At 43.5% G+C, this 144,179-nt stretch overlaps 6 protein-coding genes and 2 long non-coding RNA genes across 13 annotated transcripts; 4 read left to right on the top strand and 4 right to left on the bottom strand.

Annotated features, from left to right (window-relative positions):
• Positions 1–9,643: 9,643 nt before the first annotated feature.
• Positions 9,644–13,818, bottom strand: LOC133886235 (probable methyltransferase PMT26). The gene is made up of 5 exons (XM_062325975.1): positions 12,777–13,818; positions 10,776–12,611; positions 10,507–10,681; positions 9,943–10,410; positions 9,644–9,857 (listed from the first exon to the last, which is right to left on the bottom strand). The coding sequence occupies exons 2-5, from the start codon at positions 12,562–12,564 to the stop codon at positions 9,644–9,646; spliced, it is 2,646 nt and encodes an 881-aa protein (XP_062181959.1). The 5' UTR covers positions 12,565–12,611; positions 12,777–13,818.
• Positions 13,819–13,951: 133 nt separating this feature from the next.
• On the bottom strand, positions 13,952–18,437 carry LOC133886236 (aldehyde dehydrogenase family 3 member H1-like). Its single transcript, XM_062325976.1, has 10 exons — positions 17,866–18,437; positions 17,202–17,270; positions 17,004–17,100; positions 16,202–16,408; positions 15,915–16,030; positions 15,723–15,827; positions 15,464–15,636; positions 15,258–15,348; positions 14,510–14,659; positions 13,952–14,427 (listed from the first exon to the last, which is right to left on the bottom strand). The coding sequence occupies exons 1-10, from the start codon at positions 18,046–18,048 to the stop codon at positions 14,182–14,184; spliced, it is 1,437 nt and encodes a 478-aa protein (XP_062181960.1). The 5' UTR covers positions 18,049–18,437; the 3' UTR covers positions 13,952–14,181.
• Positions 18,438–78,097: 59,660 nt separating this feature from the next.
• LOC133886668 (NAC domain-containing protein 71-like) lies at positions 78,098–80,750 on the top strand. Of its 2 annotated transcripts, none has more exons than XM_062326441.1 (3): positions 78,098–78,387; positions 78,508–78,794; positions 79,502–80,750. In XM_062326441.1, the coding sequence occupies exons 1-3, from the start codon at positions 78,222–78,224 to the stop codon at positions 80,024–80,026; spliced, it is 978 nt and encodes a 325-aa protein (XP_062182425.1). In that variant the 5' UTR covers positions 78,098–78,221; the 3' UTR covers positions 80,027–80,750. The 2 variants fall into 2 exon arrangements, with proteins under 2 accessions (XP_062182425.1, XP_062182426.1); XM_062326442.1 differs by having other exon boundaries at positions 78,242–78,387; positions 78,480–78,794.
• A 10,129-nt stretch (positions 80,751–90,879) lies between these two features.
• On the bottom strand, positions 90,880–95,036 carry LOC133886694 (aspartic proteinase Asp1-like). Its single transcript, XM_062326477.1, has 8 exons — positions 94,756–95,036; positions 94,063–94,180; positions 93,350–93,582; positions 93,037–93,273; positions 92,161–92,299; positions 91,898–92,086; positions 91,747–91,816; positions 90,880–91,656 (listed from the first exon to the last, which is right to left on the bottom strand). Exons 1-8 carry the CDS (start codon positions 94,908–94,910, stop codon positions 91,481–91,483), a joined length of 1,317 nt encoding a protein of 438 aa, XP_062182461.1. The 5' UTR covers positions 94,911–95,036; the 3' UTR covers positions 90,880–91,480.
• An 11,323-nt stretch (positions 95,037–106,359) lies between these two features.
• LOC133886253 (protein CELLULOSE SYNTHASE INTERACTIVE 3-like) lies at positions 106,360–117,621 on the bottom strand. The gene is made up of 8 exons (XM_062325999.1): positions 117,449–117,621; positions 115,763–115,890; positions 112,395–115,446; positions 108,705–111,249; positions 107,959–108,413; positions 107,563–107,679; positions 107,302–107,452; positions 106,360–107,207 (listed from the first exon to the last, which is right to left on the bottom strand). Exons 2-8 carry the CDS (start codon positions 115,840–115,842, stop codon positions 107,200–107,202), a joined length of 6,408 nt encoding a protein of 2,135 aa, XP_062181983.1. The 5' UTR covers positions 115,843–115,890; positions 117,449–117,621; the 3' UTR covers positions 106,360–107,199.
• A 426-nt stretch (positions 117,622–118,047) lies between these two features.
• Positions 118,048–130,915, top strand: LOC133886197 (uncharacterized). 4 transcript variants are annotated; one of them, XM_062325929.1, is made up of 13 exons: positions 118,048–118,136; positions 119,008–119,061; positions 119,177–119,230; positions 119,342–119,416; positions 127,904–128,056; positions 128,208–128,481; positions 128,568–128,670; positions 128,759–128,889; positions 128,967–129,048; positions 129,165–129,606; positions 129,685–130,150; positions 130,251–130,306; positions 130,841–130,914. In XM_062325929.1, exons 5-10 carry the CDS (start codon positions 127,913–127,915, stop codon positions 129,334–129,336), a joined length of 906 nt encoding a protein of 301 aa, XP_062181913.1. In that variant the 5' UTR covers positions 118,048–118,136; positions 119,008–119,061; positions 119,177–119,230; positions 119,342–119,416; positions 127,904–127,912; the 3' UTR covers positions 129,337–129,606; positions 129,685–130,150; positions 130,251–130,306; positions 130,841–130,914. The 4 variants fall into 4 exon arrangements, with proteins under 4 accessions (XP_062181913.1, XP_062181912.1, XP_062181915.1 ...); XM_062325928.1 differs by having other exon boundaries at positions 118,070–119,061; positions 130,841–130,915; XM_062325931.1 differs by having other exon boundaries at positions 118,070–119,061; positions 129,455–129,606.
• Positions 130,916–131,123: 208 nt separating this feature from the next.
• On the top strand, positions 131,124–131,519 carry LOC133886198 (uncharacterized). The gene is made up of 2 exons (XR_009903367.1): positions 131,124–131,206; positions 131,294–131,519. It is a non-coding gene; the product is annotated as an uncharacterized LOC133886198 (long non-coding RNA).
• Positions 131,520–135,997: 4,478 nt separating this feature from the next.
• On the top strand, positions 135,998–143,561 carry LOC133887060 (uncharacterized). Of its 2 annotated transcripts, XR_009903513.1 has the most exons (4): positions 135,998–136,219; positions 142,599–142,670; positions 142,749–143,003; positions 143,079–143,561. It is a non-coding gene; the product is annotated as an uncharacterized LOC133887060 (long non-coding RNA). The 2 variants fall into 2 exon arrangements; XR_009903512.1 differs by having other exon boundaries at positions 142,749–143,561.
• The last annotated feature ends 618 nt before the right edge of the window (positions 143,562–144,179 follow it).

Below are 144,179 nucleotides of genomic sequence, written 5' to 3'. Positions count from 1 at the left end.
CCGAGTGCTCGGGGGCGGCCGTGTGGCGGCCCCGAGCACTCTCTCTCGAGCACTCATCTCTTCTGGTCGTCGGGGTACTAGGGTGCTCGGGGGTGACCGTACACCTCCCCGAGCACTTTCTTCCCGGGATTTAACCTTTTCTCACCCTGCAGGAGAGATCCCGCGGGCGCCACCACGTGGCGGATGGCTGGCTCGGCCTCGAGTTCCGGGGACCCCCGGTTCCTGATACGCCGACAGCCGGTGTGTTAGAACCCTGTTCACATCGCCAGGCATCATACCATGATGTCTAGAAGCCGTAGGACCTTCCTTCGAAGCGGATTGGCACCTCCCAGTGAGGGGAAGTGCTGCCCGACTCTTCCCGCGCCACTGCCCTTACTTCGGTCGTGATCTGGCACTGCCTCCGCCATTGGCCACCGTCTGGGAGCTTTTCTTCGTGTTCTCTATAGCGTGTAGAAGCCCAACATCAGCAAGCTATCGTGAAGCTATGGCGGAAATCCGATGCCGGCGACCTTTCCGGCGACGCCCCGCCAAAATTTCTCGCCACCGACCGAACCCCCCCCCCCCACCTTACTCTGTCGCGTGCTCTCGCACACGCAAAATCGAGCCATCGCTCGCGTAGGGGAAAACGGCCACGGGCTGTGGCTCCGTCTGGCTCGACCCAGCTGCCGGCCCAAAATCTAGGCCCAGGCCCATCCAGGCCCTAATCCAGCCCATTTGGCCTAAAATCATACTGTTCATGTAGGCCCGAGTTATTGTGCATGTGGGCCCATCTATGAACAGTACTATTTATTAATTTCTCGATTTGAATTTTGATTAAATCTTCTGAGAGCGGTAAGTTATCCGTTCTGACTCCGATTTCGGCGATTCTTTCACCAAAATTCATCTAAAATTGAGATCTACTCATCTGTCATGTTGTAGTGTACAGTAGGACTCATTTGGATTTCCATTTGGTGTTTAATTTATTCTTCTTTAATGTCGCCATTATTGATCGTCCGGAGAGGATGCTCTTGGGGCTTGAGTTACATGATGGTATTCATTGCCCATGAAGATGCCTGGCTCGGTCGCTTAAGGACCGAGTCATTTCGCCGCCATGCCTTAGTGACCCCGTGCAACCATGCGTCCTGTATGGGCAGGACTTGACTTTTCCTTCACCAGACTGAGTTGGGCATCATACCAGGAGGCTGAGAGCAACGAGCAGCCAAGGGTCTATCTGTCCCACTGTTTGAAGGTTTTAGGGACCGACTTAGGCTTAAAAAGGGATGCTAGCCTTCGGAACATGTAGCTCTGGGACTTGGCGTGTCTCGTGGAAAAGCCCGGTAGGAAAGGTGCTTGAAGAGTCTCGGTATGATTCGCTCCTCCGCTTGCAACGGTTGGAGGCTGAGCATATCCTATGGGTAAAGCTGTACAACCTCTGCAGAGTGTAAATCTATTCGAATATCCATGTCCACGGTTATGGACATGCGAAGGTAGAACCTTTTTTACTAGACTCCGGGTGCATGTGTCTTGATGAGTGAGTGTGTGGACTAGATGTCCGTGTGATGTGGTTCCTAGCTCGATCCGCCAGAAGCTGTGTGGTACTAGAGATACACCAGAAATGATAAAAAGGGACTGCGGAGCAAGGTGTAGCCCCTCCCAGGACCGAGAAACCCCAGACATAGCCCGTCACTGGTTTTTGGATTATTTAAAATATCTAGAAGTCAATCATAGTCGATACAATTGATAATCTGCATAAACTGCTTTACACTTAAATCTAAACCGTAGAGCCTATCCTTGGATAAACCCCTTTTTACATCTATCAAAACTATAAAGTAGTATAGGACTTGTTGAGTACCTTCCATACTCACTTTTGCTATCATCCAGATGAAGAACCCAATGCTGACTCCAAGCCAAGGATGAAGAATAGTCTCTAAGGTCGCGTTCGCTCCCTCACTGCTTGTGGCTTGGGTTTTTGCTTCCGTTGTGTGTTCTGCTGGCCGCTAGGCCAAGTGTGTAATATTCAGCATGGTTTGTAAGCCTTTTTGTACCCAGAATCTTGTTGTTTACATACAAAGTTTGACTTTGATATTACAACTGTTGTACTGTGCGTATCAGTTACTTAATCCAAGGACTGATATAGGAGGCATAGGAGACCCCGGTAATGAGGGGTCCTACAGTTAGTCTCCCCCCGCGGGACACGCGCAACCGATCTAGAGGGGATCTTTCCCTCCTCGACTAGCCGATCAAGCTTGGCCTCAGTGATGGTCGACGCACCCAGCGCGCTGGTCTGAAGAGGGTATTTCCTGTTGGTGCGATGGAGCTCTACACCTGGTGGTGGGCTAGGTAGCGGCAGATGGTTTTTTGCCATCCGGGATTCTGCTAACTCGCGGGCATCGGTGGTTCCACCTGTGCCATTGCCATCGGTGGCCGACGTGGTGGCCCGATCTGCCGACAACGCGTGGCCCCTCCGTGGTGAGCCCGCTCCACTACGGGTGCTGAAGCAAGCCATGGCTCCCTGAAAATTAGCGGGGAGAGCTTGTCTACCCAGTTGTCGGCAGAGGATGGAGCTGGTGGGTGTGTGCACAAGAACTCGAGAAGCGAGAACAAAGGTGTCGGATGAGAATGATGCTCGTCTAAAAACCCCCACCTTATAGGTTGGGGAATGGGCCGTTACCTCCTCACGGTGCGTGCGCATGTCCTGTCTCCTCCCCCGCAATCATGGGGAGGTGGAACCACTCTCCACGACGCTTCAATACCAAGGCGTCATGCATCCCAATATCGACCAAACAAACGTGACTACATCACCCACCATAGACTACATTTAATATTCTCCCCTGTAGGCAACATTTGGTATTTAGCCTACACCCCTGACCGGCACTTCCAAGTTCAGCATCATCGAAATGGACGACCTATCGCTAGAACTATCACCTTACTAGTTGTAGGGATAATTGCTGGGCTAGCCTGCTCTCTGGTTTTATAGTACAAGATATATACCAATGCCTGCCTCCTATGGGAAAATTTCTATATTTAGACTCTAAGTATTAGTATAAATACAGACCCTTGGCCATCAAGCCAAAGTTAGAAAAAATATTGCTCAAACAACCATGGTGTTCCCTCCTGCTCTGCCTCTCCTTCAAGCTTGAGCCATTCTTGTGACTTGGCTCTTGCCACACTTTGTTCATGGAAGACAGTTTCTTTCACCAACACTATCCATTTTGTTTATCTCAGTCTCGGTAGCATATTGCTAGTTTTCATTCCATAAATGTGCTTGCTCTGATTCGGTACAGCAGCATAGTCCAGGATGATGTCATTTGATTTTTGAGAATTTTGTCTCGGTTCTAATAACGAGTTGAGAACTTAGTAAATTGTCCAGTCAATGATGTTTTCAATAGAACAAATAGGGAGCAGGACTTTGTTTGTCCTAGGGCCAATTGTCATGCATTCCCTGAGAGCACTCTTTTACATGAAAAGAACATGTTGTCCAGTTCTTATTGTTCACATGATGTCAGAAATTGTTACTTTTGAACTACAGTTATCTCTTTCAAAGATCATGTGCAATTGCTTCTTACTGTTTCACATTTGTGTTTTTATATGTGGGATGATGTTCGTGCTCATATTATCAATGTATTATATACAACAATCCAGAAATCCAATTGCTACTGAGATGGCTAGCTTTAGCTCCTCTACCCTACCACCGTCGTCCTCAGACGCGATTAAGCCTGAGAGCTTTGATGGGACCAGATTTAAATACTAGCAGGCCCAGGCGAGGCTATGATTGATGGAGCTCGGATTGTACTGGGTCCTCACTGAAGAGCCACCCACCCCTCCGGGGGAAGCTGTGCAAGACGAGGTCAAAAGAACACGTCTTGACGCGTTAAGGGCCCGTTGGGAGAAGGCTAATGCCTCAGCCCTAACATGCCTATTGGCTGTCATATCAAATAGGCTCTTCAACGTCAACGTGGGGTTCGGGAAAGCATGGAATGTTTTGTTGGAGCTGAATGACAAGTATGATGAAAGCGACAACGACAATGAGTCTTTCATGGTGGCTAGTTACTTGAACTTTCGTATGGGAGATGGCAGATCAGTCATGGAACAGATCCATAAGTTGCAGCTGATCGTGTGAGACTTAGGCTAGTATGGTTGTGTCCTCCCTGAGAATTTTTAGGTTAATGTCATCCTAGCCAAGCTGTCTACTTCCTGGCGTGACTTTGTCACTACGCGTCGGCACTTAAAGCAGTAGTTGACTCTTAATGAGCACATCACTTCCATAAATGTGAAGGAGAAGTCCAAGGCAGGCTATGGTGGGTTGAAGGCGCCTGCTCAAGCTAACCTTGTTGAGCACAAGAACCATCCTAGGAGGAATATGAAGAAAGAGAAAACCAAGCCTGGATCTTCATGACCAAAGGCTAATGCTATGAAGAAGAAGAAGCCCGAGATTGTCTGCTACGTCTGCAGTGGGTTGGACCACAAGACCAACAGATGTCACGATCGTAAGGGCAAGGGGCCGACGCCTGAGCAGCAGAAGGCAGTCAAAGCCCAAGTGCATGTGGTGGTTGCAACGGCTGATGATACTGGCAAAGACGACTCCACTAGTGGGTATATATCTGAGGCCTTTATGGCAAATTCACCAGTTAGTTGGTGGGTTGATACAAGTGCTAAAAGGAATATTTGTGCTAATTAGATGTGTTTTACTTCCCTACAGTGCACAGATGGTGGATCTGTACTAATGGGGAATGGGGTCTTTGTGGCAATACGTGGAGTAGGATGAGTGAACATGAAATTGACTTCTGGCAAGACTCTTGTCCTAAAGGACGTGCTGTTTGTACCTATCATGACCCGTAATCTACTCAGCAGATTAATGTTGTGCCAGCAAGGAATAAAGTTAGTTTTCAAGACAAATAAAGTAGTGATGACCAGGTGTGGGTTGTTTGTAGGAAAAGGCTACGAATGCGGAGGCATGTTCCGCATTTCTATTCTTGATAGTTCTGCAAACATTTTCTATTCTTCATATTCTAATTAGAACATTGATATTTGGCATTCTCATCTTTATCATGTTAATAATGAAGTAGTAGTGCGCTTGAGCAGGATGGATCTTATTCCCTCATATAATTATGACAAGAGCCATAAGTGCGAGGTATGTGTGCAAGCTAAGCAGCCCCTCAAACCGTTTCACTCGGTTGAGGGGTGAAGCACCACGCCACTTGATCTAATCCATTTTGACCTGTGTGAGATGAATGGAATATTAACAAAGGGTGGTAAAAGATACTTCTTTACTCTTATAGATGATGCTACTAAGTTCTGCTATATCTATTTGCTTAGAATAAAAGACAAAGCATTAGATTACTTTAAGATCTATAAGGTCGAGGTGGAAAACCAACTGGGGAAGACAATAAAGAGATAGAGGTCTAACAGAGGTGGAGAATGTATTCTCAGGGATTTCTCTGTGAAGAAAGTGGCATAATCCATGAGTTTATGCCACCATACTCGCCTCAGGCCAATGGAGTAGCTAAGAGAAAGAACCGAACGATTTGTGACTTGGTTAATGCCTTGTTACAAAGTTCTAGTATGGCTAACTCATGGTGGGGTGAGGTTGTTCTCACAGTTAACTTTGTCCTGAATAGGATCGCTCCTCAGAACCGCGAGGCAACCCCTTATGAAGGATGGAAGGGGATAAAACCAAATCTTTCATTTCTTCGCATCTGGGGCTATTTAGCCAAAGTACATTTTCCCCAGCTCAAGTAAAGGAAATTAGGACCAAAGACTGTCGATTGTGTCTTTCTAGGGTATGCCCACCAGAGTGCCGCCTTTAGATTACTAGTGGTCCATTCTGAGGTCTCAGACATTACCGTCAACTTGATAATGGAGTCTCGGGATGCGACATTCTTTGAGCACATTTTTCCTATGCGAGCAAAGGAGGCTGACATCCATGAATTTTTAGTTGATGATCCTGTTCCTCAGAGTGTTAGTGACACGGTTCTTGAATTGGAACTTAGGAGGAGTAAGAGGCAAAGAAATGAAAAATCACTGGGAGATGACTTTGTCACCTATGTCGTGGATGATGAACCACGAAACCTTTCAGAGGCATACGCTTTTCCAGAAGCGGAGTACTGGAAGGAACAGTCCGTAGTGAGATGGATTCAATCATCACTAACGGAACCTAGGAGTTAGCAGACCTCCTAGTTGACTGCAAGCTGGTCAACTACAAATGGATCTTTAAGAGGAAGCACAGACCCGATGGTACTATAGAAAAGTACAAGGCCCAATTGGTAGCTAAGGGTTTTACATAAAAGGAAGGTGAGGACTACTTCGATATGTATTCTCCTACAGCCAAGTTGCCCACTATCTGCATGCTCTTAGCACTGGCAGCTTTGCATAATCTCCTTGAGCGTCAAATGGATGTCAAGATCGCTTTCCTTAATAGAGAGTTGGATGCGGACATTTATATGCAACAGCCAGATGGATTCGTGGTAACAGGATAGGAGAGTAAAGTATGTAGGTTAATTAAATCCCTGTATGGTCTCAAACAGGCTCCTAAGCAGTGTCATGAAAAGTTTGATACTACACTGACCTTAGTCGGCTTCTGTGTAACTGAAGCTGATAAGTGCGTGTATTATCGATATGGTGGGGGTGAGGTTCATTCTAATTTTATATGTGGATGGCATACTGCTATTTGGGACTAACTTGGAAATGATAAACCAGACTAAGTCTTTTCCATCTCAGAACTTCAATATGAAAGGTATGGGAGATGCTGATGTAATTTTAAACATCAAGTTACTCAAGGGCGAGAATGTGATAACTTTAAGTCAATCCCATTATGTGGACAAGGTACTTATACATTTTGGAATGATAGACTGTAAGCCTGTAGCCACGCCCTATGATCCAAATGCTAAGCTGAAGAAAAATGTAGGCTATGGGAAAGACCAGTTAAAATATTCATAAGTGTTAGGTTCCATCATGTACCTGGCTAGTGCAACTAGGCCGGACATCTTGTATGTAGTATGTAGGTTGAGTCATTATACGTCTAACCCATGATCATTGGATAGCACTAGAAAGGATACTTAAGTATCTGAAAGGGACAAAGAATCTAGGGATTCATTATTCTGGCCATCCTGCGGTCATAGAAGGATTCAGTGATTCCAACTAGATCAGTGACTCAGATAATATGAAGGCTACGAGTGGATACGTTTTCACTCTAGCAGGTGGAGTTGTGTCTTGGAGGTCAACTATGAGGATATAGCGATAGGTTCGCAAGGGGCAGCAGCTGTTCTATTCAAAACCCCGGGAAGCGGCCGGTGTTGCTAGTTAGATAGTAGTACCCATAGTCATACCTCAGAGATGTAGGTTTTAGCTTAACCTCGTTAACAAACATCATGCCTCTAGTATCATCTGTGATCATGTGTATCATCTTGGTAGATCGATCTATTACTTTTGCTAATGGCTAATTTCCTAATAAGTGATATCAGAGTCATGGTTGGATTGGATTTAGAGGCGGTGGTGAAAAATCATGTGGAGATGTGAGGATTATTCTTCTACAAAGCATCAAGCAATGTACGGATGATACAAGGCGGATATGGCACAAGGTGAAGCATGGCGGTGACCGGTTCATGCAGGCAAGGCACATGCAGTCATGGTGGGTCGACATAGGTGTACAGGTTGTGCCACACAGATGGCAGCGCAAACGGGTGTCGCGGACACGTGATGTGCACATACGTGTACGGGAGTGTTGGTAATGATGAAAGTCACGATGGACTACAGAGGTTGATGGTGACATTCGAGAGTTCCGAAGGGACGGTAGCGCATGGGTACAAGTTGCTCATTTGTGCATTTTTGGTTCTGTTCCAGGCGAGTTCGATCAGTATGGGCATATTGGAGTTGGTGTCAGTCTGGCTCAGTCACAGGAGGCGCGTGTGGTCGGTACGGGTGCTAAGCCAATTTTTGGATAGAGCGGCCAAGATATGCGATGTGCAGCTGCAATAGTTCATGTGCGCAGGGGCGACTCGCGTGTAAGGATGTCAATTTCCCTCATCGGTTCGGGTCTCCGTGGGTTTTAGACCTGATAGGGACAGGTTTGGATGACAAATCGACCCTGCAAGGCTGTCGGGTTGGGGCTGGGGTGGCTTTGCACCCGCGGGTGCCTCACGGGCCCTAAAATCCCCCAGCCCACCTAAACCCCCGCGGCCCAGCCCATCCCCATCTCCTCTACTCTCTTCAACCGGTCACCCCACGCGGCCATGCCTCCACACCAAACATGTTGTCGCGGTGAGAGAGAGCAGAGAGTGAGAGAAAGGGCACCAGGATGAAGGGGTCTGTAGGGGGAGGTCTAGTGGGGCTGGCCGGCGGTAGCCTAGGATCAAGCGCGTCGAGTCAGGTGGCGCAGGTGGAGAGAGAAGACGACGGAAGCTAGATCGGAGCGATCGGGGAGAAGAAGCTACCCCCTTCTCCTCCTAATCTCTGGGCTCCTCCTCCCCCTTGTCCTTTACCTCCTTGGCTCCTTGCCGCCGGCACTATGAAACGGCAGATCTTGCCACGGCATGACCTCGACTCCTCCACCTCTATGGCTCAACCACTTCCTCAGCTCCTCCATCTCCATGGCGTGACCACAGCGTGGCCACGGCAGTGGATCTAGAGGCGACGTGGCCACAACAGTGGATCTGGAGGCGCCACCATCCTCCTCGGCTCCTCCATCTCCTCCCCTCCCCTCGAGGTATGTTGCCCACCCCCCCCCCCCCCATTGATATGTGATTGTGTGCTCCACCGTGTGTGCTGGCCATCGAGCTATTGTGTAGGCGCTGAGATATCTCCGGTCTGGCCATAGCGTCGTCGAATTGCCTTCGTGATGTGGCCGTTGAAGTGGATGTGCTCCGATCTGCCTTCCTGTCATGACTGTCAAAGTGGGAGGTGCAGAGAGAGAGCAGCACGGGAGGGCGACGGTGCGGCGAGGGAGGGCGACAACACTGCGAGGGAGGGTGACGGTGTGGGAGGGCAATAGGCCAACGACGAGGCAGTTGTGCCATCATGCGACCGCGCGGAGAAGACGAGCCGGTCAAGTTTTGAGTTTCCCCACCCGGTCTCGGGTCCAAACTCATATATACTAATCCAAACTGATTGTCAAAAGTTATAAAGTTTGAATTTTGAAATATACATGTGCGCCTTACATTCGTGGACGTTCGTGGACGGAGGGAGTACATTGCAATTAAGCAGTTAATATATATTGTTACTACATTGGCTCAATTCTAAACTCTTTACCTTCAATATTGATTGGCTCCCGATCCTGTCACGTCTTCATAACATCTTTGGTACGGATGAATGATGCTTTCCCAATAGATAGGCCATTACAACATATACGCCACACACTGGACAGGTCACCGGGAGGTACATGACCCCCAAAAAGACAGCCGTAAAAATAACAATTCCTTGTACAGGGGTGAAACTCGTAGTATGTTGCACTGTGCGCGTTTGTGTGTGATGTAGTGTCTCTTCCCTCCGATTCTGGCCGGGTTTGTAATCAGTTTAACTTTGCTTCCCATCTAAATTAATTGAGGCAAAACTCCTGCCATTTACCGCAAAAAAACAATAACAAAACCTACAATCTCCATCATCTAGCTCACTCAGTTGTCGCAATGCTGCAGCACTACGTGCTCTGAAACGTCGGCTACGGCTGGGTTAATCATCTGGCCTCGACTTCCGTGGGCCGCCACGTCGTCTTCCTGGCGCAGAGCAGTGCCTGGTTGCGCTTGGAGACGGTCATCCTGACCTCCCACTGCAGCGACCTCACCACGCGCTGCACCTCGTCGACCGTCTCCTTGTCGTCGCGCACGATGAGCTTGCCATTCGGCCGCAGCACCCGGTCCACCTCCACGATCACCGGCAACACCTTGCACCTGCCAGATCAAACAGAAGAGTCGTGCCCATGTCCGCTTAGACGATTAAGTAGTAAATCGTATCGGAGGTGGTACTGGTTTGTACCTGGGTTTGAGCTTGGAGAAGAGCTGGTCGGCATGGAGGAGGTCGTAGGACCTCGGGTAGGTGCTGAAGGACTCGCACCAGTCGTGGTAGATCCCGAACAGGCCGCGCTCGTAGATCACCGGCAGCGTGTCCGGCGAGTCGATCGTCACCACGTTCATGACCCACACGTTCATCTCCCGCAGCGCCGCCGCGAACCCTCCGTAGACGGCTCTCATGTCCATGACGTTCCTGACGGTCTTCCAGTCGATGCCCATGCCGGTGAGGTACGAGCTCCCGACCACCTTCTTCCAGTGCTCGAGATCCGCCGCAAAGTCGTCGGGGGCCGGCTTGCCGTACACACCCACTTGGCTTCTGTCTAGCCAGTAAGGGGCCTTGCCCACCCTCTCCGGCCACAGCTCCGGCCACCGTGAGCCTCGCAGCGATGGATCGTCAGGCACCCGGTGCATGCACGCACGCAGTGTTATGTTCCTGCAGCACGCGCACACCAAGCTTAAGCTGATGAGGAAGTGGTGCGACATTGCCAAGCATCGAGCTGGTGAGGAAATGGTGCAATAGGGTTCTTACCATGCTGCGTTGGGATCGTCTGAGGGTTCGCACAACGACGGCTCCTTCTGCCTCCTCTTCTCGTAGCAGCCGTTGTTCTCCGGCTTCCGGAAGATGATGAGGCCGACCTGGTCGACGGTGTCCTTGGTCTTCCCCACCACCTCCCAGCACATCGCCTTCGTCAGCTTCACCATTTCTGCACGACCCACGACCAACGTTGTCAATGATCATGCCAGCATTGGCGCCCATGCCTTGCAAGAAAGAAATGACGCAAGAGCTGGAGAGCTGACCGTCCCAGATCTCGACATCTTCCGGAAGCTTCTGGTAGACCGGCGTAGCCGACCAGACAAAGAAGCCGCCAGGGCGGAGGAGGCGGTTGAGCTCGAGGAGAAGCATGCCGCCCTCGATGTGCCAGGGCACGCGGCAGCGTGCGCAGTGGACGACGTCGAAGACGTTGCCGGGGAAGGGGAGGCGGCGCGTGCCCATCACGGCGGAGATGGCCGGGATGCCGCGCTCCAGCGCGAACTGCACCTGTGCCTCGTGCTCGTCCTTGGGCGCCAGCGACATGGTGAGCGTGTCTCGGTCGAACAGGTAGCCGCCGAAGCTGGCCACGCCGCAGCCGACGTCGAGCACCACGCGGCTGCGCCGCCCCCACGCCACCTCTGGAAGCGCCTCCTGGATCAGGTCTATGTAGTGCAGCGCGCCGTGCTTGAACTGCGTGCCGCCGCCGGGGAACGTCAGGTGCTCGCCGGAGACCTTCACCCAATTCTGGTGCCCCTTGTACGCCGCCAGCTTCGTGTGCGGCACGTTGTGGTACCAGATCTTGTCGCGGCTGTGCGGCCACCGGATCGGATCCCGGTACTCCGGCGGAGCCGGGACCAGGCACGTCGGCGGCTCGGCAGGGCAGTGCCGCTCCCGGTGCTCGTAGTGCTTCGTCGTTCGGAGCTTCTTGATGGCCGCCTCGTTGTCCAGACACGGGATGTAGTCTGTGCCGGCGCTAGAGTTGCACAGTTTCCACGCGAACGACGCGGCGCCGGCATCCTCCGCAGCCTTCTTCTTGCCTTTCTTTCCCTTCTCGGCGCGCTTCTTCTTCTCCTTGGTGGACTCCGCTGCCTGCGTCGTGAACGACCCGTTCTGCGCGGCGCGCTCCGTCAGCAGCTCAGCCTGAACGTTCGGCAGCGCCTCCGCCGCCGGCAGCTGCTGCTCACCGCCGTCTTGTTTCTTCTCCTCTTCGGAAGTAGTCGTAGTTGCAGTGGCAGTGGTGTCAGTTTCAGACAACGCCGCCTCCTCTTTGTTGTCAGTGGCGGTGGTCGCCGCCACCGCTTCAGCCAATGGCTTCACCGTCAACGCGGCTGCTTCGGCCTGAGCACTCTCGTCCGAGATGAGAGTCTTGTTGCCGTCGTCCTTCACCAGGTCAACGCCATCCATCTTGCCGTTCTCGTCGTCGAACGTCTGGTTCTTGATCCCGTCGCCGACGACCACGGAGCCGCTCTCCTTCGCGCCGGTCGCCGCTGCCGTCTCCTCGGCGTTCTTGTCCTGGCTGATCGCATCCTTCAAGTCAATCGACGTCTGCTCAGCGTTCTTGTCCTGACCGCCGGTCCCCTTCTCGTCAGTCCCCGCCGAGGTTGACTCCTCGACGCTCTTCCCCTGAACCGCGGCACCGTCCGTCTCCCCGACCCCCGGCTTCACGAGGTCCCCGCCCTCCGTCGTGCCGTTCTCGTCATCGAACGACTGGTTCTTGGACGACGCCTTGCCACCGTCGCCTTCCGCACCGCCCTTGACGTCGCCGGCGGGCTTTGCGGGGTTCTCGACGACCTCGGCTCCCTCGGCGGCGGCTGTCGTCGTCTCCGCGACGACGTTGGCGCTGTCCTGCTTGACGGTGTTGGTGGCGTCGATGGAACTGTCCTCCTCCTTGACGTCGGCCTTGACCTTCTCCGACGACGCCGACATGGCCGCCGGGACGGTCTCCGGCGAGGACATCATCCACAGGCCAACGAAGCAGAGCGCCACGAATAAAACGAAGGTCGCCGTCGAGCAGAACGGCGACCGCTGCCTCTGGTTTCGATCGAACAAGGCCATTCTCTCTTTCGATCAGTTCATGCAACTCGATCTAAAAATATTTTCTTCTGCAGATTCATCAAGTAATAGGCAATTAGTGTGCATTGAGAATTTGAGGAATAAATCAACAAATCCAAGATCACACAATTTTTTTTCCTTTTCCAATATCAGCATAATTTTGTATTAAAACAAGACAAGAGATCGAAGCAAGGAATCCAAACGTCGATAATTACCTCGAAGAGTGGCGTTGATTGGTTCTTGGAGTGGACAGACAATATAAACAGCTCTCGATCTCTGCCTCGTTAACTTTGATCAATCTCCCAACAACAAGCATCCATCCACCTCCATTGATCCTCATTCTTCCATGGTTTTGGATCCTTCGGAAGGAGAGTATGCATGCGTGTTTTTAAGGGCGCCATGGATGGCAAGTTTGGACGAAGGGAAGAGAGCGTTAAGCGGGGTGAACACACAGGCCACTGCCCGGCTTTGTTGCGCCATGCAAAGACAAGGAAGAAGACCAACCCACTATATGTTTGGGGCGAAAATGCTTGGGTTTTAGGGGCTTTTTTCAGTTTCTGAATCTGTATTCTACCTCTGAAAGCCGAAGTTGAACAAGTAACCCGATTCTAGAGTCTGTTCTCATTATACAAAAATCCACCTTAGAATACACAATCTAGAGTTGCCTTCAATCATTGCTGTCAGCAGCGACACTCCAAGGCACTTATCCCACTCAATTTTGGAACAGGAGGGAGTAATCGAATATTCAGTTCCCACACTGGGTACAATGCAAAATGTACTTTTTACAGATTAGTAGGCCTATTTCGGAGCCCAACTCTCAAATGCAGTCACCCGCTTTAGATGTTTTTTCAATAAAGGAAAATGTTCCGGCCTCTGAATCGTGAGATGCAGAGAGCCTAATATAATATTACATCGTTACAGCTCAAGATCGAACCATCAAGGAAATAAAATATCAGGTCACACAATATTTGAAATATAGGCTATTACTAAACCGTCATTCATCCTTGACACTATTCTAATCGTGCAAGCTCACGCTTCACACTATTCTAATCTCTCCTTATGTGTTTGAACACCACCTTGGGTATTCTCGCCGCGGACTCCATTGCCTCCTGAATGATGAAGCTTGACGCTGATCTTAGCGCCTCTGGTTTATAGAGGGATCGAACCATCGTCACGGAATCTGATTCCAAGACAACTTGTGTTGGCGTCCACTCAGCAGAAAGTATGCATGCTTTGGTTACTGTCGGCACATTACAAGTGTGCATCGCCTCGTTTGTTTCTTTTTCTTTTTCCCACGAAAAATTCACTCTTCTCCATTCCACAAAGATACGACAGTATACACACGAGCAAAGTAGGGATATGTGCACATAAATGGAATTATCAGAGATACCACAGACGTCCTTTCCATTCTGCACACTGAATTAACTGACGGATCACTGTTATATATGTCCTTTCTTACGTCAAATTCAATAACTCACATCCGAAAATCCGGTAATATATGCATCATACACTGGTGTGACACACGCATGGCACGCACTGGAAACGTCTTGCATTTGACAGCATGAATGTATACTCTGCACCCGATGAACATGAACAAAGGCTGCACTGAACTCAAAGAGCCTAACGCTTCTCCCTTGGGAACCCAAGGAGTGCAAGGATCAGGGCGATGAAGCTGCCGTTGATCAGGCCCCTCAGGATCTTCTGCTTCTCCTGCGTGTACGGCGGGTACCTGGCGGTCGCTTCGCCGCCGAAGCCGCGGATCAGGACCGCCTTCTTGTGGCTGAAGCAGTCGAAGCTGAATTTCCCGTGGTAGGAGCCCATCCCACTGTCGCCGACCCCGCCGAACGGCAAATGCGGGTTGGTGAGCTGCGTTGAAGAAATGGAAGCAACTTAGATACCGCAAATGTAATCTTCGTATTAGTTCAGTTCAGAGCATAGCAGGACTTACATGTAGCGCGATATCGTTTACAAGCATTCCTCCTGCAGGGACGTTTGCCACAAACTCGTCTTGCAGCTTCTTGTTCTTGGTGAAAAGATAGGCTGCAAGCGGCTTAGTCTTGGAGTTGATGAAATCGATGCTTTCTTCGATCTTTTCAACCTATAAACACAATTCCGAAACAGAATGAAATGGTAAGATTGCACCAACAACGCCAGCTTAATATTAAATTTAATGCAGCCTTTTCGAATATAACATGAACAAGGTCACGCAGATATGTAGCATGAATTTTTTGCCCCTTAAGCCAACATGTCAAACACCAACTTTGTAAGTCAAGATCACTTCTGATTGCATTGTAAATAAATATTAGGGAGACCTTGTTTTACCAGTCAATTATTGCTTCATCAATTATTAGTACACTTCTATTGTGTTTATGAACATATGATCCCCCTTGTTCTGTGCACTTCATAGATAGGTTTTGAATCCTACTACTGATGCCAATGTTATCAAAGAACAACACGGGTATCCAAGCAGAAATTCTATCAACAACTGCAAGTACAGTGGATTTGGTTTATTGTTGTAAACACAAATTGCTCTTGCACTAAATCATGGTACAAGAGTGTCCCCCCCCCCCCCCTATCTGAAGAAAGTTGTTAGAGAACTCAGAAAATGTGTGACATAATTACAGGTACTATTAATAAAGCTTCCCTTTTCCAAAAATAATTACAGATACTGGATGGAGGCAGAGAAAATTACTGACCGTCACGATAGGGAGGAGGGGGCCGAATATTTCCCCAGTCATAAGGGCTGTATCAAGAGGAACATCTAACAATACCGTAGGAGCAATTTTTCTGCAATGCAAGAAACATATGTTAACAATAGATCAAACAACTTTCACTACCTCAATAGTAGCTGCAAAATCATTGGAAGTAAAAGTAGCTTCATAATGATAATAAAAATCCTCACAGTTGCTTCTCATCTGTCTCTCCACCGTAGACAATCTTGTCAGCAACTTTCTTATCTTCTATCAAATTTGTCAATCTGTGGAAATGATTAGAATTCACAATACGAGATAAGTCTGCTGATTGCAGAGGATCCTTTCCATAGAACCTTTCCAGAACTCGTTTCAAAGAGTCCACCTGTCAAAGGTTTATTTTATGGATCAGAAAATACAAGTAAAGTTGGTGCAAGAAATTCTGTCTGTAATGCTCATGGTAATATGTACCAGCTCTGGAGCGAATGACTTCGTCGTTATGATGTAATCTGGAGCAATACATGCTTGGCCATTGTTACACCCCCATTTACCAACAGCAATCCTCTTAACAGCAACCTACAAAGAAAAGATCGGTTAGGAAAAACTAAAAAGCAACTGCTACTTTCTATAAGAACCTGACAATCTACAAAGAGATGGGTTTACATGAAGATCAATGTCAGAATCAACAATAACAGGGCATTTTCCACCGAGCTCCAAAGCCACCGGGGTTAGATGCTTTGCAGCTGCCGCCATTACTATGCGTCCTACAGTTCCACTGCCTGTAAATTTGTTGGAACATATACATGTCAGAATATTAACCTATATGCATAACATATAGTCATACATGACAGGAAAGCAATGAAAAATTCAGTACAAGAACTTTCCGACAAGCTAGGCAAAATAACTATGCATTAACATATTAGAAGAATCAAAAGTACAAAGAACTTCACCTGTGTAAAATATCTTGTCCCATTTTTGTTCCAAGAGTACAGTTGTTTCCAGAACGCCTCCTTCCACAACTTTTATACAGGAGTTATCAACATACTCAGGTAGAAGTTTTGCGAACAATGATGAAGTGGTTGGAGCAATTTCTGAAGGCTTCAGAACAACAGCATTTCCAGCTGCGATTGCTCCAATGACTGGGTCGATAGAGAGCACTATAATGAAGGTGAAGTAATTAGTTACTGTCTTTTAAACAGTCAATAATCAGGCTAACATGCCAAATATATTTTCTTCAGAACACACAGAAAAGAATGGCACTATCAGATTTTGCTACAATTGGTCCAGCTGTAGAGGTCAGAAGCATCCAAGCAAAATAGATCAGGTTCCAGGATGCTACATATCCTTGGAAGTCGCTGTGTGTTGGCTTGTTGCACAAAAGTCTAATATCATGAATAAAGGTCAAAGTATCCGTTCTTCTAGAGGAATTGTGTTGAAACATGAACTCCAAAAGATCAGATGTTTGACTAAAAGCAAGTTAAGAATTGTGACATGCGCGTGCAAGAAAGTAGTACGCAAAGCTTGCTTCGTTGAGAAGGAAAAATAACCAATCCTCGATCAGGGGGAGCAGGAAAATCCATGGCATAAGCTTCCATATCCATCACGCAACAAACCGACTAATAACTACCGTACCCTGAAAAACCTATCGTATACGGTCCCGTTGAGGTGCTATTTAACTGCATTGCAGATATCTGTCAAGGCGCGCATGTGTAATCATGTGTAAGCATCTACAGAAGTACATCATCAACTTACAGAAAGGGTAGTTCCACGCCGAGATGATGAGCACGACGCCAAGGGGCTCCGATACGATTTGCGCAGTGGATGGGAATGTAGTTATGGCAGAAGGTACCTGGACATGGGTTCTCAAGGCTTAGTACTGGATCAGCAAAACAGTGGCCTTTACGAAGGGGAATAAGCATCTCTGGAAGCTGGACTTGCTGACGGAAATACCTTCTCAGGCTTCGCCCAGTTCTTCAGCCCCTTGAGCGCAAATTTGCAGGCGGACTTCGCAAGTGATATCTGCGTCATGAACAGACAGGTGGAGTACCATGTGGTTATCAGCTACTAGCTCAGGGTGAAATTAATCTTGAAGTCACGAGTGAAAGCAATATCTCAGCTTTCACTTGTGTTGCTAATAGCGCTAGGACCAATTCACACGCAAGAACATAGGAAACGGACCAAAAACACCCAATTTTCCCAAAACACTGCCGAGAGAACCACAAAAAAGGGATCGAATCGAAACAGCGGCCCTGTCACTAACATCATAACCCAATCCAACTCCAATGAGGGAAATCGCATCACAAACCAAGGGTTTACTGATCCATCAAACATGAGCAACAAAGGTCAAACTAAGAATTCCAATCCAATCCATGCGGAAGAGCATAAACCCCGCATGTACGAAGCGCCGAATCGACGTCAAGAAATCCAAAAGGGAGAAGCATAGTAGGAAAAATCCAATCTTTGCAAGACCCCGTGGTGCATAAAAACCCAATCTTCTCCCCGCGAACAGAAATCAGTAGAAATCACTGGCGAAAGAAGCACAGAGCAATCCTCCCCGCACAGCAACGAGCAGACGAGATGGGATGCGCGCGCGCGTGCACGCAGAGCAGGGTACCTCGTGGAGGTATGACTCCATGTGTGTCTTGGCGAGGTCGGCGTGGAGCGCGTCGCTGATGTCGGCCTCCTTCTCCTCGATCATCCTGACGAGCGCCCGCAGCTGCGCCGCCCGCCACTCCGCCGGCCGCGTCCGCCCCGCCGCGAAGCTCGCCCGCAGCTCCCGCGCCACCCCCTCCGCCATCCCTCCCTCTTCTTCTCGCGCCCGGCAATGGAGACAGCAGCAGAGCAAGCAAGAAACAGAGGGACGCACGCAGGGAGGAAGGAGCCGGTGGGGGTAGGGGAGAAGGATGAGGCTGCGTATATATGCACCGGATTGCCCGATTGATTGGACTGTTTGGTTTGAAAAAAATTCTTGCACCAGAGAGAACCAAATCTCTTGTTGATTCAGAGATAGGAATTCAGAGGGAGAAACAAGATTAAAAAAATTAATTTTTTCCCTCTAGCGATGGGCGATGAGATCTGTTTGGACTCTAGGATATTTGTCGCGATTTTAGTAGTGAGGGAGACGGACTCCCGGAAGATGGAGTGAACGCAGGACAACCTCTCTCTCTCCCGGTTTGGATGGACTTGTACGTTATCTTCAATGATTTTGAGGGGGAAAAAAGAAGATAATGGATGGACTTTTACGGAATGGAAAAGGACTTCGTTTCTCTGGGATGTGGATAGGATGGCAACGGGCGACATATGCACGGGGAATTGCTCTCTTTTACCCATCCTTGTTTAGCTATTCTCGAGAAGTTTTCTCTCGTTCTTATCAGATGGATGATTTTGTAGGGACTGAGACTCTAACGAGATGTAGAATTGAATTATAGTTAGTTATTTTTATATATTTATCATGTCTTTTTAGCATAAATAAATAATTTAGTGTTATGTAAGAAGATAAATTAATACTAGATGGGTTAGTATTACAGATTAGACAAAAATATAAGAATTGTTTACACAATGATAATATATTATACATGTATATATTAAAAATATATATATACATATCATTCTAGTATGAGTTTACGGGACTAAAATTTTCATATACCCATCCCTAATAGAGAAATGAGCTGTTGCTTGTGATCCTTTGGGCGGACTCAACTCGATCAACATACGTTATATGCTAAGAATATCTGATGCACGCGCTGCACAAGTACAGCCATGTCAGAACCAAAAATAAAAAATAACACAGAATTAGTATAGTATATTTAGGAGCAGAGTTCATCTAAACTCGATTTGTTTCGTCAGTCGCAGTCTGCAGCGATGATGATCGCTTGGATAGTTTCAACCGTGCCGCTAGATTTGAATTAGTAATGCCAGTCGTGTTTCGTCGTTGATCGAGAGGAATCTACGTGACTCATTAGGGGCATATTATCGCTGCAGATAATACAAGTATTTTTCAAGGCAATCATGTTTATAATTTTCCTATTCTGGAACTAAATATTTTTAAAAAAATTGATGGTAGAATTCTAGAGAGGGATGGCACCGGAATTAAATGCGTTGTAGTAAATGAAGCCCCTGGAACTGCAACGAGTATAGACAGGCCGTTTGTCTGCTGCGGATATTACAGCTTGCTTCGACGGCAGATTCGTTTGCATCAATGAACTCACCCCCCCCCCCCCCGCCTGACACGTGTCTCTCTGTCCACATCGTCACGTCCGCAGCGCAGCAGGAGCAGTTGGACAGGAACCAATCCGCTTCTCGGATTTGAACGCTGGATCCCCTCTCGTGGTGGTGACGTGGCCAGAGTGGGCCCCGCTCCCAAAGGCTTCCTTCCCACGTGTGCGTCATGTGTCGACGGAATCTCTTGTTTTTTTTTTCCCGAGCCCGAGCCGGAGCCGGCCCCACATGTAAGGGAATCTCTGGCAGCTTGGCCCGATGCTGTCACGGGCGGGCCCCAACGGCTTCCTCACTATTTTTTCCGTTTTGACCATTTTTACAAATTATTTTGTAAAATGAACCGACGGTAAAACTATTTTCAGTTTTGACCCTCTGACTCCGTACTTAGAGGCTCTGACACGGATGTTAGCTATGTTTGTGTCAATAGTAATGGCGCGGATGATGCTGACGAGATCTAACGTGACCCATGCTCCACGCCAAAAACTCTAGCACGATCCTTTAATATCTCGCGCCACAAGCTCTGGCGCGGACCCCATACACATAAAGCCCCGCACGGATCCGTCCCCCTTCTATTCTCCACGGTCTTCTCCTTCGAACCGCACATAGGCGATGCCCAAGCTGTAAACCCTTCTCCACCTCCTCTTAAAATCCAAGATTTTTAGGCGATTTGACCGTGAATTTGCTTGAAGATTAGGTCTTCAAGATAATCTCATTCGTTACCCCCTGTTGTTTGTCTCGATTTGTGGTGATTTAGGGTGATTTTGGTGTGAACTTTAGAGGTAGGAATCCATGAAAAAACGCTTTTTTTTAGCTTCATTTGTAGTTTGAATTCATGTGTGGGGTAATGTAGGTAGCATATGGGTTGTATATGTAATTTGGTTCAATTTCCTTTAAATTTTTTGGTTTTTGGTAATTTAGGTTGTATATCATTGCAATTTTATTTAATTTGGGATGAAATTTATATGTATGTGCATGATAAATGTAGATTTGTTTTGTGATTGTGTTAGTTCATTTGGAAAGTAAGGGTTTATTTTTATGCATTGATAATTTGTGATATTGTGTCTTCATATGATTCTATATAGTGTGTTCACGTAATACCTCGGGGACCAAAATAAGCCCGGAAGGTCACTTAGACCAACCTACAGATCTGCCGAAAGTTAAAGAAAAATTTCGGCAGCACCTCCCCTGAAAGTGGAGGTATAACAGGCAACAACACATCCAGACAGAACAGATATAGAATATCATACTAGCAATATAAAGATCCTAGCAAATAAGGTACAAGCCTCGACCATACAACTTAATCACCACAGACTCACTATATACATTACAAGGCAAAAGACATTATCTAATAAGACATCAAGTTTAGCTCAAGAGAGAAGGTGAACGCGCAGGCGACGTGTAGCTACCCATCCCGCAAGCGATTGACACCTAAAAAAAACCTGTAAAGAAAGCACGGGTGAGATTCAAAAATCTCAGTAAGTGAATTGTACTTTAAAAAACTATTTAGCCACGGTTGAATATGGAAACATTTCTAAATAGAAACTAATAATGAAACAGACTGCCAACATCAAGAGAAACAACTATGACTAAGCAAGTCCAATGGTAACATTAACCATTTTAACATTCGGTTGGCATAAACCTTCATAGCCGCATATATATACAAGCCAACTAAAGGAAATAAGATCTTGATGCAAATAACTCATTGAATTTCATAAGAATACATAACTATGCACATGACATGCTCTCCTCACCCTTACCCCTCCTCGGGTAACGTAAGGGTGTGCACCGTACCCCTCCTCGGGTAACATACGGTGCTGTACCGGTACGATCGCGGACAGAAGACGGCGACAAACTTCCAATGCATGAGATGTATATGTATGACGTGCTTCAAGCATAACCAACAACATAACTCCCGGAATATGCTTAAGACTTCAAAAAAAACATTGCATAATACAATAATGAACAACTGCAGAATGGCATATCATACTTACTGCACTTCGTAAATCAATAATCGAGTAAACTTCTGGAAAAGTAAATAACATAGTAACCAGCTCATAATCAATTATTCAGGTTAGATAAATGCATTGTAATTAAAAGAATGTAGACAACCAAATAATAGGTTAAAGCGTAGTCATTCGCTACATTCACTTGCCTTCACCGACGATGAAGCCGGGCACTAGTCGTGATGTGAGGTGGCACCACCTGAACAAACACACAATTAGCACAACAACGCCGCAACGACGAAGTAAAAGAAGACACACACTAATACGCCAAAACCCAGCGTTCGACAACCAAAGGCTTCAAAAAGACTGCTACCAACTAGATTGCTAGACGCCGAGTAAGACCCCCCCCCCTCTAGCTCAGACAAAGAGCGAAGAATAAGCCACAACGTACGGCTAAACCTCACCGGACATCGACCCCAAATAGCCAAAAGCACCTAAACCGCTTACCCAAAAAGAACAACTCCCACGCCATCGGTACACCTATAACGCAAACTACAACTTCCATTATAGACATACACTCGCGACCAACACCGGTTAGGCCTCAAATTTAAATGACGCGCTACTCACTAACTAGACCAACAATACACTTAACCGACAATAGGGACGACTAAACTCAATCACCTATAAGCATCTAAGGACTACGGAGGAGTCACCTTTGGAGCGGAATCGCAAACCGGCAAGGAAAACCAGCAAACCCGCGGACGGCCTCCTCCTCCCTTCTTCTTCTTCTTCTTCTTCTTCTTCTTCTTCTTCTTCTTCTTCTTCTTCTTTTCTTCTTTTCCTCTCCTTTCCTTCCTTCTTTTCTTCTCTGGCTGACCGACCAGCCGGCCCCCCTCCCTGCTTCTTCCTCCCCACCACGCCCCCTACTCCCCTCCCTCCCAACCACCGACCGACCGCGCTCTGGCCAGCAGCCGAGGGCTGGGTGCGGTGGCGGTGGGAGGTTGGGCTAGCGGTGGAGGTGCGCGGTGACGGGGGGCCCAGGACGGCTGCAATGGTAGCGCCCGGGGACAGCGGCAATCGGAGGCAGCCGCGGCTAGAGGCGGCGGCGGTTGGAGGTGGGCGAGCGGCGATGTCAGCCTAGGAAGCGTGGGCGTGGCAAGTGCGGGTGGGATCGGGTGGGAGTCGATCCCACCGAGCCTTATCCCCTTTTTTTTAACCAATGGTCTAAATTTATTGGGCTCATCACGAATTCACTAAGTGCCCAAACGCAACAGTAGATAGCAAAACGGGTTCGTCTTGACGAGATCTACGCATCCACGGTTTCCAATCGTCCAACCGAGCAACGGTTTAGAAGGTCACATTATTATTATTATCAGGTATTACAGTTCATGTTGTTCGACACATCATAAATGTTGTGTTTACCTTCTTCAAAAGTGGATGTGGATTCGGCTTTTAGTAGGTAGGCCTGCTTGGGTGGAGAAGAAGCATTGGAGATTCACTGTTGCCGACAGGAAACCCACAACAGCTTATCTATATGATAGAGTTTCCGTATCAGTTGGTCGAAAGAAGATGTTGTACAAGTCTTACACAAATGAGTTAGACTACCTACAACTTGAACATGTAAGTGTTGGTTTAAAAGGGAATCGTAAGTTATGGTAATTTGATGTTTATTTGGCACTAATGGTTGGATCGCACTTGTAGGTGGAATGGACGCCATATCAATCTCAGGCGGTGCTGGCAATGGACTTGAACATCTTATGTATGTGAGATTCGCACTTGTGGTTGATGAGATGTCCCTTGATTTGCTTCTATGCGGTCGAGTACCACCTCCTGTATAGGATCATGAGGCAATTCGGGAGGTAGCAACCTTGTCCACCGGAGTCATTCTCTACTTGCATCGACCTCCACAAGTACATTTAATGTTTTTGTGTCTCCCCCTTTTTTCCATGTTACTTCATCGTATTGACGACTCCCTATATGTATGACAGAGTGGATAGGCAAAAGTGTAAAAAGATTACAGACTAGCTTCATGAGCACCAGTGCTACATCAATGAGTTCCATCACTTTGAAGCCAACAATATCATTCAGCCCCTTGAGCACGATGTTGGACAATTCAACTGGTACCTTCAGTGGTATCATGCAAACTACCGTATTCACTTGAGGCCAAGATGGACACAGGCGGATATGTTGAAGGACGAGTCCAACGACGAGGTGAACAATGAATTTGATAGGGGAGTTTGTGAAGGAACCGAAGTAGAGAGTGCCCCAATTGCAGACCGGGTGGTAAGGCTTACTAATCGTCTCATTTGTACTTACATACTTTTTGTGTTACTGAAAGTCCTCGATATCGACTAGAGGGGGGTGAATAGTTATTTCTGAAATTTAAAACTTAGCGGCGGATCAGACAATGTCCGGAGACTCCAGCTCAATCCGGATTCTCCGGGTTCCAAAGTATCCGAGTTCACCCGGATTATCCATACTATACAGAAACTACTGAAGTTTAAGTAAATCTACTGAAGTCTACGAGTTACCACTGTCTCTATAAGATGGATAAGTTCCTTTCAACAATAATCCTGCACTCAAATACTTGCAAGCAACAATATTGAGGCAATCCTCAAGAAACAATTTGAACGAGTAAATTGCAAGGAAATTAAATGGAGATAAGATTTAGTCCCAAAGTTCGGCCACCTCACAAAGAAGTGCCTACGTCTCCGTTGAGGAGCTCATAAAGAGCCGGGTCATTTTCAACCCTATCCTTACATAAGCGACCACAAAGATCGAGCTAGGGTTCTTACTCAATTCGTGGGTGATACAAACTTCCCGTGGCACTTCACAACGATTGGATGCTCTACGAGTGACCTCTTACCATCTAGAAGTACAAAGCTTTAAGAGATAAGAACGCAAATCGCAGCTTGGCAAGAACTCAAAGTGCTCAAAGATTTTCTTGTTGCTCTCTTCTTCCAAATCTCACTCTCCAAACCAAACTCACAAATCTTAGCAAAGATTAAGCACTATAGGGGTTTGGGAGGGCAATTGAATGTTCTAGAGAGTGTTTATTCACTGGTGGTTCAGCAGCAATAAATGAAAGACGGTGAAGAGGTATTTATACCTATCCTCCAAAAACTAGCTATTACTGTGCAATTCAGACAGACTCGGAGTAGCCAAGTTCACCCGGAGTCTCCAGGTAGCACAGAAACTCACGCACCTAACCTGCCAGAACTAGCCGTTACATTGACTGGGAGTATTCGGGTTCACCCGGAGACTCCGGGTAACACTTTGAGAAAAACCGGCTAGAACACTAGTTCGGAGGATGCCCGGAAGGTCCGGAAGCATCAGGACCCGGAGACTCCGAACCAACTCGGAGACTCTGGCTAAAACACCCTTGGCTAACCGAGAGTCTTTATCGGAGTCTCACTCGGAGACTTCGGGACACTAACAGCATCCGGAGTATCCGGGCTAACCCGGAGACTCCGGGCTCAGGCTTTAAAGTGAAACCGAGACTCTCTCTCAGAGTCTCACTTGGAGATTTTGGAGCACTTGCACAGTTCAGAGTATCCGGGCTAACTCGGAGACTCCAGGCTTAGAATTAAAGCCAAACCGAGAGCTCTTCTTGGACTCTCACTCGGAGACTCCGGGACACCTAACAGAATCCGGAGTTTCCGGACCAACCTGGAGACTCCGGGCTCAGACAACTCTGCCCCATTTTCCCGATATTCGTGAGTGATGGTGTCTCTCAAAATTCATTTTCACAAAATACTTTGAGCACTAAGACACTACCAAGACTACAAAAGCATCCCTCTTTATAGTACGACATTTCTAAACTCAAATTCAAAAATAAAGGAATTGAACTCTATGAGTTTCTTCATGCCGCTTCTCCTTTCTTTCTGAGGGACATTGACTTCTTTTAAACCTCTTTAAATGGGACTAAAACATGTTCATAAACTTGATAAATCCATTAGTCACTTAATAATTTGTCATCAATTAGCCAAAACCCACAAGAGACCTAGATGTACTTTCAATCTCCCCCTTGTTGGGACCGAAATCCCAAACAATGTGGACCTTCATTCACGGAAATATAGAAGGGTCCTCGGGGTGACACGTATTTGAGTGGAACAGTTTTTTGATCGATCTTCCGGGTATAGTATTAGTGTTGGGGTCGAAGAAGCACTTGACGTTCGAGCCTGTGCCGACGCAGTCGACCGCGTCGGCGAGAGCGGTGGGCGCCGAGGGCGGTGGCAGAGTGTCGCGGCGCGGGGGCTAGGCGGTGGGTGAGGGAGGGGGTGATCGGGTGTGTGGGGGCAAACAGTGGGTGGTCAGAAGGGGAAGGGAGAGGGAGGAAGCGGTGGGCGGACGCGGGGCACGCGACGGAGGGCATCGTGGCTAGAGGCAGAGGCCTCACGCGATGGAGGGAGAAGTTAGGTGTGGTGAGGAGTGGCGGAGCGCGGGATCTTTTCCGGTTCGTTCACCTGTGACATCGCAACTCTGCTTGTACGTGCCGTCATGTCGTGCAGGGCCGTCGCCACCGGTGGGGAAGCCGACGTCCCACCTGTGGCCTGACGAGGCAACCGCGAATCCGCCGTTGGCAGGGTAGTACCGTACATTGCAGAGGAGAACGGCGTGGGGAAGCCAGGCCCCGCCCCAGCGCTAGCGCTGGCGACAGGGGAGGCGAGGGAGGGTGGGACGAACTCCTCGGCCATGGGGTTGAGCTTGGATAGGAGCTCCTCTAGATCCCACATCTCGCGCTCCCCGGTGTTAGAGCCCTCGTCCGTGTGGGGTGCGGTGTGGTCGGTGGAGGGCTCGAACTGATGACTTTCCACCATGTCAAGGTGACACTCTACCGCTGAGTTATATCCCTTCTCCATCCCATATAGAAAGAGAATTAACGAATCCTAAGGCAAAGGGGCGAGAAACTATGACCATCGGAATTGGTCGTAGGGAGGCAGAGGAGGAGGGAGGCGCTCGTTGGTCGGGTGGCACGGGAGGAAGAGGAGGAGGGTTCTGGAAGGTTCAGCAGCGGAGGAGCCGAGGTGGGTATATATAGAGCAGAGAGAGAGAGGCGATGGAGGCGGATCGGAAGAGGAGGGAACGAGGTCGCATGATCGGGCCGGGAGCGGATCGGGTGGATCCGATCGTGGGCGAGAGAGGAGCAAACAACAGATCACACAGAAGGGATATGAGCGGAACACGAACGGGAGGGCAGACGAAAGAAGTGGGCGGGCGAGCGGACGCGGGGGAGCGGAGAATCCGGGAGTGAAACGCGAGGAGCGGAACTTGGATGCAGCAGGCGAGCTGGCGTGCAGCATAGGCGTCGATTGGGCAAATGCACAGCATCGACGGACGTGAAGCGGGCGGGCAGAGGAATCGAGAGACGGACGGAACACCTTACTCTTTTTTAAGTAGGGGAGATAAAACACCCATTTCCTTTACAAATCCTCAATTTTTCATAGCACTGAAGTTGAACGAGGACAAGAGTATCTATTGACTAAGACCTTGGTTTTCTAGACGCACCAACATTTTGAAACGACACTTCCAAGAGAATGATTGAAACAGAATTTTTTTTCCCAGCTGTATTGTTTGACAAGCTACATTTCCCTTATCTTTTCTTTTTTCCAAACCATGTGTGCTGACAAAAATGCAGGTCCCTTTGGAAGAACAGTGGATTCTTGTCCAATTTGGCTACATAGTTTAATGAACCAAAGGCTCAACAACACTCAACTGTGCATTAATTAACTAAATAACCGAAGCTTGCTACTCGGAGAGAATACTAGTCAAGTGCTACAGTTAGATTTATTTGAGCCTTTTCTAGCACCGTGAATGACAAATAAGCTACGTAATTGCTAGAGGCTTGGGTGGTCTCCTTATTTTGTTTTGACCGTTGCTTTTACAGTAGCTTTTTTGCTATTTTTCAAGCTCCTTGAGTTTTCGTCGTGGCCTCCCGGTCGACTTGTTAGCCATGGGATCATTTTGTACCTACTGCAAGTGCACGAGATTAGTGGGCCCACAGCACAACAAAGCTATTTGCCCTCGGATGAAAGCTCAAATCAGACAGAAAAAAATGATTGAAGCTTACTCTATCCTTTTTAAACCAACTGATTATTTGCTACTCCTTTTGTTCAACATTAGAATTTAGTATTGCGTACTAAACTTGAAAAACTTTGACCATTGATGTGCATAGAAAATATTAAGATTTCTCATTTAACAAAGATACTAGTAGTTTTATAATAGAAAATACTTTCAAATGATTATGTCTTCAATAAATTTGGATGATAAATACTTAGAAAAAATAACTGTCAAAAACAAACGTCAGAGACCGAACTGATACGCTAAACGATAAGTAAAAAACAATAAAGTAATACGTAATACATGTCCGGTGAAAAGAAATTTTATAAGATCTGACCTTTCGAAAGATATGCTCTCCTCATGCAACACTGTCCTTGCTTTCTTGTGTCAACTGTTAGATAAAAGAAAAAGCGTTATAGATCAAAATCTTATAAGAATCTCTCTCGAGAGTTATATAAAAATTTCTTCCGTGACTGGTTACGGATAAAAATTTCTTCCGTGACTGGTTAAGGAGAGGTATTGTGAACGGAGGAAACAGTGGCATTGATTGTATCTAGACCCTTTTGCTCTTAATTGGTTTGGTGAGCATGCATATCGTCTGCTGATATTCCTGGTCCTGGATAATGGCGGTCCTGGCGCGCCATTATCAACGCCCTCGTCGTGTCACCCGTGTGTCGACGTGATCGGCCGGGGGTGGATGGGATCTGTTTGGACTTTGGGGCCTGGATGCATGTGAAGGACGGGAAGCTTAGATCATGCGCTATAGTAACACGTGAACAGTAAATTATGTCACTACAGTAGATATGATTGTTATAGTAATAGCGATTAATTAATATAGGCTACTGTAACTGTTGATTCATTATATTGTTTACACAGTGATTCAATGTATTAATCACAATTAAAACAGAGAATCCAGTCCGTGAAGGAGATGGACGGCTGGAATCGGAAAACGAAGTGGGCGAGACTACGAGACCAGGGATGACTTGGAATTTCGTCTTGTCCTATTTCTTTTTCTTCTTTCGTTTTCTTTTTTCTATTAGACGGGTGAGATGTTTATCTTATTGTTTTTTTTTCTGTATTGTAGATTTCAAAACTATAGAGATTATCCGGTAGCTGTAATTAATTTTTTATTTTTTTATTAATTTAGACAGAACTACTGTTATGAAAAAAAATCTTCATCACACCAGCGCCACTCGCCATATTTGACTGCAGATTTCACGAGCACCAATGGGAATCGTATCCTATGGATGAATAGTGCCGTGACACTTAGGCTTTTTGAACTGCTAGATCTAAAATTAAAGTGCCAGATTATTTGCTACAGCAACTCCATAAACAGTAAAATTATTACATTATTTTTATTACGATAAGTAATAGTAAAATACTGTTTATACAGTCTTGTATCCTCTGACTTATACGCATCCCACCAATCTGCTTCTCGTATCCAGATCCCTTGGCCGGGACGCACCTGCCAGTGGTGACGTGACACGGCACGGACCCCGCGCCCGCCCGTGATGACGTGACCAAAGTGGGGCCCGCTCCCTGAGCACTCGGCCGGACGCGCATGCTGGCGCCATCTCCGCCACAAGCTTTCCGCGTGCTCCGGGCGGGCATGGGTGCGGACGTGCGGTGCCAGTTGGCCTGGAGATCGGACGGACGGGATGAACGGCGTGACATGCGCGCCACGCTCGTCTCGCACTCACACGTCCCAGCCCAGCCGACGACATTTATGCAAGTCCGTCCGCTGAGCACGCAAGAGTAATGAATAAGATCGGAAGCATCGCGCTGACTAAAGGTGTGTTTGGGTGTTACATGTGTTTTGCAGAGTTGTATAGTATATTGTGGACGAGAGTAGGTAGATTGAGAGAAATTGTATTTTAAAAAAGAAGAGTGTTTGATTAGTTAGATCGACGGATACAGGTTGAATTTAAATATGTGTTTGATAGGTTGAATCTAAGATTACATTAGAGAGCTCGCTATTGCTGACGTGTGAGTTTAGCTTCGCAGCGCTGCATCCGACGAGTCTGCACGCAACATACCACCGATTCTCATGTACATTGGATACAACACGAACGGATGCAAGCTACACGAACAGATACATACGCACAACTCCCATCAGGCAACCAAACACTCGACTCATCACACGTATACGGACACGTCCTAAGGAGTACTAGTATTCAAGCTTGGCGGATGGCGACGCAAACAATTTAATGAACCCCAAGGATTCCGACACGCAAGAAGTAAAGCTACCACTAACAGTGGTGGTACGAACCCATCGTTATTCATTCATGAATCACCTTGAGTTAAGTCATTGCCTATACAGTTATATATTATCTTTATTCTCTATTACTTATAGTTTAAAATATTGATACGATCTTTAACAAACACGTTTGGTTTTTATTTTTTATAACTATCATTTTATAAAACTTAATAAAAACTAGATGATGTTAAAGTATTTTTCATAACAAATTCATTATTATCATTTTTATGTGCTAAATCATAATAATTTTACATATATGTATTAGTGACCAAAGTTTTTAAATTTAACTATATATATTCTAAAATAATATCTATTTTAAAACAAAAATAGTGCTACTCTATATCCCTATCCCAATAAATTTATGAATCTAAATCTAAACTATAAAAGAGCGAATGTATTTCGTGTCGATCACTCCATCCCACCTATCCAAATAGAATTCAACGATTCCCTCACTCTCCACCCTAATACGTCATATTTTTCTCTTTCTGCCCTCAAGCCGGTCCTACAGCCGAACCATCACGCCCCCTCCCACCCACCCCCACACACGAAAACAGCCATCGCCGGCCCTAATCTCCATCTCTGCCGCCCGCTTGCCTCCGCGTGCGCCCTACCCCTGGCATCCACCGCCTTCGTCCCGGCGTCCTCGGTCCGCGGCGCGCCCGCCTCCGCTCCCGGAGCACACGGCCTACGACATCAGCGAGCCTAGCCTCCGCTCCCGGCGTGACCGGCCCCCGCGCGACCGAGGACATGAAGGCCCCGCAGATAGGGGATCGATCTATTTTGCTCTGGCCGAAGACCTTCTTGAGCTAGTTGTCGGGAGTCTTGCATCTGCGCCCGTCACCGCCGTTTCCATTGCCGTCTCCGCCACTGCCGCCATAATTCGTCGCCGCCACCCGTCTGTGACGATGATGAAGCTCAACTCCGCCGCTTGCACCACTAATGGTGAGTATTGATGGAGTTTGTGGTTCGTCTTTTCTTCTCCCCTATCTATGATTTGTCGCCCAGTTTAGCTTCGGCCGGCCTTGTCGCAGTCATGTCTCAAATTCTTAATCACGCAATTAAGCATAATCATGCTTTTTAAGTATTATGTTTAATTTGCGTAAGTATAATTCAGAATATTAATGCAATTCGTTTGAAATCATTTGGATGAGAGAAAGAAATACGGGAGAGAAAAGAATTGAATTCGCAGCAAAAATGGACACCTTTCACTTACATGTGAACCCCACATGTGGCCCCACCCTCCAACTACTCAAATGGGCATCCCACCTACTCTCTCTCTCTCTCTCTCTCCCACCTGCTCCCTCACTCCCACACGTGCAGCAGCAGCTGCAGCTCCCCCTCCCACTCAAGCTCTCACTCCCTCTCTCCATTTCTTCTCAAATCCGAGCTCTAGAGAAGGATTGAAGGTATGCATGTGGTACCATTATATTCTAGAGCTCATAAGCTACTCGTCCATCAAATTCATTTTCGTTTTATTGAAAGATTCGAGCTGGATTTAATGTCTTTTGTTGTTCATAGTTGAAGCACAAGAAACACCGGAGTTCTTCGATTTTCCTCCATTTCCTCCACTTCTCGGCGGTCACCCAACTCCACAAGAATCTTGAGTAAGTTTCTTAGGCTCCCCATGGCAAGAATTAGTGGTTTGGCTGGTCGATTTCGAGTTTTAGCAAAGTTCATGAGCTTTTGATGTTTTAGACCAAAATGAGGATTTAGATGAGATTTGATTTAGGAATTGAGTTGCTAGGTGGTTAGTTGAGTTCTAGACTCTCTAAAATCTCTCAAACATAACCCCTTTTGGAGTGAAAAAGATCGTAAATCGATTTGGCAAAGTTTTCGTTTAAATAGGAGCAGTTCTGGAAAAGTCTGAAACCTCTGAAAAATTGTCCGGAGGTTCCACAGTCCGGAACCTCCGAAAAAAAGTGCAGATAGTCCGCAAAAGTGCGGAGGTTCCGCATAAAACTGCGGAGGGTCCGCAGTTACTATTTATCAGACGCGTTTAAGCTTGTAAAATTCATAATTAATTCATCCAAACTCCAAACGACGTGAGACCAATTGTGTTAGCTTCGTATGAGTGTAAACTACGTGTTAAAAATGTTGAAACTCCATAAAATATTTTTGAGAATTAGTGAGTTAATTAAATGTGTTTCAGCTTGTTTAGGTCACGGTTAGTTGTTGCCATGTCCTAAAATTATGAAACCACTTTTGTTAGCCTTGTATTAACATGCTCTACACATTAAAAATACTATGAGCCATGAGATGAGTGTTTGAAATCCATTGGTTAATGAAATACGCGCTGAGGTTTAATGAGTCATTGAAATGGTTTCAATCTTTAACATTGTGTAATTAATTGAATCTAAACCCTTATATAGTGTATGACCATGTTTAGATAAAGTATGTCTAGTGTTCAAGTTGAATCGATCAACGAATTGGCGAAAACACATTTTCTATCAATGTCTGGAGTGTCCGGACAAAGTCCGGAGAGTCCGCACATGTCCGGTGTATCCGGAGAATTCTCCGGATAGTCCAGAGTTTGCCTGAGTTGCGCTAATGTCCGGAGGTTCCGGATATTTCTTCGGAGGTTCCACACTTCTAGCAACTTTTAAAATTGGTTTGAGTCCCAATTTTGTTCCAGCTTGTATGTTTGCACTTTTAACATGTTTTGTGCATCTTATGGTATGCATTGTTGTATTTTATCCATACTCATGGCATTGCACGTGTTATTCTTTTTAGAGAACGCCGATCCGCCGATCCCGGCGAGCGAGGGTGATCCGGAGGCACCCCACCTTTGTGAGCCAGTGTATCAAGGCAAGCAACTAAGCATATTGATCCCTCTTGTGTAATTGGATAAGTCTAAAATTGATGAAATGTGCTTATGTATGTATGCATGTTTAGTGAGTCAGTGTCGGGTACCAATGGGTAGAACCTATGCCGATTGCATTCTTCTACTTTGAATACTTATGTATTTACATTCCTTGTAGCCTTGAGGTGTTGTCAATGTCTAGGTATGAGTTCGACTTATATGCTTAGCTATGCTTAGGTCATTCGATAGAAGTCGAACGACGGCGCATTCCGTTGTTCACGAGCATAGGACCTCCTTATGGTTATATACAGTTGTTGAGGTTGAGATGGTTGTATGAGTGGTGAGAATGAGATGAGGTGTGGGCGGTGCTAGGATGGTGTTTTGTCCTGCCCGGATGTGGAGTTCCCCTGGGTAGGTCAGTAGAGGAAAATCGAACACCGTAGGCCGCTTGCATCGTTTAAGGCCGATCGTCGGGGTAGTTAGCTTTAGCACTTACCTTACTCACCACATGCTGGTCTAATGGTAAAGTGAGCCGAATACCTTCGCAGCTGTGGCCATGTGGGGCCTGAACATCGACGGTGTGAGCGGGCGGGCTTGTAAGTGGTACTAGTTTGTTCTGGGAGTAGTTCTAGTACCGCCGCGCCGAGCGATGCATGCCGCACATGGTTGGGGCTGCTTGGGAAAAGTTGACACGGGTACCCCCTTGTGTGCACTTTAGCGGGTGGCACAAGCCGTATGGTCCTCGAATCATGTGGGTCTAGGAGTATCCCCCTGCAGGGTGTATAAACAGTTTGAACTGCCATGCTCTCGGTCATGAACATGTTATTGTTTCATTTGCACCCGGTCGTAGAGTTTCGAGTATGGTTTATGGTTCGGTATGTGGGAGATGGTGAGGTGGGCATTTGTTACTTGTTGATATACATGTTGTTTATAGTTACACTTGTTCAGTTGTTAGTTGCAGGGTAGTTTTTATATGTTTTAGTTAAGTTTTAGTCGCTCACACATATGTCTAGAATGCTTAGTGCTTATGTTTTACTTAACCTGTGGTTCATCATTGCTAATGATCAATGCATAATCCTTGGAGTCGAGCTACGTATATGTGCTCTATATGGTTTAAGTCTTGCGAGTACCTTCGTACTCATGCCTGCGCTTTTAGATACTCATGTTGCTGAGGGAGAGGTGGTGTTTGGCTACTTCGTGCCCGCCGATGCAGGTGGTGGACAAGAGTAGTGCATCCTACTCTGGGTGGTTGTGCTTTTGTGATGGAGCCTAAGGGCATATGGCTCCATCCCCCTTTTGTTGTATAACTTTTAGTCTTCCCCTGCTTAGTTCTTTTGCTGGTTAGGAGTTGTGCAAGTTTTAGTCTCCTCCTAGCTCTCTTTTGCTGTAAATTGTGATAACTTGTTGCATGCTTAAGAACTTGTAATATAATGTTAATTACTCGATATTTCTTAAGCTTTGTTGTGATGTACATGTTCGAAAGGCATGTGTTCCGATCTTGGGCACAAAGCACGTGCCGGGACTACCGAGATGATATTCTGGTTAATCATCGAGGTTGTGATTATGAATAATGATCCTCCTGGTGATTAATTAGAATATTATCTGGATAATTCCTCACAGCGTGGTATCAGAGCTTGGTTTAATTAAGTAGTCTAAACACCATTAAAACGTTGTTTAGTAAGTGTATCAAACCCACTAAGCAACCAACTAAAGTTTACTTATGTATTTTTCTGTCAATATGTATGAATCTGCTATATTATACCCCTAAGAATAACGTTTGTGGTTATGATGCTCATTGGGGTGAGATGCATTCAAGAAAGATACGTATAGTTCAGAAACGAGCTTTGTTAGCCAAGTTTGCATGTTGCTGTTGATCTATATTGTGTCTCCGTGGTGGTGCATGGCCTCAGTTGCCACGCCAGCAATGAGCTCGTCTGTACAAGTTTGTGAGCTCTGGCCATCGTGCCGTCATAGCGTCGTGCTCCAGCCACCATGCCATCGTAGTGTCGTGCTCCAGCCACCGTGTCGTCATAGTGTTGTGCTGTTAAGCTGTGTCGCCATGGGTCTTTGCTTTGATCCGGCTAGCGTGGTTTCGATCTTGCTTTCTGGCGTGTGCGTACTAGGGCCAGTGCATTCGTATTCTCGCCGTTGAGTTGTGACCACTTGTATTTCCCTCCGGTGTGTGCGTGTTCCTGTTTGGCTGGTCACTGTCGAGCTATCGAGCCACCGTTTTCTCTGGGCCAACTGCTTGCATGTGCCGCTGTTGCAACCTTGTTGGGTTGCTCCTCATTCCTCTTGGCTGTTTCAAGTATTGTTGCAGTAACATTTTTGCTCAACTTGTCACTTCTCTTGGCTGCATCAATGGAAAACCAACAGATAAGTCACTGTAACAGGGCGTATCTATAAGTGTCTGATGTTGTTGTTGTTTGCTGCCGCTTACATGTGAGGAAGGAGTCACTGCAGTAGGGCATGGCGCTTAATGAGGCGAGGAAGGACCGAAGGAGTCACATGCATGGATTATCTTGTCAGATTTTTTTTAATCCCATCGTAGTCTCATCGTTCCGTAAATTCGAACTATGGAGTCTATTCATGGGCTGTGTAAAGTAGTTTTCAATTTATACGTTCTTTTTTCGAGTACAAGCTCGTGATGTGAGCCTTGGATCATGCACAACAGATAAGTCTTGCATGGATCATCCTACCACTTCAACCCATCACAGTAAAGTGTTGCACTGATCATCCTACCACTTCAGCCCATCTGCAGGTGATTTTTGTTTCTCCATTTCCTTGTTGCTTTTCTCTTGTTTGCTGAATCAGTATAATGTTTAGCTTTATAGGTTTCCTTGATCTTCTGGAGATTAAAGGCCATCCTGCAGACTTGTTTATTTTTGTGTTTCAGTGTTAGAATGTCATTCTTGTTCGATCAAATTTTGCTGGTCAAACATGAAATTCTTGACACTGTACACAAGTATGCAGTTATGCTATAATCAATTATCTTTTCAACCTACATTCTTGGCTAATTTTGAGGCCTCAGTTTCATATAGATCTACAAACTTGGCTGCAATTTACTCCTAGCTATGGTTCTTTGTTTAATTTCAAGTTGATCTAGCAATGTGTGATGAATAATGTGGATATAAAGATATAAAGATAGATATTAGTGATTATCAGGTTTTATTGGATAAAATCAGAACGATATGGGTATAAAGATCAATAGTTTGTATTCTTGATTGTTGGTAGCTGATGAATATATTTGTTAGGTCTAATTCTATCCGTTCTGAACTAGATTTTCTCTTACACTCTGAATATTGTTTGGACTTTGGACTTCTCCCTTTGTTAATCTGCAAGCCTGACTTCTCCAAATAATATGTTTACATGCAGATTTTAGGGAAGAAGAAGAAGCAACTTAGCAAGGATAGTGGGGTAGCACAACAAGCATCAACCTCAAGGGGTGAGCTAAACTCTCTTGCTTTTTTAGCATCCTGAATACCTTGGGTATTTTGTTCAAATTACTACTAAACTAGGATGGCTTGTACCGTAACAACTTAACAAGTAACCAGTTTTGCAACTGATTGTTATTGTTGGTGTGGCGGCATTGGTGATGGGTAGTGGTGGTGTTACATATTAGAATGAACAATTCTACATAAGTTCATTTAGAGCTGCCTCCTAAGTTGCATTTAATGTGTTGATGTTGGGGTAAATGTGAGCCGTTTGAGCAACATCTTCATATTTCCTTTCCATGATTTTTTCATACTTAGAGATTCTCTTTTGAACACTATCTATTTCCTTTATATTGTCCAGTATTCTCTGGTAATTTCAATTTCAGGTGTTTATATTTTGTTTCATTTATTTTCACAAACACCATTTGTTTTGGTGTTCTTCAGGATGTATTACTTTTTTTGCATTTCCAAACATGATTAATTTTCATCCCCTTATAATAAACAAACGCCTTTGAGCAATCAGGGCTGCTGTGGGTATCATATTGGAACCCTCACTCTGTTTTGGAGCCTTTCCAGTCATGCTCTGATTTATTGCAATAATTTCTTGCTTTTGTTGATACTTTCAGTTAACTGTATTTGTCTCAAGATTTATTGCAATAATTTCTTGAATAGGTATGTTTATGTCATGTGCTCCTGTTGGAGCTTGGTGGGTCTGGAGGTATTTGGAATGTGTTTTTGGCAATTGCACCCTTCAGACCATCACAACTATTATACCCGTGCAGTGTTGATCCATTTTGTAAACTCCTATGCATTCCTTTGGTTTTTCAGATATTTATCGTCGCTTCATGTGTTGATGCTTCTTTTTTATTCTGTACCATTCTTCTGTGGCTTTGATGATTAAATTAAACTAGCATTCATTCTGCTTGTAGTGTTTTGTTAAATATCTGTGGACTATGGCTTAAGTATTTTCATATTCGGTTACTTGATTTACGTTAACTAAGAATATAATAGGTGTTCGCATAATTTTGAACATATAGTTGTACAATTACTCGTGCGTGTCGCACGTGCAGGATTACTATCGAAAGCAATGTCACAACATAACAAACCAAAGAAGGAGTACACAACTCTAGTTGTACCAGAAGGTGCATATTTACATTGCGTTTGTTTTCCTTTTTTTATTTTGCTACATTTGTCCATTATATGTATCTGTTTTGTTGTAGATTATGTTTGCACCGAGGAAGGTATTGCCATCGTTCAATCAATTGAATCTTCATTGATTCCTTTTGGTTGGTGCATGCCATTGAAAAGTTCAAAGAAGATGACACTTAACCCTAAAATTCATGACGGAAAAGGCTGCTCACACTAATCAAAACGCAAAACAATCTTGACCATTACTTAATTACACATCTCCTAGCTAGCTAACGGTGCCACATATATAGTATGCGATGAAAGTACTATATAGTGGTATCTTCCTAACGGATCTCTTAATTTCCCTGCTAGCTACCATGTGTGCATGCATACAAAATGTTCCTAGCAAATGTTTTGATAAGAGATGCAACTAACATGCATGGGCAGATGACACAGCCGAAGCCTCATATTTTAACACAAATTGAAACCAGCTGCATACCCATCTTTCCAAGTCAACTCTCAGATCAATCGAGACTCGATTTCACCTGCATCTGTAGATGGAGTTTCAGGGTTGGCATTAGGCACTGCTGACTCGATACATAAGTACCTTTAGGGAAGTTCCAACATCCAAACTCTGGTCTAGCTCAAGCATGCTAATTCAGTGTACGTACAAATGCACGAATGCAGATAGCGCATTTTTCTTTCTTTGTTAAGCTAGCTAAATCCGTTAATTACGTGGCTTCCATGCTAATTCACGTAATTCACATTCGTGCATTTGTACACATTCACGCGTTTGTACACATTGTACATATTGAACGTGATTTAGCTAAATCCTTCAATTTTGTTAAGATAGCATCTTAACAAAGAAAGAATTACATGAATTAGCATTTATTTAGCTAAACCCTTTAATTACTTGAACGGACGTAAAAAAATTGCTAAATAAAAGTGACGTGATATACGTACATCTATGTAAGAATTATTATTCAAATTCCTTATTCAACGAATGTTGTTTCAGATTCTTTCTAAGAAAATCATGAAAATTATGGAACCATGGTTAAAGTCAGTGCAACGGTGTTTTCTCATTTTAGATATGATTATGATGCTATGTAAAGTGTGGCGCTCGCTGCTGTTGGAGACCTTCATGATGAGTATGGAATTTATATGCTTGACTATAATAGTTTCCTTGTTGCGGACTCTACAATTGATTTTGCTGGTTTAGCAGATAGGTTGAGAGATAGTAAAAGCACATACCAGAAAATTGCGCTTCCGTAACGAAGAAAGAATTACGTGAATACAATATGCTATCTTAATGAAGAAAGAATTATGTGGCTTAGCATTTATTTAGCTAAACTCTTTAATTACTTGAACGAGCGTCAAAAATTTGTTAAATAAATGTGTGTTATGAAGCTAAAAAAATTTAGCGCATTGTATTACGTGATTAAAGGATTATTCACGTAATTCTTTCTTATTGAATACAATACGCGTGTTATGAAGCTAAATAAATTTTTGTACACTTTGTTTTATTTTTAGATACTGACTTTCATGCAATGTAATTGATGTAGAGTATATCTACATGCGTGTAAAAAATTGCGCGTACGTGTCATATGAGCATGGTTACTGGTTGAATAAATTAATGAAGCCAATCATTCCATTTCACAGACAATTTGATTGATTCCCGGAACAGGAGGGATGGGAATTGAGGTCACAATGAGCGAACAGGAGTACATATCCTGGCAATGCATGCATGCATGCTCTGAACAAAGCATGCGCAGGGCAGGCCTGCAGCGGCTCCGGGAATCATCGGCCGCCGAGCAGCGCACGCAACACAATCGCGTACCGGCCGCTGGACGCCTGCAGCAGCAACAGTGGTCACGACTCACGAGAGGCTGCTCCCTTGTCAAGCCGCCGGCGTGGGCACGGCAGTGGCAGGCTGGCAGCTGCGGACGGTGCGAGGAGAGGAGGTGGTTGCTTCCTGTTAGAGGTGTCAGCCTTCGTCCACCCCTTTTCTGTGTCTGGTCGCTGCTCTGGTTCCCACTCTGCACCAGGGCTGCTCGAATCTCGATGCGAATATCTGCCCATTCAAGCACTGCACGACCTACGAATAGCAGCAGCCGGCTGCGTGGTCCCAGCAAATATCTGGACCGACGTGCTGATTTTTCCTCCCTCCATTTCGAGAATAATCGATTGATTTGGACGCCATACTCCGATCCAAATAATCCATGAAACCGAAACGCCACCAAATGAGATAACAAGGCTCAGGAGTGCTACATTTTGACAATAATTATACATCATGAGGCACCAGCTAGCACTAAGTAGTGCACCTAGTCCAATTAATAGTGTGTTTTAAATTAGACAAATATAAAAGCATATACGAGACTAGCGAAAGGTTGATTTTGAAATTATATATATATATATATATATATATATATATATATATATATATATATATATATGAAAACTAGTCTGTACTCTCAGAGTACATACATCCTACTATAATATACCACATAAATAAACTGAATATACACTTTTGTCACTATAAGTATACTTATATATTCATTTTGAGATACTCCAATGTGAATTATATGAAAAAATAGAAAAGAAGTCCATCAATTTTATTAGATTTTGATAAATACCTTTGTATTTGTACATAAAATGTAATACACTCAAAAAAATATGTGCAAACCACAAAAAAAACTATACATACCACTTGGATGATCTTACATACTCACATGCTCCGTGTACAAACCATTTAACCATTTATCACACGAGATACTCTTTATATAGTAAGATACTTATGTGGGAGTACATACTCTGAGAGTACCAAATACACTTCATATATGTATGTATGTGTGTGTGTATATATATATATATATATATATATATATATATATATATATATATATATATATATATATATACACACACACACACTAAAGCGCGTGCCTTATGCCTCAGCCGTTGAGCCACGTCGGCAAGAATTTGACGCCCGTTAGATTGCTCTCTAGATTAACTACCACTATCCAATTTGAGGGGGGATAAATCACCAATGATGTACCCTCCTAGTTTCTCTCGACTCTTCTCCTCTCTCCCCCCTTCTGGATCCCCATTCGCCACGCTCCTTCCCCACGTGCAACAGCCGTCTCCGCCTCTTCCTTGCTCCCTCTCACCTGTCGCCCCACCTCTCGCCTCTGTTGTTGTCTCCGTTCCTTGCGACGCCTCCCTGCTGTTCCCGAAGCAACAATGGAGCGACAGCTGATGGTGGGTCAACGTATTTGCATTCTATTTCCTCATGATGATTTCATTTTGAGTTGGTGCTGTCAATCTACCAGTTCTTGAGGAGGACGCTAAACTAGATTATGAATCCGTTTGGTGTAGCTGAGTTGACACTATTAGCTTCTGGGCATTCGTCCTAGCAGTAAATTCTATTCTCGTGTTAGCATAGTCATGGTGTAGGAAACATGTGTTTGTTTTTTTTTATTTAGTTAGGTTGCTTTATGTGGAAATCTATTGTAGTTTTTAGTGCTTGTAAAGATAGATGTTGTTTTTTTAACAAATCCCAACTCAAGATCTAACTTGTAAAATTTATTTCCAACTTGGTGTGGAGGTATTTAAATGGGAAAGCTGTATTATGATGAGTTATTGTGAGTCTAAACAGACTGCTTATTTCCTTGTGATGTAATGTTTGTGGGATTAAGCTTAGTTTATTTTTGTTAGATGCTGCTGAAATGCTTCATTGGCTGGTGCTGTGTCATTACGATCAATAGGTAGAGTGTCAGTTTAGCTCTATAGTTTCTTTTGGGTTTTGTTTTATTGGATAGGATAGCAAGCATTCTATTTATCACTGGAATTTATGAAATGCTGTATAATTCCAATTGTCTACTATGTTTTGATGTAAATTCACTGTCAATATGACAGCATCTGCGGTTTTATAAGTTCTGTAAGTATTACTGTGGTAGGTGCACCTGTTATTCTTAGTACCATCAACTGTACTGCAAATGAGAACTGGTATTTGAATCTTACCTTTAGATCTTACCTAGGGGAAAATAAACAAAGCAGCCCCATCTATTATTTTTTCTTGAAGCCTTGGGTTTAAAATTATATATAACTTGCAGTTTAATTGGTTTTTTTTTAAAAATGCACTGACAACAGCATAGTTGCTATACGAATTGTACTTCCTTTGCAGTTGCAGATCAAGATCACAATAGTCTTTGGTGCATGACTTTTCATAACACGAGTGACTACCATGACTTTAAGTAACCAATGACAACTTGTTTTCCTCATGAGGAAAATAGTTAACTTTCTTACTGTGGTGCCTGTATGAATACTCTTTGTTCATCTTCATTCCCAGCATCGGTAAGTTCCTTACCAAAAGTGCATATAATTTTAGGTGTTACAACTCTATTAGTATATTATTGGTGCTGCTATGGCCTATAATTAGTATTAGTTTCTATTTGAAATGTGGTACAATTGCACTAGAGTTTAACAGTTGTAAAGTGAGCAGCAAGCTTGCATCATTTTAGAAGTTGCTCTGTCTTAGCCCTTAAATGAAACAAATTAATTTTCAAGGGCTATACCATCTTTGATTACTAATATAAGTTGTTTTCAACGTTAAATTTGACTAGAAGAATTTAATCATCTATAGTTGTATGTTGAAGTCACAAAAGTTATATAATACGGAAGTACTTTTTCGTGATGAATTCAGCCATTTCATATGGTCAAATACTTTTGTATATCAATGGTAAAAAATAAAGATGTTTTACTCAGATGGACTCTAGGGCAACTTGTATTTGCATTCACAGTGTTGTTTACTTCCAGAAGCTATACCTATCATCTACAAATTCTCTGTCAATTAATTGGACCGTTCGAATGATCTTGATTAATCTCTACAATATGCTCTTGCATTAGAATTTAACCAAAAGAAGTCTTTTGGCCCCCAGCATAACCTCTCTCCTTCTGCATGACAGCTTCTAGGCATACATCCTGTTAGGCGTCATGCTGTTGTACTCATGTATTGTTGATTATGTTATATGTCATTGATCGAGTTATGTACTGTTTTCTTTAGTCACTTGTGAACTGGTATGCATTGTTGTTCTTGCCATTGAAATGTAGTAGTTTATAAGATGGCATCCCATATAAGATTGCCTGGCACATATGAACTTTCTTCATTTGTTATAAAGATCTTAAAATAGTTTACGCTATGAAAGATTATACATTAGTCATGGTACATTGCGTCAACTAGCTGTGCTTTAAATGTTTATTTCAATTATACCTGACATTCACTATTGCCTTTCTTCATGTAACTCTTGAAAATTAGTAGTCCAATTTCATTTTTCTGATTACTCCTACTGGTATGTGCTTCCAAGCTTTTGCTTGGGCATATTCCTCTTTTGTTATATTGATACTCAGTTAACTAACATTACATTTCTTCTCTTGCAATATCATCATGCTTAAGGTGATTGTCAGTTCCAACTCCTTGCTACACTGACTTTGATGAATAAAATGTTGTTCTGTTGTACATTGCTTGGTAGATGGATGGATGGATCTGAAATGTGTTAGACATAACTTGCAGTCCTTGGTAGATGGATGGATGGATCTGAAATGTGTTAGACATAACTTGCAGTCCTTGGTAGATGGATGGATGGATCTGAAATGTGTTAGACATAACTTGCAGCCGGTAGTTTGCTATCTGTCAGAGACATGGCCGATTTCTTAGAAGTGAACTTCAAACAAATTCTATTTGGTGTTTAAACAGTCTGTTTGGATCTGAATTTTATCTAACTCCTCACCCCTTGTTTTTGCCTACAGAGGAAAAGAGGCACATATAAGAAGATGATTCACCAGCATATGGACTTCCGAATCCTTCACTCTGATCAAGAGTGGTGCAATCTCTTCTACCAAGGAGCTCCTAAGAGATTTCTTAGAATAAATGTTATATTTACTATAAGATGCAAAGTAAAAGATATGTAATGTTGCGCCACTACGTATCAATGAAAGCTCCTCCTACTCCTTATCCTTCTCACTCATCGTTTCTTTAGTCTTTTATTGGTCATTGATTGTTTAGCCTCTTTGACAAAGTTAGTAAGAAGAAAAAGTTCAATTATCTGTTCTTTCTTTAGTTGGTGATGGTAACACAATCACTCGAGCTTTTGCCAGCCAAGGCCAGACTTGATTTTCTGGTTTTGCTTTAATGAGGGTCAGCAGGCGTGATAAACATGCGCCACTTTTCTAATATAGAACTAAACCGTAGCCACGTAAGGTAAAAAGAAAATAAAAGAAAAGAAAACTCTGTCTTTGTTTGGATGGCCCAATCCACATGCAAATACCAAAAAATGGAACTAAATTTCCAGCTCATCCGCGTTGTGTCCGTTGAAATTCAGCTCATCCAAATAGACCGAAAGTGTACATAACCCTTGAGACCCATGTCAGACTAGGGTAGGGGAAATTGTGTTGTTTTCTGGTGTCAACTATACCATCGTCCCTAAAAACAAAAACAAACTACACCAACATCATTCAACTTGTTGATATATGTTGTTTATTTTTTGTTTTCTCTGAGTTATATCGGCATGCAAATGTAGGTTTTTTCCTTATCTTTGAGGGTTTTGGGCTGTTTTGGAGGAATTAGTTATAATTGAGAACTTGTATTGTATTTTGGTGCCCTAGGTTTATTATAAAGCAATAGCCTAGCCATTCATATTTTTGGATCACTAAATTTGAGCTTTCTATAAAGCATGGCAATAGCTTGTTATCTAAAGTAAACTAGCATGAGCAGTAGTCTAGAGAAGCTGCCCAGGCTAGATATTATGGTTAGCTAATAGGTTGAGGACGACGGCTATGGTTTCTTGACTAGCCATGAGTTGTAGAAATTAACCTTGTCAGTGGATGAGGAGACGGAAAGTAATCGAGATAGACAATGGACCGAGGTGAGGCACCAGGGAGGAGTCAGCGATAAGAGAAAAAAATCTAGGGTTTAGGATTAGTTGTTGCATCCTAGAGAAAAAAAACCTAGATTTAATAACATGTTAGAAATAGCAACTTGTATTCCTGGAGGCCATATGCCAGTACATATATATGTATGGGTGAGCAATATGCAAAGAATCTCTTGTAACATGAGAATATTACACAGATGCAATATATATCTCTAATAGATGTCACCATGGGTTAGTACTGCTCTAACGGATGTGGTGCATCAACTGCATCTTTGTGGTCATGGATCGCAATTTAGTAATCGATTGGGGGAGAATGGCAAGAACAATCCAACAAAACATAGCTAGTGTACATCTGCACTGTTTGAATCAACCAAACCACTAATCAACGATACTTGTCAAGTGCTATAGTTAGCTTGATTTGGACTAGTATTTAACCCCTCTCCATTTCACGATATGCAAATTAACTTGTCCCATGTTTCGAAGTTCCCGTTTTAAACAACTTAACCACTGATGAGTGAAACATGAGTGCAGTTATTTCCGTATTTTCAATATATATCTACCTTTGCAGTAGTACTAATGTTAAAAGATTAATGAGTTCAGGTACAGCATGCATATCATATATTCATATTTGCTGCATGTCAGCTTCAAGGTGATCTTGCCTTTCGATCGCGACACACACCTTCAAAATCTCGCCTTGCAACTTCAAGTAGATATTCAAGAAGATTCATCTGGTGCTGGAGATACATAGAAGAAGAATATAGGATAATAGGAGTAATGGGACCTGACAAGTTGGATATATAGTGAATTATCTATACTTCTTGGGAGGTAGAACTGATGGATTCATGGATGTCATAGGTAGCAGCACAAACGGTCAGAGAAGACAAAGCCGCAGCATGTCGTCAATCAGCAACTCCGATGGATCAAGGCACACCGGGCAGTGCTATCTTCAGCCAATTGAACTTCATTGATTCAGTCAGCTAGGTGCATCAAAGGGTTCAATTCCCGTCGTTCGCCCATCGCATTATTGCAAATTCCAAGGAGATTCATGCCCCGCTGAGGTGCACGGGGTGAACAACAGCTCTCCTCTAGGATACAATGATCTCCTATCTTCTACTATGCACTCAATAGAAGATGTACCAGCAGTACGAAAATAGCACTCTTAAGCCAATACTTCAGATGTATTTTGCAAAGGACTCGAAAGCTAGATGTGTTTTATTGTATGCAGCCATACATGTCCTTTTATAGTCTCCTGACCTCATAATTTTATCTGGTATTGCCACAAATTTAAATAGCTAAAAGCTTTTCTTGTTGGCGAAGATATCAGGAGATATAATACACCACGTATGGCCTTGACTCTTGAAAGAGCAACAGAAAGATCAAAGAAAGACATATCTGTTTAGAGGCGTCCCAGCTGAACGTATGCTATAGATAAAGATGGATCAAACTCAAGTAAGCATTTAAGCAACTAAAAGAGACAAGACAAGAAAGAAAATTTCTAAACAACTTCGTTTGAAACTTTTCATCAGAAACCGAGATACAAACGGGAACTCCAACAATCCCCCACAAAGTTGCAAATGATGTACTAGCAATTGAGATTTGATATATTGTGTTTTCGACAAAAGGTGTCTTACGGACTTGAACCCTTTATCTATCTGGTACTGACATCAATCTGCACAGGAGTGCAGTGGAGGTGACCTTGAACTTTACTCCTTGTTGTGCAAACTTCAATCAGTAAGTGCACAATACATGGCTATAGTCATTTGAACCCTTCGGTTTGGTGCATTTCGGTCATGCCCCTGTATCTTGGGTCTAATGAGTGCTCTAGGAAGCGACTAGCAAAACTTCCATGGATTGCAACTACACAATCACACTCATGTAGGTGGATTCTATCACGTAGACTCGAATCCATTAAGAGCCATGCTGAACCACCTCCTTGCATTTAAAGTACTATATATGTCATAGAACAGGGCTAACAAACACTTTTCATTAGTACTCTTCTGTTACTTATCAATTTGTTTTCCCATTGAACCTGCATCATGGGATATCTAATCAAACAGGATGGGTTACCATTGTCAGTAACTAAATAGCAGGCCTTAGCCCCATTCCTTTCGACAATTCGTGTATAGCTTTTCAAGCTAATCCTTTTGTAAAAGGGTCGGCCAAGTTTTTATGCATCTTGATGTAGTCAAATGTGACTACACCAGCATTTCTCAAGTCTTTGACTGATTTTAGTCTCCTCTTCACATGTCTTGATGACTTCATGTTTTCTTTGTTGCTCGTGGATTTAGCTATTACAGCCTGATTATCACAATACAAGAGCACTGTAGGAATTGGTATCTCTACTATTGGTAAATCCATCAATAGTTCTCTTAGCCATTTAGCTTCACAGCAAGCAGTCTCCAAAGCTACTAGCTTTGCAGACTTCCAAGAGATAGCACCTCCACCAAGGGTAAACACAAAACCACTAGTGATTTCATCTCATCTAAATCAGTGATCCAGTTTGCATCACTATATCCCTCCAGCACTATTGGAAAACCAGTATAGAACATGCCTTGATCAATGGTCCTATTCAAATATTTCAGTACATGATCCAAGGTGAGCCAATGATCTGTGTCTGGTTGACTCAAGTACCTGCTGAGTCTACTAACTCCATATGAAATGTCAGGATGTGTAGTATTTGCAAGATATATCAAAGGGCCTATTATTTGAGAGAACTTGACATGATCATAGCCTTGACCTTGACTTTTTTGCAATTTAAGACAGGGATAAAAAGGAATAGCTACAGGTTTACTATTGAAATAAACAAATGATACAACAACTTCTCTACATTGTGTGACTCATTAAGCTCTATCCCATTGTCCTTTTTCAAGAGCTTAATGTTTAGAATTACATTGGCTGGACCTAAATCTTTCATATCAAATTTGGTTGATAAAACCCTTTTTATTTCAAATATGACATAAACAATTAGATCCCAGAATTAAAATATCATCAACATATGAACAAAGAATTACTCCAACATTACCTTTGAATCTGGAATAAACACATTGGTCGGCATCACTGATAGAAAAACCAGTAGACACTAAAGTTTTGTCAAATTTTCCGTCCCTTGTTTTAGTCCATACAAGGATTTAACAAGTTTACACACTTTATCTTCTTGTCTGAGAATGACAAATCCATCCGGTTGCTGCATGTAAATTTCTTCTTCTAACTCTCCATTGAGGAATGAAGTTTTAACATCCATTTGATGAACTCTATAACCACATGCAGCAGCTAGTGCTACCAGAGCATGAATTGTTGCCATGTGAGCTATAGGAGAGTATGCATCAAAATAATCTTCTCCTTGTTTCTATGTACCCCTTTGCAACTAATATGGCTTTGAATTTGTCTATATTTCCATCAGGTTTGAGTTTCTTTTCAATCCACTTGCACCCTAGCTATAGCTTTGCAACCATGGGGCAAGCCTGTGATTTCCCATGTACCATTAGAGAGGATAGAGTCATTCTCACTTTGTACAGCTTACTTCCAGTATGGAACATCATGTGATGCATAAGCTTTGAAAGAGAACCCGGCACATCTTCCACTAAGTAAATGATAAAGTTATCTTTGAACGATTTTTTAGTTCAAGCTCTCCTGCTCCTCCTTAACTCAAGGGAATCATCTACCAAATTACAAATTCTAGGTTCAACAGAGGCAGGTGCTGAACTTGAAACATGTACCTTCATTAGAAAAATGTCTTCAAAGAAAGTTGCATCCTGGGATTCCATCACCGAATTCACATGAATTTTTGTAGTATCAGATTTGACAACTAGGAACCGATAAGTAGCACTATTTTGTGCATATCCTAAAAACACACGGTCCACCATTTTTGGCCCAAGCTTCCTCTTCTTGACTAATGGTATGTTTACCTTAGCAAGGCACCCCCACACTTTGAAAAAAATTCAAGTTTGGTTTTCTGCCTTTCCATAATTCGTATGGAGCAACCTCTGCTCTTTTAGCAAGTACACAATTTAGCACAAAACATGCTATGTACAGAGCCTTCCCCACATGTTATTCAGAAGACCAGAGTTACTAAGCATTACATTTACTAAATCAGTGAGGGTTCGATTCTTTCGTTCAGCTACCCCATTAGATTGAGGTGAATAAGGGGTTGTGGTCTCATGGATGATTCTATGTTCTTCGCAGAATTTAGTGGATTCATCTGCTAAATACTCTCCTCCTATATCACATCTCAGAATTTTAATTTTTAGATCAAGTTGATTCTCAACTTCAGCTTTAAAATTTTTAAAGTGGTCAAAAGCCTCATCTTTTGTTCTCAGAAGATAGACATAGCAGTATTTATAACAATCATCAATGAAGGTAATAAAGTAACATCTACCTCCTCTAGCCAAAACTCCATTTAGCTCACAAATGTTAGAATTCACAATCTCAAGAACAGAAGAATCTATATCGATAGATTTAAATGGTATACGTGTTTGTTTACCTTGCACAAAGATTTCACATTTTACACCTCTAGTATCATGCTTAGGAATTAAACCAAGAGACATCATGCGAGATATAGACTTGAAATTGACATGATAGAAACAATAATGCCTAAAAAAATTATCACTAGAAATAGATGAAACAGACAAAGCTTTATTACTAGTACTTGAACAAGGAAACATTAATGATAACCTAAACAAGCCACGATGAACATAGCATTTGCCAACAAAAGAACCTCTTAATGTTATTACAACTTTATTACTTTCGAAGACAAGCTTATAGCCTAACTTCAACAAAAGACTTCCACTAATCAGATTTGCTTCGCCTGTTTGAACATAGAGCACATTGTGTAGGGTCAAAATACTTCTCGAAGACAACGTCAGATCCACTCGACCACTACCTAGTACTCTGGACTTGCTTTCGAGGCCTTTCACAACACCTCGTCTTTCCTGAAAAGTGGAGAACAAAAATTGATCAGAACACACATGAACAATGGCACTAGTGTCAACCCACCAATATGTGGATTGACACTCCCCTACTCTTTGAGAGATATTCAAAACACACCTAGCAACTTCAGATTTGTCAATCACCAAATTGACCTTGGTTTCAGTCTGCTCATCTATTTTGTCCTTTTGGACCTTTTCATTTCTTTTCTTGTAAAGGCAGTTCCTAGCAAAGTGGAAAGACTTACCGCACTTGAAGCAACCATTCAAACTCTTGCCAATTTTCTTGTCGTTGTCCTTGTCGATCTTTCCTCTTGGTTTGTATATAAATTCTTTTGGGCTCTTCTTGTTCCTTCTCTAACGAGTATCTATGAGGTTTACTCTGGAGTTATCTTCTTTAGTGACCAAAGGAGCATCTTTTGCTCGGGCTTTCTCTTCAACATCGAGGGAAGCAATCAAATCATCCAAAGTCATTTCCTCTCTACGATGTTTCAGAGTCGTCGCAAAGTTTCTCCACATTTGTGGGAGTTTGGCAATCACCATTCCCACCTAAAACTTGGCACAGCTCCAGCTCCAAGATCCATGCTGAATTTAGAGTTTGTATGATAAAATAAGCGGTTTAAACTTTTATTTTTAATCCAAAATAAAAACCAGATGGCTCAACTAAATATCCTCAATCCACCCACAGCTCTAGATCCAAGGTTTCTTGGAGCTAGGTTTGACCAGTTCCAAAAAATCTTGGATCTGAAGCTGTGCCAAATGTAGCCTTATCAGGGAGAGGAATCTTTTTGTGGTTGAGCTCCCCCACTATAAGCTAGAGTTCATGGGTTTACTCTACCACGGATCTTCCATTGATCATCTTAAAATCATGGTATTTTCAACTAAGTACAGGTCTTTTCCAGCATCTGGAATGTTGTACTTCTTCTCCAGAGTTTCCCACAATTCATGTGCAAAGGTATAATGCATATAGATATCATAAAATTTATCCAAAAGCATGCTCAAAATTCTACCAACACAATTAAAGTTCTTGGTTTTATAGTTCTCAACAATTGGAGCATACAAGGGAGATTCTCTTCTGGATGTGGTTCTGGTTTAGAGATGACCCAGAATAGATCCAGAGTAATTAACCAATACATCATCCCAGTCTACCAATGCTTAAAGTGATGGTCGTTGAACTTTTCAAGCTTCATGGCATAATTGAAGGAATTGGGAGGTGCCATGGGAACTGTTACCTACGATTCGAAGATGATGATGAATCTCCTTGAAATTGTTTGGATTTGTGGATGTCGTAGGTAGCAGCACAAATAGTCGGAGAAGACAAAGCCATAACGTGTCGTCAATCAGTAGCTCTGATGGATAAAGCATGCCAGGCGACGCTATCTTCAAGGAGATTCACGCCCCACCAAGGTGCACTGGGTGAACAACGACTCTCCTCCAAGATACAATGATATCCTATCTTCTGTTGTGCACTCAATAGAAGATGTACCAACAGGCTCCTATGAAAATAGCTCTCTCAAGCCAATACTTCAGATGTATTTTGCAAAGGACTTGAAAGCTAGATGTGTTTTCTTGTATGCAGCCATATGTATACTTTTATAGTCTTCTGACCTTATAATCTTTTCTGGTATAGCCACGGATTTAAGCAGCTAAAAGCTTTTATTGTTGGCCAAGATACCAGATGATATAATACATCACGTATAACCTTGACTCTTGAAAGAGCAACACAAAGATTAAAGAAAGACATGTATGTTCAGAGGCGTTCTAACTGAACGTATGCTATATATAAAGATCGATCAAACTCAAGTAAGCATTTAAGCAACCAAAAGAGTTAAGACAGGAAAGAAGATTTCTGATCGAACTACTTCGTTTGAAACTTTTTATCAGAAACCTAGATACAAACTGAAACTCCAACAAGAACTGCCTCAGCTCATTGTTCTTGACGATCTATCTTCCATCGAAGAATGTGATTCCATCACACATATCTTTGCAAAATCTAGACGTACGGATCATAGCCACCACAAGGTAAGAATTTGTGGCCAAACATTGTTCCGAGGATGACCGAGATATGTACAGCATTATAGGCCTGGAAGATGCTGCTGCACTTGACCTCTTATAGAAAAGAAGGTACTTCTAAATCAACTATTATTTTCTTTCTTCATTAAATAATTTTAATTATATTCTTTGCAAACTAATTGTTTTAAGGAAGAAGAATATCAAGTGCAATCACCCTTTAGGGGTGTTCATTGTCCAAAAAAAAGGGGCGTAATATTGCAGTCACTTTTGTTTAGGCACCAAATCAACTGAAAATTCGGAAGAAGAAGAAAAAACATCAGCTTACAGCCTTACACTAGCTTCATATTGCCCTACCCCCACGTGAAGTGGCCCAGGTGGCACCACACTACCTGAAGACATCACCATCAGCTTCATGTTGAACTCCTTGTAACAGCCTATGCTGTCACTTAGTGGCGAAGCTTAGATTCAAATTCAGAGACCGGTAAAGTTAAATGGGCTCCAACTGAATCACAGAGGAGATCGAATCAATGAAATATGAGAGATTAGACTCAAAATACACTATGAATACATAAAATTTGTTGAATTAAGAAAAAATACACTAAAAAATACATAGAATTTGTTAAGTCAAGGAAACCACAGCCTCCTTGACCACAACTATCCTCCGCCCCTGCTTCACCTCCTTGAAAACATTCTCCCACCACTGTTTGTGGACTCGGGCCTCCAGTGGACGCCTCCTTGCATGAGTGTGCCATCAACACATTTCTTGCTACCATCCTCGACCTCGCTATGTCCTCGATGTAGCACCGGATGCCTTCGTGTTCACATGCCATGCCCATTCTTCTCTGTTATAGATGATGGAGTTAACTTGCTCATTTTCTCTCAGTCAGTGCTCTCCCATAGAAATACAAGCACTTGGAAATCATCTCCGGGCGCATACACACACATACACAAACTAATAAATTGTTAGAATTCAGTCGCAACTCCTACCATGGGACATGGGTTTATAGGTGTATACCCAATTTTTCATTTTGAAATTATGTACTATAATAGGTAGACTACATGTATATACTGATTATTGGGTCATATTCAGGGAATTTTTTTTTACTGCAGTATATCCAGTTTACTGAGTCTACCGTGGATCCCGTTAAAAAAAATTATCATGTTTACTAGTATTATGCTTGTAGTTTTTTAAATTTATTTGAATTTTGACTGGTATATTTCATATATCTAATAAATTATGTATATCGATGATCTCAGATAAATTTTATTTACAGGTAAAAAATCACGAAGTATCCCATGTGTGTCCCAATCCTCATCGCGCTTCCCATGTTGAGCCAGCCAATGCTCGTCCTTGTCCTTGCTCTCGGTTGACCCAGTGGACCCAAGTGTCGTCGTGTCCTCGACTCCTCTTGTTCTCTCTCTTTCGTCTCTCCTTCCTTGCTCCAGCCTCCAGCTTGGATTTGCCACCGCCCGCTTCGTCGGCTGCTGCTGCTCGCCAAAGACCACAAATCGGAGCTCATCGCCCACACGGGGAAGGGATGTGTTCGTGTGCAGCAGTTAGACCGGCACTTTCCAACAGGGAAGGTGGCTTTTGGAATATCTGAAAGTTGAGGAGTAAGGAAAAATCTGGAAAAATGTCCATAAACTTTTTTTAGGCTATACAGCAGGAGAGATCCCTACTGGGTATATATATATATATATATATATATATATATATATATATATATATATATATATATTAAAAAAGGGAATAGAAAACAAACTGTAGAAAGGACAAGGTCCAAAGAGGGGGAAAAGGGGAAATTTACAAAAAGGGTGAAGGGAGCGAAGCAAAGCCTAGGAGAGATAATCAATCCAAGCTAGGATCAGGGCCCTAGAAGTTTCTTTGAATCTATGAGCTTGAAGTGGCATATCATCAGTAAATCCTTTCTTCAAAGATTGAAGACTTGGCTGTTTGTTTTCAAAGATGAAATTCCAATGTACTCCAATGTATTGCCAACAATTTTCTGAAATAACACCAAAGAAAAGATGTAGATCTGTTTCTTCAGTATGTGCTGTGCATAAGGCACACTCATAATTATTGCCATTGATGTTGAAGTTCTTTCTTCTTAGTAGGTTCCTAGTGTTCATTCTGTCCATAAAAAGCAGCCATGTGAACACTTTCAGCTTTGTCACTACATTTTGACTTCCAAATCTTTAAGATTGGAGAAGGTGGTCTTATGTTCTGGAAAGCAAAGTTGTAGAACCTTTTTTACGAAAAATTCTGAGAACTCCAGATATAATGCCATAAATCCTTGTCCCCGTCTTGGATGTACAAGTCTTGGAGCAGGTTTTGCAGGCTCTAGTACTCTTGGAAGGCCTGCTCAATGAGAGGTATGCGAAATTGTTCCTCTATTGTGCTGTTCTGTATGAATCCAGCTCCTGAAACAGTTTTTTCTTTTCTTTTTTGCTAAGAGTATAGTCTTGGATAAAGTTCATGGATGAGGTGGTAATTCCAAACATCAGACCAAAAAATCATTGTAGATCCATCTCCAAAAGAGAGTATAGTCTTGGATAAAGTTCATGGATGAGGTGGTAATTCCAAACATCAGACCAAAGAATCATTGTAGATCCATCTCCAACTTTGCAAGCTGCTATTCCTCTGAACATGTCACAACTAAACACATGCGTGTGTGCTCCTAAAATCGGTGGGCACCAATTCCAAGTTTGGGACTGAACTTTGGTGAGCTATGTGCATACCCACACTCCTAAAACAACCATGTGGCCACGGGCCTACTTCCACTCTTAAATCTGCTGCCCACGACTAGGCCGTTTGGGCCGAATGCACAGCCCAGGCCACTCGGAAAACTCTCCTAATCAGAGCCCAAAATATCACCAGGGTAAGTTTGAAGTCCCGTGATATAATGATATTACATAGCACAACTGGTTACTTTCCTTCTTCTATACTTGCACATGGTGGCTAGCAGAAAATAATTATAGAGACCTGGTCTTATGTATTTAAAGGGTAGACTCAATTTATGGTGTGTTACATGGTATTTTATTTTCTTCTTTGTTTCTCCACAAATGATTTTCTTTGATTCATCTATACGTTTTATGTCAACTTATACCACATGTCACATTATGAATTTGATTCAACCCTTAAATGCACGGGATCAGATCTCATAGGATTATTTTCCATAGCTAGCCCTCCCTTGCCTTGCCTCAATCACACCAAAAACAAACTGAACAAAATAAAAGTCAAAAATAAAATTGAAACAAATAAAATCAATCTGAAAAATATTTGAAGTAAAAAAGTTTCAAAAAGTCGAGATATTTGGGCTATGCAATGGGATCTACATTTTATTCCTAGCTTGACACGTTGCATAAATGAAATTCATAGATGATTTAATGAGATTCATGAGGTGGGAAGAAAACGAAAGTTAGTAAAATGTCATGTGCCCATACTGTGAATATGGTCGAAACATCATATGTATAAGACCAGATTCCATTCGAATCCTGTTGTGGGCCTGTTGCTATACATGTTGCAACAAAGAGGTAATGGTGACATCAGTAGAAAAGGAAAATTTTCCAATATTTGAATAAATATATCTTTTAAATCAAACATCTAATTTAGAAACTCTTTGAATTATCGTGTTTCTCATGATAAATAAAAAATATGATAGTATTATTGCATCTATTTTAGTTTATTTATTTTTTCAAAAAACAACAAGTTAAATATATTATCTAAATATATAAGTAAATACAACCTGAAGAAATCAAACAAACAACATGAACAAAAGGGAACTACCATATATTACAATAACTTTTTGTTGAGGAACAATTATTTTTGTTGCAATACCTTCGTTAATTTGTTGAACACATGTGTCATTCTACTCACCTTGCATGTGGATTATTAATGTTGCAGGAGGTCTATACAATTGTTACAACTGGTCTTTGAAACTCTTGTATTATGTTCCATAAAATCGTTCCACCGGTTGGTGAAGCCAGGCTCTGAAGATCGGTCCAGAAATTCCTCCTTGCGGAGTGAAGTGCAGCTTCTGCTAAATGGGACGAGGGAGATTCTTTGCATTGAAAAATGCACTTGTTTTCAGAATAGGATGGCTCTTGAGTTAGGTGTGTTTCGTTGTCTGAATTACTCCTGTCTAGCTTGGTGGATGCGTATGATATTATAAATAAGCATGTTTAGTTGTCTGTATCTACCGTTCTCACGTACATAAGTAGATATAAATATACTACATCATGGCTGAGTAGTGAAGCTCAAATTTCTCGTTGTTTGACTCGGTAGATGCGTATAATCTTAGAAAAAAACGTATTTGGTTGTCTGCATCCATCTTTTTCGCTTGTATGAGTGGATGCAAATATACGGCTTCATCCTACCTAAGGAGTGAAGTTCGACTTGAGCTTCACTCCTCATCCTGGCTGAGCAGAAGCATGCTCTGCTTCTACTCATGCAGGAGGGCTCACTTGTCAGTATCATAAAATTATCTTTATACGAGTAATTAATTACAATCTCAACTCTTTCATCCACTCATATGGCCTCAAATTCAATCAACTAAATAGAAAATCAGCTCAGCTTGTCCAGAAAGATACAATCAACCAAACACTCTTCTTTTCAACACTTATGACTTCACTCGGCCTATTTCCCCTCAGCTTACTTATACTTTGCAGATCTACAAAACCACGTTTGAGCAACCAAACACACTGTTAGCCCATTAGGCTCGTTGAACTATTGACACGATTGTGTCATTGGGACATTATCTGAACTTTAACTCACGGCTGATCTGTGAGGATGGTGATATTTTATGTTCTAAGTAATATCCCCCAATTCCCTCACAAAAAATCTAAAAGAAATATTGCATCGGGCTCCGGATGCCTTGCCTCAGTAGCCTCGCCACGACTAAGGGCTGAGGGGATCATGGACTGTCTCTCTCGGCCTACCTATTGGCTTCACCTCTGACAACCACCGCTGAGCTCTCGATGGCCTTGCCTCCGAAGCCTCACCACGGCTAAAGGACGAGGGGATCACGGATTGCCTCTCTTGGCCTAGCTATCAGTTTCACCTTCGGCAACCGCTGCTGGGTTCTAGATGACCCTGCCTCTGGAGCCTCGCCACAGCTAAAGGCCGAGAGGGTCACAGACTGTCTCCCTTGGCCTAGCCATTGGTTTCACCTTCAACAACCCCCGATGGGCTCTAGATGGCCCTGCCTCAAAAGCATCACCACAGCTAAGGGTCGAGGGGGTCGTGTACTGGCTCCATTGGCCTAGCCATCGGCTTCACCTCTAGCAACTATTGTTGGGCTCTGGATAGCACTCTTCGGCTGCTAACAACCGCTGCGTGCGAGGGGGCCTAGGAAGGTGAGGCACTGGAGCTTAAGTGCACAAAAAAAAAACATGTATGGCTGTATGCCTAGAGGATCGCCATACACTTTGATCATAGAAAAAAACACTAAGCGAATCCAAAGACTTAGTTATATTAATAAATTTCACATCTAAAAAATGCTTACATGCCTTCCCAAGTTCCTAGTATCTGGACTACTCGAGACCAAAAGCACTGACAAAGGATGGGGAAGAAAACTACAAGCCCTAATAACGGCACATGAAGTGGTGTATGTGCTTCATTTGCAGCTTACCACTGCGGAAGTTGATGCAGTAGCTAACCCCCGTGCTGTCAGAGGATGGGGACAAGGACAAAGAGGACTCCTCCATGGCCTTCTCTCCCTCCTCCTTGGCCTTCTTCTTCTCCGCTTGGGTTGTCTCCTTCTTCACTTCCTCCTTCTCTTCCTCATCGATCTTCTTCTCCAAAAGATCCCAGTCAACCTCATCTCCATCGTCAGAGATATTGATAATCTCGACTGGAGCGACCAATCGGAATGCATATTGAGACGGCATGGTGGGCGGCGGCTCTCTCTGCAAGGATGAAAGAATGATGGTTGCTGACTCCAACCTTGCAAGCATGCCCTCAGGATTGCTCGCCCTCAGAGGCACCACGATAAGCGAAACTAGTGCTGGCACCAGAGGTGACCCCGCCCTAGTGAATCCAGTCAAAATCATTGACATCTCCGACAATGAGGAGGAGGAGGACGCCATGATCAAGCCAAAGAAGAATTGCTCCCTTACACAGCAATGAAGGATTAATTAGGTAGACCCCAACTTTTATAGCCAGGTCAATCATTTGTGTACACCTACGGAAAGAAATTGAACCACCATGAGTGTCGTCACATGGCCTTCCCAATTATTATTCTGAGGGGCTGTGGCCACATCCCAATCAAATCCACGCACACACGGCAACTCCCTGTGGCAGCGTCCTAGTTTTTTGCATACACATCCCATCATATTTATTATTTGAATTGCTTTTGGCGCATGCAAGGGCAACCAACACAAGACTCCAAGAAAATCGGCACATTACCCCATCAGACACACTGATGTTACCATGCCTCTACGCCTTCGGCCTTAACAGGGGTTCTGGAGCGTATTGCCCCCATTTGAACCTCGACGGCCTTCAGCTCTGACGCATCTACGCCTTCGGCCTCAGCACGGGCTACGGAGTGCATTACCTCCCTTCGAGCCTCGACAGCCTTTGGCTCTGATGCTTCTATGTCTCTGACCTCAGCATGGGCCCCAAAGTGTGTTGCCTCTGTTCAAACCCCGACTGTCTTGGACTCCAACGCCTCTACGCCTCCGATCTCAGCATGGGCTCTGGAGCGCATTGCCTTCATTCGAACCCCGATGACCTTCAACTCCAATGCCTCTATGCCTCCGGCCTCAGCATGGCAAAGCGTATTGTCTCCGTTCGAACCCCGACAACCTTTGGCTCCAATGTCTACTACGCCTTCGACCTCAGCATAGGCTTCGGTGCATGTAGATCTCAGCAAACCCCCACGACCCTTGGCTCCAACATCAGCTCAACCTCAGGCCACCCCTGTCAGGCTTCGAACTGCATCATCCCCGCTGAGCTTCAAATAAACCAAGTCGATATCTCTCACTCTCGTCATTGGGCTCTGGACCAAGCAGTTTCCTCCAGGTTACGCCATCTTCATCTGGCTTCGTCACCATCACTTACGGGCATCACCAAGAGGTTCTTCAATGGCTAGAAGTTATATTAGGATATCCTAACTATGAGGCTAGGCTAAAGCTAGTTCTTTCTACATTTGCTCGCCCCTCCACATCTTGGGGCCAACAGATGAGGGGGTGCTATTGGGGGAAATATCCCAGCCCACATATAATATTAAGGGGACACCGTCAAGAGCTTCTTCGGAGGTCTCGAGCTTTGGACTCTCTGCATAAGCTAAGGCTTCTGGAGGCCGTGATCCCCTCACGTCACCACCTCTCGAGACAGGGGAATAAGCTAATCTCCGGAGAGAATATCAGCAAAAGGAGAACACAAAAGGCAATTGGCTTGACACAAAGTGACTGACAGTTAATGCCGGTTCAAGTTGTGGCCACCATAACCTCCCGATGCAAGTGGATACCACTCTGACACCTAGGACAGTGTGGCATCGCAATTAACGACCCGCTGGGTACCATGTCCCTATGACAGAGTAAAAGTAATCTACTTAGGCCTGGGCTGTGTAATTCGGCCATCCTTAGGTCCCTGCGGTGTAGTGATAGCTTGTATCACTATCTCTGTCGGGTAAACTTATATATTTACATCCTAAATAGTATTATAAATACAGACCCTTTGCCACCAAACCGGAAGGACCAATCTTGTTTACTATTAACATATTTTTGATTCTCCCTTCTCTCCATTTCATCTCCAAGCTTGAGTCTCCTCTCTCTAAGAGACTCTCATCACACTTTATTCATGAAAGATATTTTCTCTTTCGCCAACAATTATAATTTATGGCAAATAGCTGGGCCACGGCACGACTCCTCTTCCATTCTACCTCTTGTGCGCCCCTCCTCTAGATGCGGATTTGAGGATTTTGGCAACGCAATCTAGTGAGGATCCACGTTTTAGCTCTTGTTTTGCTACGGCTATCCTTGGTAGGCCGTCTAATTAAAGCTGTGAATCATTTTAATTTTAATTAGAACGAAATTAAGGAGAGAGTCATCGGTTCATGCATGGACGTTCTGATCCAGACATTACGTACGTGGATTCTTCTTCTTTTTCGCCTCCTCAATCCGTCCAATTCTTTGCTCGAGCAGCTCACCGATGAATGTGCCACAGCCGCAGGCCATCACATGCAGACATGCACACCGAGAAACCTCCCCGCACTCGCCGCACGATCCAGCAGGCGCGACCGATCCACTCGATGCATGCACCTGGCCGTGATCCCGTCCGTCCGGAGATGCAGCGGCGGGCCCCTACCGTCTGGCATCGGTTCGTATCCGCCGGCGCACATGCAGCCCCGCCACCGTGTTTGGTCGTCGTCGTCGTCGTCGTGTACTCCAACTCCACCCACCACGCCCGCCGCCGCCGCTTTTCTTGCAATGAAGTGCCGGTCTCGCGATCGCGTCGCCGCGTAAGTAACTAACGGCCTTTTGATACGCGCCACGTGTATCTGCACTACACCAACTAGCTAGTGCACTCCGATTCAGGATCGACTCTCGAGCCACAGGAGACAGAATGCTTGTTTATCTATAGTGGGTTTGGTTCATTTTATGTGTTGGCTTTTAGCATCTTTATGCCAACTTGGTAAAAGACTGGGGCCCTATCGCCTATCGGCGTCGAGCGCGCACACAAGGTATATAATAATGGAAAAGTTGACAACTCGAGCAGTTCCCCACATATCATTTTAAAGTAGGGGAAATTGTTAGCCTGTGTAGTGCAACAAGCCTCTTATTATTGGTTTCCGCAGCGAGAAAGTAGACGGTTTTGGTTTTCTGGTTTCTAATCGAGTGGTCCTTATCTCAAGGTGTGTATAAAATATATACCAACTATATTATAAGTTTATAATATATATATATATTATAACAAGGGTGGCACTCAACTTATTGTCTCTTCGTGGGGTTTAAAAGTCTAGAATACAACAATTTGTCACTTGTCAGATTTGAGTTATGGCTATATATATATATATTTCTGGGTTTGATTTATGCGCCCCATCGCCATCTCCTGGCATATAAGTTTATGCCCAAATATAATCAAAATGCTGACTATTCGGAAATTGACACGGTGATTGACTGGTAAATTAAATTGTGAAAACCACGACGCGGTTCTGAATTGTACGTGTACATATGCCTTGGCAGTGAATCAAGCAGACAGGAGGGAGACCATTTTTGCAAATTGCATTGCACACCATATCGTTAATTGGTAACCGATCCAAGAAGAGGGCCGGTGACAACGGATTCTACCAGCATCCTAAAGTGGATTATGGTTCATGATCAGATGAAGTACGTCCACCAGCTGTTATATCATTTTATGTCCACTTGTCCTGCCGGTACCATCATCAGCAAGCATGCTGACAGAACCGATCGATTAATCAAACTTGAGATTCTAAGAAAAGCCTCTAGATCAAGTTAGGTTCTCCTGCTCCCAGTATCTTAATATATAATAATCTCAATATCAGGCTGGTGACCTCTATCATTATTGGTGCTATATTTAGGAAACAATAAAGGGTAGTGTCATCTGGCAAAGTAAACGTACGGATGATTAACAAGTTCGTAGAGCGCTCTGACGCATGGCCGCGTATTTGAGTGTGATCGATTAGGTTTAGTAGCTAGGAAAATGAACATTAGTTTTCACATTTGACCCCTGAGCGCACTCACGTATGTATGTATTATTCATCTTGATATTTAATTAAAAAATACGAGCACCCGTATCCAGTTTAGAATTCAAACTCAGTGAATAAGTTCCACCGTAATGATCCTAATACTCTTAGTTTAGAGCAAGGCTAGCTACAACTTAGTGGCGAAGCTTCGAGGAGAATACAGATCGGGCCCGATCTGACATCACATGCTTAGACAACTTAGCAACGGAGCGTTCGATTAATATTTATGTGTCATTTAAGTTACAAAATTAAGCACTTCTTCGTTAATGATTTTTCAATAGAGAGGGACCTTGGCCCACTTTGGCCTCATAAAGAAGCTCTGCCACTGCTAGAATTAGATTTTGACAAAATGCAAGAGGCACGACACAAAATGACAATGTGTAGTATAACACTAGCATAAGTTAGAATCCTATACGTATTTAGATCCTCAAGGTTTTCCTGTATTCTTAGAGAATACATCCGTACCTGAGAAATTAGTCCTTAGACATATGGAAACTAACCGCATGTACTAGGGTATCTCACATATATGTAAGTTTATCTTTAAGGATATCAGAATCCTACTCGGGAAGCAGTACAAGAGCCACACAACAGTCCTCATATATATACGGAGCCAGAGGACCCTACGGAGGACAAGTCCATTGAAGCCCAACAAACAAGCCCCAAGCCTACAGGAGCCTCAAGCTTTCTGTAATTGCGATCTACATCGACTTCTCACAGAGACTACAAGCAAGGAGCCTTCCACTAGGTTTATATCTATCTAAGCTAGTTAAAACCCTCCTTCTAATACTCTCTCAAAGATCAATACAAGACCACAGAACGTAGAGTTATTACCCTTTAGAAGGTCTGAACTTGTATAAATCTGTGTGTTTGGCGTGTGATTCAGCTACATAGAGTATCCCCTACATCCTTTACATATTTGTAAAATCAATGGTTCACAAATCACCGATAATATTCCATTGCTAGAATTAGATTTTGACAAAATGCACGAGGCCTGATTTTTTTTTTCATTACCTTAATTTTTCCGGCACACAAAGCATATGGACCAAACTAAAAGAGGAATTAAATTCACTATAACAGAACTGGTCATCTGCACCAGGTCATCAGTGCTGGCTAGGCTAGAACCGGCACTGGTGAAGTATCAGTGCTAGTTCGTAACATCTCGCGCTTGATCAATGATTGAGCCAGTTTGAACCGGCACTGATACTGAGTATCAATACCGGCTCTTGGCACAAACCGACACTGATACTTCATTGTCGGCTGGTAACCATGAGCCGACACTGATATTCAGTATCAGTGTTGGTTCGTTTTACAGGTCGGTACTAATAAATATACAGTATATCAGAGATATTTTCTTCTTCCCCTAGCTTGAACAGAATAGAGAGGAGCTTTGTTCTGCTCGGCTCCCGCCATTTGTGCCCAATCTTGCACTTGGTGACTTCAAAATTTGGAGGAATCTACATGACCAAGGTGCTCTAAGGTTAGTAAGATGATCTACATTTCATTTTTACTTAGGTTTACTTGCTAGATTTCTCTAAGTTTGAAAGTATGTGATTGCTCCATGATGATGAATTTTAGGAGGAGCTAGAGCTCCAATTGAGCTCTAATTAAGTTAAAATTACAATTTTCTCATTGTAGGGTACATAGAGATGATCTACTTTTCATTTTTTTTTAGAATTATATGCTCGACTGCTCTAGATTTAAAAGTATGTGAATATGCCATGGTGAAAGATCTCCAATTTTCTAGTAGCAATTTAAGAAAAATAAGGTTTAAATCACCTCTAAATAGATTAAAACATGCTCCAATTTTCTAGTAGTGAATTAGGAAAAAATATTAAAATCACCTCTAAATAGATCAACATATTGAATACGAATATTATGTTGTAGGGATGGCACATCCACCCACTAGTCGCAAGCGGATGTGGCAGTATTTAGAAGGTGGGTCCTCCGACTCGGGCCAAGTGCCGGAAGGTGATAGGCCATCAAACAAGGAGCAGTCAAGATGTGAGGTAATTCAATAAATTAGATGTGGAGATATTGCATGGTTATCGGTTCAATGGTTTTTAATGATTGCTAAAATATAATGATAATTATAAATTTATAGATGGACCAGATATAGATGTACAAGGCATGGAGGCTTTTTTGAGGGCCGCCGCAGCATACAGTAAGCCAAAAATAAGCGTGATGATCACTATATATGTTATCCGTGCATTGGTTGCAAGAATGAGAAGCAGTTCTCAGGCATAGAGCAGATCTATGCACACTTGTTTCACAGGGGTTTCAAGCTTGGCTATATCTGTTGGACCGAGCATGGTGAACATGAGGAGGTTGTGCATGAATAGTAGCCCATTGTCGAAGAAGACGGAGGTAACGATATGACGGCTGACGAAGACATTGATATGTCGGCGTTCGAAGCAAGATACTTTTGTCAGCAACAATGATGACAACATAGACGAAATGTTGCACAATATGGAGGAATACTTCACTAGTGATAGGCAACATGAATATTTCTAATGCATGATAGAGTACTATAAAACACCGGTGTTCCTTAGCTATAAGAAAGAGCACAACAAGCTGCATGTTGTGCTGACATCGCTGCAAATAAAGCCTAGCAATGGTTGGTCTAATAAGGGCTTCAATAAGTTGTTACGATTCTTGATGGACTTGCTTCCAGAGGGCAACAAGTTGTCTAAAAACACGTACCATGCCAAGCAAATTGTTTGCCCGTTGGGGTTGGAAGTAGAGAAAATACATGCATGTAGAAATGACTGCATGTTGTATCGCAACGGGGATGTAAAGCGTGTCGTGTTTGCGGTGCATCACGGTATAAGTGCAACATTGACGATATCGATAGCATGACGTAGGGGAGGAGTAAGGATGAAAGTCCCCCCTGCCCAGCTAAGATGGTTTGGTATTTTCCTATAATCTCCCGTTTGAAGTGATTGTTTGCCAACAAAGTAAATACCGAGTTGATGCAATGGCACGCCGAATGGCGCAAGAAAAACGGAATGCTTAGACACCCTGCTGATGGAATGAAATGGAGGAACTTCGATACAAAATATAAGAAATTCAAAGCTAAAGTGGGGAATATAAGGTTTGGGTTGAGGACGGATAGGATGAATCCTTTCGGTAACATGAGCAATAGTTATAGCACTTGGCCCATGACTTTCTGTATCTACAACCTTCCATCTTGGCTATGTATAGAGCAGAAGTTCCGTATGATGCTTTTGTTGATCAGTGGGCCGAATCAACCTAGCAACGATATCGATGTGTATCTCCAACCATTGCTCGAAGATCTCCTTGTACTATGGAAAGATGGCATACAGGTGTGGAATGAATATAAACATGAGTGTTTCACCCTACGTGCAATGTTGTTCATAATGATTTAAGATTGGCCTGTTCTTGCTAACCTATCAGGACATACTTTAAAAGGCTACAGTGTATGTGTATGGTGCTTGAATGAAACAGGAGGGGTTGTGGCTGAAAAACTGTAAGAAATTGATCTACATGGGTCACCGTAGGTTTCTACACCCGGATCACGCATACCGCAAGAATAAAAGAGCTTTTGACGGGACAGTGGAGACTCGTTGAGCTCCGAAGGTTCACACTAAAGAACATGTATATAACATGGTAAAGAAGCTTAGAGTTATCATTGGAAAGGGGAAAGATAATACAAAATTCCCAGCTAGAAAACTCGCTCATATGTTTAAAAAGAGATCAATTTTTTGGAACCTACCTTATTGAAAACACTTGATGGTCCGACACGCAATCGACATCATACTTGTGGAGAAGAACATGTTTGATAGCTTGATTGGTATCTTACTAGACATACCTGACAAAACAAAAGATACACTCCACTACGTGAAAAGAGCTCAAAAGTGACAGTTCATAATCGTAATAGGTGACGGGTACCACACCTGTCACCCCGAACGTGTCACTGATAATTGGTCATAAGTGACGGGTAAGAACCTATCACTAGTGAGATCATTGGTGACGGGTCAAAACTTGACCATAACTATGACCCATCACTTATTACATGTCATAAGTGCCAGTGACGCATGGGCCCATGGCTCCGCAGTCGACTGCTATCGGTGCCCTAGCATCCACTGCCACGCAGCCGACCGTTGCTGCCCTGATAGCCACAAATGCCACTTGTATGCTATACATCATCCCTAGCAGTTTGTATATGTTTTGCTTGTTGGCATCTTTTGCAAATTGTAGTATCCGAATTTTGTGGCACAAGTTTACTTTCTCAGCAGCTTTGGCTGATTACATAGTTTGTATAAGAATCTGAAATGCAGTATGATTATTGACTGAACTACTAGGTAGACGTTGCAGCCATGACCATAGCAAATTCTATGTATTATATTAGTCCAGAAATATACATTCCTTTTCTCCATAAACTAACTTTTCTATACCTGGTCTTTTCAGTCAATTATGAAGAGGATTGACGTAGGACGATAGTGAGCAATATTGAGAAAATGCAAGAACTAGGCATCGCAAGTGCCAAAGCTAGCTTGGCCCAGTATGTGCATGGGTCACCCTAGAAAAAAAAGAAGACACGAGACAATCAGTATAAGATAGTGCCAACCCAGAGAACAGAACTTTACGATGAGGACTTCGACCCTGCTGGTGAAGATATCTCATTCGATGAAAGTGAAGATGAGGCATGCCAAGCGTTAGAGCCGGTGGACATTCCTATATTGTATGAGGCACAAGTTCGACAAAGGCGTGGCCGTGACTATAACAGATGCCTAGGGGCCGATATTGCACCACTGAAGTGTCACAGGCCAGGAATCCATCTAACCTTGATCTGCGGCCAACCAGCTCCGTACATCATGTGGGGTAATTGGTAGGGAGAGGATCAACATCAACATTCAATCATGGAAGGATGTTGCAAATTCTGAGAAGGAGGTGTTCTGGCAGGACCTTTCTAACAAGTTTGAGATCCTGGACAATATAAGGAGTTAGTGCGGGACAGGGCTTTGAAGTCGATTGGCAACTCCTTTAAGTTGTTCGAGGATAAACTTACCAAGTTTTATGCTCTACCTAGACTGTTACCACGTGTAGAGTACACCTTCATTCATGAACAGGACTGGGATGTCTTTGTTCAATCAAGGTTGATGGATGAATTTGCAAAGATTAGCCAAGAATACAAGAAAATACAGTCACATAACTCTAACCCCCACAGACTCGGTATCGTCAGGTACGACGATAAGGGTGAGGAATTGCAATGGGAGGATGAGGAGGCAATCCGCGAAGGACGAGAACCACCACACTCCAACATAGCGAGCGAGCATTGTCGAAACTGGGTGTGAGGGAGGATCTTCAAAACTTCAACAGGCGAGGTCATCCTCAAGAACCCTAGGGACCAGGAGGTGTCTCAAGGAATAGTAAGAGATCTGTGTTACATAGATTTCATTTTTTGACCACATGTTAGGGTCTGTTTGGTTGCCCGCATGTCCTCAGCCTGACTGTATGAGTCATACAGGCTGAGTTGAAACAGGTCGGGGAGATGTAGTAGGGTCTGTTTGGTTGGCTGCATGTGTTCAGTCTGGTTGAGAAGAGATTGTGTTTGGTTGTCTGCATGAGTATATGTTATATTACAAAGGAACTCACTTTTTTACCAAATAACCTATATTGAAAATATTTTTATAAATTAGTACATCACCGGATAAGAATATTAGTGAATTTTTTATAATTTTTAGAGAATTTTAATTAAATATTAACTTAGGTTTTTTAGATCAAACTAATTAAAATAGATTGTTAATAACCTCTAATTTACTCATGAAAATATTTAGAATTTTTGGACCTCTAAATAAAATCAAAAGTTAAATAAAAAAATCGTACGCACAGTGTCCCCAGCCAGGCCCGCAGGAAAATGGCCGATTCCGGCGTTTCCCCGAGCCTGGCTGGGCGGATGCAGCTGCATGGGCGGGTAGGCGTCGAGCGTGGATCCAGGCATCCAAACGAACCTCTTCATGACCGTACTGCGTTGGCGGATGCATGCACGAGCTGAGCCACCCATCCAAAGACGTCCTTAGTGCATTAAGTAAAGGGGTACTCTCACTAACAGGCTCTGTAGGGGACCTAACAACTAGAGCAGCATACTCCCCGAAGTCTGGTCGATCGTGCGACCACAACAACCAGTCTAATGCTCGCCCGACCAGTCTCCCTATATCATCGCTTACAAGCGCGACCAGCCCCACTGGTCGCAGGGCCAAATTTGACGCAACCTATCCAAAGCGTAGTTGCAAATATCCCCTCAAGTGTTTTCTTTCCCCAGGCACCAGCACCAGAGGATGAAGTCATGGACAACGCAGTTAGGTATTGTCCCATCCCGTAACATTAAATGCGACGGGATAGAAATTTGCAGGCCAGCACGGTGGCGCACGGTGGATGTGACATTGTCAACAGCCCGACCACGTAAGTGGACAGGGTCAGTGCAGAAGGGTACTGTCCCATTCCGTAGCATTAAATACTGCGGGATAGAACTTTGCAAGTCGGCACGACAGTGCATGGCGGATGGGACGTTGTTAGCAGCCCGACAGAAAAACAACATATGTAATCAACTGAGATCATTCATAACACACACAGGATGTAGAGTTATTATGCTCCGGGAGGCCCGAACCTGTATAACTCCTTGTGTCCCCGAGTCCACCGGATACACACACTCGTTTCCTGAAACACCGTCCACACGTCCACTGTCCAGCATACCCCGGAATCACTGTCAGGGATTTACATAATTATATGTATATGTGAAACTTGAATACATATTTATCTTGCTGTTGTGCTATTGTCGGCAATAGCTATATTCTATACAGGGGAGAGGCCATAAGTGTCGACTCATAACAAAAAGTCAGCACTGATAGTTTCTATATCAGTACCGACTTGTCCCACAAAATGACACCGATAGTCTGTGACTATCAGTGCTGATTAATCAGTATCAGTTTAAAAACTGTCACTAATAATATTTTTGAGCCAGCACTGATGACACTTTCTGTAATAGTGATTTGTAGTGGAGAGGTTTTTCCAAGAAAATTGATGCCTGCAATTCATACGTAAAATCACCTTTGTAGAATTCCAATTTTACAAGTAATTTTGGTGAATTACCACGAACACACCATCCTAACCCTGTCTGGAAGCAAGCATTATTGCATAATACCGGTTGATCGATGTTTTCCACGGTCCATTTGCACCTCGCCATGATGAATCCTTGGGCTGTAAGATGCAGTCAACGGTCTTGCGCCTGACATGTACTTGCAAATTAAATGACAGAATCCTATTGGCTGCTAGAATATGTCTAGTGCCTTTTCTTACTCCAGTGGACCCCACAAGAAATGACGTTGACATGTCAACATACAAATGCACCTTGCTGCTTTGCTGATTAAGCTACGCCACATCCATTACTTTATAACCGGTTAATCAAGTGCTTAAATAATGCCGTTTTGGTTTTGCATGTAGTCAAACTGCTAAAAATTATGCATCGACATATCTTGGATATTAAATTTGAAAAATTAAAACTGGTAATTTTGCTATAGTTTATAGATATGCCGCAATAGACATTAGCGGTCAAACTGACGCTTTGAGGTCATGTTGGTGTCCAAAAATGATATTTTTTACGACGACAGGAAGTGTTTCAAGGAAAAATACTAGCTGATGCCTGTATGTTGTGACCAATTCATTGTTAATTTCCTAGGGGCCGATGGTTAAGCTGGCCAGCATCTCCTTGGTGTACATGTTCACATGCATGTAGCTAGATGCATCTCGAACCTTATTACAATATAATAATCTCCTTACCCTAAGCTTACAAGAAAAACAAACACTGATGCTGCAGATTCGCAATCACGGCGGCACAACGCCACATAAAATTTGTTTATATAACGATTGCTTTCGTACGTCCTTTTTTTTAATTATTTGCTGTCATGTTCCACCTAATACGCTGTTAATCACACAAAATTATGGCATCATCGATATCGATCGATGCCATTTCACTGGAAAATGGGCCCTAGGTGTAGGACCTTTTACTACTAGAAAAAGGGTCATCTGTATCGGCTCATCGGTACCGGTTGATTTAAAATCGACAATGATACTGTATTAGTGTCAGTTCGTAACACAGTCACACAAAAACCCATCCATTCGGGGTAAAATCGGCACTGATAAGTAACTGACACTAATAGTATCAGTGTCAGGCTTTTTTTATGAACCGGCACTGAAAGTGGGAGCCGAACTCGAAATTTTAATTGTATTCGTTTAATGCTTGACTAGCTCGCGGTCGGCTCTATCTCCATCGCCTCTCTCTCACGGCTCTCACACACTCAAGGCTCTCTCGCTCTCTCTCAATTATCTCTCAGTCTCTCTCTCCCTCCCTGCGCATCCCGATCTCCTCACCCCCTCGAGCTCGTCGGCCTTCTACTCTCCTCCCCCCCCCCCCCCTCAATCAAGCTTGATGTCCACCCGCTCTCCACCCCCTCGGATGCGCTCCGCCCTCCTTGTCTCATCCCTCTCAGCCCCCTCTCCCCCCCCCCTCGGCCTCACTGCCAGCGGTCTCCGACCTCCCCATCTCCTCTGCCCTCACCACCCTCACCCTCCTCGCTGGCCTCCACGTGCAGGGGTGACGGGATTCGACACGGACGACCTCTCTGACGAGCTCACGAGGGTCTTCTCCCTCGGCACTAGATCTTGACGAGTGAAGGCTTAGGAACCCACTGGCGGCGTCCTCAGCGAGCTGAGGCGCCAGATCCACGATGGCGGTGTCCTTGGCGAGCGAAGGCCCAGATCCGTGGCGGCGGTGTCCTCGACGAGCGATTTTTGTTTGTTTTTGCTTAGTATCATTTGCTTACTAGGAGAAGGGTTGGAGAGAAGGACATCATGTCATCTATATGAACAAGTACCACATTTCTGTGTGTGAATTATCTTTGGATTTTGCTTGTTTGTTTAATTGTTCGTCGAATCGACCCTGAGTTTGACAGGAGCTGCAGATTGTTCGTCGGATCAATTAGCAGCAGTGGGGGCCCAGCAGCGACGATGAGCTCTCCGTCATGTGGGGTCGGCAGCGGGCTCGGCTCAATGCATCGAGCCATCTCGTTTGCCTGGCTTTTTTACTTTTTTTATTTTCTAAAAAAACCTCATCAGTGTCGTTTGTAAGCTGGCACTGATAGTCCTTCGACTATCAGTTCCGCTTATGAAGTGCGTATTTCAGAATCGGTACTGATGAGGTTTTGGAACCGACATTGATGACCTGTTTTGGTGTGGTGTTTTCGTCTGAAATTGCTGTGCAAAAATCACGTCAGAATGACAATTTGGGGTCTTAGATTAATATTGCAACTTGCTTGCATATAAATAAATAATATTCTAGTTTAATCTCAAGTGTATCAAGTACATGTCACGGATGATGTACAAATGAAAAAATATTATTGACAAGAATCTCCACTTCGACCTCCCCCATTTGAATTGAATCCAACAGTGTTCGTTTTTTTTTTAATAAAAATGACGGAATCAACCAGGTGTACTGATGATGTTATTGGATCTACAAAGAGTATATTCCTTCCCATTGAATTTCACGGTAAAAACCATAGGAATGACCGGTCAATCAATAAGCTAATTTGCATTGTTACACAAGGCATAAGCATTAGTATTTTCATGGCTAGCTAATTTTGTAATCTCAGACCAAGGCGTTGTTGGGAATCCATGTGCGTGGTGCTTCTGAAATATCGTGTAACGATTCCATGCCAACTAGCATGTATAACTAATTACTTAATGTTGATTCATCGAAGAGAAATGTACATGCATGTTGGCAATACAGATGTTGTAATCATAGATTTAACGAGCTATTACTAAATGCAAAATATTTATTATGAAACGAGCAGCGTAAGGTGGGGTACATTTCATTGCTCATAAGTCTTTTCATTTTCAACTTCATGGATAGCTTTTGTGAATTCTTCATAGATTTTAGCTCATCATATCATTCTCATCGTTATTCTAATATACTCCGACAAAAAATCTTTCGGTTGCTATCAAATGTCAACTCTCATCGCCCATCGTCAAATTGTCCACGAACCACGGGATTGACGAAACTCTCAACAATGGTTACTACATTAACCACGTACCAAAGCCGCACGCAGAATCAATTGCCAGCTGACGAAAATAAACATGAATTAATACAGCACAGCTCTATTTGAAAATGACAACAACATATGATATCACACGATGCAACATCTCGGAGACTTCGGCCATCCCCGCTTGACAAACAAAAAATAACAGAGGTGAATGTTTCAAATCAGCGGCTCTTCGAAGCCGCGCAAGAACCAATGCGCCAGCACGGCTAAACTAAGCCCTCTAAGGGTCATCTCGCGCCGACTGGTTGCATAAATTAAGACGATAATGACGTAGATGGAGACAGCCGGAGAAAAGGGAGCGAGCACGAATGCACGGTGGCTTGTAGCTTCATCCCTGCGCCGGATTGGTCGCCGTCGCCGTCGCGGGAGCTGGCGCAGCGGGCGGAAAAGCCGTCACCCGTGACCTCCCGCCTCACGCGCGCCGCCGCGTCGGACGAAAGACCCTCCCGACTCAAAAAAATCGAACTGCCTTTTGCACGCGTCACGCCGCCACGCATTGTGACATAAGACATGTGGGCTCCACTAGCATTGGTCCCACTCGTCATTGTGTAGCGTGGGTGGGTCAAGGGAATCGAGCTGAGGCAGCCGCAGGTCGCCGCGTATGATCTGTCGATACGAGCTGGGCCGTATCACCCGAACTGACATCAGCGTCACGTGCCCTCTGACGCGTGGGGCCAGACGTGGAGACCGTCTCGACTGCCGTATCGCCCCGGCCCGCCCGCTCGCCTTTCCGCCGCGCGCGGCGGACAAGTCACTGGACACGCCGCCACGTGCGATCGATCGCTTCGAGCTCGAGCCTCGAGCAGCCGACAGGTGGATCGAGCCGTCCATGGAGCCTGATATATATCGTATGTGTCTGATCTAACAGTTAAGAACGATATACGTGTGAAGAAAAGAGCATATATATCATATTAAAAGTGGGGTCTTTTAAAAAATTAAAATTTATAAAATTTATTTCTATTTGCGGGGTCTGCATCTGGACACCCTAAGTGACCACCGTGACGTCACCCAACGGTCGTGTCGTGCGACTCCACGATGCCGTGTCCCGTCAGCCATCGTGCGTGGAAGGCAGGCGCCGTTAGGTGAGTTCGTGATCGGGAGGAGGGAGCACGTGCTCCACCATGTCGGCCGCCGCAGCACGCTCCCGTCGTCTCAGCGCGCGGAGGGGGGCTGGCCCGAAACCTTGCATAGGTGCTCACGGGTATTCGTGCTGATCCCAGCTGAAATACACTCAACCAAGATAGAAACAGGTTTGAATATGCAACTGTAATTTCGACGATCTGAGAAGGAGAGGCGAGGCTGTAATAATAAATTGAGAGAATTTCTTACATCAACTAGTTAATGCATGTGCGTTGCAACAGGACAACAATGAAGCATGTAGGGGTGATCTAGTCAAATGCTCATATGTTGCAACAGGAGAAAAAAGGTTCACCTGCAGTAAGGAATGCTTGATACCAGCTGAACTTGGGTTGTGGACGAACAACGACAGGGCCAGCGGTTGCAAGGCTAGTTGCTGGCTGCAGAGCCCACTAGTGCGTACGTTTGCACACCAGTGGATTGATTCTAGTGTTTATAGGAAAGAAATTAGATGCCAATGTCTACAGCTCTAAAAAGGAATGCTCTGAGGGTCGCAATATCCACTTGCTTACAAAAAGAAATGCATGGGACCTGATTGATTTAAGTACATACAACGGCAGCAAAAACCAGTGCGCCTTCTTGTTGACCAACTGCCGCAACTAAAATTCCCACTGTTACAGAAAGAGATGACATGACTCCAGCTGAAGTAAGAAACTTTCTTGCGTCCCATCTCTTTTCTTTTAACCTGCATGTCTAGGAAGAACAAATTACGGATTAATGAAGCTGCACTGCAAACTCTCTAACTTAAAAACGCAATAATTATGAACATCTAGCTATACTCAATCAGCCTTTTATTTATGTCGGATAGTCTTCATTCATTTGTAGGTAATGTGAAACCCTAGGAGTTCAGTGTGTAATGTTGCAGGTGAAAAGAGCATAATTGAATTTTCTCTAAGGTCCACTACAATCTAAATCCATTCTTAGTGGTTAGCGTGACATAAGAAATATTACCTTTGTACAATATGTCAGTTAGTCTTACTCCAATGTCACACTTTTTACTTGGATTTACAAAGACGCATAATGATAAAGTAATTATCTAACAAACGACATCAAATTACTGACTTAAGATACATATGGCATATCAAATGATTGCCTAGCCCGATTACCCCTATAGCCTTCTCCACACCCTTCCAACCAAAGTTGGAGTTCATCTCTAGCATGGACCAAAGGTTCGTGAAAGCAAAGAGCACTCCTTGCTTCCACATCACACGAGAGGAAACCCTCTTTTACAGAAAATTTCAACTTTTTTCTAACCAATCCAAGAACCGATCGCAACAACCACCTAAGGCGCGCACCGACGCCGTGGCAATGCAACGGAACAAACTCACTGCGCGTGAGATTTAGATCTATAGTTGAATGCACGTACGTTACAACGGATCCTAAATCTAGCACCCCTACATTGCAATGGTTTCTAAATTTTGCACACAATATTTTACTTTCCACATGAAGAAAAATGAGCATTGATGCTAAAGGTAATACATTGCAATGGTTTTGTATCAGTTTGATGCTGTTGGTGAGATCACTACTACAAAAATTATTTTTAGAGGCGGGTGATAACTCGTTTTTACAGGCGTTTAGTGCATCCGCCTGTGATCGAAGGCCTGCAGAAATAAATGATTTTCACATGCGCAAAAGTGACTGCCTGTGGAAATCTATTATCACAGGCGGTTCACTTAAGCGGACCGCCTGTAAAAATGTGGTCATTTTTACAGGCGATTCACATAAGGAACCGCCTGTAAAAATGTGTGATAGTTTATTTTCAAAAATTCATATCTTTTTTATATGAGGTCGGATGAGGATAAAGTTTATATGAAAATTATATCCCTTGATGAGATCTACAACTTTGTAGTTGAAAAGTTTTTCATTTGAAGTCATTTAGATATCCAAATAATTATTTGAAACTTAAAACGATTATTTAGATATCTAAATGACTTCAAATAAAAAAACTTTCAACTACAAAGTTGTAGATATCATCGAGAGCCATAATTTTTATATAAATTGTTTCCTCATCCGACTTCATATACAAAAATTATGAATTTTTTAATGGACGGTCATTTCCAGAGGCGGTTCACATAAGGAACCGCCTGTGGAAATGATCATTTCCACAGGCGGTTCCTTATGTGAACCGCCTGTGGAAATGATCATTTCCACAGGCGGTTCCTTATGTGAACCGCCTATGATAATAGATTATTATCATAGGTGGTTCACATAAAGAACCGCCTGTGAAAATATATTTCCACAGGCGGTCCGTAACTGCAGGAGGTCCTCGCCAATTGTTCAGGCGGTTTTTTAAATAAACCGTCTGTAGAAAATTATCCTAAGTGTCTTGAAAAATAGTTTTTGTAGTAGTGGATTTCTTTGGTTAAGATCCTGCTTATGCCTCTGATTATGCTGTTGTTTTAATGGTTAAATATGCAAATTAGGCTTCGGATTAAGGTGTAAGGGGAGTAAGTTAGGCTAATTGAGAACCCTAGATGTGTTTCCCAATAATTCTCCATGATCCGTACCCTAGTCAGTGCCGTTTGGCATGTTTAAGCACTTTTGTTCCTCGGGTTGATCTTCAAGCATAGAGAAGGAAGGGAAAAATCACCAAATCCGAGGAACCCTAACCCTAAATTCCTTTCCCCCCAAATAAGCCGAACCCCTAAATCGGATTTGACCCCATCCGAACCATGAAATCCCCAAAAAAATTGGCAAAACCTAACTCCTAATTGAAACAGGGAAGTAATGGATATGTACCTGTTGCACCGAGTTGAGTTATCCATGGCTTCATCCATCCCCGGCTGGCACGTTCGTCACCGCTGTTGCTGCCTCATTAGCCCACCGAGGTCGAGCACGGCATCAAGATGGCCCTTCCTGCATCGCACGCATCATGTCTTCGCGTGTGTCACCGCTCCACCACCATTTGCGTGGCCTGCGGTCTTAGATGCGCCCTTGGTCGCTTGAGCGGCGATGATAGGGGCACGGGCATGACGTGCCAACACCGAGGCCTCGTCGCGTGTGTCGCACGTGGCATTAGCCAACCGTCGCGCGCACACCTACTGCCACCGTTTTTGCTTCCTCAGTCGTATCACCTCCGTCGCCGCTCGTTTCTCTTTTGTGTGAGTTTTTCGGGAGGCTGGGAGAGGAATGGTGTCAGGGTTATGGTCAAGCATTTCTCTTGCCTCATACCGCCACCGCCGCCCTGCTGATCCTCACGGTGGTGAAGGAGGTAGTGGTGGCGGTGGCGGCGGCGGATCTGGATCCGGTGTGGGGGTGTGGTGTGGTGTGGAGGCGCGGCGCGAGGGTGAAGAGGAGGAGGCAGATCTGAGGATTTGGGATGGGGAGATGTGGGCACGCGACGGCGTTGGGGATGGCATGGGTGCAACTATAGGAGGGGAGGCGGTGGGCAGACTGGGCCGCACGGAATTAGGTGTGGAGAGAGGAAGAGTGGGGCGAGAGGGAAGCGACATGATCGGGGGAGGGAGGCTAGTAGGGATGGCTGCGGCATCGAACAGATGGTCGTGATAGGCAGACGATCGACCGATCAGGGGGAAAGCACGGAGGAAAATCAGGACAGAGGAATCTTTTCGAGAGCAGAGGAATATTCTGGTGAAAGAACATGCCTTACTATTTTTTTTTAAGTAGGAGAGAAATAAAAGAGAGTTTCTTCTTGTCATCGAAAAAATCAGGTTTCTTATTTGTCACGGATTCAAATTTTGTTTCCTTATTTGACACTTCCATCAAGAAGATCCACCGTTACAACATTGAATCATGTCGGTATTTTTTGGTAATGACCAAATTGCTCATGCTTTGACTATTGTTCTCCTCCCCATCCTCTCTTTCCCTCACACCTGTTCCTATCTCTCTCTCCCACATCTCACCACTGCTCTCCCTAGCCGCCACCTATGCTGTCGCTAACCCGAAGCTTGCCCATACTGCAAGTGTTGACAAGAGCCCCCTACGCCATTGTTGTGCTTCCATGGTTCACCACCGACTCGCCACCATGGGTTCCGATGATTGAGGAGCCGGGCTATGTCGCCATGGCTCTCGATAAGGAGCTGGGACACCATGGGCCACTACCGCCTTCACCGTTTTTGGTCATCGTCTCTGAGCTTCCATGGTCAGAAATTATACAAACTATTGATGACAACATTTGGTATTTATAGTGGCCATTGCAACAATGACTGGTTTAATGGGCGATCATTGAACAGTACCGTGACTGGATGAACAATAACACGACCAGATAAACAGTGTCTGACCAGATGAACAGTGATCCGACTAGGCAAATAGTGCCCCAATCAGTGAGCAGTACCTTTCGATCAGTGAACAGTGATTTCAAACTAGCGAATAGTGACTTTGACCATGACCAATGACCAGGTGACCAGTGATCACGGTTTGTTCCTGCAGTCTATCTCCAAACAGATGGAAGAGTTAGTCGAATCCAAGAAGGTCGAACCACGTTAAAGCGTATTTGGGTAGATATATGGAGTTTTATGTGTTCAAATAGGAAAGATACGTTAGTTATAGAAAGTTTAGAGATCAGGTAGGCATAGTCGAATTATATTTGTAAGTCTTGTTTTGTTTGAATTAGGAGTTCTGATCTCTTATGGCTAAGACCTGCTGCCCTTTAAATATGAGAGGGTCATGACCGAAGGAGGACATCAACCAATCAATCAAACATAATTTACATTACCTTTCATCTTTTGCCTAGCTTCTGTAGTCCTGACTCTTTTTTTCCATCTATATTGCTATCTGTTCTTGATCTTAACGACCAAGGACAAGCCGTCAGTCATTCTCTCCGACAGGGTCCCTCCTGAGCTTAGGTGACAACGAAAGTCTGACGACACAGCACCATTACCAAGGCACCTTGGGTGCCGCTCGCCAGATATTGCACACGATGTGTTCGGTGTGTTAGCGTGACAACTTTTCGCGTAACACAAATAAAAAGAAGAAATTAATCTCAATAGCAAGCAACACAATTTGGGGCAGCACAGCCTAGTGAGCCTCTCATGCTCGTCATGTGTGAGTTTGGCCGCACCACCCGCTGTTCCACCTCATCGCGAGGGTGCTGGAGCATGCGGTCGCCACTCGTGAGTGTCGCTGCCTCGGCCCTTCATTCCATCCATTCTGGCCGCTCCCCAACCGCCATCCCTTCACACAGGACACTAGCCTCCAGATCCAATACGAGGGCGACTGCATCATCGCTTTGTGCTGAGGTCGAGGTGAATAGGAAGAAAGATAGGGCTACGACGCAGAGTAGGCCTTCCATTCTGGCGTTGAGCGAGTGTGGGGCAGTGCTCGATTTGACAGTGGTGGCCAAGCGGCCAACTGTCATTGGGCAGAGCAGAGGAGAAAAGAGAGAAGAGAAGTTGGAAGGGAAGGGGATAACTGGTGGGTGAGAAAATGAGAGAAGAGAGAGAGGATGGCATGTGACTATGTAAGACAAAGGGCGAAGGGCAAAATATCTTTCCAAACTCAACTTTACGTGCATGGAAATGGTACGGTACAGAAGGAACCGAAAATTATAACGGCTTAAAAAGAAGGTCAATTCTCTCGATAGGTAAGGAATTACTCTATCTTTTCATAACATATAAGGAATTTTTTTTCTAATAAATGTACAATTTCGACGCACGTAAAGCTGACCAAAATACGCTTCGTGATCATCATAGTTTAACCCATAGAATCACGACTAAATAAATAATAACCGGCCTTCGTTAAATCAGCGAGCAGGTGCTATTTTAATCACTCGCGCGGGACACAGATCGACCAAGTGGACGACGGGAATCTCCACGGCCGGTGAGCCCTGGGCCCCACCTAACATGACGACCCCCAACGCGGGCCCACACACTCCTCTCAGAAAATACGCGGACCCACACACCCGATACCCACCTTCCGGGCCCACCAGTCAGGGTAGCACGTACAGTACGGGTAAGAATATCTCACGGATGCCCACGGCCAGAACCAACCAGCTGACGCAAGCGATGACAAAATCGCCCCCCGCCCTCCCCATCCGACCGCCCACACGTCTCCCTCGTCCCTCCGATGCGCGACACGCGTCCCGTCCATCCCTCGATGCATGCTTCTGTAGGAACGTCACCGTGCCCGGTTACTGACAGGTGGATCAACTCTCAGCTTGCCAACGTGTCAGCGACGACCGTCACGGAGGGAAACCGCTTCCGTTTCTATAAGTAGCCCCCGGCACGGCGAGCTGATGTTCCATTCCAACACATTTCCGGCGGCCAAGACCAGCCACGGTTGATCAGCAAGCGACCAGCTGAGCTCCCTCTAGCTAGCAACCTGCGACCTTCCGGCCGGCTGCTGACAGGGGATGGACTGCGGTGGCGCGCTGCAGCTGCCGCCGGGGTTCCGGTTCCACCCGACCGACGACGAGCTAGTGATGTACTACCTCTGCCGCAAGTGCGGCGGCCTGCCCCTCGCCGTGCCTGTCATCGCCGAGGTCGACCTCTACAAGTTCGACCCATGGAACCTCCCGGGTAGATAACTAATCTTTCACTGACGGTTAATTAGTAGGAGTAGCTGTTAATCTGATATGGTAAATGCATAGTTTGCTGATTGATCTGATCAGCTTGTGTGGTTGATCGTCGTCGATGCAGAGAAGGCGATGGGAGGGGAGAAGGAGTGGTACTTCTTCTCGCCGCGGGACCGCAAGTACCCCAATGGGTCGCGGCCGAACCGCGCGGCGGGGGCGGGGTACTGGAAGGCCACTGGCGCCGACAAGCCCGTGGGCTCGCCGCGGCCGGTCGCCATCAAGAAGGCGCTCGTCTTCTACGCGGGGAGGCCGCCCAGAGGCATCAAGACCAACTGGATCATGCATGAGTACCGCCTCGCCGACGTCGACCGCTCCGCCGCCGCGCGCAAGAAGACCAACAACGCGCTCAGGGTAAGCGGCAGCTTGCGCTTCTCAATTCCATCTTCTTCTAGCTAGCGTCGACCTGCTTTTTTTGGTTTGTAAAATGCCATTTCTGGTTACAATTATTATTGGCATTTCTAGTTATAAAACATTGCAAGTAACAAATCTTTTTGATAGAAAAAAAAATGATTTTTTACCAATGTTACATCAACGGTGGACTAGCCTATTAATTAAGCGGGGCTATATCAATGACCAGATTTTTACAACTTTACGGAAAATAAACTTATGTCCATTGAAAACCACTAAAAACAAGAATTTAAGGGAGCATGTGTGCTCACTAGGCCTATCTGGTTACCACACTGGCTAAGGTGTAGAAACGTTTGTTAGGTTCGCAAATATTTAAATAATACTGTAAGGAACTTAAAAAAAATGTAGGCGTGCAAGTTGTCAATTTGCAGCATGCTCGAGTAGTCCCTTTCGCGACAGCGTGTGGCTCTAGAGACATGTAAAGCAGTAAAGCGCGGGCTGCATGGCGTCACGGCTCACGCACGCGCCGATGGAGACGAGCGACGACTACGGTGCCGATTTGACCTTCTCGCCGTCGCACACCACTGACCACATGCACCAAATCAAACGTCACTTGGACGCGTAGATTGTAAAAATCAATCAACTTTGATTAGCTTTTACCTGGATTCTTCGCTGAACTGAATTTTCTTGCGCGATGATTCTGTGTGCAGCTGGATGACTGGGTGCTGTGCCGGATCTACAACAAGAAGGGCGTAATCGAGCGGTACGACACGGTGGACGATGTCGACGCCGGCGACGACGTCAAGCCGGCCGCGGCCAAGAACCCGCGGGCGGCTGCTGCTGCTACTGGCCGCGGCAGGGCGGCGGCGATGAAGGTCGAGCTACCCGACTACGGGTTCTACGACGACTACGAGCCGGCGCCGCCGTCGGCGGGGATGCTGTGCTTCAACCGCCCGCTGCCGTCGGCGGACCGCGACTCGAACTCGATGCCGCGCCTGCACACGGACCACTCCAGCTGCGGCTCCGAGCACGTGCTGTCGCCGTCGCCGGACCTCCCGGACCGCGACCACGCCGAGAGCCAGCCCGGCTGGTTCGGCTGCGCCGACTGGGGCGACGACGGGTTCGCCGTCGCCAGCGGCGGCGCGCTCTTCGGGCCACCGTCGCCGGCGGGCTTGTTCGCCCGCGACGCCGCCGCGTTCGGCGACATGTTCGCGTACCTGCAGAAGCCGCTCTGAAGCGACGCCGTGCGTCGCCCTGCTCTAGCCGACTAACCACCTGACATGTTCGGTCCAAATTACGATTCGATCTAGGTAGTACAGCGAAACCAAAAACAACGTGCACATTTGCACACCCACTGCGGCAGATCAAAGAAATATAGGGCTAATTATCGCCTTATCGAAATTTCGGCGAAATTTTAATCCCTGATTATCGGCCGAGTCGGCGATCGGGTGCACGGTTTTCTGCACCATATCAGGTGTTTGTTCAACAATCGGATCGACGAACAACTGATAGTTGAACAAAGATCTTTGCACCTGGTCACTTGCCCTGCTCATGGCTGCCGCATGGTAGATGACTGGTGATCTTCGTTGGTAGATAGCCGTCGGATCGGGTCTGATGAATTTAACCTGTCAGGTTTTGTGTTGTGTTAATCAGTTGACAACTTGGCACGCCTAATGAATTCAAGATAACAAACAACAAAACCAATATGAAAAAGAAAAATACAAGTTTTGGATTCAGGGGGGCTGTTGAAGGTATTGTGTATCTAGTCCAGTGGTAGCAAGGAATTATTGGGTTCAGGTTGGCGGCAGAGTTGCAAGCTTTGTCTAGGTCTGTTGGGTGCAATGCAGTGATTGCAATGTGGTGTAGTGGAGTCGCTTTCGGTGGTTTCTCTCATGACCTGGAAAGCAAAATTTTGTAATGCAATTATCGTAATGAAGTGTCGTAAGCTGTAATTATATATGCCCACCTTTTCCTCCTTGCCAGATCGAGTGTCTTGATCCACAAAGTTATACGAAAAGTGGCTCTCTGAAGAACAAACTGAAAAGAGCAAAGTTGTGTGCCATGGCAGTGTTCTTCAGCAAAGTTTGTCCCTGCCGTGTTTTGAGTGGTGCTGCCTTTTGTACTTTGAGATGGGAATCTGTCGATGCTGAATCCTAGTCATGTGATTGGAGATGTCAGGCGAGCCACTTTTGAACCATCACCAGTCATGGGGACGAACAAAAAGGAGATCTAGCTCTGTGCAAGCGGCTTGATGCCTTGAACATCGCATCTGAGCTCCAGAAAGCACATTGGATGAAGCTGTTCGCTATCATGCCAATGTTTCTGCTGAGAGATGTTGTTAAGATGTGCCAGAGACAGTTCACTTGTTGCACCATTTTTTTTGTCTGTAAGTCTTAAACTACAGATACTTCAGTACAGCTGAAAACCCAACACAGAGGAACTCGGGTAATGGGCTTAGGTGCTGTTATGTAGTAACGGTGATATGGCGTAATGCATACAGTTTCTTTCTCTCCGGACCTGCTATTTCTTTTGAGTAAATTTCACTTTGCACCATGTATTAATATATTTGATACACTGTGAACCACCTGTAACAATAACTTCCACTTCAAACCATATATTTGACGCTAATAATTTAATTTGCATCATGTTTAAGGAATGGGCCTTGGACCATGCTCATGTAACGAGATGTTCCATCCACCTTAGCTCCATGTATTCATCTCGGATGTCATCTGACACGTACTTCAACCATCTAATTACCTATTCATTAGCATTGTGAATATAGGTGGTAGACCGGCAGCGAGGTAGACATAGCCGGGGTGGTGCGGTGGTGCAAGTAGCGACTTGAGGAGAGGCAGAGGCAAGGTAGACATGGTTGGAGAGGAGCGGTTGTGCAGGTGCGACTTGAGGTGGTGGTATTAGTGAAGAATATAAGCAGATTATGAAGTCTGCGAGTAGCACTTGCACTCTGGAGTTCCGATATGGAAATGCGGCTCTAGCAACTTGAGGTCAAAGGGGAAGCAGGCAACCAAGAACAAACTAAGAGAAAGAAAGCTTGGGTTGGAAACAGAAGTTCACCCTCCCAGTTAAATCTGTGAAGCTGGGGTGAATGGAACTGTTTGCCATGTAAGCACACTCAAAGGTTCAATCCTTAAACATGGTGCAAACTAAAAAATTATCGTAAAAATATAGTTCAAAGTGACATATATTGTTAAATATGGTTCAAAGTTCACCAAGTGCACTAATATATGGTACAAAGTGAAATTTCCTCTCTTTTTTTTTGTTCTCTTGTGTCAAGAATGTTCCCAGCCTTATCTGCATATCTGAACATTTTGCTCCAGCCTTTGATTTGTTTGGTCTTTTTTCTGGAGTTTTGATGGGACTATTTAGTGTCCCAGTACAAATTGTGGTGACCATGATTTGGTGGCCTTTTAGTAGTATATACTCTCTACTTATATATAATTGCAAGAAATTGTATGCAAGAATACAACTGGAGTGTACTAGTCACTGCTGAAGCCAACCCAGGTGAAGCGTAACATCTTTTTTATTCAATGAAAGAGGCATTATCAACATTGTCTGCACGAAGCATGTCAGGCGAGAAACCGTACATAACAATTTCATTTTATTATAAGCAGGAGAAACACACAAGTTTCGTATCTCTCATGCGCCTTTCTTACACTTCTTTATTTTTGTCAGTCGTCTTCTGCACCTTCATCAATCTTCCACCCCTTCAGGTTACTGCAAACTTCATTCAGATGCGCGAAACGATCGCAGATTTAGACTTGGGCATTTCACACGCTAGCTGCGTCCATGTGATCCGCATCTTCTCATTGTCGTAAATCACAAGTTGATCCTGCATTGTGATGTCTGGAAAACAGAAGATACAATGGAAAAAATATTTTTACAGAGATGTATGTCTGAACTTTGAACATTGTATGTCGGAATCGAGCACTGTATGTATGAACTTTTTACCTCCAATTAAGTATGTATCCAAGTGTTTCATCCCAAGCATGCATTTCCATTTTTCTGGCATAAACAGGGAAGCAAAGGCATGCCAGTCATTTTCCTTTTCTTCGGCGACTTATTGTTCACCGCTGGTATGCAATTGAGTCTCGAATGCTTACAGTGATAATGAGGTAGATTTCAGGAGGGATCTTCATGGTGGCCCCATTGTCAAATTTCAAAGATATCACTGATTTGAATTCCTTCTTGAGGTCGTCCAACAAGTTGAATGGCCTATGCCCTTTCCAGCATTGATGCAGAGTCAGCTCAGGATCGTCCACCGCTCTGAGTGATTTGCTGATAGAGGCTTCTAGCTGCAAGATCATCCAAATGTCATGAATTTTGTGAAACAATGTCTGATCACGATACCTGGGGGCATTCAGGATGCATTGCGATTTGGATCCTACTGCAGAAACGAGTCGAGAATATAGATGGTTAGGCAAGTGAGTGTAGGTTCTGCCACTGTCAAGGACCACCACCACCTTTGCGCCTATCGACTTTCTATCCAAGTGCATAGTTGCCCGGCCTGGTGAGTAGTGATCATGTATCCTGGGAATAAAATGTTATGCAATTGTGTGAAACCCAAATTAAAATAAAAGAAAGATCAATCATAGTATTCTCTAACTTATTTACAGGTTTTCATTCTGAGATTGGCAACTAGAATGGGTGCAGGAACCAACAATGTTTCCTGTAAAGTGGTGAGTATGAATCCTGGAAATACAATGATACGCAGTAGTGCAGGAATCAACCAACGAAATTGAGAACAACATGGTTGCAATTTAGTCAGATCATTGTTGCGAACAAGCAAGAACCTGATCGGCAATTGTGCTTACCTGGATGTTTTTGGAGCCATGGGGATCCAGTCTAGGGGCGAAGAGGGCACAGTCTCTTCCCCAATGGAGAGGTAGCCCCCTCCTTTCCTGCTGAGGCAATGGCCAATCACTCTCTTTGTGATGATCTTGTGGTGCTTGAGCTGCGAGACCAGATCTACCGAGCCCCTCCCAAGCCCAAGGATGCCGGCCATCGACAGGCGTCTCCTTCTTGGGGTCACCCTCCTGGTCATACCCACAGCTACGCAGACAAAAGTAACAACCGTCCTGAACAAATTCGATCAGTGGGCAGTGATCGTGTAATGAGGTGTTGCGTGCCGGATGGCCGGGTGGGTGTTGCCCGTAGGGAGAGAGAACTTGTCACGGAGCAGCACGCCGAGAGACGATGATCCGTCTAGGTAATGTATTACGTAGTCGCATTGCTGTGGTGCTTGGCAGTCCTTGGTTGTACCCAGGTCTCGGTGCACTGCGTCGCAGAGGGAGTCCGCAATGGAACGAGCTTCTTCGGTGTTGGTCGGTACAGTGGGTGTGGCACCTGTGACAATGATCACCGAGACAGCATCTAAGAGCCAGAGCTCAATAAAAAAAAAAACACGGCGACATCGTACGAGTTAGTAGCATATGATTTGTTATGATTCATTGTAATCTGCCTGATACCATTTGGTCTTGTCTCTAAAATTGACTTACGATCCAAGTCATGTATTCTGTATAAATATATCCACAAGGTTCAATACAACATCCATAATTATTGCAGTATAATCATCTTTCTACATGGTATTAGGCTGGCGCCGTTCCTGAGCCATCATCTCAACAGCTTCCACCTTGCCGCCCTTAGGAGATGATCTAATCTTCATGATCTCTTCTCAGGGCTATGCAACCCATAGTTTAGTTTTATCGCCAATCCATATATCAACCACTACGTAGAGTTTTCCCTAGTTATATTTAGACTGAATTTTCTCTATTTTTTTTTTTATCATATATCGGTTTGCATCGCCCTACCGATCCATCAATGCTCCTCCACTCTGGACTTCCCCGCCTTGACATCTATCTCTCCAATGTCTCCTCTCCTTCGATGATGGCATGGTGTGATGTGATGCTCTCGTCAACATGGCCCCTCTTCCGCAATTGTCCGAGTTACCCGTCTACACATCATCATCATGTCAGATCATTGTTATCATCCCGTCACCTGTGAGCACAAGCCTCGCACCAAAGAAAGAACTTGCATGCACAAGACTTGGAACAATCTTCCAAGGAGGAAAACTAATGGAACTAATGAAGGAGCTATATGCCGATTTGCTTGAATACAATCCCGAACTAGAGAGCCTCCAAATATGCTGATCACACATACCTTGTTGCAAAACAACTGATCCTAGTAATTCGATATTCCACCAGAGCATTGACAAAGAGAGACCCTTTTAAATCCGACACCCACTGGCGTTGTACCAAAGCCAGACTCATAGTCCTTCAATTAATCACTCGCCGGGGGACAATGGAGGAAAGATTAGGAGCCAATTCCGTAATGGACCTACCCTACAACCACTTGTCTGGCCAAAACAAAGTGTTTGTGCCATCTCCAACTATCATCACTATGGCTATATCAAATAGGGCCAATGCAATGCGAGGGATTTGAAACTTCAAACCAGCCCATGGCCGATAAAGTTCAATCTTGCGCAACCACAGCCATCTAATACGAAGAGCCCAATCGTGTTCAAATCTAGAATTCCCAATCTGCCAAACTAAATTGGATGGCAAACCCAATTCCAAGAAACTAAACAATTGCACCATTGACCTACTCATCACAGCCTTCAACAGAAAGCCTCTTCGTCTTTTGTCAATAGCTCTGAGAACCCATTTGGGAAGATCCAATGCAATCATAGTAAATAGGCGTTGCGGAGAGGACCACCTGGACCATAACCAGTCGGTCAACCCAGTTCATCAGGGATGATTTCCATCCTGGAAAATGGTCCAACACTTTGTCAATCAATGGTTGCAACTCCGCTTTAGTAGGCCTCTTAAACGAGAGTGGAAGTTCCAGATAAATGCATAGGAAACTTTTAACCTCACACTGAAGCTGATCTCTTACAATTGTCATATGAACCTCCTGACAACGAATAGGAGTGACCGAGCATTTAAGGATATTGGGCCTCATACCCAAAGCTTCACCAAAGAGATGCAGCAATTGTTTGGTCAAGGCAAGATCATTAACCGTAGGATGAGGAAATAGCACCACATCATCCGTCTAAAGAGAAGTCCTATGCTAATGTCCAGAAACTACAAGAGGTAGCAAAAGACCATCCAAACAGGCTCGACTAAACAAGGAATTCATAATGTCCATTACTAGTATAAACAACATAGGTGAGAGGGGATCACCTTGCCTAAGACCACAACGATGAAGAATAGCCTCACCAGGAACACCATTAAGCAATACTCAAGTGGATGCAGTGGGCAACAAACAGCATAAAACGTTGCACCAATGATGATTGAAACACACAAATCGAAGCACCTCTAACAAGAAAGGCCAAGAAACCGAATCAAAATCCTTAGATGTATCCAATTTAAGAAGGATATGTGGTTCATTCCGCTTATGCAAGCACCTCGTGAGCTGCTGCATAGAAAAAAAGTATTCTAGATACATCGGCCTTGGACAAAGGCACTTTGATTAGAGGAGACCATGGAAGAGAGTCTTGGAGCTAGACGATTAGCTAAGATTTTTGCAAGAAGCTTCACGAAGCTATGAATGAGACATATGGAACGATAATCATTGACCTGTATGGCATCAGGTTTCTTCGGCAAAATAGTAAGAAAGGTCGTGTTCAAGAGCTTGAACTTAGAGATATGTCCCTGCTGCACCACCAACAAAGCTCTCATCACATCACACTTGATAATATGTCAACGAGATTTGTAAAAATAGCTTGCGAAACCATCCAGACCTGGAGCCTTGTCTTGAGGGAGCTCCTTAATTGTTGCCCAGACTTCATCCTCGAAAAAGAGAGTATCCTAGGAACTTAAATCATGATACTACGAATGGAAATCTTGGAGATTTAGAGTTGCACTCCCTTTGCTTAGCAGCACCCAGAAGACTGGAATAGAAATCGAAGACAACTGAATGCTTCTCCTCTTGGTCAATGATAATATGATCATCCACCTATAGCTTGGCAATAAAGTTCTTCCTTTTTCAGAACGTAGTCCGTTGATGGAAAAAATATGTATTTGCATCGCTGTCCTTAAGGTACAGAATCCGTAAGCGCAAACGAGCAATAGTTCACTCAAGAGAGGCCAAACCAAGGCATATATGCTTCAATTTCTAATGCAATCAGTCTTCCTCAAGCGAAAGAAGATGAGAATCCCCAGCAATCTCAAGACGATGAATGATTTCTGTAGCCATGGAGAGCTGAACCTTAACATTACCAATTCGTTTTTGGCTCCAACTCTGCATAGACCTTCTGAGACCTCAACTTGATGAACATTTTCTCAACTGGGTAGATATCAGCAACAGGAGCACTCCAGCATCCCTGCACAACTTCCTAGGAGCCCTAAAATTTAGGCCAGAAGCTTTCAAAAAATAAAACGACATTTACCATGAGTATAAACCTTCAGCTCGAATCAAAGGACAATCGTCTGAGACAATCAGACAACCAACACCGAGCTTTGCAGGATAGAGTCCAAGAACATCTCTTCCCAATCCAAGGAGCAGAATACCCGATCGAGCTTGACCAAAGTAGGAGAGACCCATTAATTTGACCAAGTATACTTGCGGGCAAGAAGAGGAATCTCCTTTATTTCCGTATCATCAATCAAACAGCAAAATTGGGCCATCATGGCATGATTCAAATTCGCATTGTTCTTATACGCCACTTGATAGATAAGATTGAAATTCCCAACCACCAACCAAGGCCCATCACAAAGTGCACGAATTACGTAGCTCTTGCAGAAAGGCCAAAATTGCATCATCATCCTGTGGGATCATAGACCCTGTGAACCACCATTTGTGACCATCAATTCCAGCATAGAGAATAGAAACTGAAAAAGAATCCACCCGGGAACAAAGGACCTGACAATTGGTGCTCTTCCACGCAATCAGAACACCACCCCTCGAGCCATCCACAGGCATGGCAACAAATTGATCGAAATAAGAGGAGAGTGTATCAAGCAAAATTTGATGAGACATCGAAGCAACCTTATTCTCTTGGAGACAAACGATATCACCCTTGGAAGAGAGCACGACCTCACTAATAGAATCACACCTAGAGGCCATATTAAGACCTCGGGCATTCCAAATCAGAATGGTAGACATACTCATGGGGAACAAACCATAAACGACCAGTAAAAGCGATCAACAAGCATCTTCCCTAGCTCAAAGACAACAGATTGTCGGCCGAATGAACCTGACCATCCTCGTTAGAAGTCCAGCCAAAGATGGTAGCCAGGGCAGAAAGCTGGAAAGTGGTTAAGGGGCTATCAAACAACTTGCAATACCCATCTTGAGCCTTTTGATCGACACACACATTGTTCGGCAACAAGCCAAGACATTTCATCACACGCTTCTAAGCATCCAAGATCATAAGCCCTGGAGAGCAAGGGGCCACCCCCGCCACCTGCCTGCTGCGCCTTGGAACCAATCCCAATGAAATTCCTTTCTTCCTTCGCTTATGAATAACTGGCAACGGTAGAAGAGGGTCCAGCGGCATACACATCTTTAGATGAAAGAGTGCGAGCTCAACCCGTCAGGAGTACCTGGTGAGGATGAGGAATTGGTGGCTCCCAGGGAGGTCTGCTGAACAGCCGGGCGATGATGCCTTGAGTAAACCAACAAAGGTTTGTCGAACGTCTGAAGATCCAAGAGGCGCAGGAGGCGCAGGAGTGACAACATCAGATCCAAGCACGTCCGAGGACACCGAAACAAGGGCCTCCACAACTAGGCCGGCCACAGGAGTCACAAGGGACCTCTCATCACAACAAATCCCAACATCACGGCCAAGCCCATCAAAATTAGCCAACACCGCTGCAGAAGGCCCATCGTGAACTAAGCCAGCATCCGCCGGCAAGGGGACAGGAGTGGCAATAAGATCACCCTCGGTCCATCGTGGACGAAGGGGGCACGATCTCTGGGAAGGAATGCTGACCGAGCCAACATTGAAGAGGGAAACGTTTCCCAGACCCCCCAGCGCAGCGCCTCAGGCAGTCTCCAGCGGCGGCACGACGACATGGGGTTTCAACAAACGTATCGGCTCCCCCGCTGCCTGCATGGAAGCCATATGGCGTCCCCCAGGAGGAGGAGGAGGCCCCAGCCTGGACAGCGTGGAGATGCGGCCGCCACCGGCGACTCCAGTGATCGGAGAACCTCCGTGCGGTGAAGAACCCGACGAAGGGTCGAGGAAACGACGTCGACGCCGATCAACACCACTATCATCATCATCTGAGGGAGGGACATCCTCGAACACAGCAATGTCTTTCACGAAGATATCAATCGGGTAGATCAAGGCTCTCTTCACCAATGGGCCATCCTCAACCGTAGGAGCTGGCGGTTCATGGCGGGAAGGACTCCGGCCGGGAACACCAGGCCGAAAGACAAAATGAGGAGAGGTCCGATCGAGCCACTGTCAAAGGATGCAAGCGTTGAATCCAGGAGAACGGACTGAGAAGCTGTTTCGCCATTGACAGATTCCACGCGTGCGTCGAAACACCACGGACCTCAAGCTCAACCAAGAATCACAGAGAACCACCGGAAGAATGAGCCTGCCTAGTCCACCTTTTGAAGATCAGCCTGAAGAACGGCGTGCGAACAGGCATCCCGCCATTCAAGTATTCAACATCCTCTCAACCGACGACTCATCAGGAAGAACAAGCAAATAGTCTTTAGGCATTGAACGATGAATGGAAAAAGCATCAGCATCGAAGTTGAACTTGTTCGTGATTTCAGCCACCACCTCACGAGAAGATATAGCCAGCCCATTACTGATCACAGAAACGAACACGGCGCGATGGAGATCCTCCTCAGCACGTGCAATGCTCTCAGACCAGTCCAGGACGCAGACCCTTCTGGAGGGGAGATCCTCAGACGAAGGAGCAAGAGTCGCGGACGAGGCGAGCACTGGAGAACGATCTCTGGAATGTCGATCCTCCATAGAAGGATGTGGAGGCGGGACTGGAGCTCCAGTGCCGGAGGAGGAGCGCCTCCTACGAAGACGCGAGCTCCCGAGCGGATCCGAAGGAGGCAGAGCGACCTGAGAAGACGGTGCCGCAGCCGATAAGGCCGAAGAGACCACGGCGTCACGATAGGAAGGCAGGACAGATACATGCAGACGAGACCTACAAGACTCGGGGAGGATCGACGAACTCGAGTCTTGCCAACGGAGAGCCTTGGACCTGCCTGCCGGAAGAAAAGACCACGCCGACGGGGACAACGGGGATGAAGGAGCCGGCGCCGAGGAAGGGGAGAGGACCGGCACCACGGGCACGGACCCAGCAGTGGACGCCGGGGCAGGAGCAGCCACCGGCGAGGAGCAACGAGCAGAAGTGGAGGAGCAACGAGCGGCAGTGGCACCGGAAGGGCAAGGAAGAGGAGGGGAATTGGCAAGGACGCCCGGAGGGCAAGGGAGCGGAACGGTCCATCTCTTTCCCGTGCTCGCTGTGAATCACTCTCTAGTTTTAGATATAAGATTAGTTAGTTTAGATTGTTAGAATCGGTTTTTATATAAAAAAGTATAACATCCATTATATTTAAGTAAGAGAAATCAAAGAATCAATCTAGTTCTCGATCCTCTTCTTCTAAGTCTCTCTCGATATTTTATCTCCTCAATCTATAGTCTAATCCCTCCCTTAGCAGCTGATGCCGCTCGGCTATCCTTCTAGAAGGTGTTTATTTTAATACAGTGCATCTACCGATTTGCAATTTTGTTTATGTTCTGAATGTTGTACGTTGGCTTGAGCACTAGGGGATAAGGATCCACCTACTATCTGTTTTCAAATATCTAGCACAAATATATGGTAAATGGGTAGTGATAATGTGTATGGCTCATTAGTCTTTTTCTCCCATCTGCTCTAATTTTTCACATTTCCTACACAAGCTCTCCAATAGTCTGGAAACATATTCACGTGTAAACGAATAGTATGAATGTGCAAACACAACAAAACAACAACCAAAAAGCGACCACAAGAGCCAACAGGGAGAGAACAGCAACAGCACCACTCCGGAGTGGCTCGCAAGATCCGACGACTCAAAGCGGCTACACGTAACCTTGAAGGCCGAGGACAGAAGAGTTTGTACATAACTTTATTTTTATTATTGCAATGAAATAAGCTGCTCTCATGCCCATATTTCAAAAATGGAAATCAAGAGGAACTTCAAGTAAGTTGCATGCGGAGAACAACTCAGGCCAGTCTTATAAATTATGGAGTCCATCTCGTTATGAACAGGAGGAGCATACACCCTCAGTTCGTAACTTCCTATCTGCCTCTCTAAATTTCGCTCCTATAATCTCCCATTCCCCTGATATGTTAATACAAACATTATTTGGATGGTAATAAGCTGGCACTCTTCAGTTACTAAACTGATCATACCGGGGAGTTGAGGACAGCAGTAATTTCCCCCAGCTCCATCAACACTACAGCCAATGTTCGGATAGGTGGAAATGAATTTAAGCGTTGATGGTTCAAGTATGAGAAACGATCATGGAAGGAAAGACATACTCCCTTGATCATAAATACATATCGCTTTGGAAAAGATTCGATCAAACTTTTAAAACTTTGACTATCAATAGTTTTTAAAATATTTAGTTCGAAAACCTTAAAATTATATGTGTAGATTCTTCTTGAAAATGCTTTTATAATATCGCAAATTCAATGGATTTTATATATATTCTAATAGAAAATAGTGACCAAAGCTATGACTTGGAGACCGTGTCTTATCCAAAATGACATATATTTATGACCAGAGGAAGCAATAGACTTGGTGCTCCTAGTGCATGCTCCACGCACCCATCCAAGCTGCATTCTTTCATTATCATATATCACCATCTGATCCTGCATTGTAATGTCTACAAAAGGAAAGAACAAGGGCAGTTATTACACAAAGATACATTGTATCAAATTTCAGAAACTGGGTACTGTAAGCCTGAACTTTGTACCTCCTATTACGTTGAAACTCAGTTTAGCCGCCGATCCGTCAAGGATGCCCAAGCACACATTCCCATTTTTCTGTCAGAAACATGAAGAGACATTTTAGCCATAAAATTTTGTGGTTCACTGCTGGTAGTCATTTGAGTATCAAGCGTTTACAGTGACAATGAGGTAATTTTCAGGAGGGATCTCCATGACGGCATTCTTGCCATTAGCAAAGCTCAGAAACAGCGACTTGAATTCCTTTTTGACGTCAAACACAGATTTGAATGGCTTCTGCCCTTTCCAGCACAGAGGCAAACTGGGATCTGACACTTGTTTAAGTGATTTGCTGATACCACCTTTGAGCTGCAAGGTTAGCATATCATTAGTTCAGTGTTTCTTTCTTATGGAAATTAAAATGCATTATGGTCGAAATATACCGCAGAAACAACAGTTTGGTATGGCTGGGCAACAAAGTAGGTATAGGTGCTACCACTGTCAAATACCACCTCCATTGGCTTTACACCTAGGGAACGTCTATCGAAGTACAGTGTTGCTGAGCCAGGTGAGTAGTAGTTCCTGGAGAAACAATGTCGTTGAATGTGAAAAAAGTGAAAAGAAAAAAGCTTAGTGATGGTCTTCTGTTATTTACAATTACAGGTCACTGATATATATGAATCCTAAATACTCACATTCAATTTGAGAGGTACACCTAGTCCGAGTTTGTAGATTTTAACAATTTAGGATGTTTACCTTTGAAGCATGTTCATTGACTTCATAGATTGTTGTAAAAAATCTAAAAGTAGACTGAAAACGATAAACGAAGTAGCAATTGTTTGTAAGAACCGTTAATGGGTTGTCTTGTAAATTTGATGTGGAAACTTGTCTTTCTGTGATCACAAAGCACAAAAATGTAGTAACTTCCATCAAAATTTATTGATGTCAACATGAGTGCAATATTTAAGTTTAGCCTTTGCAATTTATCACGATACAAACCTTCAGTGGTGATCAGGAAATCAACGAAATACCAACAAGGACTAATAGTTGGACCTAGAACAAACCCAAGATAGGCAGTTGACACCAAAAAGAGAAAAATACTGATAGTGCAATTCGTAAACAAAAATAGAAAGTATCATTAATTGAAAAATTGAAGTGCATTAACCTTAAAACTGTGTCGTTACAGAGAGCTAAGAAAATTGCAAAAATCAAACACTGAAATGGACAGCTATACCTTTATCTGTTCATATTACAAGCAAGCAACATCCATGATGAATATAATGCAATACGAAACAAACTCCACAGATGATAGTGCTTACCCGGATGTGCTCTGAGTCATGGGCACCCAAGTTACACGTGAAGTAGGCACCATATCATCCCCAAAGAAGAGGAGCCCCCCTCCGTTCGTGCTGAGGCAATGGCCAAGAATGTTCTTGGTGATCCCTTGCTGCTTGAGCTGTGAAAGCAGGCTAACCGATCCCCTCCCAAGCCCAAGCAGGCCGTCTGTCGCTGCTTGTGTCGCGCCATTTTTGCCCACTTGCTGGTCATAACCACAGCTGTGCAAACAATAGCAACCATCAACAACTGAATCCAGTGGCAGTTATCAGCAAATGTTTCACTTAAGTGTTATACCCAAAGGTGAGGCTGGGACGAACGTTGGATGAATTCCTCAGAGGCAGCAAGAAGTTATCGGTAATAAGCACACCTTGAGAAGATGCACTGTCTGTGTACTTTATTTGATAGTCGCATTGTTGTGGTGAGGAGCACTTCTGATTAGAGCCCTGTCCATTGTGCAGGGAAGTGCAGAGTGAATCTTTACATGGCACAATCTTGTTCTTTGTTGGCCGATACAACGGATGTGGCACCTGCAACAGCCATCAGGAAGACAACATCAAGGACCATGCCAAGATTCTACATTTCTAACAAAACCTAGGACTAGAGATAGAGATAAAGTCGTCACCATTAAACGTTAGATTAGGATTGGTGTAACTGATGCAAACCAAGCAAGGAAAGATGAAACACAAATCTTGAATTGGAGAAGTCAGTCAATGTGGGGTATTTGAAGCAAAAGTGATACTAATTCTTGGTTCAAACCTACCGGCAAACTTTGAATACAAAGGCAAGTCAAATTTACACCAGAAACATGTTTGGTACAAAAAAAAAACAACTTGGACAGAAAAGAATAACATGGTTTTTTTTTCAACGTAGGCACAGAGTTCAGTTCTGGCATGAATGAATACCATAACCCATTGGGTTTTTGGGACAAAATAGTGCATCCAGTAACAAAAGACTGGAGCTATGATGCAATTCTTAGCGATCAATGTGTAACACTGAGTCAATTGTACCTTGTTGCAACTCTGACAAGGTGCGTCGCACTGCAGCCAGGTGAGATCGCTGCCTGTGTCCACGTCCAGGAAGTACGGCTTCGCTGGGTCCCCAATGTTCATCGTGACATAGTAGTGGCTGCAGAGGAACAGCAAAATGTCAAGCACTACTGCACAGAAGTGGATGTACAAAACTTGCACAGAATTGTGTGGTAAAATAGCAATCCACGCAGAACTTGGTCATTGTCCTGAACGAGCCGAATTGCAGGGACAAAGAGCAAGATATCAAGAAGGCAACAACCTGGGAATAGTATCTGTTGCATTGTGCATAACAAAAGGATGATTTTTAGCTATCCCAAATGCAACATAACAAGTAGGAGGAGTATCTGTTGCATTTTTGCGAGGAGAAAGCATGCGCTTGCATTAACACTTGATTAGAAATCGAAACTATTGACCAAAATCACAATAATGTGAAGGCGAACAATGCAAAAGGAGAAAAGAAAGCTCACTGGATTGTACAAACAAGAAAGGAGCGAAGAGTCAAAATAAGAATTTTGTAATTCGGCCGGCGACTTGGTCGAACCAAGAACAATTAACGCCCGCACCACAACGGAGACGGAAAATTGCATTCGCGAGAAAGAAATCAATCAGCAAACCGAAGGCGCTACCAAACTTGACCAAGGGGAGGAAGGGGGGGGGGGGGAGGTCGGGTACCCTGTGGGGTAGACGTCGCCCTGAAGCTGGAACACGGCGGTGGACGACGACGACGGCGTGGGCCTCGCCGGCGTGGCGGCGCGCGACGGAGTGGCCGCAAACGGGAGGAGCAGGAGCAAGAGGCCGGCGAGAGGGACCCACCTGGCAGCGGCCATGGCGAGGAAGGGGGAGCAGCGTGGACGCCTGGACCGGCCTGTGTTTTTCTTCCCCCCTTCCTCTGTTTCTTGATGAGGTGAGAAGAATGAGACGAAACGCGAGCGGGAGCTGGGTATTTTATAGGACCGAGCTTCACTGACTTTAACGTTATCTGGATTTGTCCCTGATATATGGCACTATAAGTTGCCGATTTCATATATCAATAAAAAAGTTATGGTGATATTAAAATTAGAGTGTGTTTGGTTCAGAAGATAGGGAGGGATAGGAGGGGGTGATCACTGGTTTTGTGGTGTTTGGTTCGAGGTTAGATCATCCCTCCTAATGAATATTTTCTCAATACGCTAGATGAAACCATCCCTTTAAAATAGTGAGACAAAACCATCCACCTTTATTTATTAGTAAAATAATTAGTGATATTAGTACTTTGTATTACTAATTAATATATATTACTATGAGGTTAGAGTTTGTAAGTGTTAATGTGCTAATTAGTGATAATTAATGAGCTAATTAGAGTATGATTAGAGTTTATTAGCATATTTTATTGTTAATTAGTAATGATTATGGAAAGAGTAATATTAATACGTGTAAATACAATTTGATTAGTATATTATTAATAATTATTATTTAAAATTAAAAGATATAATTAGTTGATGATTCTCACTCCATCGTTCTCGTCTCTTAAAAAAAAGCGACTCATTCCATCCATCCAATCAAACAAAAAAAGAATCATCTCATCTTAAAAACAAGAATGACTCTATCCCATCCATCTTTTCCTCCTAACCAAATACACCCTATTTTATATGGGACCAGCAGAGCAGATCACGTGGACTTTGGAAGCTGCTCTGCAATTTCTTTTTCTTTTCTCTCTTTTCCTTCTCTATCTCTCTCTGAGTTTTGGATTTTGTGCTTTGGTGTGTGTCTTTTCTTTCTTTGAGAATATTGGGTGTTGGAATTTCTTATAGGCTGTGAAACCTAGTACAACAATTAGAATTTCATGCGTCCCATGGGAACTACACTATTTGAGTTTTTATTGATGTGTTAGGAACCGAGTATTAGGGCCCGGAAAAGTTTGGAACTTGTTCAAAAGTTTATGGTTAAACTACTTACAAATTTTTCCGATGAAGTACTTGCCCAAACACTTAAAAAAGTAAACTGCTGTTTTTATTTCCCAATTATTGAATTGCAAATCAGGTCTTAATGCTCGTACTTTTTAATATCTTATAAGGTTTTCCACTTTGGAAAATGCCAAGTTAGAGCTACATATCTGATCCCGTCCTGTGGAACTTTAAATTTCTTTTTTTTTGGGCAACAGATAATGCTAGTGAAAAGAAGGTGGTGAGATGAAATTGCTGAAATTCTCCTGGTGACATTTCAATGTAGCATTATCTTGACTACATAGTTCAACACAGGACATAAAATGACGTACCGTCTTCTTGCATGGTTGGTGAGCTATAACTACCACTCCAGCAGCCCACAAATTTCAACAGATTATCCAGCTCGTACGAGACCGCGTTTGGACAGTTACGTTTGTTTGCTGCAGAAAAGACCGACGACTTTGAGCTGATCGAGAATTGAGTCAACATCGTGTGTTCGTGTTAATAAAACATTTAAAAAAAATGAAGAACGTGTTTGTTAGGTGTAGCTAATGGGGCAGGAGCCGCGTTAAGCAATCGAAGCTTCGAGATCAACGTTGGTCTAGTAGTCAGTCTCAATATTCTTGCGTTCTCGGACGGTGGCTAACTGGCTATCTTCCATTTGAGGCCCGTAGGTCATATCATAGTCCAGTGTTTCTTGTTTACTAACGTGGTTTTCATATGTTTGGATGAGACGGTTTAATCTGTTCTACTTCCTGGTCCATAGTTAACGTGTGGAAAAAGGCTTCTCAAAATACAAGACCTGCATTACTTAAGCGAAGTTGCTGTACATCAGTACATCGCTTGAGTAGAATATTTAGAACATCGCTCAAATTTAACGTGCTAAGGGGTTGTTCGTTTGAGTTTCTGCAAACAGTCTATTTTTGTTAATTTCTGGTTGTGGTTTCTGAAGCAAAAGTAGTATAGAAGCTAGAAGCAGTCTTTTCTACTACTGGTAGAAGCTCAAATAAATAGGATCTAAGAAGGAAGCCAGCAAAAATAGTCTGTTTATTTGAGCTTCTGGTTTTTGTGAAACAAAAACCCAAATAAACAGGACCTTAGGGTGTTTCTATTTAGAAACAGGAGAATCCCTACCAAACGAGTAGTTTGGTTTCTGATTCCTATAAGAAACCAAAATATTTTTTTTGTTTTTTTACTAGGAAAAGAATCACTCAAAATGGTGTTTCTTAATAGAATCATCTCCTCCTCTCATATACAATATTCAGGAATCCGAATCTACTTAACTAGCCAAACAATTACACAAATTGATTTCAATTCACTGTAGAAATGTTTCTAAGGAGAAACCCAATCCGAAATGTTTCTAGAAGAATCTAGAACTGTACCAAATAAAACCTAAATTTGCTAGAAGATTCGTGCCCCGGCTGATGGCGGCGGCAACTTCTATGGTGATTGTGACGACAATCCTTAAGTGGATAATGTTGATTCAGACTAATGTACAAGGTTGTTGTCATTATTTATGATGATATCCTTATTTCTACCACGGCAAAAGGGGCGACAGCCTAGGGCCCATGAAGTTTAAGGCCCTGACCCAAGTAGCCATACAGTATGAGTCAGACTTTGATTTGGTTTCTCCTATACTTTATGTATTAGTCTTTAGAATACTAGCTAATACACATAGATTTTGATAGAATAGTATCATAGTCATACTTTCATTAAGATTACAACATAAAAGTTTACTAATACAAAAGGTATTAATTCATAGGATTCATTACATTCACGACCGACCTGCCAAATCAAACAATGGCGGAAAAGATAGTGGCCCAATGCCACAGAATACATGGGTGTGAACGTAGCCTTAGACTTCTACTCATCATCCTCAAATTCAAAAAGGTCGAACCTTGGCTCCTCATCTATTCAACAAGCAAGAGTGAATATGAAAGGTACTCAGCAAACCACAATACTACTCAAGAAGTTGATAGATGCTTAAGGGATTAACAAAGATTGAGGCTATAAGGCACAGCTTTGAGCATAAAGCAAGTTTTGATGTAGATGATTAAGTGTGATATCCGGTTAAAAGCATGTCACTAACAACCTGAGCTTGAAGTCATAAATAAGGGTTTTTGACCCTGGGAGAAGCTATTCAATTCTCTGTAGTTCCCAACTTTTAGGCTAGTGGATACATAGTACTAAAGATACACTACTACAGAAAAAGTTATCATTGCCCCCTTTTCACTGCCAGTTCAAAAATAACTGGTTGTGGTTCTTACAAGAAAACTGACAATAAAAGCCTATCCGGCAAAAATCGATACTGATAATCAACTATCACAGCCGGTTCATATAACGAACCTATAGTGATTAGTATCACTACCAATTTTTTAATTGAACCGACAGTGATACTTGATTATCACTATCACTGTCGGTTCGTTATATGAACCGGTTGTGATAGTTGATTATCACTACGATTCTAGTCATGAACTAGCAGTGATAATAGAGGCATTATCACTGTCAATTTATAACTAGAACCAGCAGTGATAATTAACTATTACTGCTAGTTCAATTAAAAAATCGGCAGTGATACTAACACTGCCAGTTCATTATATGAAGTCAGATGGAGATAAAAAAAATTTATATAAAGTTCAATGGAGACAAACTTTATATGAAATTTGTAGAATTCGATGAGATCTACAATTTTGTAGTTGATAACTTTTTTATTTGAAGCCATATAGATGCCCAAATAATTGTCTAAACACTATCGAAGGAAAACCACAAACTGAACCACAAAGTAAATTATTGGATCTGGTGTAAAACTAATAGGAATGATTGAAAAAGCCACACACAGGGCCACAACATTGAAAACTGCAAATTCAAAGCTTTTTATTATGAGTTTGATAACTCGGATTGATGAAACGTCTGCGTAGCACTCACTTTCAGATGTAGCACTATGTCTCAAAAAAATTCAAGCAAATTAGAGAAGGTAAATTTTCGATCAAAAACTTCAGAGGTCTTGTCGAGAGTCTTCTGAGCCTTTTTGGGGGGGCCAAGAAAGGTACATGTGTAAACACATATATATTTTTTCATATACGCCTCCTCGTTAGCTTCGAAAGTAGATATCGAATGTCAAAATCAGACTCTGTATGCAAAAGTTATGACTGTTTTACCGAATGATGCATCGATTTGAGACAAACTGTTTCATACAGAGACGGATGGTGACAAACTTTATATGAAAATTGTAGATCTCGATGATATATACAATTTTGTATTTGACAACATTTTCACTTGAAGCAATCTATATACCCAAATAACTGTCCAAAGATTTGAGCAAGAAAGGTCAAAAGAATAAAATGTTCCATAGCCATCAGGTATGACTGTGAGGTGAAATAGTAAGGAAGCTTCGCCCGTGGGGTGAGATCATGGGTTCGACTCCCACAAACTGCACTGACACATAAATTGCTATATTTGAGTGAGAGCGACCATAGTAGTCACGGGGAGGGGGGTCGTCACAAGTCAAAAAAGCAGCAGGGGCCGCGGGGGTTTGTTCATCGAGGATCAGATGTGTGGCACCAAGAAGCCGCTTCCTTGACCAGAGTTTTTCGGATAGATGATCCTCCATAGACTTTGAGCTCCAAATAGCTAAACTTGTCGATTGATAAAGCATAAATTCACATAAAATAGCTTAACCTGTCGATTGTACCCCCACTGTGTTCTATCATATAACACAACATTCAAATGATAAAACACCTTATCAACCTCCAAAACCGTTGAAATGATAAAAACTCCTTTCTAATGCCAAAGCCTCAAGTTTGAAATGACAATTCCAAGCATAAACACCTCACGCCTCTTCAAAGTTCGACGAATAAGAACGATTTCTTCTGAGAATAAAAATGCAGTTGTTTCGCAAGCGACAAAAATGATCCTTACTGAGCTCGTGCAAGCTCTCCACTTGCGTGATGATGGCCGCGAACTTGTCTGAATCCGCTCTCGCCATCTCATCCCTCTCATCTATGCACACACATAACCAAGACACACAACCCTCTCAAATGTCAAATCACGTGCAACCCAACCAAAATCGAGAGAGTCGGGGGGCCAGGGCACAGAGAGAGAGAGAGAGAGGCCGCCTACCGCTGATGAGGTTCTTCACATCAAGGTACTGCTACCGCACGGTGGGGTCCAGAGCCTGATGCGCCACGGCGTGGGCCAGGTTGGCTACGAACACGCGCAATGACCGTGCGTACTACTCAGGGCCGGAGTACCGCTACCCGTACCGTCAAACGAACACTGTGAACTGCGCGCCTCTGGGAGCAGCCCCAACCTGGCGTGAGAGTCGTCGATCACCTGTCACGTGGATCTAGGTGGAGAGGGAGAGGAGATAGAGAGATAAGTGGTCGAGAGAGTGGATGAGAGTTGTGGGCACTGAAAATATCGGCGCACGGAGATGAGAAGGCCAGCGAATGTGAAGCCGATTGAACCAAAATTTCAGGTCCGCTCTAACATTAGTGCCGGGTCGAATTATAAACCGACACTGATAGTATTAGTGCCAGTTTGTGTTAAGAACATCACTGATACTGAGTATTAGTGTCTGTTCAACTCAGCTCAATCAATGATTGAGCGCGGGATGTTACGAACCGACACTGATACTTCATCAGTGCCAGTTCTGCCCTAACCGGCACTAATACTCAGCGCAGATGACTAGTTTTGTTGTAGTGGATGGAAATAAACTAGGGCTACCATGGGACATGGTAAGAAATTACTCAAGGCATGGCATAGTAAGATAGGTTATAACTACCACAAGTATTTGAATCAAAGCAAGTATAAAGCATGCAAGGGTATATCCTATTTTAAGTTCAGTGTTTTAGATTATGAAACATAGGTCCAACATGGTCAAGGAATTATGACTTCTCTTCCTCAAAATCCTTTTGTCCTTACTCATAGTCCGGATCTTCGGGTTCCTCGATAAACTCGTCTTCTTCTACAAAGTGCAATAAACGATGATATGTGACCTAAACTAAGGAAGAACCAAATTAACACCAAAAGGAAACCCAAATGAACCCTAATAACTACCAAACTAGCAAAGATAGATTATGAATTTAGATGAATTTAGGTAAAAGAATTGTCAAAATCCGAGTTGAAACGGTGAAGTTACTGGAATTTCGATCGAAGGATTAAATCAAGAAACTGAAAGGGGGAGGAACATTCATGGAATATCCCTCAGATTAATTTAATTTCAAAAAATGGAAAAGATATTTGATTGACAAATGGGTCCCACTGACTAGTCAAAGTCAAGGAGGAAGGTTGTAGATATATAAAGGCACGAGCTAAGTACTATGACAACTACTCATGGTGTCGAAAGGATTCATCCCATATGTACTCAACCCAAATTTTATATTCCTTATATCATAAGTGGTTCATGTATTTTTCTATTGATTTCTCTTCACGGGGAAGAATCAGCAGGGTGTCTTAGTATTTCATCTCTCTTATGCTCTTCGGTGTGCCATCACATCAATTTGACATGTCTTTTCTTTGTAAATAAATGCTTCAACCTAGGGATTAAAGGAAAATACCACACCACCTTAGCAGGCGATCTTTTCTTCTTACGCTTCACCTCGACATCATTGCTATCATTAAAGTCATTATCGTTGCACTTGTACCACGATGCTTTGCACACCGGACACACATCCAAGTCCGCATACTCTTTCCAATATAGGATACGATCATTTGAACATGCATGTATTTTTTTTTGTACTTCTAATATAATCTCAATGGGCAGACAACCTACTTGGCTTGTTACGTGGTTTCAAGCAACATATTTTTCTCTGGAAGCACGCCCCATAAGAAATGTAAAAACTCTATGAAGCTCTTATCAGTCCAACCATTGCTTGCCTTCAGTTGCAGTAGTGAAAATAGGGTATGCAACTTTGTGTGCTCCTTCTTGCAACCTAAGACAATAGTGTTTTAGAGTATTGTAGAATATGCTAAAACTTTTGAAAATGTCTTTACTAGTGTAGTCCTCCTCCCTAATATCTTATCTATATCATATTTGTCGTTGTTGATAAACTTATCTTAATTGGAAACATATCCGGCGTTAGCCGGTATATCGTTGTCTTCAACAATATTTTGCCCTTCCTATATAATCTCATATTCACTGTGCTCGGTCCAATAGGTATAGCTTGGCTTAAAACCCCTTCGAATCAAGTGAATGTATTTGTTCTGTGGTAGAAAACTATTTCTCGTTCTTGCAATGAACTCATGAACAACATATATAGTCTACATATTTATTTGACTTGTACTCCACAGCCGCTCTCAGAAAAGCAGTCACGCCGTTAATGAACTTTAGGGAGCAACGGTCCACATCATGCATCCATCTTTAGTCCATCTACAATTAATTATATCAAACTAAATTTTAGTAAATCAATAAATGATCACATAATGCTTTATTCACTCTTTAAAATCTATTAAAATAATAAACATCAAATAAGAATAGAATGCTAGATAATTAAAATTAATATACACAGGGGTAAATGCATTTAAAAGATCAATGTAACTATATAGGTTGTAAATCGTAGATTTTTCCATTTATTAATGAATTATATGAATTACTATGTATGATGCGAAGTTGGTATCGTCGGACAACTCTTGGATACAATGACCTTCCAATGATGATGCGAAGGAGGAGGAAGAAGCGGCATCTCGTAAATGTGCCCAAGAGGATGAGGATGAGAGGCTAGCTCGTGAGCTGTGCACTACAGAGGAGCAAGAAGCAGTATCCCATAAACGCGCCCAAGAGGAGGAGGACGAGAGGGTGGTCCGTTAGTGTGCTGCGAAGGAGGCCGAAGGCTCAAAACCTAGAGGCGTTCAGGCGTCAGACTTCGATGTCTTTGACATGCCGGCGAACCTAGAGCATAGGCGATGTTGCGGTCGATTAGGCGTTCCCGGGTCCTCCGCTCCACCACCATTTGCCCCCTGGCGTCCCCGGACGTACTCACGCCATCAATCGTTAGTTCAGGGATGTGGTCCTCGTCACGGGAGAGGTAGAGGGATACTAGACTGGCTCAACTCAACCGACTTTTCAGGGGGTGACTTGTAATATTGTGTGTTTGTCGATGTCTGACTTGTAATATGTGTTGATTACTATTTATTAATGAATGTGTTTTTATTATTGATTTACAGTAGATATATGTATCATTGTATACATGTATTGGGAGATAGACGGAGAGATTGAGGAGAGAGAGAGAGAGTATAGAGAGGACAGAGAGGAGGACCGTGGAGGGGGGAGAGGGAAAATATTGCCGGCTCAAACCTTCGGTCGGCAGTGATTCCAACAAATCCCTGCTAGTCGAAGGATACAGCCGGCAGTGATGCCAGAGAATCACTGTCGGCTGAATCATTTAGCCAGCAGTGATAGTCCCCTTCACTACCGGTCCACCGAACCAGCATTGGTAGAACTTGACTATCACTGCCCGTTGCCTACAACCGGCTCCAAAACTGGCAGTGAAGGGGTTTTCTGTAGTAGTATCTATCTAAAGTTCATATGAACAATCATAATTAAAAATGTAATTTTAATAATTAATCGCACAATATTTTATTAATTATCTAAACTCACTAAAGTAATTAACGAGAATTAAATATGTAATGCTACTTAATTAGAACTAAAGTATGCTCATACCTAGCTAATGTAAATTCATATAAATGATCTAGGTAACTCATCTATCTAGACAGCTATTAACCTAGCTATATTATTAATTATATGAACAATCTCAACAAAAAAAATCCCCCTTATGAGCTCATCCACCATAATCTACAATTGAACTAAGCAATCTTCATACATCTACAATAAGGTAATTGCAGTCTAGCTCCTTAAAAATTCATCACCATGGAACAACCACCTACTTTCAAAACCTAGAACAGTCTAGCAAGTAAAGCTAACTACAAATGAAAGGTAGATCAAGTTACTAACCTTGGAGCACCTAGAACGTGTGGATTCATCTAAATTTTGAAGCCTCCAAGCACCAAGTCGCCACAAATGGCCGCCGGCAGTGGAAGAATAGAACTCCTTCTATTTAGGTTGGATTGGGGAAGAGGATCACAAGCTTTTATATTATACAATTATCACTGCCGATTTGAAACAAAAGTCGGTTGTGATACTACATTATCACTGTCAGTTCACGTTACCAACCGACAATGATATATTTCTGTCGATTGGTAATATGAACCGAAAGTGATAAGTGGTATAACTGTCAGTTTATGTGACCTCAATGATTAATTGGTCGTTGAAGATTCTGAACCGATAATGATAGTCGGTCCTCTATTGAGGTTTCTGAAGTAGTATAAGTCTGAGAGGGTAATGAGAAGGCACGAATAACAAGGGGATTGTGTCAAGCCCTGTTGTGAGTTCATTGTAAGATTTTTGTTATTTATATTTGATTCTCTGAGTTATAGCCTTGCACCAATTTTCCAAAGATAATTTGGTTATCTATTTTAAGGACATCTTCCCAATATTGTATAGTACAAGTTCAACGTTCGAGGTGCTTTTGTTCCTTCTAAACCAATATTTACAATGTCACTCTTATACTCCCTTTTGGTAAGATGTGTATAAATCATTTGTGTGGAAGCCAAAAAGGAAAACAATTAAACAAGTTGATAGAATTCCAAAAGGGGGCCATTGATAAATTGTTTATGATGATCACTGAGGGCAGAAACCAACAGTTTACTTTTTTGTTTTTTATAATATATAAGTATTATTGTGTTTTAATTAAGGGAAATTTTACATTACACCTAAATAATTGTGGACCGTCAATCTAAGTTAGATCGGATGGCTAGAATTAAAGAAGGTGACCTAGGGGTAATATGTCACCTATAATTATTATATTTATTTGTATACCTATTGTTTTGGAAAGTTAACTAATCTACTAATTAGGGCTGGATTTTTCTCCCCAAGTAGCACATACTGTTTTGGAAAGTGAACTAACCCATCCGATTTTTTTCCCCAAGTCAACTAACCAAATCTCCAACTAATCGACCGAACACGTTCTCTTGGAACAAACCTCTTCACATGATCATGCATGTTCACATGACCGGACACGTTTCCCAAGTAGCATATGTGCGTTTGGCTCCTTGACTTGGGTACATGCGGTGTACTAATCCTAGAGAACGTCAAGTATACGTTGGTTGCCCAGTTATGGAAAAAAATTTGCTCCCTAGACTAAATTTTATAGCCCGGAATCTCCTTGCTGATTAACAGCCGGCATAACTAGCCTGCCGATAGTAACGGGAGCAACCGGTTAACATATTTTATTTATCTTTTTAATTGTTTTTCCCTTTTAAATCAAGGGTTCAAATTTGTTTGACATCGGAAGGTAAGTGGTGTACTGTAACAGGACCCTTTAATTAAACAATATTGTATGCATATGTTCATCAGAGGGCCTCAATTTTTGTTTCGCCCTAGGGCCTTGGAGACGTCGGAACCGGCCCTGCTCTTTGGTATGTACCGAGGATGAATTTTTTGTTCCTGTTCTTATCTAATTTCAGTGGCATCAGCTTGTATGTTAGTTCAGAAAACTTTGAGAAATTACTCAGGTGGTTTCTCGGTGTGTGTTTTTTACTCTCTAGAGAACCCTAGAAGAAGACTAGCTGATAGTTCTAACCGGCTAAGCATTACTATTGTTGAGTGGAGTGCTGATATTATTGACTGAAAAAATCTCTGGCCGCCAAAGCATTAGTCGACCAAGTGGAAGTGTGAAACACTAGAACTGATCCACGCGGGATGACGCGAGCAAATACGCGGCGTCCAGTTCAACTAACAAGTAACAACCGGTTGTCGAAACATGGAGCCTACTTCGAACACATGAGTTACTGAGCAACAGTGATTAAAAAGTAAAGCAGTTTTACTGAGTATGAAAATATCATGTTCATTTAGCCTCTTATGGGTATGTTTGGAATAGGAGGTTGCTCTGAGAATTTTCAGTATTTAATTCAAAATTGCACTAAATATTAGGGATTTGAGTTCCAAAACAGGAGGAAATGAAGTGACGCCATTCACCACTCGTATGTTAGTTCGCTAGTTTGCTCAAAGTTGGAATGGAAGGTGCTTGTGTCAAGAGGCAAGAAAAATGACCATGAGCATGAGCAGACTTGTCCAAACTCTTTGCCACCCTTTTATGTGATCCTAATCTTTTGTCATTAGCACAAGATATCACCCTGCACAAACTCGAAAGAAAAGAAGCCTCTCTCTCTCTCTCTCTCTCTCTCTGGTTGGTGACTTGTGTGATGCAACGTAATTTGTAACCTTTGTTTACTTTGGGCGGCTCTGATTCCCATCCCATCATGTGCAGACAAGCGAACGGCTGCTGCCCCCTGTGCCTCTTCAAAGCACCAAGATCTTCTCAGATATCCGTTCAAAACCTACTGGATTTGGTACATCAGGGAGCGGACTGTAGATCCCCAGTGTCCCTGCAAGGCTGCAGATTCTCCTTTTATACCCTGCAGACGACTTGCACTCTGAATTTTCAGAAAGGGACAGGATTTTTTACCCTGCAAGGCAAAGATTAGGATCACATAAGTTTTCTGAATTTATGGTTGCTCAGTGAATTTTCAGTTGGCCCTGCAGTAGAGTCAGCACCAAATCACCAAGGAAAAATCATCTGCATACTGCAGAACACTAGTACTTCATCGGATGTTGGCATGACAAAACCATAAAAGGAACAACATTCTACTGGAGATACCAGAGAGGTGTTGCCAGATGACTGAGAGGAATTATGAAGAATTTATACCAGTAAATTTTTACTCCCGTCAGGTATGACCACATGGCAGCACATAAGACAGCACGAGAGCACATCTGAGAAACGAAAATTACAACTGCAACGATGCATAAGATATTTGTCTCCAGTCCAGTATAGAAAAATGTTGCCTTGTAATAGAAGCTGTGTACTTACTGTCTTGTAAGAAAAAAAAAAGATCAATGCAATTGGGTAATCGAATTTTACCTCTGAAAATGGTATGCTCAAAATGATGCTACGAAATTACAACCAATGTTACTGTCAGTTCTGTTTCTCCATACTGACACCGATCTACTCTAAATTATAATTACAGGAAATAAATTCACCTGTACAAAAAAAATACCCGGTCCAAAATCTGTTACAGCTGCAAGGCTACAATCCAGAAAGGACCTCAATATAATTGAATGATGCGGGTCATCAAGCGCTCAGCTTTCTACATGAAAATGAATTTGGATGATTATGGGGCTGATTTACATGAAAGCCAGGATCATAAGATTGGTATCAGGCAAACTAGTCGTGCTACGTACTGTCATTGGATGGCCTGTTTGACCACACGATCTCTATCTCTAGTGTTCTCGAGCCATCCTTACCACCGTCGTGGCTGAGGCTGAAGAAGCCACTGTACACACCCTCGGTAACAACTTTGTCGATCTGGATGGTGACTCTTCCGAGGGTTGACTGCAACGCGAGTAGCAACATTTGAGAAGTAACAAAGGAATTACAGACGAGAACTAAGAAAAGAAAGCACACGAGGAAGCTATACCATCCATTGGAGTATAAGACCGTACCTTTCCAAATGTGTTTTTACTTTTGCATAAGATGTATAGCTTCTGCCCTTTTGGGGCGACGTCAAATAACCAAGTGAAGCCCTCATTCCATACTGGGCAGATGCTGTGGTTAACCACCTGACCATCAGCACAAACATCAGCCGCCGCAGACAACAAAAATGTCAACTAAGAATATCTATGATCCTCAGAAAAGTGGCACTTGCATAACAGTAATTTCTACTAATATCCACATACGGAAGTGGAACTTGCATAACAATAATTTCTACTATTATCCACGTACAGAATAATGTTCCCAGTCTTGCAAGGCTCATTGCTGGGCATTACTGAGTTTCAGGAGTGAAAGAGCCAAGTGCATCATGAATGAATTATTGAGTAGGATCATCTACAAGAAAGTACCTTAGTTTGCCTTGGAGGACCGTTTCCTATTTGTAGGCAACAAAATGCATTTGTACTCCCCATTGTCTGTTTTAAATTATTCCCACGTATAATGGTCACGGTCAAGCAACCAGGCAAGCAATGCAGCAAACTATCAGCCCTCTCATGAAAACTGGGAGGACAGGTCTTCATAAGCATTTGTAGTACAGGTATGGCTTCAGCTGAAATCAGGGACTGGGCCTTAGCGATTTCTTCATTCATTTGTGGCCAAGATTCTTTCAGCAAGCAAAGGGTGTCGAGCACACTCTCTTGGGCAGCCTCATTTCCATCCTTCAGGGCACAAACCAGATGGGGTATGCACAAGGTTGCTGCCTCAGAAAACCGAACCTTTTTGAAGTTGCTGAATATCACATATATGGTCCTCAGAATAACTTCATTGATCGTTGATGTAGAGAGCAGCTCTCTTTCTAAGGCAGCTGCAAGAAATTGCAGTTGATATTAGAGAAATAATAATATCAATTCATCATTAAGTACAGTAACATGCATCAACACTTGCAATTCACATATTTTATCACTTGATAATCTCATGTTGATTAGATATTGATCATTCATTTACATGGTGTCGAGGACAAAATGCCAAATGAAAAAAACATTTTATTCTCGCAATACAAGGGCATGAGACTTTACACATGAACATGAAAAACAGGCATCTGAAAGAAAATATTACGATACAGTAACACATTTCAGCACAGAGACAGGTGTCTTACCAGTGAGAGACCGGATGAGCTCATTCGACACGTATTCTTGAAGTGTATGATTTGAAAATAGGTACTTGATTAGCAGAGCAGCCTGTCCTGAAATATCCACATTTGGAGAAAGAAGCAATTCCTGCACAACCAAAATGCCCCCAGCCTCAGCAACAGCGCGCCTATTTGTCCTGCTGTGCATCACTAAGCTTTGCAGTGCACAAATAGCAACCATTGTCATGTCATCCGTAGGCTGGTCCTCAAGTAGGCTTACAAGAGCACGGCAGGCAGATACAGAGTCACTTGCTCTCGCGAGTGCTTCATGCTGGAAAATGTCGCCTAGTGCAAGAGTCACAAGAAACTTAGCTGACTGATTCTTAGACTGAGGGTCTAACAGGTACTGTGAGAGAGGAGCAATAGCATATTTGGCAACCTTTGTTTCGCGGACCCTTGAATTATTTATCAGTGCTTCAAGCAATCTTGCTGCAGATTCCTCGCACCGATGGCTCTTAAGGAGCTCCAAGAGTGCACGTACTGCCCCAGCCTCAGCCATGGCCACAGCACAGCGTGAACTACTTTTCTCTTGAACAAGTAGAGCGCTGAGAGCTATTGTGACAGTACTCTCCATGGTGGAGTTCAGCAATCTTACAAGTACAGCCATTGAGACTTTGACATAGTTGTCAGAGTTATAACGCAAAACATTACATAACACAAGTGCCGCAGATTCCCATAATGCTTGACTTGGCTGAGGGTCATCCTGGACAATTACCTTTGAAAGTTCGAAAATTCCACCTGCATCTGCTACAGCCTTGGGCCAACTCTGTGATATGCTTTCAAGTGCTTTAACTGCTGTTTGTTGTAAGCTCAAGATTCCAATACCAGCAAGCTGCACCAGAGGGGCAACTGCATTTTTGGTAGTGATATCCTGTTGAAAATGTTCCTGTTCTAGAAGATGTGATAGCACCTCAGTGCCAAGTTGCTGAATCGCTTGAGAGGGAGACTCAAGAAATGATATTAACGGCTCAATTATTTGACTGGAAGTCAACTTCAATGCTGCTAAACTCTGAGGCTTCTCCAAAATATTTACGAGTGCTTGCAATGCACTGTGCTGGTCCCACATGGTCACATCAGGGCGACGTAAAAGCAAGAAAAGTGGCTCCACCATTTTTGCAGCAGCAGAACTTTTAGCTATCCCACTGTTGTTTGTCAAAATGCGAAGCAACTCAGCAATGGATGAACTAACAGCAACAGGAACATCAAGAATCATATCAAGTGCATGCTCAATGATACCAGCTTTAACCATGTCAAGCTTGCAGTTTGGACGGTCCTTACCCAACTTTATGAGAGCACCGATACACGCTTCAGACAACTGGTAGTTTGTTCCAGGAACAAAACTAACAAGAAGATCGACAACTTCACTAGTTGCAGCAATCTCTGCATTGTACTCCTCATCCAGTAGTCTATTCAGAGCACAAACAGCTGGTTCAACAACCAAACTAGAGCCTGATGTCATTAATGATATCAGGGATTGAAGACATTCTGTTGCAATTGGTGATGCACGTATGGTTGAATTCTCAAATAAAATATAGCAGAGATGAGCAGCATCTTTCTTAAGCTCCAATGACGAACTGAAAGATAAAATTTTGTAGAGGCTTTCAAGTGTGTTGCCTTCTACATCAAACATAACAGAAGCCTTTGTGATATTCCCAGCAGAAAGATTGATAAGTGCACCAAGTGCTGCCTGCTGTTCTATTTCAGTTCCTGACTCAAGCATGTCAAGTAATGGTTGAATAGCTTGCCTAGCCACTTCAGTGTCCCTTATATTCTCTGAATCAAAGAGCTTCTGCAACGTCCTTACTGCACTAAGCCTAGAACTTCTTGAGCCCAAACGCAAGACAGCTACCAGTTGATTTGAAGTGCTAAGTGATGATTCATGGTAAAGAAGATCAGGATTACTGTATAAAATCCCTAGCAAATTGGTTATAGTAGTTTCAGTTGAGTCTTGAGGGCTTAAAGATAGATACTTAGTCAAAGCATCTAAAGCTCCAGCCTCCGCCATAGCAACTTTATTTGCCTCGCTATCTTCCGCTAGTTGAGTCAGAAGGTGCAAAGCGATCAGAGGTGCACCTGGTCTGTCAGGCATTGGTTTAAGTAGGTCCACTAGCAAGGGTATGGACCTTCGAGCAGTAGCACCAGTGCAAACATCTTCAAGCTCAAAAAGGCTTCTCAATATTATTTGACTTGGATTCTCTGCCAACTTGAATTCTTCCGCCATTGTAACAAGGTTTGGCATATCACATTCCACCTGTCCGATCAAGCCTATAGCACCCACAACTGCACCAGAATTTGCAATAGCAAGCTGTATACCTCTGCTTCCAGTGGAAACAAGGCTAGCCAGTGATTGCGCAGCAAAGTACTTATCGATGATATCATCAGATTTTAGCAATGAAGCTAAAGAAGGTATTGTTCGCATTATTTCTGAAGATTGAACAACCAATGAATCCTGAAATAAAGTGGCCAACAGAAGGGCACAAGTCCACATATTTTCTGAGTCTTCATACTGTTCCTGTAATATGCAGGAGCTATTAGGGCCTGGAAATAGGCATAGGAGAAGAAACAGTAAAATATGGAAAAGACAAGTAATGCAACAAAGAATAAAAACATGGACATAAGGTATCAGATCTCTGGAGTGCAGAATAATTCAGCTACAGTAAGTGGGCTATCATGATTCGTATTCTTGATCGTTCTGTTTTCAACAGCAATTGAACAGTAGGAACTAATATGTGCAATAATATTTGTACACCTCTATACCTGGTACCCAAGCAATACAGCTCTAATATCAAGAAAAAGGGTGTCAATCTGGAGTCTACCATTTCCCTTGATTTACTGGGCAAGTTGGCATAAAAAATGAAATAGATCAACCAAAAGATTTCATCTTGCAAGGTATATACACAATTTAGCTGTAGGGTGTATGAATGGACTTCTGTTTCCATAGTTAGGATAATGATTTTATATGTAAGCAGACTTTGTGTAGAATCAGAAACAGCATAACAAATCATATTAAACTCTTCCTAGAATCTTCCATTAAATGTTTGAATAACCAATAGTCCAAAAATAGAAAATAAGAATTCACCCATAGTCCAAAAATGCCCATTGGTTTTGCATACTCAATATCTTAACATGAAAGACTAATGTCACTATATGTGCTGGTATATCTGTTTTTCTAGTGTAACTAGGTCACCTAAAACTGATCAACAAGCTCATCCTTTTACAGGAACCAGTTCAGAGTTAGATGTACTTCAGACATGAGCAAAAAAAATGAACAGTGGATGAATATATAAGCAGAGCTATCTTTTTGTATCCAGCATTACACTAGTCACAACGTCAGTCCAAAAATGAAACTAAGATTTTCACAGTACCGGTACAAATAGATTACCAAGCCATGTAACATGGTCAAAGGGATCTCTTTTTTGTGTGTGTGTTTGGGGGGGGGGGGGGAGGGGGGCATAGCAGGTTGAACTGACACAGAACCAAAAGGGAAAAAATTGTTGGCACACAAAGATAACAGACTTAAATTTATATACCCTGATGTACCCCTCCACTCAACAATATAGCAGTTGCAGGCAGAAAATATCTTGAATTTAGCACCAACTTATTGCAGTTAAAAAGTGAGATATATGAAAACAGAAATTTTAAATGTGAAACATCCACCTGTCGATGAGCAGCATAGCTAGCAAGTCTATCAGAAACAGCATCAACACCACCGAGCTCCATAACAGTATATTTACTCTTTGCATGATAAGAACAAATCAGTGAGAGCAACCAAAGTGCAACAGTTTCTTCAGAAACCTTTCCTAACTCAGGCACATTCAAAACATCCTGCTCATAATGAAACAAACTTTCTTCCGTGCAAGGTTTCCAAACTTCAATGTCTAGGGACGTTGAAGAGGAATGTTGCTTCAGCATATCGATGAGTGCAGATATTAGATTCTTCAGAAGTTTTGATGCTTCAAGAACATCAATCGACTGTTCTCTGCTGTCCCTCATTGCAGATATGAGGGTGACTGCACTGCTGATTCTTATTTCCATATCTGTTGACTCCATAACTCTACTAGCAAGAGAAGCAACACATCCTTGGCTTCTGTTTAAATATTCACCAAGTGGAGAAGGTCGGCCCTGACAGAGACTTGCAAGGATTTGAATGGACTTATCTTGAATCGGTGGAAGCCCAATACTAACACAACGAACTAAAGGTTCTAAGCTTTCTGAAATTTCAAGAAAGGCAGTACACAGAGGGGGACTAAAATGTGCACCCTCCTTGGTTCTGGCCATCAATGCAAGCACATTGAGGGGTTCCAAACTTGTAACGTTGTCCAAACTGATGCCAGATAGACACACCAGCAGTGCATGAATTAAAAAACAGCACTGCAAATAATCTGGAAGAACATCACTGAGGGGGAACTGATTGAGCAACTGACAAAGTGACCGTGCAGCACTAATCTTGCCTTCTAAACTCCCCTCCTTAAGCACTCTAGTCAAAGCCAAGACAATATTGTCATCTAGTGCTTCTTTAGCAATCTGTGCATCTGATAGGAGATTTGCCAATGCAGCAAATGCTGTTTCAGCAACATCAATAGATGATGTCTTTGCCATCTCTATAAGAGGTCGCACATCACCTTCATTTAAACATGACATCTTGTTCTTTGACATGGCATTAGCTGAACACGATAGCGCTCCTAAAGCTCGGGCAAAATGTGTTGCAATAACTTGATTTCCACTTGTCAAAAGCTTCATGCATGGCTGAACAATTTCATCAGTTGCCAAGATGTCACAAATATCCTGGCGCGTCGTGAAAATATCAGCCAACACAGTTGCAGCAATCTCCTGTGTTCCTTCATTTGATGATTCAAGAACAAGAACAAGTGACCTAAGGCCTTTATTGGCTGCAGCTCCATTCTGGACTAGATCTCTCTGAGGAGCCATCACAAGGACATGCCCGAGAACTGTAATGACATGGGCCTTTGAGCTCAGTGAGTCACTGAGAAGTAGTGCTAACAGTTGATTAATTGTAGCAGAATCAGCAGATCGTATCAGCTTCTTGAGTGCTTTGGCTGATGCCTCTTGTCCACGAGTACTACCACTCTTTAGAAGCCAAATCAGTGCCAAAACAGCCCCAGCACTCTCAATACATGCTCTGATATCATCACTGTCAGAGCACATGTTCCATATGATATGAGCTGCATCCTCCTTTGATTTTTGAGATCCCGTTTCTAGTAGCTGGACAAGTGGAGGGATACCTCCAGCAGCTGTTATCGCCCACTTACTGTCATCTACTTCATCACTCAAGATAGCCAACAATGAAACTGCATATTCCTGCTGCTGCTCACTGGAAAGCCCAAGTAACGATATTAGCAACTGAACTCCTTCTCTCTTTCCAAGAGCCTCCCATATTCCAAGACCATCACAACACAAGCTGGTTAAGGCACGAACAAGATGTTCCTGAACATCAGAAGAAGCCATGGTGATCAACCCAACAAGAACCTTCTTAGAATTTGAGTGATCAAGTCTGTCAGAGAGACAAGCATTTCCATATAAACTCGCTAAAGCCTCAAGAATACGATCAAGCTTACTGTCATGAGACTTTAGGAGCACAACCAAAGTATTTTCTATCTTAACTGGGTCAAAGGATTTACCATCAGTGCCATCAAAAACCATCAACGAATATGCAAGTGCTCCAAGAATGTCAGCAAGAGTAACAGGTGACCGGGGTGCTTGGCAGAGCTCACTAAGGTAAAGCAACAGAGAAGTTGTTCCACCACAAATATTTGATAAAGCATGGACAGCATGGCTTTGTAGAGAATGGCATGTATCACCCTGCATGCATTCTTTTGAGGGAGCTACAACAGCTCCAATCAGAATAGGAAGGCCGCCTGCATCCACCACAGCTTTCTTTGCAATACTAGACTTGGAAGATATGGCCTCCAAAGCATCAGCCACACTTTCACGAACGGAAATGACATTATCTCGATTTAGAAGGTGAAGAAGGGCCTTAACAGCCCCAGCATCTATAATTTTGGGAATGCAATCACCAAAAGCAGAGATAAACCGTGCCAATAGGGAGGCAGCATTTGACTGTGAAGAAGTATTTTTGGATGAAAGAAGACCAGTAATAATTTCAACGCCGCCAGCTTCAAGTGTGGCCTTCCAGTAACCATCTTTCTCCCCGCAGAGATTCCTTAAAGCCCCAGTCACAAAGCCCTCAACCACTCGATCTTGGCGTGACCTAGGATTGAGCAAGTCCCACAGAGTCGGCACAACACCTTCGGTTACAAATATTTTCCTGCCTATGTGGTCATCCGAAAGTCCACCAGAAGACACTTCATAAATTGCTTCAGCAGCAGCCTTTTTCGCTTCAGCAGATTCAGACTTCAAAAGGGAGAGTAAGGGTGGTATACAACCTCCTAAGAGGACCCTCACACGCAGGTCTTCTTCCTTACAGATTGCACCAAGTAGTGCTGCAGCATTTATTTTTGCTGCAGATGTCCCAATTCTAAGGGTAGATATAAATAGTGGCATTGCCTGAGAGTGGCTACCAATCAAAATCCTTGCCTCCTTTTTTGCTTTTGCCAGTTCAAGTAACCTTCTGATTGTCACTTCCTTCTCTAATGGACATATCATGCTAGCATGGAGCTCTTCCAACAATCGAGCAACAGTGGACATTGCACTTTCAGGATCATCGACTTCTGCAAGGTCACTTTTTCCCCTATACAACAGTGAACAAATAATAAATTAAATAGGATGAGCGTTTGCTAGCTGCTGCTTCTTATAACTTCAACAAAGAAGGATTTCAGGTGCATGAAACAAAGAAGGAAAAAGGTGAAACAAAAAGGCTTCAAACAAACACAAAAAAGGCTGTGAGATGAAATGAAACAAGAGCAGCCAGCTAAGCTAATTTTGCAAAGCAATAGCAACTCCAGAATATACCAATATATTTCCTTTTTTGTTGTGGATTAGCAGTTTAGAACTAACTCGTAAACATAATAAATGAGCAAGAGGGAAAAAATTGAGATATGTTATACCTCGATATAGAAGATGTCGATGGTGAGGGTGAAGTAGGCTCTCGAGAGTCTCGAGGTTCTGAAGAGTTGGAATTTGCCATGATTAAATAGATACCAACTTTACACCTTGAATTGTTTTATATATCCTCCTATAAGATAAAACTGAAAGTAATTAGCATAATAAAATGATTATGCCAGCCTGTGTCATTCCTTTTCCGCATTAACATACCATGATATCAAAAGGAAAAAAGAAAGAAGCAAAAGGAAAAGAGAAGTTGCCACTTAATCATGCAATTACCAAGATAATAATATACTCATGCCAGCTTAAAAACACTAAAGCAACAAACTAAAAGATGCATCATAGTACAGTCAGAAGATCCAGTTCTAACTGCAAAAGAACAAGAGAGTGTACCCATAGCTTAAACATATTGCAAGGAAACATTACAAAAATCAAGATAGAATGAACTAGCTCTCTGGTCTCTGGGGCAAAGAATTTCATTCTAAATCTTCTACAAGGTTATGAATCTCACCTAAAATGCATGAATTCTGTTCCGAGTAATACATAAATAGAAAAGTTTTTCCTTACATCATCATCAGGCTTCACAAAATATGACAATCACGATTTAGACTAAACTAGGAAAGGAATCAGTTGTTGAGATATTGCAACACATCATCTGAGAAAGACTGCATGAGGACACACACAATAACCACAATTTTGTGTAATGGACCTGAAGAGGAATTTCGCACATGGTGGACTCCATGGAAGTTGGTATCCAAGGTGATGCCATTCCAGCCATCAAGCTCATTATTTCATTGATAGAAGCAAAGCAGACAACCAAAACCTTAAGCGCAAGCCCTAACACTCTACAACTACAAGACAATCTTATGAAGTGCAATGTTAGAATCGTCATGGTAAAACAAACAAAAGGTATAGTTTTCACTTAACTATCAGAAATTACTAAACCAATTGCCACTCATCACCCAATCTGCGGATTCCACTAGCAACATATCTTCTTAGATAAGTTAACTGCAATGGCACTTGCTTTTCCTACGCAAATGCACACAAGAACGAAATCCATTTCTCTTATTGCACAAGTAAATACTGTCTTTCCCCCAATTCACCAAATTAAAGGAGCAAGATGCTACCATTGTGACAGAGCGAAATCCCCACAATTCCACAGCAACCTATAACGATTCATGTGGCTAGAAGCTAGAGTGTCCCTGACTGCAGCAGTATCCAGCATGCATAGTTTCACCATAACTGGCTGTTTCACGGATTATTGTTACCGTTATAATCGATAAAAGGAGGCAGATTTCCACACTTCCTTAGATCAGGAAACCGACACATTCACGAAGCAAAAATAACTGGTTGGCGATGGAGCCTCTGCAGAATTATGCCATCCCCTTTCGAAACTCCCAACCATCACCTCTCCACAGATCGCTCCCCCTCCCCCGCAGAGCGACACCCGCACCCACCGAATCCGTCAGGATCACTCGAACCACCCAAACCCCACCGCCCTCCTCCCCACGCCTCGCCAACGGAGCACCCCAGGCGTGAGATCTCGGCTGCCGCGCCCGCACTCCGCTAAACGCAAGCAAAACCCCTGTAGCGCCGCGCGAGCTGCAAGGATCAAGCGAGGCGCCCGGGCGCGCCGCGCGAGCTGCAAGGATCAGGCGAGATCAATGGACGGGGGAGCGGGGACTCACCCGGAGGCTGGCGGACGGCGATGCCCGGCGGCGACGGCTCGCCTCGCTCCGCTCACTTGCCCGCTGCGCTGTGCCACTGTTGTTGGAGTGGTGTGCGCGTGCGTCCGTTGGAGAGAGATGGGAGAGCTTTGGGAGGAGGGAGAATTGCTTTTTTTTTTTTTGCTGATCACTCCTGTCGGTGTCGCGTTATTTGGGAGATGGACAACCACCTGGGCGTTTATGTAGGAATTAATTACTTTCCACTTTAGCAGTGGACGATTTCAATATGGCGTACGTGTAGCTGGAAGCCGTGTGGCATTAGTATATATGAAGCAGTATATATGAAGCCGCGCGGGGTTCCTGGCCAGCCGGGCCATCCACCTCATCCAGATTTTGCTGGCCATCCGATTTGGATCTAGCGGTCGCCCTCGTCCGCGTCTGCCCGCGGCGTGGCCCACGTCGCGCACTGGCCTGGCTGGCCCCGTGTCTCCGTGTGGCCACCTGGGAAACCGGCCCCCCCCCACGCACGCCGCATGCTGGCCTGGGCGCCACCGGAGCCTCCTGGTGCTGCTACGTGTCGGAGGCTGAGCGGCTGGGAAACCGCCCCCCCCCTCCCTCCCCCTGGCTCGGGTTGCTTCCCAGTCGATGGGATCTAGGCTTCCTTGCCCTCTGTCTTCTCTTTGCTTTTCCCCTTTCTGTTGCTCGTGAGGTATGCTTCTTGCTTGCTTCGATCCCTCGCTCTCGGTTGCTTGGATCGGTGCCTGTGCCTGTACGTGCGCTTGAGGTCCGCGTTACATGTCGGTGGGCTGGGCTGTTTGGCCGGTTACTTTTTAGTCGACTGAAGCGATATTGGTCATGCTGTCTCCTCCTTGATTTGTTGTTCCTTTTTGGATAGTCGCTTTCTATGACGGTGCAATCGACAGGAGATGTTGATACCCCTTTTCCTCAAACCCTCCTCGGATTGGTTGTAGCTATTGATTTCTTTTTCCACGATTTTAGCGCTGCCATGGCCTTTTCCCAAAAATCTTTGTTTGGGTATTTCGCGCATCGCATTTGGCTGCTAGGTTTGGTCGGCAGCTGTCTTTGCGTTTCTCTATTTGCCTGTGTTTGTGCTGCCCCTTGTTTGCTTGTTCGTCCTCTCCCTCTTTTATTTCTTTTAGTGGATCTGTGCTGATGGCTCACTGTTGCGCTTGTTGAAGCGATGGATTAGCAAATAGGAGTGGATTTCAATATGCTCTTCCCTGGCTGCACTTCTTGTGCTTGCTTGTTTCTTTGTGTTTATTTCGACGCGTGCTTGTCCATTGGTCCTTGTGATTACAAAACTCGAGAACCTGATGTTACTCCCTGTTTCCTGCTTGCTGCTTGGATATATGGCTTCTTTTGTCCCTCTTTTCCCCCCTCCTTTTCCGCCCTTTTAGCTCCTTTCCGACCTCCCCTCCGTCCCCCCCTGCTCTTTTTCCCCCTTCTTTTAGTTTTTATCTGTACACAGGGAAGGAGAGAAGAAACATAACGGATGGCGCACAAACTGAGCTTTTTTCCTTTTGTTTTCTTCTTTGTCTCTGCTCGTTTGTGTGCTGCAGTGACGAAGTGGTTAGAGGGGATCCATTCCAGCCTGTTGTTGCTTGTTGCGTCAGGTATGCTCTCTCAGTCGAACATGTAAATTTTAGGTTTGTTTACATGCACAACGAATGGAATCTGATATCCCCCGCCCTCTCCCTGGTGTGAGGCGTGCTCCATTGTCTATTGCAGCGAAGGTATAGCGCAGGGAAATTCGTTCGAGTTTGCTTCTGTTTGGCAGTTCTGGTATGGCGCTGCTGGTACACTGGTCCTTCTTGGTTTGTGGGGTGTGTGGAATTAAATAAATAAGCTAAATGAAATAGTGATGCTAATGGAAAGCCTTCGTTTGCCATGCAGCTTGCTTCCTGCCGTGGTCCTTCCTGTTATTGAATCTGCAAGGAGCGTGGTGCATAGGCAATTTTACTGCTTTCGGTAAGATGTGCCCTGTTCTTTAAGTGTTCCTCAGCAATTCATTCAAAGTCATATTATTTGGAAGTCTTATTGTCTATTGTTCTATGCCTTGAATTATTTAGCCATACTTCACATATTATCTATGTTACATTGCCCTGCTGTGCATGGTGCCGTTACTGACAGAACCCTTTTTTTTTTTTGCCCCTTTTTTCCCTTTCCTTCCCCTTAACTCTCTTTACCTTTTCATCACCATCTGTTTACGGTTTGCCCTTTCATCCTTTCGCTGCTTGATTGTGGAAAATGCTAATAATAATAATAACAACAATGATAGTAACGATAATAAAGGAAATGAACCGTTGGGCGGAGTAACCTAGAACGACATATTTACCGTTGGAGCCTCTTATATCTCCCTCTTACAAGCTGTCGTGATTAGATGCCGCTTGCCATACGCTTCATTGCTACGTGAAGTTGTCGACGATGGAAGTGTCCTTTGTGGAGTAGAGATTGAATTGCCTCTCTTGAGCTTTCAGAGCAGCCCACGACAACTCTTTTTTTGGTCATGCGCTGATGCGGGGTGTGCAGCCGCTTATGAGCAAGCTGCTCTTCAGGCTGTCACTTGCCTTCAAAGCATATACGGTTTTATTGTGGTAGATTACAATTTTCAGAGGTTAGCTCTTTCAAATTATTTGCACAGGGGAAAAAAAAGAAAGAAAAACACAGTCCCCCACCGCCCCTACTGGGTTGAGCATAGCTGCTGACTCTTTGTGTTTACCAGGTACAGGTACAGGTGTTAAGGGTGATGCTTTGTAGCCTTATAATCAATATGAGGCACAACCCCACCGTTGCTTAAAGGAGCTTGTATCGTTTAGATTGTTTGTTTAGTTTCCACTTGCAATGGCGTTTTCCTGTTAATCGTCCGGTGTGTTATGTAGGATCTGCATTGCTGAGCATTACACTGTTAGTTAATGAATGCTTTTTTCCCCCTTTGGTTCTGTTCCTTGCCATTGATTTGTGCTGCAGAAAGGGAAAAAAACATGTGAGAAGAAAAAACACACGCGCACACACATTAATTCACATTTGTGGCTTATATTGTTGGCTTAAGTTGCCGTAACCTTTTTTCCCATTCTCTGTTTGTTTTTTCACCTTCTCCCCACCGTTGGACCCTATGTAAATGCATGATCTTCCCATCAGTAGCTAATGGAGCTACATACAGTTGAACCACACGTTGACATTGACGCTGCGGCATGTGCGTTCGCCATCCTTGCCCTTTGATCCTATCTCTTTTTTGGTGTATTTACCACTTCCTGCCTCTGAGCTTACCAACTCCATGCTATTGCTGTCTCTTTCTCGCTGCTCTTTGCCCCTCCCCCTCCCCCCTTCTGTCTGTTCCCAATGTCTATTATTTCCATGGCATCCAGCATCTTCGTCTTCGCACCCCACACAATCAAAGAGTGGATCTCGCAGAAAACGAAGTATGCTCTTTAATCACGAAATTCTAGATTTGCCACGGCATTTACCATATGCTTAGATATAACTAGCTCCTATTGGTCCATAGGTGAGCTCGCAGAAGACGCTGCACAGCACTGCCCCTTAATTCTAAACCCAGCTGAATGTCGTCGTAGACGCCGGAAATTACTAGACCAACAAAGATTGACTATAACAGGTGACCCTTATAAATTCCTAGTATTATCGTGTTTCCTTAGCTCTTTATAGCAGTGCCTGCCTTTGGTGTCTAAGCCATGTTTATTGCCATGTTATTCTAGGACCATTAGATAACAGTGGCCAATCATTAGGATGTGGGCGATTCAGCCAAGATTATATTGATGCTTTAAAAGGTATGTGTGTCTACCGTGATGTGCCAACAATCCCTATAACATCATTATCGCCTCCTAATACCCCATTTCCCCCTTTTTTGATTCCTTCCCTGCACTACATCATTTTTACCCAATTATTGCGCTTACATGATTAGTTGCTCACGGCTCTACCATGCTCATAACCTAACTAACCACCTCTACTCCTCCTCTGTGTCTTATCATGACGGTGGCCAACTATGCTGCACTATGTGCTGTATTGTAATTCTAATATATGCCTGTATAGCTTGTTATCCTCATCGCTCCTACTTTGGTGCCCCTGATTATAAATGCAGATATTGCCATGCTATATTTTGGCTTGGGGAAAGAGTAAAATCTGATTCATCTATAAGAAACAGTAGAATCATTTACAATTCTTGCTGCAAAGGAGGCAGGATCTGTATACCACCATTTAGAAATTGACCTGAACCATTGAATAGCTTGACTAAATTCGATGGTGATGCTTGTGCCAAAAAGTTTTTAAAAAACATACGCCAGTACAATTGTCTATTTGCCTTCACATCAATGGGAGCACACATAGACCGCTCTATGAACGATGGTCGAGGCCCACTTGTTTTCAAAATAAATGGACAAGTCCACCACCGCATTGGATCATTGCTTCCCCATGATGGACATTCTCCTCAGTTTATTCAATTATACATATATGATACTGCCAATGAAGTTAAAAATAGATTGCATGCCTTGAACACAGACGAAAGACCTGCTGATCCTTTGGACACAAGAATAGTTGAAAATCTAATAAAAATGCTAGACACACACAATCCATTTGCAAATAAATTCAGGCTTGCAAGAGATAGATTGAGAGAGCATGGCGATGAAGAATTCATTATTAGAATCATAGGTGCGAAAGAAGGCGATCCAATACAGTATAACTTACCTACAACCAATCAACTTGCTATGCTTGTTGTTGGTGACTTTACATTGGACACATTCAAACGAGATATAGTGATACAAACTCATGCTGGCCAGCTTGAGCAAATATCCGCGTTGCATCCTGCGTATATGCCCCTTCAGTATCCTCTTCTGTTTCCATATGGTGAACGTGGTTTCCAAATTGGAGTACCCTATAGTGGTGTCATCTCATCTTCTACAACAGCGCGTTCTAAAATGACAATGCAGGACTACTACCGCTACATGTTACATTATAGAAAAGACCAGCCAAATCCATATCTATGCTACGGTTTTCTATCCAGCCAAGCCAAGGTTGATGCGCGCGCTTGTATAGATGAATCTAGATTATGGTACATACTAAAGAACCAAGCTAAACTTAGAATAGAAAACTTGCAAGGTATAACTGACGCTGTTAGTCGCGGTTGTATAGATGGTAATGAAATTGGTAAAACTGTATTACCAGCTTCGCACACTGGTGGTAGACGATATATGATCCAAAACTACCATGATGGCATAGCAATATGTAGAGTGTATGGCCCACCAGATTTTTTCATAACATTTACATGCGATTCAAAGTGGCCAGAAATTTCTGAAGCGTTGAGTTTTGAACCAGGCCAAAAACCAACGGATAGAGCTGATATTATCGTTAGAGTGTACAATATGAAACTTGAAGAACTTTTAGAAGATATAAAAAAAGGAGTAGTGTTTGGACCTGTTACTGCAAGTACGCACTGTTATACAGCACATTGTGTTCCCCAAAATCCCTACCTGTTGATTCAAACTTCAATAGTGATTGTATTACTTCATACTTACTGACATATGCAATTTATCCTCGCACCTCCAGCACTGCACACCGTCGAATTCCAGAAGCGTGGCCTTCCTCATGCGCACATCATTATATGGATTTCCCATGATACTTCACAGCCAACACCTACATTTGTTGATTCATACATAACCGCAGAGATTCCAGACCCAAGGATTGATCCATTACGATACGCATTAGTTGCTGAACACATGACACATGGTCCATGTGGTCAAAATCACCAAGATAGCCCATGCATGAAAAATGGCAAATGTTTGAAAGGATACCCTAAATATTTTCAGCCTGAGACTACCATAGATGAGAATGGCTTCGCAATATATAAAAGGCCTGATAATGGCCGGTACATCCAAAAAGGGAATTCAAGGCTAGACAACCGGTGGATAGTCCCTTACAACATATATTTGCTAAAAAAATTCCAAGCACATATCAATGTTGAGTGGTGTAATAAAAGCATTTTTATCAAATACCTATTTAAGTATGTAACAAAGGGTCCAGACTGCGGCAAGGTTTACATTGAAAGAATACGAAATGGTCAGGATGCACCATATGACAGCGAAACCCAAACTATAAACGAGGTTAAAGAGTACCTAGATTGCCGCTACATTTGTGAACAAGATGCATGTTGGCGCATCTTCGCGTTCGATATCCATCGTCATTTCCCACCTGTGCAAAGGCTTCCAGTTCACTTGCCAAACGAAAATAACATAACATATAATGCTGATACTAATTTAGCAAACATCATTTCTCAGGACTTTCTGCGTAGAACCATGCTAACTGAGTGGTTTGTAGCTAACCAAACATACTCACAAGGAAGAAATCTAACATATTGCGAATTCCCTTCAATGTGGCGATGGGATGAAACATCACGACTATGGCAACCTAGGCGATTAGGATCAAGCATAGGTCGCTTATATTATGTACACCCATCTGTTGGCGAGCGATATTACCTTAGAATACTACTAATGGTTGTTAAAGGTGCACAAAGCTATAACGATGTTAAAACATACAACAGTATTACATATGCGACGTACAAAGAAGCATGCAATGCACGAGGACTCCTTGGTAATGATCAAGAATGGTATGATGCTTTCGATGAGGCAGCAACCTGGGCTACTTCCACACAACTTAGACAGCTATTTGTCACAATGCTTCTATTTTGTGAAGTCAACGATGAATACACATTCTTCGAAAAAGTTTGGAGAATGTTAGCAGATGATATCCAATATAGATTTAAACAGTCTATTGGCAACCAACATTATCAGATGACTGAACCTGAACTAAGAGATTATTTACTTGATGACCTTTCAGCTTTGATTACAAGAAATGGAGGAAGAATTAGAGACCACAACTTGCCACATAAAACAGGAAGCATTGAGTCAACGTCCATCAATCGACTCATAGATGAAGAATTACCACACAACATAGATCAGTTACTACTTGAATCTGATCATTTAATTTCAAAACTTAATGATGAGCAACATCATGCCTTCAAATCCATAACAAGTGCGGTGCTCAATGATACCCCTGCATTCTTCTTTGTTTCTGGTTATGGAGGTACTGGTAAGACTTATTTATGGAACGCCATAGTAACATACTTGCGAGCGCGTAGAAAAATTGTGCTTACAGTTGCTTCCTCTGGTGTTGCATCATTGTTATTGCCACGTGGCAGAACAGCTCACTCCCGATTCAAAATTCCTTGTGACATAGACGATGCCACTATCTGCGACATCAAGCGAGGAACCATGCTTGCTGAACTTATAGAAGCAACTTCATTAGTTATTTGGGATGAGGCTCTTATGACACATAGAACAGCATTTGAAACTCTAGATAGAACATTTCGTGATCTATTATCATTCCAATCATCACACACACAAGACATTCCCTTTGGCGGCAAATCCATTGTCCTAGGGGGTGACATAAGGCAAATTCTTCCAGTTATTGAAGGTGGTACCAGGGCACAGATTGTGAATGCAGCAATAATAAACTCACCACTATGGAAACATGTTACTGTTTTAACATTAAACAAAAATATGAGACTGCTTTCGCCAGATTTAAACCCACAAGCTCAACAAGAAATGGCTGAATTCAGCAAATGGCTGCTAGACTTAGGTGAAGGAAAACTTGAAGCAACAGCCCATGGCGATGAGTTAGAACCAACATGGATAAAGATACCACAAGATCTACTGCTAATGACCAACGATGATAGTGTTGCTTCCTTAGTAAATGCCATATATCCAGATTTAGAAACAAAATTTCTTGATGTTTCATATCTTCAGACACGAGCCATATTAACTCCAACTAATGAATTAGCCGATCAAATAAACTCGCATGTGATATCTCTCATTCCTGGTGAGGAAAAAGAATACCTAAGTTGTGACAAAATATCCAAGGCACAGAATGTGCATGACTCATATGATCTACTATATCCCATTGAATTTTTAAACTCATTGAATGGAAACAATTTTCCACATCACAAATTGAAACTTAAAAAAGGAGTACCAATAATGTTGCTCCGCAATTTAAATCAATCTGGTGGCTTATGTAATGGAACACGCTTAACAATTACAACAATGGGTGATATGATCATTGAAGCACAAATAATCACTGGCACTCACACAGGCCAGATTGTTTTTGTTCCTCGTATTTGTTTGACATTAAAAAACCCCAAACTACCATTTATACTTGAGCGCCGTCAATTCCCCATAAAAGTCTGCTATGCTATGACAATCAATAAAAGTCAAGGACAAACGCTTGAAAAGGTAGGTGTCTACTTAAAAAAACCTGTTTTCACACATGGCCAGCTATATGTTGCTGTGTCCCGTGTTACTTCAAAAGATGGGCTGAAGATATTGATACAAGATGATGATGGTATCTGTACTGATACAACCCGTAACATAGTTTACAAAGAAGTTTTACCATTTATCTTGCCTCCAAGTATTAACAGATAAAATATATTAAAATCCCCCCCACAAAAGAGCGGGGGAAAAAAGAACGCCTTGTTTTGCCACTCTGCACATAAAAGCGATTCCTGTTGCGGCATCAAAGTATGGTCACATTATTCCTGTCAATCATATATCGCAAAGCCATAGACTTGCATACCACGTCCTATTGCCTCTTTTCTCTTAAAATCCCCAAAACAATCACACAAGTGACATATGTAAATTCTGACAGAGAAGCTTAAAGCCTCTTCCTTCACAATTTTTGTATTTATCACATCAATGCGCAATACCACCAGGTCAGTCACCATAGTTTTCATTGCATCGGTTTAGATAACCAACAAGTTACCTTTTTTTTTTACACATGCTAATCCAAATTCTTTTTCATGGGCTTACTTTATCTTGACACATTGTGTTCCATACCATATCAGGTTATTCTTACTTTAGCAGCACGATTATTTTACAAAAACATAGCACATGACATTATTATTTTAGAAATATTATGGTATAAAATTAGCTAAGTATTAAACCACAAGCTCGTTTGCCGCACTCTGGTCTTTCAACCCTCCAGTGTGTGAGCATTAATTTCATTGTTGCATATAAATCATCGTTTAGCCTCCATCCAATTTTATGGTAGAAAGCAACTAGCTCCTAGATGCTAATGATGACCTAACGATTGTTTCACTTCTCCTCAACTAACCCTATCCCATAGCAAAGTGCAACTGCAGGCCACCTAAATTTTTAATCAGGCCACACAGCCCTTCTATAATCATATATTAATTATTATTTTCTTCTGTCAATTAATCCTGCAGCCGCTGAACTTCTATTTTTTCCCCTCTTCTTCTTTCCCCTAACCTGTTTGTGTATATCAAATTTACCAATCGGTTGGTCTATGATAGATGACATATAGTGCCTTTCCTGCTGCGTAATGTTTCCTTAGCAATAAGAGTCTATACTAGCAACCAACCTATTCTGTGGATTTTTAAGTTACAGAATTCTCATTGTTTGTTGTCCCAATTCTAAACACAATCTGTTATAAATTAAAATGAAATGAGATAGCCTCTAACAAAAACCTGTTTCTATATCCACACCTTTGAATCTTCAATTACAATATAAATCATGAAATTACCATGTTTATCTTTGCAACATCTAGTCCCATTGGGTTTTTTTTTGTGACAAAAAAAAAAAAGAAAACAAGAAAACCTTCCCTATAGCAAAACCAATGCTAAAGAGAAAATACCTCCTAGATGTTAATGATGACCTAACGATTCTATTTATTCTCCTTGAGTAACCCTATCCCATAGGAAAATGCAACAGCAGGTCAACTAAATCTTTGATCAGGCCCCCACAACTCTTCGATAAACATATATTAATTATTACCTTCTACTGTCAATTAATCATGCAACTGCTGAACTTCAGTCCCCCCCCCCCTTTTTCTTTTCCCTAACCTGTTTGCACATATCAAATTTACCAATCGGTTGGTCTATAATAAGTGACATATAGTGCCTTTACTCTTGTATAATGTTTCCTTAGCAATAAGAGTCTATGTTGCCAACCAACCTGTTCTGTGGATTTTCAAGTTACAAAATTCCCATTGTTCATTGTGCCGATTCTAAAGACAATCTGTTATAAATTGAAATAAAATGAGGCATCCTCTGACAAAAACCTGCCTCTATGTCCACACCTTTGAATCTTCAGTTACAATATAAATCATGAAATTACCATGTTTATCTTTCGAACATCTGATCCCATTAGTTTTTTTTAAGGGAAAAAAGAAAACAAGAAACCCTTCCTTATAGAAAAACCAATGACTGAACTATTATAAATTTCTACATTACACATGGCCTGGTAAAGTTACTATCACCAGGTGCACACTAAATTACCACACATTAAAAAAATAATTCATTTGCCTCTTTATTCCCTACTTATTGACCAGTCTAATATAACTGCTAAAAAATTATATTTTGAATCAATGTCCAAACTACAGGATCTGAAGATGACATTCGATCCACTCGCCACACTCCATCCGAAATCCAAACACTCGACAGTTTGCGTCCGTGTCTCACGGAAATGGGAGTATCGTGGTGGCACCGACGATGGACCAATAGCTCACATAGACCTTGTGCTTGCCGATGAAAAGGTTATGTCACATTCCCTCGCATATTTTCTACACCACACTGCTATATTTCTTTGTATGCTTTTCATCCACAGCTCTCACTACATTTGCACATATGTTTCTACAACAGTTACTTCAAGGTTTAAACTGCCTAACTTTTATTCTAAAACACCAGGGAGATGCCATATATGCTGAGATACCAAGCTCTGAAGTGGATGTCATAAGTCCTTTGATCGAAGAAGGTGGCATCTATATCATCAGCCGTTTTAGAGTATCAAGGGCCAAATCTCTGTACAGGCCAATTGATGCACCTTACATGATTGAGTTCACATGCTACACCAAGGTATATCCAGCAAATAACCTGCCTGAAACATTCCCAAGATATGTCTATAACCTCACACCTTTTGCCGAGCTACCAAAATACGCTGGTGAAAACAAATACTTCCTAGGTCAGTATCATCCCTGTCCAAACTTAAATGTCTTTCTGCTTTTCCTACTATACAAATCTGACAGAACACACACACACACACTGCAGATGTCCTTGGAATCATCTCCGAAGTTTCTGACACAACTTTGCTACAACTACCAAATCAATCAGCTGCCACTCTAAACAGAAACATAATCCTCAAGGATCTCAGGTAAGGAATCTGTGTCCCTAACATTATACACTGCAGAAGATATACAACAAACAAATGTCTACTGAAAATTAATCCTCTTTATGCGTAGCAATGTCGAGATTAAGTTAACCTTATGGGGACAGCGTGCTGCTGAGTTTACCATCGATGAAGTTTACAATGAAGAACAAGGTAAACCAATTGTTGTGCTCATCGTTGGCAACCTCATGAAAAGTTTCGCTGGTAACTAAAACCACTCCCAGTATATACCACATTTTCATAATCACACATCTTCACTGCTAATTCTTTATCTTAAACAGGTGAAGAATACCTAAGTGGAAATACTGCATGCCGTTGGTATTTTAACCCTGCAATTCCAGAAGCTGAAGAGTTTTATAACAGGTATATAGACCTCTACCTTCTGCTTATTAGTATATGATATTGTTATGCGATTCTACATACAATTTTCACATAAACCATTAATATATACTCACTTGCAAACATATGGGTATACACAGCACTCACAACCAGCGGCTCACAATCAAGCGTACCGCTGCTCCTCCACATCAAACAGCACGACTACAAGGATCACTACAGCTCGAAGATAAGCATCTCCTTGACTTAGAAACAATGGACCCATATGATTTTCCGATATGCATGGTGCATGTCATCGCTGCTACTGCCTATTAAAACACCTATACATACCATAACAATACCACCCCCTATACTCAAACAACACATCAGAATTAATATCCTTTCCAACGCTAATTGCACCTTCTGACAATTACTTAATATTTTCTCATCATAGGAAGGTGGATGCCGCTGCACCGTTACTATAACACGCCTAATCTTGACCACACCATGGTGGTTCCCATCATGTAACAGATGCAACAGAGCCTGCACACCAAGTGGCGATGGTTACAAATGCAACACATGTTCCTGTACTGGCTATCGCTTCAAGTAAGAACCATTCTCCATTCCTTTTCCACTAAAATAAATATACATTGACCTATACACCGTGTAATTCTATCTTTACAGGTACAAACTGTCCTTCATTGCAAACGATGGAACTGCAGAAGCTGAAATGATAGCTTTCGGAGAAGTTGCTCGCCGCATTGTTGGTAAACCAGTCCAGCAGGTGTTGAGATCAGCAAGATTCGCAAATGACACACCCCCCGATATTGCAGCCATAGTATCCTTAAAATTCGCCTTTGCAGTTGCTCTAACAGAGCAGAGCTACTATAATCCCAAGAGAACATACCAGATCACTTCCATCGTCGCTTCTTATGGGAGACAACATACAGTCCCACATATAAAACTCAACCAGCCCAAGCAACTACCAATCTGCCACACAGCTGACCCAATACTCCAGCAACACACCTATAGCACCAATCCTGATGCTACTTTACCCGATGGTAGTGTTCCATCTGGAATCAAGAGCGGTGCATCTTCATCGCAGCCAGAAACACAGAAAACACCTACAAAAGATATACCAGCAGATAATGTAGCATCGTACTCTTTTTTATCAACTGTTTAATCACCCATAGAACATGCAATGCTTCTCTGCCATAACCTATCAATAATACATTGAAGTTGTATTGCAGACCCCTCCACCTCCGCTGGAATACGACGAATCACCTCTGAAGAAACCTGTCCTTCCGTAAGTGCCATCAACAAGACATGCTGCTCTTTTTCCAATATGCGATAAATATAGAAAAAAAAATTATAAAAGGTAGCATCTACCTACTGTCTGGTGTTCAATTTTCTGCGCGTTTTCATCCCAGCAACATACTATGAAGACCTGGCAATTTTCCAATTGACTTCCTACCAATGTCACAGCAAAATATTTAATAAGCTATGTGTACCACTTTAAACAAGAACCTATTTCTATTCCATATGAGCATTTCTGTCTAGCTTTGCATGCTCCCCCGCTCTCTTATTACAACCTTATAAGAAAGCAAGAAAAGTAGCATGATAAGGCTACTAAGATTCTCAAAGAGTAATTGTTGTTTCAGTATAAGTAATTAATATATGGATTGTGGACCAGCTTCTCATTATGCAGATAGAGAGCTTATTGCAAATGAGGCCCTCTTATTATTCGTTCTTCTTTAATCTTTTTTTGAGCCAGATATAGCTATTGGTTCCTCTCTCTGAATATATTCATAGCTCACATCTTTATATATGTAACACACAGAGATCCCATTGATCTCCCTAAACACTCAAGTGCTCGAAAAAGATTGTTTAAAGATACAACAGATCCTCCAAAGGCAAGCATGCTTTCTACTCTTACATATATAATCCTGTATACATTTTCAGCATCATTACAAACCCTGCTAATCCATCTACCTCATGCATCCCCCCGTTTGCCTAGGAGGACACTGATACTCAGAAAAAGTCGAACGAAGAAAGTCTTACAGCAAAATGTGACCCAATTCTACATTCGACAGAACAAAGGTACAAAACAACACCCCCCATCCAGGGCTTCTTCCCAGCAGACCATATCCAGCTCCACAAAGATGTGTAAATCCAAAACTGCTGCACCAAAAAACAAGCAATGAAGGTCACTTTCACTTGCATACCACTTCTTTACATACAATCCTTACAATTCTACACTGAACATACTAACCGCTTCTCCTTTTATGTACAGCCAAACAAAGTAGCCAACGTGACTCAGCTATCAAGCACTGCTCGCCTTTTGCTGTCTTTTGCCACCTGAAAGGGACCTGCTCTTCACATTCCTTCTGCTCTTTTTTCCCCCTCTTTTGAACTTACTTTTGGACCTTGGTTCCTCAAACTTTTAGCCTGTCATCGCCAGCAGATGAAGTTGTCACTGTTACTCTTTTGGTACACTAATCAACCTGTATAATAACAAATCAGCAATATCATCTAAAATCGCTGATATAATTGCCTTACATAGCTACACATACCTACTCAAAATTGCATACAACAATTTAGTCTATCACATTACTACCATAGCATTAATCGGCGCATGCCTGCTCTTCACATTCCTTCTGCTCTTTTTTTCGCCTCTTTTGAACTTACTTTTGGACCTTGGTTCCTCAAACTTTTAGCCTGTCATCACCAGCAGATGAAGTTGTTCACGGTTACTCTTTTCGCACACTAATCAACCTGTATAATAACAAATCAGCAATGTCATCTAAAATCACTGATATAATTGCCTTACATGGCTACATGTACCTACCCAAAATTGCATACAACAATTTAGTCTATCACATTACAACCATAGCATTAATCGGCACATGCTCGAATATTAAACTGATCTTAGATATAATAATTTATTTTTTATGCACTCACAGAACCAAACTCAATATACATACACAATTTCATGCATATACATATGATTAACAGATTTCCTATTAACAACTGCCACATGCCTTATATTTTCTACCCTAAGCATATCATATATCACTACAGCCAATTGTTTTGCTTGTTTCAGAATGCATTAGTTCATACACCAGTTCATTTTGCTATTCTACACAACAGCACAATTCACTCTGGCCCACCCTAATAGTACATCAATATATTTTGAACAATAATCGTCATATTTTTCCCTTTCCATAACACTTACATATAACAATTTTTCCCTTCACATTGTGTCACAACACCAATTATCATATTACCTGTTGAAAATACAAATCTTACAATGCTTTTGATAACTATCATCCATTCTATTGACTTGATTGAATACATCCTATATTATTCTCGTAGAAGACAGTCTCAGTATTCTAACACGTCAACCCTTCCTACAAACTGTGAGCACATACAACAAACTCTCCGCGCGCAAGGCGCGCGCAAGCCACTAGTTAAAATTCAAAGGAGATGCTATATATCAGATGTCTGAAAGTAACTTTTGTTTTAGTGATGAAACATGGTCTTTTGATGGCCATCCGACGGTCCACAACACATGAGATATTGATTATCTTCTTCTTCTCGTCGTTTTGTCTGTTTGCTCGCTCCCTGCTGTCTTCGACCATCTCTGGTGCAGTCCTTAGTTGTTAGATTCGCGGTCGCCGTACCCATCACGCTAACTCGGCTTCATAGGGCCATATTTGCTAGCCCCCCTCCTCTGGCTCGGCACCGTCATCTAATCGTCCTTCGCCACGCCACCCGTGGCCATTAGCATCCTCGTCGTCTTACTCTCCACCACCAATGTCGGTCTGCTCTACCTTTCACAGCCTCTCTTTGTGCTGCTAGTGACAAAAATCCTTGCTGAAAATAGAACCACCGTCGCTAACCCCTTTAAAATTGTGAAAGTTTAAACATAGAGACAGTGCAAGTGATCATATGTTCGAATGCCATCAAACTTAATTGATATATTGATATTAAATGTACCTATTTTCGATGAAGATTACCATTAACACCATGTTTATCCAACAGGTTTGAATAGACCAAATAGGTAGGAAAGGATGGTAAAATTATTACCGGTGTCGATGACCATAGTCTCTAATGCTTGACTATGAAGAATCATCTAGCAAGCCTATGATTGCTCATGATGATGTTGGCATTGAGGACACTGATGTGGTGAGGGTATGGGACGGAGGGTGAGAAGAGATCGGCAAATTGTTGGTTGGTAGGCTAATTCGTGTGATTAGCACCCCTTTGTTCTACACGAGGCTCCGGGATCAAAATATCAGCATAGCCGAAGGACTAATATGCAAAACGCTGCCTGGACCAGTGAACAGCAGGCTGGTACTGTCTGGTCGGTGCGACGTCTCCGACTGGGCACCAACTGACATATGGGTCCATCAGCGCATCGTTGACGTGGGGACAGAGTGTCAGTGGCCGTTTGCTTGGCTTTGGTCTTCGCAGTGTCAGGCATGTGCGATTGGGAATGTGGGGTTGCTTTCCCTCACGTGGTCGTAAGAGCATTTGGCTCTGCGTGAGCTCGTATTGTCAGTCGCAGTATAGCCTTTGCGAGCGACTGCTGCCGGGCCCGGGTCCAGCTGGGATTACCTTTTGTCCGTTTATTCCTGAAAAAAAAAAGTAAATTTGGGAAAAGCTTTGCTTCTATGGGGCTGTTGAGCACAACATATTCTTGCAGCATTAATTCTCATTAAATTTAACAATTTCCAATTAATTTCTTGGGAAGAAACTCACAAAATTCATGTGCAACCTACAGCGGGGAATAATTTTGGAAATTAAATTCATGTGCAACCTACAGCGGGGAATAATTTTAGAAATTATTCCATGGTATGTGAAGAATTTTGATGATTTTTTCCAGATTTTAGGGTTTTGAATTGAAGGCTTAAAAATTAGAGCAAGTTAGAAAAATTTGTAACTTTTAAGAATTTTAATTGTAGGTTGGCTCAGACTTTTTGGGCAAAACCAATTAAAATGGGTTGCATATAAATTATAGAACTTTACAAAAATTTGTAGATTTTTTGGTGTATAGAAAAATATTTGTTTGAGCAGAGAGAGAAGGGAGCAGGGAAGTAAATGAGTCCGGGTACTGTTCATTGCGCTCACTGGCCGCTGGATGGACACTGTACCAGTACTGTTTACTGTGGCAGACCGTGGGTCCGGAGGAAGAAAAACACCGTCGGGTACTGTTACTGACAGCGGGATCGGAGAGAGAAAAAGAGGAGTAGAAGGTAGGAAATAGGATAGCTGCTGAAGATGAAAAAATAAGGGATGCTGTAATAGTGATAGAGGATACTGTAATAGTATTTTTTAGATAAAAATTTGAAGTAACTGCTGAAGATAGCCTAATGTTACCTCTGTATTTGCTTCAGGATCCACGTCCGCGCGTGTGGGGATTCTGAAGATTAAACTCCAGAATCCTCCGTGGCAGGTCTGGGGAGTGAGCTAGCTAAGATTATTCATTATATGTCACTAAGTAAGCTCATATGTTTAAAATTTACTTGTTATATCTCATTGATATGTGGACCCTTGACTGTAACTTAGCCTCTTAACTAGTGGTATACTGTAGAATAAATATTTTTTAAATGGCATTGCATAATTTTTTAGGTGTACACTAGATTTTCTTAGTACCAACAGAAATCCCATCGTATATGAAAACTACAGCTCGTGAAGTACCAATGTACCATGTGTGAAATACTACTGTATATCAATACCACAATTTATTACAATACTGAGTAGTTGCCCTATTATTGAGAAGAAAATATAATGCTGAATACATATACGGAATTCTAGACCCAATTCTTTTACTTAAAAATCTTTTACATATATCGGTCCATTATTTTACAAGTGCGATTCTCGTGTAAGGTCCTACGGAAATCCTATCTAGGGAAGGCCATTCAAATCTTATCAATCGTGTGCTTGCTAAATTAGCAGTGCTAAACTTTAATGCACGAATGAGAAATACTTCACATATAACCCATTTGTATAACTCCCTTACAACCAGGTAATTTGACCCCTTTTGAGTAACAAGTGGGCAACCACTCAAGTGGTTTAACGTATAGCAGTGCTCTACACGAATGTTAACGGCACAAGAATTTTTTTTCACACCAACTCAACATTTCCTTATACTGCTGCGTGAGCGTGGGAGCCACCGTTCTTAGTTCCTCAAAAGAAGAGGTGTATACTCCCAAAAAAGAGGAGGTGAATATAGATTTTTCAAGCATGGAAAATACTATAGTATCTAAGGTTTTGTTTCATCCAAATACATCAAAGTTTTGGATACATTTGTACTTTAACACATCTTGAATTTTTAAAAACTCTGGAAAAAAACACTAATTTACACTCGAGAGGCTCTCTGGTAACCTACCGAACAGATTAACGCAGCATACCGTGGCAATGGAGAGGGGGCAACAGACTCTGCTATTTAGGGCACGTGTGTGCAGAAACCCCCTCGCGAGCGATAAAAAGCCTCCGCTCTTTTTTTTGAAAACTTTTTCTCTTCCCGTCTTTCTTTTTTAAAAAGTTTATACGAGAAAAATTTAGTTCAAAAAAATTTAAAAAAAGTTTGCACGAGAAAAAAAATCTCAGAAGTTTTGAGAAAAAGTTACTAGTAACTTTTAAAAAATTTCTGAAAAAATTTACGTGGGCAATTGGGTGATCCGGCGCCAGCCGGAGCCTGGAGGGAGAGGTGGAGCCCACCAACAAAGCTTCGTACTACAACTCAAACCAGCGAAAGCCGCGGCCAGGGGGCGAAGGTGGCGGCAGAGGTGGAGGCCGCAGGATGGCTCGGGCGCGGGGGCCCACCAGCCAAGCTTCGTACTACAACTCAAACCGGAAGTACGATACGAGACCCACATGTCAGCCAGCGAAAGCCGCGATCTGCGCCCGTCCCGATCCCGTCCCATTCCTCCCCTCCCCTTTTCCTACAAAACCCGTCCACGGGTTCTTCTCCGCTTGTTCGGCCCTCGCTTCTTCACGGCCAACGAAGGCAAGCGCCTCTCCCTGTTCGCTCCTTCTCCTCTCGAATCCCTAATTCATTTGCATTTTCTGGAAATTTCTAGAGTCAGGGAAGAGGCCAAGCCGAGCCCGGCCCCGCGCAGTGCCCGCTGCTCGGCGCCGTCGTCCTCTCGCACGCCACGCGACTCCGCCTCGTTGCTTCTCCATCTTGGAACACTCGCCGACTCCTCCACAGGTAATCTCGCGTGAGAATAGGCGGCGGCGTCTTCGCTTATTCTGTTGCTCGATTGGGTAGTTTGCTCCAGTGCTTGTTCCGGGAGTGTGTTTTTCTGTTGGGAAGGGCAATATGGGGGGACCAACTGCTATTGCTATGCGTTATTTCATCCAGTTCTGCAACGTCTGCGCTTATACGGTTGCTGTGGGTTTGTGACCATCGATTGGATAGTTTGCTCCAGTGCTTCCGTGTGTGTTTTTCTATTGGGAAGGGCAATATGGGGGGACGGAATGCTATTGCTATGCGTTATTTCATCCAGTGCTGCAACATCTGCGCTTATGCGGTTGCTGTGAGTCTGTGACCATCGATTGGATAGTTTTGAATTCTGGAATCACAATCCACCTGGAACTAATTTAGTATGAGTTTCTTGTAAATCATTGTGTGTGTTTTTCTTGTAAATCCACAAAACCTAACTAAATGCACCGAAACACACTTTAACCTTCCCCAACACCTAAACAATGTTATGTCCCTTACTACAAAATATTGATAGTGAAGGTTTCAGGCTCAGGGTTAAAGTGTGTTTCGGTGCATGTTGGTACCATGACAGTCGCATTCAAATCTCCCGCATATGATTTGTCTAGCATTTCTTTCGAAGTCTCGTTAACCTGCTTCCAAAACTCCTTGTAGAATCCCAATGGGAACCCATCAGGGTCACAAAGCATTGAATGTATCCATATAAATCAACTCCACACCATCATTGGATTTCTCATGAGCTGATGAGCAAACTAGACAAAGTTGAACTCACCTACCACAACCAAAGGATAACTGCTGTTCTGAATTTTTGAATAGAGTTCATGCAGAAATGCACATTTTCTATCATATTGAACTGGGCATACACATTCATAATTTCCTGTTTGAAGGCATATCTTCTACTAGTAATTACTGTGCTGGCAAAAACTAAACTCCCTAGATTCTATAGCATTAGCATCAACATCTCCATTCTTACCCCTAAAAGCAAGCCCCTAGAGTGGCCTTGGGCTGCAACTCAATTCCAAGCACAAGGTCCCTGTTACCAACCCAACTGATTCAAGCACCCCAATCCACACACAAACACACTAGAACAATCCCAAATTGGAGTTCAATAGCCAAATCAACCAACACACGGTCTGGGTACAACTAATGGAAGAAGAAGAGTAAGGGAAAGGAAGGAGATGATCAAGTCTCTGACTCGCTTGAGCCGCAGCTCGCCGCCATTCAGTTCGGTTCCGTCTCCTCTGTTCATTCCCTGGTTCCAGCCGCTCGGCGCTTCCTCCTTTTGTAACGTCCTCCCTGAGTCTTGGGGGCCCACCTGTCATATCGAGCATATCACATTCCCCTCATCTTGAAATTCGGCTTGCCCTCAAGCCGATATTGCGATGAACTCTTGAAGCCTGATATCGCTGCTCCCGATCACCATACTTCCACTGCTTCCTGCTCCACCATGTGTCATGTTGCTGTTAGCCATAGCCAGAACCTAGTTCTGCCTTCCAAATCAGTTTGCTCTTCGATGAACCGAGTGAACATCCTCTAGAGAAGGTGACAACGAACTGACATTGAAGATGTGCTCTCTGAGGTATTGACCTCTGGTATGTCATCTAGAGGCCCAACACACTTCTGATTAGCATCGAGTCTGGATGATTCGGCATACTGAGAACTATGGTCAGACTGCTTTGTTCCAGCAAATTATCCTGCAATGAACTCATGCCAAGCAACATGCTTGCTACTGGACTTGCATCAATTTCATATTCGCGAAAACTCCCTCCTGACAAAGAAAGATCAGCTACAAATGCTAGCTTCTTAGCCAACTCAAGATCATTCTTGAAGAGTATCCATCTTCAGACAAGGCAGCAGCCAAACACTCAACATCTTCACCATTGCAATCAGGGACCATGCAGACATCGATCTCTAATTGCTCTAGAGCTGTGACATGCCATCTTTGTTAGACTGCAAGGATTCAATCTGTAACAAATATAGTTTCAAATTGCCAATCCGTAGGTGATTCTCAAGCTCCTTCACTGCAGCATCTTGCTGGTCAACACATTATGTCATTTGAGCAATGGTAATGAAATTGCCTTTTGAGCCTGCAGTGACTACACCCTTCAATCTGGTGCTTTCAGACAAGCCCTTCTAAGCACTGCTTCCAGCACCTAGATCTATAGGCACCATCGGAAAAGCTCCTATGTACAATGTCAGATGACTCTCCAGATCAGGTGGTGGCCATGGCTGGGAATCAAGGACATGAGCAGCCACAACTCTTGACATTGCAGCAATCCCATGAGGAACACGGAATTTCCCAGACCTTGACATTGCAGTGAACACGACCTTGGCCAGTGAGAACTCCATTGGCACTTGGATGACCGGGATGCCCTTCTTCCCGTGGACTCCAAGGCTCTCCACCACCGAGTGGCCAACCAGAGTCCTGAGAGAAATCTTGTCGCTGGTCTTGGCAATGTCGTAGTCGATGAAGTTGGCGAAGGTCGGCCTGTAGAGGTTGTCGGCGTGCAACGACATGGACGAGTCGTTGCACTTGAGGACGACGTGCTTGCCACCGTCGCCGCCCTTGGAGACTCGGAAGAACGCGGGAGTTCGCTTTTCGAGCGATCGCTTGAACTTGGCGTGATGGGCATGAGAGGAAGCCGCGAGTCGGCCGCGTACGCGCCGAGCTGCGGCCAGTTGAGCGGGCCATCGCAATGGAGGCCACCGCATAGGCCATGCGTGCACGGAACAACGACGACGCCGCCGCCCACCACGACGTCGTATCGATGCCTGCACGGAGACACGAGGATTTGCGGAGGGCCGATGCGTGCGTCGAGGAGGCCGAGGTGTCACGACGCATGGTGAGATGATACTCTCGGGGAGACTGAGGCTTCCCGTCGAACGATTGGCGAGCGTTTGCCCATGGAGGTCGATGTGGTCGTGGAGGACGGGTCCCCTAGTTGTGAAGTCGAACGCCATGGCCTGGCCGTTCACCAACTCGTCTTGGCGCTGGAACCCCTAGAACCTGACGCCATCCACAGTCGGGTGAGCGTACGCATCCCTGAACACTACCTCAAGGTCATCGGCATCGAAGAAGACGAAGTCACCACAACCATCGTCATTGAGCGCCCTACCGAACTCGGGTACAAAGTCGCGGTAGCGGAGGACACATTTGCTCACAGGCGTGTCTCCCGTGCCTCAGAGTTGCCGCTGGCGTCGCAGAGGTCCAGTGGAAAGAGCGCGAACAAGGCCGACATGGAATCGTGGCGCGCCTCGTCTGCGAGCTTGGAAACCTCGTGTGTGCCCTGGCCGATCTCGAGATCAAAGATGACGATGCCATTGATGTCCCAGGTAGCGAACTCAGCGGCCATCTAGAAGGAGCAGTCGTGGGCTCGGCCAATGAGCTCGATGAGGTGGTAGACGCATTCTGTTGAACACTTGGCGACGGCTCGGGAAGGTTGATGACCGGAGCACGGTTGGCGAGGTTAGCGTGCTGGGCAGGAGTGTAGGCAGCTGGCCAAGAGGGCCGTCACGGTAGAGGCCACTGCGCAGGTCGCGCGCGTACATCCTCTGGCTCTGAGAGGCACATATGGTGTACGATGCCATGGAGCTCAGCACGCTGGTGGCCCGGACGAGTGCACCTTGCACGTCCTCGTACGCCAGACACGCAGACGTGGTCTGCCTCGCACGGGATCCGAAGGAAGATCTCGCGCACCAGGTCGTTGGGGAGTTTGATGCCGTTGCGGATGAAGAAGACATGGACGTTGTTGTCGAACGGCTTCCCATCTGGTGGTGATGCCTCCTCAGATGCGGAACGCTCCTGTTCCGCCGCTGGCTGAAGCAACGAAGGGCGGAGGCGGCGAGCATGCTAGGGGTGGATTGATCAGCGTGGGCTCCTTCAGCATTGTCTTCAACTCATGCACCTCGGCCCTTAGATCTGCGAGTGCTTGGTGGTTCTGGTTCAACATCGCGACCAGCTCTGCATGCTGCTCGTCGGTCCTCATCGACCGGATCGATAGCTCTGATTACCAATTGTTACCGACCCAATTGATTCAAGCACCCCAATCCACACACAAACACACTAGAACAATCCCAAATTGGAGTTCAATAGCCAAATCAACCAACACACACAGTATGAGTACAACTGATGGAAGAAGAAGAGTAAGGGAAAGGAAGGAGATGATTGAGTCTCCGACTCGCCTTAGCCGTAGCTCACCGCCGTTCGGTTTGGTTCCGTCTCCTCTGTTCATTCCTTGGTTCCAGCCACTCGGCGCTTCCTCCTTTTGTAACGTCCTCCCTAAGTCTTAGGGGCCCACCTGTCACATCGGGTATAGGACAGTGCCCTGTTCACTAATTGTTACAACTCTAATTGAGAAACCTGCTTCAATGGTTTCTTGCAGTCATAGAATGTCTACTTTGTGTTTTGACAACTCCCCTAGATGTCTTCTTCTCCCTTCATTCTCCATACCTTTATTGTTCCAATGGAGAAAAATATTTTTTTTCTTTTTGATCACCACACGCCCCTTCATTTTATGTGCCACAATTTGCTCAATTTGCACTCCACACACAGCTGCTACCTGTAGGAGTTTACTGCTACCGACAGAGTTTAGAACAGAAAATGAATAGTATTGGTACCTGAGATGTTGTTTTTCTGCTGGGTGCGATGTTCAGCCTTCAATTAGATAGGAATCCCATCATCATTAATCCACGACCTCTTCCTGATGGCAGCAACTAGGTCACCTTTTGTTTTATTTTGGGGTCTTGACTGGCGTGAACTTGGCCTCTTAAGTAGGTTGCACCCGAGGAACTGAGCTTAGCTCAATTGGTTGAGAGTGCGAATGTATGCTTAGACCACCAAAGTTTGAGTCCTCTTGGACGCGAATTTGAGTGCCTATTTTTTAAAAAAAATGGTTGTGTACATCCTGAACGTCTTGATGTCTTGTTGGTTGATGTCTTGTTGGTGCAGAGGCTGAACGTTGTACTTCCATTATCAAAAAAAGTAGGTTGCACCCTGTAGATGGCCTCGATCTCTTAAGTCTATAGAGGAGAATTTGTTGCGATCTTCACTTGGTTTTCCTTCTATTGCATATCATGCAGTTCTTTAGTCAGGGTCGGTGCCCCACTCGCAGACTCCACCAAGACCCCCTTACCCTTCATCTGTTTCTGAATGCTTGCTATTTTCCAGTCCATGACTTTCTAAAGAGGTGTTGTTTTGTGATCAAAACGTGCATCCAATTTATGCATCTGTGCCTTCTCTAACTCCTTGGCCTTCTCTACCATCCCTTCATCTGTTATGTGTGGCCTCAGTTCGGCACAGGCCGGGTAAGTGGTTTGTTAGGATGTTTGCTATCTGCTTAAGAATCAAGTTAAGTTAGATAAGATTTGGATTTGTTAGCTAAGAGATTGCTTAGTTGGTTTATTAGGATCAGTTTGTCGCATCTGGACTGCTCTATATTTGGAGAGGCGATGCCCATGAATAAAGCAAGCAGAAGTTAGTCTCCTATCTCCCTATCACGGTGCTTTGCACCTCTCCTCTCATCACAGCGCTAGGGAGACGAGGTTATAAGCCTCGTCCTCCTGTCGAGCACTCCCACTTCCTGAGATCGAACCCCAATCCACCAGCCCATAACATCATCCAAAGGGGGTAATACCTGCTTCCATTGCATTGTATCTCGAATTTAATATCTCTGGACTCTTAATATTGTCATGGTCTGAAGATTCATCACTAGAAAGTTCAGAGCTGGTGATCTGCATAGGCGATCTTTGAGTATTACCACTCAAATGCACTTTTTCCTGGTTTGCGAATTCTACCACAGACTTCCATCCAAATTACCGTTTCATCTTGAAGTGGCTAAGAATTGCGTCTAGGTTGCGTCCAGATCGATTGAAACAATCTGTGCATTCTGCTCGAGCCAATTTGTCCAACAGTAGAGTACAATCAAAGAATCCCATCCCTTTTCTGAATTCAGTAGTGAATAGAAGAGAGGAGCTCAACCACCAGGTTGAAGCTAGCAGGCAGAGGCATTGCCTGAATATTGAGCTGTCGACCAAATAGGCTTCTGGAGTATGTACAATTGGCAAGAAGGTGCTGCATGTTTCTGGGTGAAATGAAGCACAAAGGGCAAGTGGGATCATTTGGCTGCCCTGCTTTTAAAAAAAAAAAAAAAACTGTACCTTATGGTATTGTTAGGGATATTTAGTGAGCAAATTGTGGGTTTCATCATCTCAAGAAACAAATGATGAGATTTCATAGATACTGTATGGTCATAGACAACATGGCTTCAAGTTGGTGGATGGTTAATTCAGTTCAGCTCTTTTTTGTGCATGAAATTGAATCTCTGCATGTTGGATTTGTAATGATCTCGATCCGTTTTTCTTCATGTAGTCCTTAGCTGATTCTTTCTGTTCTCAAAAGATGGCGAAGAAGCGTAAATCTAACCATCAAGAGAAGCTGGAGGTGAACATGCGGTTCAAAAATTACACTCACTCTACTTAAGATGTCTGCCACATATGCTAATTACTCATACAATTTCAGGTGCAGCACGAAAAGCTCATGGAATCCTACCGTTCTCTCCTGTTCAATGATGTCTCTCTGATGTTACCAGCCATGATGGGAATATCAAACCTGGAAAAATTAAGTGAAACAAACCAGGCTCTCTGATGCTATTTACCTTCCTCCTCATGGGATACATTGGTACTGCTGCTTTTGTTTTGTCACACTCTTCTGAGCCAATGACATGGTCTTCTGTAGTGTTTGCAATGACACTGGTTATGACTGTTTTTTGGCTGGGTAATTTCTATCTTGCTTTGGTCTCTTCACTCCATGTAGTCAGCAATGACACAATTGGTACTGTTTTTTGTCTAGGGATTTTTCATTTTGCAATTGGACTCCTCGCTCCGGGAGGCCATCAGGAAGTTTGTATTCTTGTCGACATTTTTCTCTTCCTAACCGGTGCTATCATCATAACATTCCTGTGGAAGATTCACTTTGTACCCGAACCTCACCCGTAGCACGTTTAAGGTACGGTACATTCACTTTGCATCTTGTGATAACATAGACTCCCTAGCTTTGAACTACTGGTAGTATCACTTGTTCTTATATATCATGCAAAGTCATTACTTGATGTGTCCATATGCTGTTGTCGCGTGGTAGCAGCTTCGTGTCTGATAATATAGCACCACATTCTCTTTACCTAGTACTCATAGGCCATAGTGCAATTGCATGGGTAGATTTGCCAACCAGTGGCTGTATTTGTTGTTGATTTTTCAGATTTGATTGAGTAATCTCTTGCTCACTACGCCATGAGAATGAGTACAATAACCCGACACCACTTATGAAGAAAAGTTAAGTGCCTAGATTTGAAAACAAAATATAGCTGTTTTTCCTGGATAAATGGCTTCTTTCAAGTATCGAATTTGGGTCGATTTCGCCCGTGTGAAGATATCAAAACACCAAAACAAAATGCAGTTACGGCGATCAGCTGTGCCAAAGCGCACACAGCAAGGAAAGCGAGTCTGCTCTCTAGATGCGATGAAACCGATGTTTATGTGCCATGCACTTGCTTGTTGAGAGGGAATTCAAATTCCAAACAACAATTATTACAGAAGTACGTCCTCACTATAATAAAAAAGGAAACATTTATATGTGTAACGCGTACTAGTTATGATAAAAAAAAACTAGACAGTATTTTCCGGAAGAATGAACTTTTTAAGAAGAGCTTCGTAGGGCCTGAACATCATCTTCTCAAAGCTGCTGATGGTGCCTCCCTGAAGCAGTCGAAGATTCCTGAAAACAAGCGTCACCGCCACTTGGAAAAGCAAGCAGAGAGGAACGAAGAAAGGCAGGGTACGCCATGCTGTGCCTTCCCGTATCTGCGACTCGGTTTGCGACACGATCAGCACGTAGGCCAGAGCGGTAGCGGAAGCCCACCAGACCTGCGAAAATCACGTCGAGAATATATCGCGC

The sequence above is a fragment of the Phragmites australis genome, chromosome 12, assembly GCF_958298935.1.
Source record: "Phragmites australis chromosome 12, lpPhrAust1.1, whole genome shotgun sequence".
NCBI classification, from domain to species: Eukaryota; Viridiplantae; Streptophyta; class Magnoliopsida; order Poales; family Poaceae; genus Phragmites; species Phragmites australis.
Note: the sequence above shows the minus strand (reverse complement) of the source record. Positions and strands in the feature narration are given on the sequence as shown.

What these genes read in the sequence shown, in the direction of transcription:
- LOC133886235 (XM_062325975.1), bottom strand. Translation starts at nt 12,564, where the DNA reads ATGGCCTTGTTCGATCGAAACCAGAGGCAGCGGTCGCCGTTCTGCTCG. An exon ending in GACGATCCCAACGCAGCATG is followed by an intron (nt 10,411 to 10,506) that starts GTAAGAACCCTA and finishes CGCGTGCTGCAG; the next exon opens with GAACATAACACTGCGTGCGT. An exon ending in TTCTCCAAGCTCAAACCCAG is followed by an intron (nt 9,858 to 9,942) that starts GTACAAACCAGT and finishes TTGATCTGGCAG; the next exon opens with GTGCAAGGTGTTGCCGGTGA.
- LOC133886236 (XM_062325976.1), bottom strand. Translation starts at nt 18,048, where the DNA reads ATGGCGGAGGGGGTGGCGCGGGAGCTGCGGGCGAGCTTCGCGGCGGGG. An exon ending in GGACAAGATATTTTACACAG is followed by an intron (nt 16,031 to 16,201) that starts GTGAAGTTCTTT and finishes ACAAATTTACAG; the next exon opens with GCAGTGGAACTGTAGGACGC. An exon ending in ATTCTGACATTGATCTTCAT is followed by an intron (nt 15,828 to 15,914) that starts GTAAACCCATCT and finishes TTTTCTTTGTAG; the next exon opens with GTTGCTGTTAAGAGGATTGC.
- LOC133886668 (XM_062326441.1), top strand. Translation starts at nt 78,222, where the DNA reads ATGGACTGCGGTGGCGCGCTGCAGCTGCCGCCGGGGTTCCGGTTCCAC. An exon ending in CGACCCATGGAACCTCCCGG is followed by an intron (nt 78,388 to 78,507) that starts GTAGATAACTAA and finishes TCGTCGATGCAG; the next exon opens with AGAAGGCGATGGGAGGGGAG. An exon ending in AGACCAACAACGCGCTCAGG is followed by an intron (nt 78,795 to 79,501) that starts GTAAGCGGCAGC and finishes TTCTGTGTGCAG; the next exon opens with CTGGATGACTGGGTGCTGTG.
- LOC133886694 (XM_062326477.1), bottom strand. Translation starts at nt 94,910, where the DNA reads ATGGCCGCTGCCAGGTGGGTCCCTCTCGCCGGCCTCTTGCTCCTGCTC. An exon ending in CGTCCCAGCCTCACCTTTGG is followed by an intron (nt 93,274 to 93,349) that starts GTATAACACTTA and finishes TTGTTTGCACAG; the next exon opens with CTGTGGTTATGACCAGCAAG. An exon ending in AAAATTACCTCATTGTCACT is followed by an intron (nt 91,817 to 91,897) that starts GTAAACGCTTGA and finishes TGTTTCTGACAG; the next exon opens with AAAAATGGGAATGTGTGCTT.
- LOC133886253 (XM_062325999.1), bottom strand. Translation starts at nt 115,842, where the DNA reads ATGGCAAATTCCAACTCTTCAGAACCTCGAGACTCTCGAGAGCCTACT. An exon ending in GCTATGCTGCTCATCGACAG is followed by an intron (nt 111,250 to 112,394) that starts GTGGATGTTTCA and finishes TGCATATTACAG; the next exon opens with GAACAGTATGAAGACTCAGA. An exon ending in GTAAAAACACATTTGGAAAG is followed by an intron (nt 107,453 to 107,562) that starts GTACGGTCTTAT and finishes CTCGCGTTGCAG; the next exon opens with TCAACCCTCGGAAGAGTCAC.
- LOC133886197 (XM_062325928.1), top strand. Translation starts at nt 127,913, where the DNA reads ATGACATTCGATCCACTCGCCACACTCCATCCGAAATCCAAACACTCG. An exon ending in CCTCATGAAAAGTTTCGCTG is followed by an intron (nt 128,890 to 128,966) that starts GTAACTAAAACC and finishes TATCTTAAACAG; the next exon opens with GTGAAGAATACCTAAGTGGA. An exon ending in GCTGAAGAGTTTTATAACAG is followed by an intron (nt 129,049 to 129,164) that starts GTATATAGACCT and finishes GGGTATACACAG; the next exon opens with CACTCACAACCAGCGGCTCA.